The sequence below is a fragment of the Rhipicephalus sanguineus genome, chromosome 6, assembly GCF_013339695.2.
Source record: "Rhipicephalus sanguineus isolate Rsan-2018 chromosome 6, BIME_Rsan_1.4, whole genome shotgun sequence".
NCBI lineage: Eukaryota > Metazoa > Arthropoda > Arachnida > Ixodida > Ixodidae > Rhipicephalus > Rhipicephalus sanguineus.
Genome location: NC_051181.1, coordinates 165,136,161 through 165,258,056, shown reverse-complemented (window position 1 = coordinate 165,258,056; position 121,896 = coordinate 165,136,161). Strand labels below are relative to the sequence as shown.

General features: G+C 48.0%; 2 protein-coding genes across 2 annotated transcripts; both read right to left on the bottom strand.

The window, feature by feature from the left end:
- Positions 1-2,292: 2,292 nt before the first annotated feature.
- Positions 2,293-11,462, bottom strand: LOC119396992 (hairy/enhancer-of-split related with YRPW motif protein). Its single transcript, XM_037664394.2, has 4 exons — positions 10,837-11,462; positions 9,787-9,870; positions 8,824-8,896; positions 2,293-3,969 (listed from the first exon to the last, which is right to left on the bottom strand). Exons 1-4 carry the CDS (start codon positions 10,912-10,914, stop codon positions 3,383-3,385), a joined length of 822 nt encoding a protein of 273 aa, XP_037520322.1. The 5' UTR covers positions 10,915-11,462; the 3' UTR covers positions 2,293-3,382.
- Positions 11,463-49,934: 38,472 nt separating this feature from the next.
- On the bottom strand, positions 49,935-76,630 carry LOC119397695 (collagen alpha-1(I) chain). Its single transcript, XM_049416667.1, has 13 exons — positions 76,600-76,630; positions 75,881-76,555; positions 71,986-72,339; positions 63,009-63,233; positions 61,971-62,150; positions 60,963-61,076; positions 60,714-60,824; positions 58,743-59,462; positions 55,232-55,440; positions 53,542-53,725; positions 52,435-52,530; positions 51,212-51,322; positions 49,935-50,101 (listed from the first exon to the last, which is right to left on the bottom strand). Exons 1-13 carry the CDS (start codon positions 76,628-76,630, stop codon positions 50,013-50,015), a joined length of 3,099 nt encoding a protein of 1,032 aa, XP_049272624.1. The 3' UTR covers positions 49,935-50,012.
- Positions 76,631-121,896: the final 45,266 nt, after the last annotated feature.

Genomic DNA, 121,896 nt, shown 5'->3' with positions numbered 1-121,896 from the left:
CGAGCAAATTATCGTGCTCTGACACACGGCGCTCACGTGTCCAAACCTTATACATTTGCGGCATTGGAGTGGCCTTGGAATGAACGGTCGTACAGGATGCCTAAAGTGGCCTACCTTGACATGCGAGGGCAGAGATAGAAGTTCGCTCGTACATCCCGCTGGCCAGTGGTACCACTACTGGTGTCATCTACGATGTGGATGTCTCTGTTTCCAGCACAGGCTTGCCCAGTCCGGTGAAGCCAACAGTAGATGGCATCCTATATAATACACATGTCGCGCATGGGCACATCTCGCTGTATAAAACTAACACTGAGACGCAGAAAGTGTAATGAACCTTATCAGATGGCTCACTTCAGCATATTATTTTATCCATTATTATTCATAAAGTTAATGTAATGCACGAGATGTTCGTCAAATCACGTCACCAACTGAACACTGTGCCTATGCGGAGCAGATATGATGTGTTTGCGACAGACGACAAGACATTCGCATAGAAGACTAGAATTGTTTATTCATCGAAACTATTAGCAGCGTGCGCTTTATTCTATACTGCAGAAAAATATTTATTTCGTTTTGACTGCACCTGAACGCGCCGATGGTGTAGCGCTGGATGAAAACGCTTCAGGGTAGCTTCGAGGACCAATGCGCGTCTCAGCTCATCAGCCGAGACGTGCGTTTATGAATTGTAAAACACATTTCTCGCGTGACTGGGGCTAAATCCGCGAAGCGCGTAAGTGCTCTGCTGGCCGCATTCGCTGAATACGTCCAGCATCCGGGTTGCTTGAAATTCGCTCCCACAGACGACTGTCGCGGAAGAATTGTGTGCGTAAATACGGACCCTCATCTTCCGAAAGAAAGAAAGATATGCACCGTTTCATTACTGACGCAATGGTTCATAACAAGCAGAAATGCAATCCAATGCTGGACCCGTGTGCTCTCAACGCTGGGTGAGTTCATGAGACAAGCAATCCTAACGCTGAACATTGTATATTAGCGAATGCGATCCGCAATGGCAAAGAACACTCACAAAGGAAACGTTTTACGAGACGCGTCTACGGTTCGTGATACGAGATTGCATTGACAGACAGCAACGAGTTGGCTACAGTGCAGGCAGACAGCAGCTGGCTCTATTTTGACACTTTGCTGCTCGCCACCTTGAATAACCTTCGAAAAGTAACTTCCTAAAAGGTGTATATTATTACTGCATTCTGAGAAAGTTCGCGCCAGTAGCAGAATTATTTTTGGACGTGCAGTGCTAAGACGCGGCGCGCCGTCGCACTCCGCATCGTGACATCAAATATTCGTGACGTCACGCTCTGCTGCTTAATTGTAATGTTTTTCGGTATAGGCGCCATAAAATAGCGCATTGCCTGACTTTGGTGACTGAACTTTAATAAGACAAAAAAAAGAAAAAGAAATACTAGCCGCCCGCCGTCACCCTTCCACAGCACGTTCATGTAAATGAAGGCTGCTGGTTGGCGTCTAAGCGGTAAGAAGGATAGCGATGCGGTATGGCATATGCAGGGTGCTGCCAACGCCGCACTAAATTATGCGCAAATTGTGACGAGCCGCATTACGCTCCAGCTTATTTGACACCACTGCGTTAATGCAAAGGTGAAGGATGGTACGAACTTGTTTTCCGTAATGTGCACTGATCGTCACGCATTTAAGCGCCCTATTCAAACATGTGCCGATCAGGACATGGACGATGCATTGACGCTCGTGTTTCGTTGGCTGGTCGCTAAAGGCGGTTGGTCGTCATCTCTGTGCCATTCTATAAACGCCTTCGTTAGCGAGGCAATACCGACGGCACCAATGAAGTCACACCACAGACACCTGCGGTGGTACGAAGCACCAGTGATTGAGGTAGTTGCCAGTACGGTACGGCTCAACCAAAATAGCCTAAACGCAGCTCATAGCGGGACCGCCTATATATATTATATGCGCCCTTTCGGCCTCTCATATCCATAGCATGGACGATATTTCACTGAGTGTTATTTCTGTGTTAATAAGTATGTACTGAAGTTCACCCTCTGTATATTGGATTGTTTTCATTCGAGATTTCTCATCTGGAACATCGAAACTGCCCGCGCGGGTTATGACACTGTTTAACCATTATTCGGACTTGATAACGACAAACGTGCGCTGAACGGTGGCCGCTTACTATAGCGCGGTAAATGCGGCAGTAAAATTAACTAGCACTGAAAATGTACGACACATGCAGCGGCTGAGCAAGAGAGGCGACAGGCCCTGCTCAAGAAGCCACAAGCCGTGGCTATGTCAATAGATTCCCGCGCTCAGATGAACAATTTTAGCGCCGCACTGCAGGGTTCGAGCGCGATTGCTGAAGTATCAAACCTTTATTACATTGCTACTGTGTTTTCGTAAACTTTGGATATGTTACGCTGGAGATAAATATTGGCGTTTCGCTTAGCTGCAGCTTGTACACATTTGACTAGCAAGTTGCAGACAATTTATACCCTGGATGCTCCCTTAAGACAGATTTCTTTCGGCACGAGCTCGTGTCTTCTTGAAAATAAATATATCACAGGTATTAGGATAAAAATTCGTACATACAGCTTCCACAATTCTTAGTAGTGGCAGGGTGAAACTTAGTAGTAAGAGCTTTCGGGTGGGTGTTTGCGTCAAACATAAGGGTGTGTTTGCGTCAAAAGAAGTCACTACTAAGCTTTTCCCACCCACTGCTGCGTGACGGTGCGTGACTTTTCAACCAGGTTTCCTTGTGCCACAAATAGTTAAGTACTCTCGCGACATCTTTTCGTTTTGGCTTCCCTTGTCTGGCACCACCGAAAAACATTTTTTTTTTCTTTGAAAGCGGCGCACCTGCCTGACAAGCATCCTTCTCGCGGAGTTCACATATATGACATTTCGTGGACTAGCACACCACACACGAGACCACATAACCAAGTCCTGAGTCCGCACATCCCGCCGCACGAAGTATTGTCAGAGGACCTCACCACAGAGTTCGCTTCAGGTTGCCGGGACCGCCGCGACGCTGGTTTTCGGTGTCTGCGTACTGTCGACGTCAGTTCCGAGCCTTTCGTTCGCCGCTCAAACTGCTGCTGTGCCATACTTGAGGTCCGCCTAAACATGGGTGTGAGCAAAGTTGTTCTGACGACTCCGCTAAAACAGACATGCCGTCGATGGCGACCGAGGGAGGCTCTTTTTGGTTCACGGCAACGTCCGACGGCTAACGCCAGAAATAGGACGGTGAAGGCCTAAGGGACCCGTCGAACTTGCTTTTCTTGACAAGGGCGTCTTAGCTTTAAGCCAAGGTGCGGTGTACATGTGGAGGGACTTCGTGCAAACGCGAGGCTTTTCTAGAAAGCAGTCGTGAAGGCAGACACGGAATTTCGAGCATTCAGTAGGCGATCTCGCTGCCCCACGGTCTGTAAGGTTTGACGCCGCCGGAACCGGAGGAGAGCGGAGACAGGTCCGAGCCATACGTCGTCGACGACGTCGGGGGAGTCATGGGAGAGAAGTGGGCGGCAGCGACACCGTGGAAGTACTGGTTTCCCCCCTGGACGTGTTGTGTCGCCGCTGTCGGCAACATGGCGCTCGCCGACGGGTGCGTGAGTGGCACGTGCGTCGTCCTGGTGGCCGCTGGCAGGTGCTGCCGGAAGCCCTTGGTCTCGAGCCGCGGGGGCTCGTTTCCCGAGGCGTACTGCTCCACCACAGCAGTGGCCGGAGACGGCTGGGGAGAGCCGGAGGTCGGGTAGTGAGGAGCCGCTGGACTCGCTGGACTCCAGCAGGACGACTTGGCGGCCAGCTCTCGCTGAGTCGAGTAGCACTGTAGGTGACTCATGAGGCGCAGCCGAAGCGGGTCTTGTAGGTCGATGCCCTCAATGGCCACTAGGTAGCGTGCAACCTCGCTGGCGCATTCACGGAAGCCCATGGAGTGGTAATCCATAGCGAACTTGTGCGGGTCAAACGTGAATGCATCCACACCTGCCGGCAGAAGAACGAGAGACAGAGAAAATGAACAAGATGGCTCAGTGGCCTAAGCGGGGTTGATGACCTATAGTCGTACGATAAACAAACAAATATGTAAGAAATTACACGTTCATAACTTGCCGGACAAGAACTCCCATAGAGAGTCGACAGTTCGTCGGGCGTCGGCCTGAGGGGGCGGCGAGGTGCATGCCTCCAGCGAGGTAATGCAGCATCTCTTATGTTTCTACCTTACCGTCACGAGGACGGGAAAGTCCCACAACAGGTGACTGTCGGACGAGCACCGATGTCGCACGAAGTGCACATCACTTGTGGTGACCTCACGTTCGGCTCCGTCTCTTCCGACATTCAATACCGCACGAGAGCATAGCATACAGAGAGCATCATTCCGTAAATACTGACGAGAACCATCATCGTTACTTTTGCACTGAATAGGTTTCAAATGTAGCAACACAAGATGGACGACAGCGGTGTCTTGAGCCACGTTTCTAGCTGTGGCACTGTGTTAGTATAGGCTAGTTAAACAGTTTTCGACAGCTGATGACACTGGGATGAATGGGTCGACAGCACGAGCGCCCGTGTGCTGGTTTCACTCTAGACGAGTTACGTGAAGCGTGTGTTACCGTTCATTTCAAACGCGATGGCAGACAAATGTGAAAGCGTAGTGCAATGGTGCGGTCACGCTAGCGACAGCAAGCTTGTGGGCACTGACGTAGCCAGGCCAAAGGGGGTGGGGGTGGGAAGGAGCTGGGTTCCGACCCCCCCCACCCTCCCGATATTTTTCGATTTTGCACGTGTATATATACACGCACACATACAAACACACGCACTAACATACATAAAAATATGATTGGACCCCCCCCCCCCCCCACAGAAAAAAAAAATACTGGCTACGCTACTGTTTGTGGGCATATATAGTGTTGCGCTGGTTAATCATCCCTTGTACCAATTCAGTGTTTGTGTAAACCGAATAGTAAGCTTATATAAGACGGAGAAAATTAAAAGCAACTCTACGAACAATGTAACAGCCTAGAAACGAAAAATGCACGTTCCTGTTGAAAACTGTCGGAAATGACAGATCAGCGCTGCATGAAACAAAACGATGCTGACTGAATGAACTGTCCTTGAAAGAAGGTTTCATTAGGAACTCTGAGACATGGTAGAGGAATCGGCGTAGCCAAAGGGGGGTGCGAGGGCACACCCCGCCCAAGAAAAAAAAAACACATTTTGCATATACGTAATGTTCACACACACATAAAACACACACACGAACGCGGGGAATCGGAGCAGCCTGGTTCGCAGGCCTTGATAATAGGCGGTATGGGCAGTGTTCCCGTGAAACGGTTGTTATTTCCTGGTGGTGACATTAGCTCGGGCCTCCTCAGCCCAGAAGAAGCCGGCTCCGAAGCGTGGGGAATTCAAGAAAAATTTGGTTGTTATCATTCTCTTTAAACTCGGTTGTCCTCAACCGGGCAGGTATATGTGCCCAATATTTACCTTTTATTCTCCATCTTTTGAAGTTCACCACCTCTAATAAAAGCAGAGGGCTCTCGGTTACAACCTAAGAAATTATGGCAGCTCCGCCCACAGAACCCTGCCCTTCAGCTGTGAATCAACACAGTCGTGCTAGCTCGAACCGTTCTTCTCGGCTAACGTAAATGCTATACGCGTATTAAGAGTTACTACTTGAGACGTCACGTTTGGCTCAGCAGCGATGTCAGAATCCCTGACGAAATTCACCAAGACGTCCACATACGTGGGTCTGTATGGGAAAGGCAGCTATTAGAAACTCTCGACAAGTGCTTCACGCCACGAAAATGAGTGAGCGCTATTGGACAGAGTACTTATGCAGATACTCTGTGGGAGGGACGGCGATGGCTGTGGGCGGAGTTGACATTTTTTCTTAGGTTGTAACCGAGAACAGCAGCCTCTCTTATTAGCTCGAAAAGACAGAACTTAAAATTCGGTTGTTCTCATTACCGTTAAACTGAGGTCGAGAACAGCGCCGCATGCAGGACCCTACTTGAATCGTGACAAACAGTGGCTTCACCCTCTCACCAGCTCGAGGAACAGAAGACCCAATTACCGAAAGGCGCCTTTCTTTATCTGCGCGGCGGCGCTCTCAAGGAAGTGGTCGAGCACGCACGTACGACGCAACCCGAAACTCGCACGCTACACTCGCTGCTGACCGAGCGGATCGAGCGTGGGAAAGCGCTTCGCTGCTGCAGCAGCGGCCCTGCAATCTGGACGGCTGCGCAAGGCAGCGCTGCATTAAAATGCATCGCTGCGGAATATTCTTTTTTTTTTTTTCTAACAGCCTGCGACAAATGTTTCGCAGCAGCTGAGCGAACGATCCGAGAGGCGTCACTGGACATCCAACTGCTGGTGCGATATTGCGGCGTCAGGTCACAGCTATATGATCAGATCCTCCGACACTTTCAAACGGAGGCAGTGATATTAAATTATTAAACAATTGGAACAAAAGAGTGGTGTTGGCAGTGATTGCGTATATTATTAGCAAACCGTTATTAAGTTAATCATAAACGCATTTCTATTAAGACCGAAGTTAAAATATACATTATCCATAAGCGAGGGATCCGTGATGATACCAGTGCGACCGATAAATTTTGCTAGCTTTATTCAGATATCTCAAATTCAGGCATATTTTTTTCTTCTTCAACGTAATATACAGGCTGTATATTTTTTTAGAATATACAGATTTTTTAATAAAAGTCCTATGACAGTCAGGCTCCTGTCGTATTCGCGCACGAACTTCACGTCGAGGCGGAAATTTTTTATCAGAAGCTAAAGTGACAATGAGGTGACTAACAAAAGCTCATTAATTAAAATTTTAATTATGACTTGGGGGCACCTGTTTATATGGGAGAGTTGTAGGGCGTCACGAATTATGGCATAGGCATGTTCTTTCTCTGAAATGGTATCGTTTCTTGAAATCTGAAATAGGCATCTCAACGAGCTCGTTGAGGTTTCAGTTTGGGTGGAGACGCGGTAGACCGCCTGTTGCCGTTTGCGAAAGGCGCAGCGCCTCCAAAACGGACATAAACTTGGGGAACGGACAAGAACAAACAAAATGAATGTTGTGACAAAACTGCACAGTGCAGTTCATCTCGCGGGTTCGATTGCGGCCGCGGCGGTCGCATTTGACGGAGGCGAAATGCTAGAGGCCCGTGTACTTTTAAGTGCACGAAATCCAGGTGGACTGACATTACGGAGGCCTCCACTAGGGCGTGCCTCATAATAATATCCTAATTATGGCGCGTAAAACACAAGCAATTATCATTATTGGTGTGACTTGTCCTGTACGGGCGTTGCTCATTCCTTACGGCTGAGAGGAAAGCCCTTATTTGATTCTATGAGAGGTCGCTGATCGCGCCAAAATCGAGTTTAATTTATAATCTATTAATTAATTTGTTTATTTATTATTCTGCACCACCCTACGACCAGGCCCGAAATGCATAGAGCCGGCCGGAGAGCGGGAAAACTGAGCTCATTTCGTATTTTCTGCGCAGCGTATAATCACTCAACACTGAAGTTGAGAAACATCGAGGCGTGTTGGCAAGTGGCCTTCAATGAGCTGCACGAATGTGGTGTGACTGCATTCGCGAGCAAAGAGCGTGTCCTTGCGAATCGAGTCCTTGCGTCAAGTTTTCATTCCGTTCATTCGTTTAATTTTCCTCAGCGACACCGCAACAGGGAGCTACATAAGTGGTGGTTTGTTACACGAAATTAAACGATCGTCACACACTTTTCTCACGTGAAAGATTGCTATTCGCATCTCACGCACCATCGTAGTCAATATCAAACTAGCATTTTCCATTGATTGACTTGCATTCCCCATTCTACCAGGAATCGCAGATGTTCGTTTTAAAGACTTTCCTTTTGTTCATCCTTGGTATGCCAACCGCTGCTGTATATAGTATATAAGAGACAGAATTAGTGACCTCTGTACTTGTAGGTTTTTTTCCTTCTGTCAAGTGCGCTTTTGACAAGTGTCATTAAGGACGAATTTGAGTTTCTACAGCAGAGCTATTATGGTCGAGGTGCACGCGCTCAATCAGCGCCCAAGCATCCTGCACTACAGATGGCTAACAAGAGAAGCTGAAACGGTTCGTCTCACGTCTGCACAGAAATCTTAATCGGCGTTTGCTGCCCGTGTGTGTGTGAGAGAGAGAGACATAGAAAGAAAGGGAAGAAAGACAGAAACAAATAGAGATAGAGAGAAAGAGATAGAAAGACACAGACTAAAAAAAGAGAGCAAGCGCAGCCATGTATAAGTGGGAAAGAAAGAGAGGGTAGAAGCCTAGCCTAGCCAAGCCAGGACCAGCTAGGTGCCCACCAGCTCTGCTGGGACCCAGCCTTGCACGACTCACTGCAAGCTGCGCTAATATTTTATTTTATGTAAGCCACTTATTCTTTCTTGTTCATTCATTCAAAAATTGACAGACTTATGCATCAGTGTGCAATGGTCGGTTTGTCGAATTCACATTATTAATTGAAGCTACAAAGTCGCTATCGTTGTTCTCGCGTTTAATTGTTGAGTCCCTCTGAAACATTTATTGAGAAGGGCTCAACATTCGTTGAGTCCCTCTTGAAAACAAACTGCTTATTTCGTAGAACGATGTATTGCAGATCCGGTATACTCTGCACTAAACCCACCGTACCAACAAGTTCAAATGATTTTAATGTACGAAACATATACACGCCCTGTGCTATTTGCGCGAAAAAAAAAAAAGGAAATAACTATTCGTCGCGGCAGATTCACCTGCTTCTGGGGTATTCTCATGAAATTAAGCCGAAAAGAAGATGACGCAGTGCGGCGACCATGCTCACCTTTGGAGTGCAGCATCTTAAGATGGTCCACCGTCATCTGCAGGATTTCGGCTTTCTCGAGCTTGGCAGATCCCTGAGAGATTGTTAAGATGCGTGCGGTTAATACAGCGGCACAAAAGCCCACGTGAGCTTTGTCAGTTTAATAAAGACCAGATATTGATCAGGATTCAGGCGCAAAATAATCCGGGTATTCTGCGTGGCAGTGAAGTATTCTACAACAGACCCACATCAGTGCTTGAAATCGCTTTGAAAAAAAGACCTTATGTAGTCGTCACGGCGGCCAAAGAGTCACTTTAAAATATGTAATATTGCGCGGCAGAAGCTTAGGATTCCTAGCGTGACAAGTGGGCGGTTGAAAACTGCCAGCTCATTACAAAGATCCGAGCTATAATTTATCATCATCGGCCTCAGCATCAATAATGTGTGACCACACGTGGCGTCTGAGGCTCCGACGACGATAATAAAATAGCCGCACCGGATGGCTTTCGCCTTCGAGCCGTCTTACAGCGAATGCATAAGGGACCCTGCGATATTTTTGTGTGCGCTGACGAGCCCTCTTTGTAAAGCGAAAGATTTATCGCTCAGAGAATCGACCGAATGCACCCCCCCCCCTTTCACATTTTACATCTTACGCTGTATTGATTATTCCAACAAAAGCAGGACCGGTTACTTCTGAGGAAGAGTTACTCTCAGTGACGTCCGCCATAATGCAAAGTGCATCCGTCAGTCAAAAGTGCAAAGCTGTTACGCACGACATTCAGTCAGTGAAACATTTTCGTCCTGCGGCGACTATATATATATATATATATATATATATATACACACATTTGCGAGTACATACTTTGCCCCGATCGGTGTCCGTTGTTAATTATCATTACAGGGCAAAGCCCTCGTCGCCGCATATCCACAACGAATAGAAATTGTAAGCATACTCCATGACAACAACGTAGAATGCACATTTACCTGCTTCTCGAATGCCGTCGGTACGAGTCGACGTAGTTCGGTCAGGGAGGTGTTAATCCGATCACGGCGCCTCTTCTCGATGATCTGCGGAGAAGAACGCTGTTTGTGAGCACGGCTCAAATGCAAATCATCGTAAGCCACGCCAGTAACTGCGGAGTCGTGTTCTCGTGTATGTTTCAATGAATGCGTGTGCTTACATCGTGGAGCCATGCAAGGGCCGACGCCAGACATGTTTCTCGGGAGGGGAGAAGGGGTTCGGGTTCCCTTTATGATACAAAATGTACAAATTTCGAGGGGATCTGACCCCCCCCCCCCCACACACACACACACATTACACCGCTAGCTACGCCACTGATGAGGTCTGCATGAGACGAGTAGTGAGGCTATGGATAATGAAACGTGTTGAACTATTCAACGGCTATAATCATAATCATTCCCGAACTCAATCTGCTGCAATGCAAAGCTTTCTACCCCACCGGTGCTTTCCTGTTACCGTTTCCCAGGGAGAACCACTTGAATCGTGACCCCTGACCATACCAGCGCGCTGCCTTTATTGCATATATTGCTTCTGTATCGCTCACGACTGGTATACGCTCCTCGACATCCAGTTACACGCCGCGCACCCATCAGGACACTAAGCTGGAAACTGACTTGGTTCTCGTACTCGCTCGCGTGAATCACCATCAAGTTCAGGGGATGGATAGAAGAGATTGGCATGACGCTAGGAAAAGTCAAGGCAGCAACTGCCACTCGTCGAAACGTTGGCACTCCCTGTTCAAGGCATCTTCATCGTGATAAATCGCGCAGTGGTCCCGCACAACTCATCGCCTTAGCTCCTCATGCTTGAAACGTGATTTCAGGATTAACCCATCTTCCAAAAAACGCAGGGCAGCTGGCCACACGTCCTTGAGCTCGGGCGTCACCAAGCGAAACGGACGAGAAATTTCCTCAAGGCGACCGAAACTAAAGCGTTGTTAGCTACAGGTGAAGTTGCTCTTCGCGTTGTCAAATGGTCACTCGTTCGGACAGGAGGAAGGAAGCTGTACTCACGCCTCGTCTTTTCTTCCTGGTCAGCAGCTGGCAACTGCCGGAACCGGAGCTCGTCCCGGAATGGCCGAACGAAAACATTTCGTTGCCGGCGTCGCACGCGCACCAACAGCGTTCGGGCGGGCGTCCAACGGTACGGCAGAGGCTAGGCGCGCGCGCTGCACGTCCGCTCGGTCGCGTGCGCGACTCCCGAATGCTGGGCCCGGTTGCGGGCACGTGTCGGGGCGCCGGTCGCGTCCTCCTCGCCACCCCCGCTTACTCCCGGGACGCCCGAGTCCATCATGTCGTCGTCGTGGCACTACGGCGCGCGTGCGGCCGACCGACGGCGAGGGGACACGCGTCGCAGGCAGGAGGAGCCGCTTTCCCACGCGGCGGTGGCCCAGGCACCGCCACCGTGGGAAGAGTTTTTCGGCAGCCGCCGCATAATGGCCAGGGAGCGTGGCCGCCCCGCACTTGCTGATTTGGGAGAGGAGGGATCCGTTAGCGAGCGTGCCCAACGCGGGCAACGATAGAAGGAGAGCGCGGTGCGCGCAATTTTAGTTTCGGTTTCGCACGGGCGCCGCTACTGTTGGTGATGGTATCGCGCGTTGTTCGAGCACGCGGCGATAATTTCTGGGGGAGGACGCTTCAGTGGGGAGGGGGTGGAATCTCCTCTTACGAGACGGGACCGCGTGGCCTGCGATTGCTGCGATAGCGTGCCGCTTGCAAAGTGACGCCACGGAGAACAGCGGTCCTTAATTCTACAGGTTCGGTGTTTGTGTCTACGTTAGCAAACGAAAAAGTTCGCACCGCGAATTAAGCCGGAATGGTACCATGACCCAAATTGGAACTGTATGACCGAACCTCAGCGTCGAAACATCAGACCAGTTAGTGGAATGGAGAAACACCCGCTTTATTGCACCGAGAGCGGTTTCGTTGGCTTGACGATGGGAGAAGTAATACTGGAGGACAAAGTTCGCGAGGACGCGACTTCAGGAGCTCGGCGCAGGACTGAACACAGGTTGAACAGTAAAGGCGAAATTAATTTCTGGAGAATAGTAATTTGTTTTATGGTTTCCATTTCGCATCCTAAATATTATTCTCCGTCATCTGTCAAACATAAAGTAGGGGACACCTGCCAATGCTATGGCGTCTTCTTTCAATCACAAAACCATCTCTTTCATGCGGTGTGGTACAATTTGTGGCGTGACTTGATATATTATAATGTGCGGTGATTGGCCACATTCACGCACAATCAGGCCACGGCACAGAGGCTTTGCATGCGGCGATGCCCTCACAGCCTACAATGCCTAATCGACCGGTGCAGATAGGACATTCGCGGGCGCCACATATCGAAAAATAGATAAAATATTCGCGATTTGAAGCTATATGCGCGGTCACTTCTGAGTATTAAGAAAATACAACGCGCTTTTTTAGTAACGGGTTAGTGTACTGAGACGTACCTCTGTAGTGTCCGTTTTATGTTCACATTTTATGCTGGAATTCATTCGACAGTGAAGCTGCCTATGGATAGGGTTCCGCGTATTTTTCCTGTGTGTCAACAAGAACGCGTGTGCCAGACAAATTGGGCAAACAACTCACCGCCGATCCACGAAATATGAACATCAATTCAGATCGTGCACGAAACGCCAAGCGGATGCGGCGAGCCAGACATGACGACGCATGTCGAGAAACGGAGACTGCTGCTACAAAAAGACGCAAGTGCCACGATGCTCAAATGGAAAATTTTAGAGGAGCATACGATGAATTCAGGTTTCTAAACAGAAATTTCTGATTTAGTTGCAGGGTAAGTGTGTGATCGCCTATGGTTCGAAATTCTGTGCCGCCTTTGTCGCGTGTGCTAAACAGCTCCGCTGGTCAACCACCTTCACAGAGTGGAATGGGTCACTTGAATATATTTTTATCTTTTGGAGGGGGGTACACACGCACACACACACGCACGCACGCACACACTTTTGGGACCGCACAAATTTGTTGAACCTGATATATTATACAACATAACGACAAAGTAAAAGTAGCTGAAATAAGTAAAGCAAGAAAACACAGTAGCAGAAGAAATGTATCATATAAATAAGTTATAAATATTTCTATCAATTATGCTTTTCACTGAAAGGCGCTGAAGGAGGGAAAGAAAACAAGCATACGCAGTCTGTTAGTGAGTGCTGCATTATTTTAGAAATGTACGCAGAGTTGTTAGACTTGTTAGGCCACAATATCGTTTATTACAAACAGCTGTAGCTGCAAAGTCTAGTGAGTGACCTTATTTATAATTTATCTTAGTCAATACAAAACGACAGGGCGATGCGTTCCCAACGACGACATTTTACCAACCATTAGTTAAGTGTGCATTTTCAGAAGCAATGAACAAGAAGTATAAAACAGCGCAAAATAAGCATGGGCAGAATGAAGATGTTTATTTCGCGCTCTTTCACGAAGCAGTCCACCCTGCCATCTTAAGGAGCTTTATTAGAAGCTATTTTGACGATACGAAAAGCTTTGGTAAGTGCATTACGATTTCGTTAACAATAAGACGAATGCCTTGGTCTCACTTCTGCCCCAGTGAACTTCATTCCCATTGTCAGGATAAAAATAAAGGTAGAAATAAAGGCGTGGGAAAAACCTGTACCTGTCGAAGCATACCAGCTTTAAAGCCAATAAAAATGAACAGGGCAACGACGAGGCGACCAAATGCATGTTGCTAACTATTGCATGGAGCAAATCTCACTGTTTCTTGTGTTCTGCTTAATTATGCAAGGTTAATTAAATAACTTTTAAAACAACAAAGTTGAGCAAGAAATCCAGTGAGAAAGTTGTGGATCGATTTGCAAAATGTCCGGTGAGGCAGTTTCTGACATATATCTATTGAGTACTAGAGATTTTTTTGTTGTTATTTCTTTCGCTTACTACAAGTGCCCGCCGGAATACAAAAAAAAAAAAAATACCATGCGACGTGCCAGCTTGCGCGCCGTAATTTCAGTGCTCCCTAAAGTTCTGCCTGCAAACGACCATGGCATTCGGCCAGGTGAGGTGCGGCTTCAAAGGCGACATGGCCCAGGCTTTGACAGAACGAACTCTTGAAATGAATGCAACGAATGTTTTTTTAAGGGCCGCCGCGGTGCTCCTGTGGTTACGATGCTCGGTTGCTGTTCCTAAAGACGCGGGTTCGATTCCGGCTGCGGCAGTCGCACTTAGATGAATGCGAAATGCTAAAGGCCCACAACGACGAAGATGTGTGTGTGAAAAAGCCAATGCAAGCAAGCACAAGCGGCACGCCGTACGACCGACGTGTCGACCCCATGCAGCGACGGCACCTGTGGCGTCGACGACACTCCTCGCACCGCAAACACTCGGACGAGCCCTGGCCGACGGAGTTTTCCCACGCGGCGTGACTCTACCCGGCCGCGTGATTTGCGGCGTCACTAGGCGCCCCAGAGGTGGGGGAGAGGTGTGTGCGCGCGTGTGTGCCGACGCAGCCACTGACAGCCGCGCTCTGAAGGGAGCATTCTCACACCCGGAGCAGGCGTACTCCGAAAGCTGTGTGGTCACATCTCGCCACCATTACGGCAGCAGTTTTTGTGGGTTACCGGAGGCGTTATGGACAACGCTGGTAGCGACACCTGATGATGCCGAACCTAACCAGATACACACAAGGATGATACTGCACTGGCTTACACGCTTTACCACACTGCTGGTGCAAAGCATTGCTAGTAACTTTCATCGTGTTGTTTTGAAGAGAAGTTTTTGCAAAGTCACTTCGCCTTGCGGGTGTGCGCACTGAGCTTGCGATTATAGCAGTCATGGCGCGTCTACGTTAATGATCGCAGAACTAAAACTACTGCAATCCGTGTCGTAAACAGTGACGTCAAAACGCCGCAAGATGTTAAAACCTAAACGGTAAGAAGTCCGCGGGCAAACTAAAAGTCTCTGTTTCAGACGTGCACGTCTGCAATAACACCGTCAAAATGGCGCTTCCAACAGCCCGTCTGAAAAAATGAAATACGTTCCGAAATACGTTCACTCAGATGATTGCGCATTTCCGAACGTCGAAATGATCACCGTCGCGGTACAGCAGAGATCCCACATAGTAGTGCCGTGCCAACTGTAAAATTATAGGGGGATAATGCATTCGACACAGTCCTCACGACATCTATAGAAGCTGAAAATGTGAATCAACCCTATAGTGGGATCGCTTTTAATCAGTTGCGTTGTCGCGAATACCGCAACTGAATACTACGCCTGAGGCGGAGACGTGTCGAACTATTTCGTTTCAGAATAGGAGCAATGGTTCCGGTCTTTTTTTTTTTTTATTGCGATATATGGACACCTCCGACGCATTTCTGTCGTCGGCGTCGGCGCCTCCGTGATGTTCCGCATCTCCGAATCGATAGCATCGCCCCGCGCGTCGTATGCTCTATGTGCGAGTGAAAGCGTGCGAAGGCAGCCGACGACCAAGGCTCAAGCGGAGTGGAAACACGCTACCCGTCTTTCGTCGCGCGAAAGGCCCATGAGATAGGGGGGGGGGGGGGGGGGGGGGGGGGAAGGGTGCTTGGCTCCGGCAGCATCTCCGCACTTTGATCTTGACAGGGGTGAGCAGACGGCTCATACTTATCCACGGAGAAGCTGCTGCCAAACAGCCTATTTGGCCGGCGTTGGAACTTGCAACGACACGTACTTGTTAGGAGTGATGAGTGTTTATGTTCATTTACAAATGAAGGCCCTGGGGGCCTTCATATCCGTAACGAAATTTCCCTTCACCTTTCGCAAAGCTCTGCAGTGAGCTTTCGGCACTTTTTTTATTTCCTTTCGAAAGCACCGAGTGTCTCGTTGCACGATGACCTTGAGCTAAGCACGGCAGGCGAAAAAAGATTAAAAGAAAAAAGCCCACGTGACGTTCTCCAAGCGAGAGGCCTGTGGAGAGGGAACGTGACGCCATCGTGGCGTCGCAGGACTTTGTGACGTCATCCCTTGACGCCGTCGCTTGGCCGAAGGTGTGCCCATGCCGGACGTAGAGTGCAACACCACATGAAGAGCAGAAAGCTTCAGCAGGGAAGGAATAACGCAATCGACTGCGAGCGTCAAGGTAATTCAATGCGCGTCTCTGACACTGCGGCTCGTTACGTCTAGCAAGAAGCCTGGCCCCCGATTGCATAACTGAATGCATTACCAAGTGGGCAGCAGGCTTTCGCCTTCAAGTGTTAGAGAGTACATGCTGCCCATCTGTGTTTACTGCATCAAGAGCGATAAAGATGGTATCGCGAAGGAGAGTCGAAGCTAAAAACAATTGTTGCTCGGCTTTAGCTAGGTGATGGTAGGTTGTTTCCATGTTGATTCTCAGCGCAGAGAGGTTCGAGTCAAACAACACACAGTCACAGACACGACAAGGATGTCCAAACTCCAGAGAGAGAAACTCGCGCTGAAACCAAGCGTTCGCACCTCTCATAGATCTACGGGCACGTCGTTGTTAGTGTAGGCCTTCCATCGCTTCGGAGTCTTCTCGAAGCCGCCGTGGCTTCGCAGCCATTGGTTCTTGGGCTAACTGTTGCCTTCTTCATTTTTAATGGACCAGTGATGAGTAGTGGGATTTACCCCATTTCTGTGGCACATACCCGTTTATGATGATGCTAGTATTTTGGTTCGTCGGACAAGGAACGATTTGCTAAGATTCGTTATTAAAAACTTTATTCATTGAAGACTATATGCCCTTTTCCACCGTACGCGCAGAAACTGCGTGGCCAAGGCTTGCATGCATCCTATGTAACAAGGCTGTTCACCGTCCGACAGCTGGTACAGCATTTCTCTTGCGGCGTCTGATGAATTGAGCCATAAGAGGCGCAGTTATCGCGCCTGACAGACGCCGGCTGGACGACAAGATGAGGCTCCCGCAGGAGACGTTCAAAAAAATAGCTTCAGACAGACGCAGTTCAAGGCAGCACCACTGTGTATTTTAACGTACAAACTACTGAACACTGAACGAACCCTTTTGAACAGCGCTTTGAGACACAGTTTATAAAGGCGCAGTGGAGCACTTCTTCTGCACTAAAGGAAGCGAGTGATTATACCGACTGATGACTCGGAACGTGCAGCAGTTTTACGTACTTAAATACCACGTAGCCAGGGAAAGGCCATCAAGCCTGCCGGAACGAGACCTTCGGAGCGAAGGTGTCGTTCCGGCTGGCTTGATGCCTTCAGGTAGTTTGCAAGGGCTCATTGGTCAGCTGTCCGCTTGTTAAAAGATCACGTGCTACGTGACTCCAGCTGGCAAAAAAAAAAAAGAGTGGACCCCACTCGACGTCATGGCTACGAGCACTCCCAGGTTAGCATGCACATAAACACCCGACAAAGTGCACTAGAGCACGACCACCGCCGTAGCTAAATTGGCAGAGCATCGGGCGCGTTATGCGAAGGTTGCAGGTTCGGTCCCTGCCGCCGGCAAGTTGTCTTTTCGCCCATTTTCTTCACAATGCAATTAAAAGAGTACAACTAACGTCCCCTGTACCTTCTTTCATTAAGGTTGTGTCAAACAAGCCCTTAAGATTCCCTTCTTTTGTTCAGTGTAAGGGTTTCTCGGGAAAAATGTCGCAGAAGTTCGCTAAGAAATGCTTCGCATTTAAAAAGCTTAATGGGGTCTTCCTGCGCGCTCTGCCGTAAAGAGGAGCCGTCCGCTCCGTGGGTGAATGGCACCGCGAGTGGCAAATGCCGCAGGAGAGGAGCGCGCACGCGATGGGCGGCAGCCGCACGCTCCGGCTTCCGTGGGAAACGCGCGCCGCTATTGTGGCCGCTCCGCGCGAAATGCGTGCAGCGCCACCCGAGGCCGCTTCTGCCTGCTGGCCACGCGTAGCACTACATCATCCTCACAAGTTAGTTCGTCGAGGAAACAACGAAAGTAGCCCAAGAATTTTATGCGCATGCGATTGCAAGCGTTCCCTCCTTTAAGACTTAGCGCCGCGTTATATCGCGCGGAAGGAGTTGACGGACTCCTCTACGTGCTCAGCAGCAACTGTAATGCGCAGAACTGAGCGTGGAAAGCTTCTTCGGGCTCAGTACGCGTGCAGAATGGGGGGCGCTTTATAGTCTCGCTAAAGTCGTGCAGCGTTCGAAACCGCGGAGCTCTTTCCACGCACAAACGCCAACTGCCGCCGATGCCAGGTACTGACCAATCACTATATGGTGAATGACGTGAGAAGCCGGGCATTCGAGTCAATCGGGAACTGCAGCTGCCTGGGGATGAAATTAAGGCCGCGATTAGCTGACGACCGCCGTCGCTGAGAGAGATTACTGCACGCTATTAATCGGGCTAAGTGCAGTACATTTGCTTGCCGCCAGCCACGAGTCCTCGTCGGTGGAGAGGGGAGGGCTGCGTTCGCGTGCGACGCCTTTTGAGGCGAAAAACGCGTTGCCGCTGCTGATCCTTTCCGGCTCGTGCTTGCGTTTATACGGAGAGAGAAAAATATCCCGCGCACTGTGGGAATCGATGTATACAATGCGAAGCAGCCAGCAGAGAGCTGCATACATCACCTTGTTTCTCTTTGAGGAAAATCAATTCATTCATGTCATGACATCTAGTTCACTATATATCCCTTGTTTTTCATGCATGCACGCATGTACAATCTGTTAAATAATGAAACGTATATTCTGGTATATACAATGCATGATCTGTCATTTATGTTCGTCGCGCACTCACCATACCAATTTTGGTGTATATCCAGTTAACAAAACGGCCGGAAGCGCACCAAGACAGTATCATGTAAATCATGCCGTACATGACATGTATTTTATGATCTGCGTGTTAGGACCTGTCATTTATGTTCGTCTTATAGTCACGTCATGAAATACCAATTCTGGTGTATATCAAGCTAGGGAAACGGCCGCGAGCGCACCATGAGCGCGGCATGAAAATCATGCTGCACATGAAATGCATGTCATGCTTGTCATGTCACCACCTGCCATTAGTGTTCATCATACCGTCGCGTCGCGCAATACTAATATTGGTATAGCTCAAGCTAACGAAACAGCCGCGAGGAGACCATGAGCGTGGCATGTAAATCATGCCCTAAACGATATACATGGCATGGTTGTCATGTTATCACTTGTCCATGTCGCGTTATCACATGTTGTTATAGCGCAGCTCAGTTTGAGCATAAAGAAAAGAGGCTTCAGCGAAGAAGGAAACACAGGCGACAGGATGAGCGCTAAACTTCCAACTTTTTGTTTATTGCATGACGACCCTACAGCACATTATATGGCTCACCTCACAGCACACGTGACGCCGCTACCTGACCAAAAACCAAACATGTGGCGCAGCACACGTGACCAGAAAACGCAGTTTACACCAATATCACATTAACAAAAAGTTGGAAGTTTAGCGCTCATCCTGTCGCCTGTGTTTCCTTCTTCGCTGAAGCCTCTTTTCTTTATGCTCAAACTGAGCTGCGCTATAACAATACGTTGTCATAATGCACCAACTTGCCCATTCTGCAGTACTTATCACATGTTCATCATACATTCACGTCGCGAAATACGAATTTTGGGGTATACCAAGATAGCGAACCGGCCGCGAGCGCACCATGAGTGTGGCATGTAAATTATGCTGTACATAAAATGCATGTCATGATTGTCATGTTACCACCTGTCATTTATGTTCGCCGTACAGTCACGTTACGCAATACCAATTCTGGTGTATATCACGCTAGCGAAACTGCCGCGAGTGCGCCACGGGGTAGTGGCGACTGCTACAGCCACGCATTCTCTAAAAGCTCTCTGGGGTGTTTTTTTTTCTTGTTTCACATCTACTGTTATCGTTTTGAGGTTTGCTTGCGTCCCTATTTCCTTTAAATTTCGGTGGTCTCCACTTTTCTGTTAAAACGCTATGTTACGCTGACAGCGCCCACGTGACCCGCAAGCACCGGACGCATGAAGTTAAACAAGCATGACAGACGACGATTATCGTTTTAGCACAAGATGATGCCTGAAAGGGTGCAACTCTTTACAGCGTGATTAGATTTAGGGGCGTGTGAAATAAATGCACGTGTTATAAGTTAACTCGAAGCCCCCACCTACGGCGTTTATTTCTCAAAGCACCGACTGTGCACCTTCGGAGCATGAAACCTCAACTAATTTCATCTGCTTTCAGATTTCCGCAATTTTTTTTATTTCACTACTACGCTACTACTACCATTGCTGCAAAAAAAAAAAAAAGAGAAGAAGGGAAAAAAAGAAACAAAAAAGTGATGGCAGCTTCGTACTGGTGATGCCAAGCCTGAAGGAAGAGCGCAGCTGGGCGGCCTTTCTTGTTTCTCTTTATTTCTCTGTCTCTCATTCTTCCCTTTCTTCTTTTCTGTACCTGTTTCTTTCTTTCTCACTCTATTTCTTTTTCTTTGTTCCGCTTCTTTCTCTCTCTCTCTCTGTTTATCGCTTCCTCTTTCTGTCCATCTCTTTCTCTCTCTGTCTATATAGGTTTTTCTGCCCTTTTACCTTTTTATGTCTTTATCCCTTTATTTCTCTATATTTTTTTCTCCTCTTTCTTTCTATCACGTTCTCTCTCTCTTTCTATTTTCTCCCTCTTTCTTTCTCTCCCTTTTTGACACGTTCGTTTTCGTTTGACACTCGCACCTGCTGTACACGGTAGTGGCGCTTGCCCAATTCCTGCGCGCATAGCCACCTGAGGAGTTTTTTACGACGGAGCACAAGTTACCAACAGCTTGAACAGATTCGCTGTTAAAACTGCTACTACTACAACTATTACTGCTAGTTCTAGTAATTTACGTAACGAAGGTATCAGGCGTACACGTCTTGCGTATCTTTGCACCTTTGCTGTTTAACTTGTAAAGTAATGTGCGAGTACTGGCCTCAGGTATGTAATAGGGCAGCCGAGAACAAAGAATAAAGGAAGAAGTTCTTTCGAGCACGGAATTCATTAAGCCGCCTTCAACGCCTCATCAAACGCGTAAATTGACCGTCGGCGGCGTCAACACGAGTGTTGCAAAAATCATCATCGCGGTATGACGTCACCATTCGACGTCATCATGACGTCACAGATCGTGAAATTTTGTGACGTTATCGCAGGACACCGTCGCTTGGTCAAAGGTCGGCCGATCGCGGAGGCAGTGCAAGGCCACGGTGCAGAAAGCTTTCGGAGGGACATCGACTGATAAGAAGAAGAAGGAGGAGATGGCCTTGGAGTCGTGTATTAGACGAATGCATAAGAGACCCTTGTGAGTTTTCTGCTCATAGTCGCGCCGTTGTCGGCGGCGCAGAGCCCCCGCTGCAGCTTGCTTTCCATACAGTTAGAACTATGGGAGCTTTTCTTCCCAATAATCGAAATTAGATACCGGAAGGAAGACGCCGATCGGCTTGTCTCGATGGCAAGCGCAATAAGAAAATAAGTGAGCAACGGAGCTTGAAATTAACGGAAACGCCTCAAGTTCCGGGAAGCCGAAAAATAACAGCAGCTGTCATTTTTCACCTCTGCACGTTCGGCCAGGGCACGTCAAGAATTCTCCGCCGGATGTGGGTCGAGAGACTAACAGGCGGTCCCTTCCGTTTCCTCCAGTCTGTTATTCTCCCGCTTTCACGATCACCTGAGGTGCTCAGAAGCAGGTTTTGTAGTCTCTCCAACAGGCGAGTCTTATTAGTGGACGTTTAGCATTCAGCTGCGTAGAAGCCAGGAAGTGTACATCAAATGAAACTTGGTTTATTATCGATTCCCACATATGCGTGCCCACTTATGCCCCGTTAGCGTAATAACAGTTCTGGTAAGCAACCTGGAGAATAAGAACGAAACTCGAGAAGACGCCAGGGACCACCGAACGAATGAAAAATGATAGGCGCCACTACACGAGAGACCGGAAGACAGCTGAGTAAATCAGAGAACAAACAGTCGATATCCTAGTAGGTATACGAAACGAAAGAACGGACCTGGGGTGGTCACGTCAGTTAGAGCGTCGGAATACATACCAAAAGATGGGTTCGGTGGGGCGGCGAAATCCAGAAATTCGGAGGCATAAAATGGACCAGAGTCATTGGGAAGTTCCTTCGTGCTGCAGTGGGCACAAGGTCCCGCGATAATATTGTTGCAGGGGCGGCGGAAGGAGAAGACAACTGCAGTTAACTCTGTTCTGAGCGTGTGATTTTCTGCTAAAATCAAGCATGCGAAAATGGACATCCACATTATTTTGATCCCGCAGATGACTGGCTTATTTCGTGTGCCAGTTGATTCGGCTAATTTTCTTGTCTTTGCCGCCTCGTTTCTCTGTTGCTGTCTCCAACTAAGAGCGCTCGTCAACGCGAGAGCAAAGGGCACAGCGGGGACAGGTGACCGCGCGGGTAGCCGAGATGGGACCGCCCCGCCCAGCACGTGCCCGACAAGAGCGGCGGCGTCGAGAGCTCCGTTGCGCGGTGCCCTGCAAACGGTTGCGTGCCCGGAGAGGAGGCGGCTTCTTTATTCCGCTGTAGAAGAACTGTGCTGCGACTGCGACGTCCGACGCTATGAGTTCGACAGTCTATCATTTGCGTGCCAACAGGCTAACTTTGCGCACTTACCTGGAACCGTTTGACGGAGCGTATTTCGGCCGTTTACCCACAAATCGATCTCCACCACTTAAGCAGAATCGTGCACGAGCGAGCAATACTTGCGTTCCGTTCGAGTGAAAATAAAATCATGAAGGACGCTTTACAAGTTTGTTTTACACCTCGATGTCAGTTATTTATGTTTGTCTTCGACGAACTTAATGTCACTAATGATGTGAGCAATATATATAGCGTGCCGCTGTTCTGCAGGGACGTTGGGACGCACAGGACAAACGGGACAGTGATCCCAAGCAGAAAAACTTGTGACCTGAACGGTGACGTCAAGTCTTGATGATAATGATGAATAAACGTCCATTTTCCGAAACAGTATCCCGGTGCAAGCCCCGCATCTACTCTAGGTTGGCGAGTATTTGAAATGCTTGAGCAAGATATGCTATTGGCCACATACTGCACCCCATTCATCACTGACAGCTGAAGTACAGCGAACGAACGAAACAACAAAATTCACCCCCGTCCTCTCCAAAAAACTTTAGAAAACACCCGTTCAACTCCGCAAGTTCAGCATACTCGACCAACACAAGACAGCGACTGCCCGCCGCATGTATTGGTGACGGCCCCAATGGTTCCGCTGTGCTGCACGTATTTAGCGCTGCGACTGCGGGGCCGCGATGCGTACGAGAGGGAGCTCTTCTCTCCCGCCACGTACTATGCGGCGCGCAAAAAGGCGCCGGTCCTGGGAACGCGCTGTGGCAGCCGTTCACACACGCAGACCGCATGAGACGCGCTGCGAGGAGGCTCGTGGCGCGTGGGCGATCTTTGCGCCTTTTTGTCTGGCTTCCCTGTGCTGCTCGCTTTTGTTCCCCCCTTCACTCGCGATTCCTGTGCGCATCAAGTTTGGTTGCTACAAAGGATAGCATTGCAAAGGCATATCACGGCTGCCAGCAAATAAAATTAAACGCGACACACGGCCTCGCTCTGACCAAGATGTTACATTCGGTCTTGTACATAGTACATCGCAGGGACACTAAAGTGAAACATCAGTTTAGACAGATGATTTATTCCCTAGAAAGTCTGCTGTCGTTAATTTCGCCATCATAGGTTCAAGTTTCATGTTGGAATTTTCGCGTCGAAGCACGTAAACGCCAGTGTGAGTATTTTTCTGGGCACAACGTAGTGCAATGAAGCCAAGGAAGATATGGAGGCTTTATTTGTAGTATTTTGACTATAGTGTAGTAATTATAACATAAGTGTAAATGAATTAAAGTGGACGAGAAGACAACTTGCTGCACCTACGCATAACGCGTCCGATTATCGGCGGCGGTAGAAATAGCCACCTTAGTGGCTGTTTCAGGGCTGAGAGAGCCCTGAGTGAGCCCTGACATACCCCTGATGTCAGCCCAGCAGACTTCTTCCCGAATCTCAAAAGAAGCCAGAAAGGTCACCGTTTCGGCGGTGTATCCTCGCCATCCAACGAGCTGTCGTAGAGTCTCTGAAAGAGGTCACGGCAGCTGACTTTCAGGGAGTCTTTACAGCGTTGGAATCGGTGTATTGAGGTCCGAGAAAACCATATCGAAGAATTTAAATAATATGTACCGATCGGATCAATCAATTCTTTTCACCAGACCCAGTCTCATTACTCTATGGACAGACCCTGTATCAGCGTTTTTCTGCTTCCTGCATACGCCCGCGAAAAAAAAAAAAAAAACGTGAGAGACCGGCTTGGTAGAGCGACCGCCACGAGACGGCATTGACCCCGTGTTCGATTCCTGGACAAGGACGAATTTTTCGTCACGTAAAAATCTTTATTTCTGAGAAATCGGTGTGGACTTCCTCGCACCTTTGCGCTACAAAACGAGTGGTTGCCATGAATTGTCCTTTGCTAACCCTTCGGCCACGTTTCGGGAGAGCTGATTTGCAATATTCGGGGTTATGTAAACCTGAAGACCGAAATGAGGGCTTCTAATATCGCGCAAGCATGATCTCCCACAGTGTGCTTCTCCGAGGTGGTATTGCCGCTTGGCCTTTCGAGCAGTGTGCCACAGACTGTGCTTGCATGCAGCGACGTGACTTCCAAAGCGCGGCCCACTTCCCACGAGAACGAGACCCCTTCGTTCTGTTGCACCTGCATCGTTTTTATCCCGTGTGCGGGTTTCCTACTTCTCTGTTTGATAACGCCTGGTTATCAGTGTTAACGCAAACATTCACAGAACAAGCGCCCTGCGATATCTGCAACCTCTTATGTGAATGAGTATATGTGTGAAGCAAGCAGCGCCTAAAGTATCGCTTTCTTCAACTTTGCTCAAAGGGAGGGAGCAAGCTGCGTGGACTACTTTGTATGTATGTATGTATGTATGTATGTATGTATGTATGTATGTATGTATGTATGTATGTATGTATGTATGTATTTATGTATGTATGTATGTATGTATGTATGTATGTATGTATGTATGTATGTATGTATGTATATGTGTGTGTGTGTGTGTGTATGTATGTATGTATGTATGTATGTATGTATGTATGTATGTATGTATGTATGTATGTATTTATGTATGTATGTATGTATGTATTTATGTATGTATGTATGTATGTATGTATGTATGTATGTATGTATATGTGTGTGTGTGTGTGTATGTATGTATGTATGTATGTATGTATGTATGTATGTATGTATGTATGTATGTATGTATGTATGTATGTATGTATGTATGTGTAAATTGCACGCATAAATGTGTAAAGAATATCAGCACGGATTATGGACACAATACATGTATAAAAATAAGTTGTTTACTAGTACTGTGCCGGTGGAGCAGCTGCGGAATTCTGTTATATGAAAGAGACAATATTACGGTACACGAGCTAAAATACAAAAATAACCATAAGTTTCACGTCAGAATGGAACCACAAGAATAAAAAGGAAGTGCCGAAAGTATCACTTTCTGTCGCAGTTCATCAGGGGCGTAGCCAGGGGGGGGGGGTTCAAACCCCCCCCCCCCCCCGAAATTTTTCAATTTTGCTTGCGTATATATACACACACATACACACGCACGCACGAACATGCATAAAGTATGGTTTAACCCCCCCCCCCCCCCCCGAAAAGAAATTCTGGCTACACCCCTGCAGTTCATTGTTTAAAAGACGAAAGGTGTAACATTCGCTCTATCAAAAAGAGGAAGAGAAGAAACAAGAAAGCTCACACACACAAGCACAAACACAGCCATAGATTCAAACGTGCACACGAGAGTTTGGAGAAGGCGCAAGCAAGACGGATTTGTCAGCATTAGGAAATGCAGGCGTCGTCCGGCCGGACACTGCTCTACAGCACAGGCGATGAAGTGTAAGACGCAAGCTGTGAGTCATCTTGAATAATTGCTAAACTTTAAATGGGAAACTATAGTGTAATGACAACTGCTCGACACGGGGCACATGAAAAACTAAAATACTATGCGGGAAGTTTGCATTAAGTCACGGCGCGAAGCTTGGCTGTAGTCGATTCGGTTGCTGCTGTGTTGTAACTGGCTCGAGGACCGACCATCTTCGCCGTGCCAAGCTTTGTGCGACTTAGTGCAAACTTCCCGCATTTTCTTGTCTCTGTCTCTCTAATCTACACATAATCTACACGGAATCGTAGCGTCACCTCGGCGAAGTCTTGATGGGAGTCGAAGGCTTAACGGGGGATCGAGGGAGTGTAGTCGTGCATGCATTACAATTTGCATTGTGCATTGGCGAGCGAGCATGCGGAGCTTCCGGGCAGCGTCTGTCCTAGAAAGAGGTATCGACAGGTCGCGGTCCTCGCTGGGCTGAACGGGCAGCTTGATCGGCCCGTTCTTTGCCGATAATCCCACAATGACTTGGTAACCATTGAAATGTAATGTGGTGTCCTTTATCGGTTAGGTGGTGTAACATCTCGGCAGTCTCAAATACCAATTGTTCGTGTGGACCGCGGCGTAAAGTCGACAGTAGAGACTGCAGTACCACTTTGGAGTCGCAGAAGATCGTCCAACTTTTTGTCATTTGGTCGTTAATGAAAAGCAGCGCGGCGCGAAGCACTGTAAGCTCTGCTGCCGTCGATGTTGTTAGGTGAGCCGACCTGAACTTGATAGTTGTGGCTGTCGTTGGAATCGCGACCGCCGCTGTTGAGCTGCTCGGTGTAGACGGAGCCGTCGGTGTAGACGTGAGTCTTGATACTTCTCGTACAATAGAAGTAAAGCGAGCTGTTTAAGAACTGGCGCTGACAGATCTTGTTTTTTTTCTGGACGCCTGGTATTGTCAGATTGATGATTGGCTGTTTGAGGCACCATAGAGGAACCGACTGTATCGCCGCAGGCGTGAAGCCAGTAATGCGCGGTTTGTTCGGCAAAAGGAGGTGCGTGGTCTGCCCGCTGGTAGAGATCCTACGTGGAGTCCGTGCAAGATGTCTTATGTGTGTCCTCTGCGCTTCTACCTCAATACGAGTCTTTACGAGGTGGTCCATAGCGATGACTATGGTAGCCACTGTTGAAGCACTCCGAGGCAGGCCTAAACAAGTCCGGAGGGTCTGGGTCTGAACACGTTGTAGCATGTGTCTACTTGCCTTGTTTGCGTTAGTTAATGCAGCCAAACTGCAGCTCAGGAAACCGAGAAAAAGCATCCTGTACAGTTGTAACATAGAACTGGGCGACATTCCCCAAGTCTTTCCATCGAAAAACTTGAAGAGGTGACAAATGCCTGTCAACCGCTTTTTCAGGTATGAGACGTGAGGACTCCATGATGTCACCAGCTCCCGAACTACTTATGTCACCACTTATCTTAAGCCTTGTATGTCTCATGCGAACGTCACCTTGAGCGAATAGCCGGCGTGAGTGAAATGCAGCAAGAGATATCACCTGACCGCGCAAGCTGCGCGCTCACTTCGTGTTTGCGGCATTCGCGTGACTAAAAAAAATGTAAGAAGGCAGCGCGCAAGCATTCACATCGCCTCTGCGGCGTGAGGGCCCAGCGCCATGAAGGGCACGGAGCCGCACCACCGCGGATGGCTTCCGCCTTCCAGTCGTCATCCTGCGAGTTTTGGAGATCCTGCGAGATCCTGCGAGTTTTGGAATCTTTCAGCGAAATGCTGGAAGTGTGGCTCGTTCCACTGCGACGTGGTGCGTTGGCGAGCAAGCACGCGGAGCTTCCGTGCAGCGTCAGTTCTGGAGAGCGGTATTAAGAGTTGATTGTTTTCAGTATGGGCGGAACGGGCAGCTTGATCGGCCCGTTCTCAGCCTTCGCATTCCCCCAGGACTTCGCCGAGGTGACGCTACCCTTCTGTACAGGTTATGGTTGGGTGTCGCATTTACCTACGCGTACGCGTTCCGCACAGGAATGACCGACACCACAACTTGTGACCACTGCGGAAGTGATGAAACGATTCAGCATATTCTGTGCGACTGTCCACAGTACTGTTCGCAGAGACAGACGCTTTGCAATGTGCTTGATAAACTGGACGACCGAACTCTTTCGGAAGAAAGAATCCTGCGCCACCGACAGGACTTAACGTCACAGAAGAAGGCTGTGCAGGCGCAATGCGCTTTCTGCGTTCAACCGGTCTTTCAGAACGGCTCTGATAGGACGTCCTGCATGTGTGTGCATGCGTGCGGTTTTTTTTTTTATTTCATATCACTCTCTCTCTGTCCTCTTTCTTACCCCTATTTCCCCACCCCTGTGCAGGGTAGCAAACCGGTCACTCGCACCAGGTTAACCTCGCTGCCTCTTCCTTTTCATCTATTTCTCTCTCTCTTCAGCGAAATGGAGCGATGTTCCGAAGGAAGAACATATATATACGCACAACACGCATGTTAACGTGTGCAATTAATCAGCTTTTAATTAGCTGCAGAGATTTATTTTAAGCTGTCCCACCTTCAAGAGCTCCAGATTTCGCGATCGCTTCGGTAACTGCACGGTGAATAAGCGCGTCTGTCGTCAGCGTCGTCGGCCGCGCCTACCACGCGACGAGCACTTGCGCATGCCACGCTCGGGTTGCACGACAAAGGAATGGGCCTTGGCGAGGACGTTCTCCTCGCCGCAAGGACGCCTCGCTGCTGGTGGCGTGATCTGCAGAGAAACGTGAGCGTGTTTACAGCCAACAGCAATTCGATCCACGTGGCGAGCCATGAAAGAGGGACGGATGCGCCGCACCTCATCGTCGGGCGCTGCCAGACGATGTGTATGCAGACCTCAAGCCACGCCAGGGAACACCGAGGAAAGCGAGGGGACAGCAAGCATAGCGCTTGTCCGTGTTGTGTTTTCATCCTTCAATAACTATAGTAACCATCGTGGCGAACCGCTGTCGTTAAAAAAAATAATAATCGGCCGCATTTTCGGTGGAGGCGAAAAGGCCTGAGGCCCGTGAGCTTATATTTAGGTGCTCATTGAAGAACCGCAAGGCGGTCTAAATTGCTGCAGCCCTCCCCTACGGCGTCTCTCATAATCACAGCGTGGTTTTGGGACGTAAAACCCCAACAGTTACTATTTTTATGTCGTCAGCAAAAATTAGTCACTCTACCTAATGCTAACGAGAGCCAGGGGGGAAAAGGACCGGGGGTTCAAACCTCTCCTCCTCCGAAATATTTACATTTTGGATGTGTGTGCGTACGCACGCACATCCAAACACACGCACGAAAATACACAAAGAGCGGTGAACCTGCTCCGAAAAAAATTTTTAGCTGCAACCCTGGTGGCGGCGGCCGCCGCCATGACAGTGCATTGGAGACCGGAAGTCGGATGCAGTCGAGGCCCCGATTGGTCCGCGCTTCCCGCTTGCTTTCGCCGCTTCCAGCGGGCAGTTGGCCGACACCTCGAATATAATCATCGACGGCGAGCAGCTCCGTTCTGGCCGTCGGCCTCCGGGCGATCACCGCCGGAGGCCGCTGCTTGTTCTCCGGAAAATCGCTCCATGTGGGTCGGCTTTTGTCCCCAACGGCGCCTAGTATCCACGGGAGAATTTAAAACTGAAAAAATGGCTTCAAGAATGCCTTGCAAATAAACTCGTGTACATTAAGTTCTTCACCGTGAAGAAATAACCTGTCCCAGCGCGTATTTTCAATTTGCGCCAACACAAATCAAAAGAGCGGGCGAGGAGGAAAGGAAGCGAGTGGGGATCAGCGGGAACCGGTCCACCGACGTGATCATGGTGGTGACGCACTCCCTGGCTCGCGCGACAAATGACTTTGTAGGCACTGCACACCATATTTTAGCCGTTCCAGTTTAGAGTACAGAAATAGTATTATGGAAAGCGTATCGAAGGCACTTTCTTTATTTATCCCCTTCTGTAGGGTAGCATATAATACCGGTCAACCGTTCCTTCGTGTATATCTCCTACAATCATCTCACCAAGTCAGCGTACTCGTCGAGAGATACGCCAAATGGCTGTCAAAGACGCCATCTTCCTTTCGCTCTCGCGCGTGATAACCATGCACGCGACCCGGATTGGCGTTGCGATGAATACCCTTCTCCCCTTTTCTTCAGGACATGGCAGAGACTAGAAATGGCCAAATTTCCGATAAAAAGTATTTAATTTACATTACTAATTACTTTTTTCCGTATTCGAACTGTAGTTAAATTGCATTACATCTTACAGCTGGCCGAAAGTAACACTGTTAGATCCGAAAAGTAATGAAATTACTTTGAAATTACTGTAACAAAGGTTCGTCATTCATGCGCTAAAACATGCACGCCTTATTTACAGCACATACACATCGAAATCTCGGAGGTCTTTGTTCGGTTTCCCACGCTTGAGGTTTGGCACTCAGATTAACTTTTTTTTCTTGTTAGTTTTATTTTCTTTATTTTTGGTAAATTTTTCATGCCACGAGAAAAGCGGACAGAAAGCAATTGGGAAAGTAATGAGTGATTTTCTTGAAATTACTCGCTCGAAGCAACTCGTTGCATTACTAAATTACCCGCCCAGATGAGTATTTAATTACATTACTCATTACAGTAGTTTAATTACTGTAATTTAGTTACTGCCAAGTCTGGTAGAGACCAACCGAACCTACTTGTCCAGACAATAACGGCTGTAATTCCTCTCGGCGCACGCCGAATACCAAACAGGCGCACCGAATGCAGCGAATCCTGACCGGGGCGTCGGGCCCTTCCGTCTTCCGATCGAGGCAGCGGTCCCCTGACGGCATTCGCTACGTGAGCCTTTTCGTCGACAGGTTTTGATGGATCTGCCAGTTGCCGCAGACGCGGCTGTGCGGCGGGACGGGGACCAGGGTTTCAAGCGGCGTGGTAAACAAACAAAGAAAAAACAATAATAAGATCGAAAGAACACGCTGGAAACAACGTATGTGACGTAAGTGCGCACAATTCACAAATACAAAAGCTATCTCATCCGGCTGGTCTGTACACACAAACGGCAGCGAAAGTCTCTCTTAAAGAAATATAGAGAGAGAAAGAAAGAGAGGAATAAAAAGCCAGAAGTCGATGAAGCTTGGGGCCAGTTTTCAGTGGGTAAAAGGGGCACATGTTATCCATCTTCAATTCTGCGAACAGGGATTCGTTAATCCGCGATTGAATCCGAGATGACGTAGATGACGGATTAGAGGCGGGCTTATACGGGCCCAACGGCGGCGCGGCAGAAAGCGCTGTACTGTCCACCGTTCTGATGACGTAGAAACACGTGACCAGCGCGCGTCACCGCATGCGGAAGAAATGGGGAGAGCGATGCACGCCATGGAAGGCGCTTGTGACATGAAAGAAAAAAAAAAAAGTTATTCTTTAAAACATTGATTTCTTTTTCTTCTTTTCGCAGTTTGTCGCAACTAATTCGATTGCACTGCCGTAGCGTTGAATCTCCGCGTTTGATGCAAGAATACAAACGATTTTTGAAACTGCCTACAATGAGCCAGTAATAATAATAATAATAATAATAATAATAATAATAATAATAATAATAATAATAATAATAATAATAATAATAATAATAATAATAATAATAATAATAATAATAATAATAATAATTGTGGTTTAATGCCCAAAAACCACGATACTGCGATAATGCCCAAAAACCAAGCTCCGGAAATTTCGACCACCTGGGCTCCTTTAAGGTGCACACGGGCCTCTAGAATTTTCACTTCCATCGAAAATGCGGTCGCCGCGGCCGGGATTCGATCCCGCGGCCTGCGAGTCAGCAGTCAACACCACAACCACTACACCACCGTTGCGGATCAGAATGAGTCAGGTTCACAGCGCGAATAAAAAAAAAAAAGAGCAACGCCCACTTCGTAGGCCACTTTTAATATGTTGCTAAGTGGCAAATTAGTTTCGCCGAAGCCTACAACGTTCATGGAGAAATGTTCACGAAAAGAAAAATTCGCATAGGATATCGTACGAAAAGGAAATTCAAAGAGAAAATTATTGCCAGTTTCCTTTGTAGCTTCGTGCTAAAAACTTGGAGGACGCTTGAGCTTCGTCTTCAAGAGTAGAACGCGATAACGTAATCGGGCCCCTTGCGCATCACCTTCTCAACTGCCTTGCTTCGGTTCTTGGTGCATGCCTCAACCGTGCCGTAAGGAGACGAACGACTCTGCGCATAACATTGGCCGCTTCAAGCTATCTTAGAATGCCTACTGCAAGTACAGTCGCTAAGTGCCCACTACGCCATAATTCTTCCTTTTGCGAATCAGCGAAGGGCCCACTACGCGTCCGTAAGGCAACACGCGAACCTACGCAGTTGTTCGTTTTGCTGATGCTTTTGCAGCTGATGATAATTAAATATGTCTGAGCGCTTTGAAATGGATGGGCCTTTAAAACACCCACTCGTTGCGCAATTCAATTGTTTTGACGCCTGGCGCGATTCTACGCTTCTGACACGCTTCTGCCACGCGTTTGAAGACGAAGCTCAAGCATCCTCTAAGTATTTGCATCTTTCTCGATTTTTCGGTCACGGACAAGATGATGATTTTTTCGCTGACAACGAACGACACCGGAATTTCTGCGAAACAAGCTCTTTAACGCTATCGCGTTAAAAGTGGGTGGGTGACAGCTTTCCCTTATCCTGTAGCTAACTGGTATTTATCATTTATTTATTTCAACGCGGTGCAAGATAGCGGAGTTGCGGATTCGCCTCAACACGTTCGCACGGTCTTGACGGACTTCCCAGAGAGCTCGTCGTTGGTTATTGAGACATTATAAGATGTATTCTGCCAGGTTGCGGATTCGATTCCCGGTCACAGTGACCGCATTCTGATGCAGGAACGCGAAAAAGCCTCATGTATGAGAAGTTATGTAAAAGGAATCACCACGCTAAATATGTTAATTGTGCTGAAGGGATTGTGCATCAAATTCCGCTAACATGTAAACGCGTTTATATCGGTCAAACAGGTCGCTGCATCAACGACCGCTTTCGTGAGCATGCGTACAACGCGAGAAGGGGGGCGGCTGGCCCTTCACGGCGATAAATGTGGTTGTAAGCCTGAATCTCAAATGTGTTGTCATAGCAAAAAACAGAAATGAAAAAGACATGGGGGCCTAATATTGAAGCTCACGAGATATGATGTCTCGGAGACAAATACGTCAGCATACCACCTATCTCTTTACCAGCCCAAGAAATTGCATATCTGATTGGTACAACACGTCCATGTTAAGGTTCTGCATTTTGCTTTGTAATACGCAATGTGTGTTCCAACGTATACGTAAGGCCACGTTTCCCGCCAAGAAACTTATTTTGCGCTTCGGCTGTCTATCTGTGCTTCCTCCTCTCGTGTCCCTGTTTTATTATTTTTTTTTTGAGCGCAACAGTTTACAGGTGAATTAGAACTATAGCCCAATTGGAAACCCTCCTCATTATGGACACGACCGCTTTCCCCGTGCAGTGCAGGCGGGATACTGAACCGCCTGGACTAACCTTGTCTGTGTTTTGCGGTGTGTGCAGACGATGCGTTCGTATTCAATAGGGCGTTTTGGCAGTTAATCTGCCCGTAGGAAAGGAGTAACTGCAAACAGTGCTTGTTCCAGCTTTTGGAGCTTTCGGGCGGCGCACCGCATTGGCAGACCGCTTTCCGACGCACGCCACTGAATTCGCTTTGCAAGTGATGCGTCTAGACTCATGAAGAAGGAGTTTACTCGAGATAAGCCATCGCTAATTTCTGAAAACCTCACGCGGCGAATTGAAGAAAAAGAAAAGAAAACGAGAAACACAATTTGCTCCGATTATAGTTATGAACTTGTCACGTTTAAATGCTTTCATGGTGCACGCAAACCTGACTTTTAAATGCGCATCACATTAACGTGTAAATGGCGTGTTTTCAGCAACTGTATTTTTGTCCGTATTATTGGGCAATACTTCAGAGGAAACGACTCACGAGGACTGCCTTCCCAGCTCGGCACCTGCCGCCGTGTGTGCACCGGTCGTGGTTGCATCTTTCAGAGATGCCTGCTGCGCGCTCGCCTCTTTCATCTGACGGCTGGCTTGAAGAGAAGGTAGCCGTGCAAACGCCGGCCGCAAGGGCGTACTTCGGCAGATCAGTAAGTAGACAAAGGAAATTATCTGCGCATGCATAGGTAAGGAGCGCCACCTGTCAATCTTGCACACGTGAGTGTCTATACGCGAGAGGTATACCTGTTCGGGCATTTCATTTCTTCTTTATGCAAGTTAATCGACGGTTGGCTCAGCTCACGCATGCGCTTACTATCGAAATGCCAGGCCTCAACCATCAGACGCGTTTGTTCATTCTTGTGCCCGTATAAAACTGCGCATTCATCGAATTTTGGGGCGCATTTGCACTCTCGACAACGTAAAGATAGATTAGAAGGTGAGCCTCCGGTTAAAGACCCCTTATGTTACATTAATCTCTGATGAACAGAGCAGCCCGTTTGCCCTACGTAGAAGCGGTCGCAGTTAAAAGGAACCTTATACTATATATACCACACCAGTATACAGGTGTGGTATAGTACAGGGTGTTTACCGATATCCGTATACAAATATCGGTAAAATGTTTTTGGTGTGTTGTACGAAAGAAATGCCGGTCTACCTTTTGCCTGTTACCTGTTCATTCTTTCTCCCGGAAAAATACCTGGACGAACGTCTTCTCCTTCTCAGCATCATCAGATTTTAAAATTTCTGTTCAGATTGCTCGAGGACATTAACTTAATTGATAAACTGTAATGTAACTTACATCATCACCATTAAGTTGTGACATGCACATACCACGATCATAATAGTTTCTTATTTTTTTTCCCCTGCCCTCCTCCTCCTAGGTCCTTTCTGTCCTCAGTCCCCTTCCCCTATACAGAGTATAGCACGTAGGCGCCTTTATATACGCCGGCAGAATTATCTGTTTTTTTATTACAGAGCTTTCTCTCTCTCTCTTTCTCTGAACGGTGGAGCATATCTTGCCTAGCTAGCTCATTGGCAGCCTTAAACCATATCTATATTTTCCACTTTCTTCAGCCTGTGAGATAAGCAATGTATGTAGGGAATACCTATACGACACGCTTGTTGCTATTGAGTTCTGCAAATATATGCTCGGACAGCAACGCGATGATAACCTACTCCTGTGACCTGCGCGACTGCGGAGGGTCGCCCATCAGGGGGGGTTACCCAGTCAAAGTATGCGGCCGCCCGTCTTAATCGACTAGGGCCCCTTTGTGGGGGGGGGGGGGGGGGTATAAGTTCGGTGGCGTAAGACGGCCGGGCTGCAGTAAGCGCGGTAGGTTACGGCATCGCTCGTGTTTAATATATCGTGCGGTGGCGGGAATTTACGTATTTCCAGCCTATATGTTGAGTAACGTCTCTTGCGAGACGATCACCCCACGACCATTGTTGTCGCTGCGTGGCTGTCCAAGTGTCTCGATCCTGCAGAACCGAAGCCCCGTTTTCGGGAGCGTAGGCGAAAATTTCACTCGATTTTTTTTTTTGTTGTGGTGACAAATTTGAATCTGTGGCTGCCCCAGTGAGCGAAAAATGCAAATTAAATAGAGGAGGGCTGTGGCTTACCAGATAATTGTCTCCGAACCTCCGTTTATTCGAACGGCGTTGCCAGCACAGGCAGCAGATTTTGGAGTTGTGATGTAGCCCTCGCAGTAACCACTTCATGCGCAAAAAGTGCCAAGCGGCAAGAAAGAACAAGCGAGCGTGCACACCTACCCCATTTTATTTACGACTTGCACGTGTGTGCCTAATTCAATATAGAAAGTAAGGCCCCGAGAACAGAGTCATTTCTCGGTGGTCCCCAACCAAACGGCCACGCCCACAAACAGGGCAACCCTTCGGTGCCCAAATAGGCTCCTCCAAATAAAGTAACCGCCCCGCACCCATCTGTCCGGCCTATACTTGAACCCTCGATCATCAATCATCGCGCGATGCAGACATCACGGAGTCGCGTGGCCGCCATTGTGGTCAGGCGGAAGCCCAATTTACGAGCCATTCAGGGCAAAAGCCAGCCCCGCCGAAGAGGCCATTTTTACGCTCGCCAGTACAAAAAAAGCGTACCGTTTCGCCGCAGATGGTTGCAAGAGTTGCGCAACGAAGGCGCGCCGCCGCTGGACGTTTGACACGGACGTGTTTATCACGACGAGCGCCCTGAACCGGGGTTCGTGAAGGAGAGCGGGGACGAACGGACAATGAGAGAGAGAGAAAAAAATGAAATACGGCTCGTTCGCTGACGCGGCCAGTTTTTTTCATTCACTTCGAAAGCGGCTGCTTTTCAATGGCCCAAGATTTCCGTACGTAACCGCAACGGAGCGCTACTGCTACGGGACAGGATTTATCTCGTGTCCACGTGTGCCACTGTTAAACCAAGATCGCGCCCACCGTGAAAAAGCGGAGTGACAGGGAGGCGTGTGGCGCACAAGGTGAACCGCGTATGAGCGCGGAAGCGACGTGTGCGTTTAGCGTAGTAGGTCGAATGAACAGGACATATATCTTTGTCCTTCTCATCCTTGGCGTGTTAGTTTTAAGCGGGTCGTTGACGTCATGTCCCGTGGTGTCACTGCCGTAAGCAACACCACGTGACACGACGTCAGCAACGAAGCAGCTTTAAGACTAACAGGCCAAGGATGACGAGGCGCCTTTGACAAAGATAGGTCCCCCTATCGAAACGTCGGCCAGCCTGTCCGAGGCACTTTCTCCTGCTCGTTCAGCTTATCCGCACTCCCATCTGTCGGCTCCCATCTTGACTTTGTGTTTTAACAGGCGAAGTCGAAGTCTCCACTGCCGGCGAACCTTTCCTGCCGCTGTCGAAGCGGCGAAGGGGACGCTTTAAGTAAAAGCTTCATGCAATCCCTCCCGAAGAGCAGGACGCATCTCTTACAGGAAAGGCAAAAAATAATACAATAAAAGAACGGAAAGAAACTTAAGAAGACCGACATCGTGTACTGCAACACGCGGGCTTAACACATTCGCCGCATTGAGGATTTTTTTTTTCTCTGGCCTCGTTTTTAATCACGCCCCGCTATTCACTCGAAAGTGCAATAAAAGGGATGGGCGCGCTGCATCTACAGCGGGCGGTTGCCGCAGTTCCCTTCCATTGCCAGATCTGAACAAAGAACGCAGCTCCCGCCGCGACTCTCGTTTGGCGCCAATAAACTACAGCGTGCACTGTTCTTTTTTTTTCTTTTTTTTTTTTGTACACGTAACGCTGTCGGGTCGCGCTGGTGGGATGTGCGCCTTTTCTTCTTCCCGCGGTTGCATCTATTTTTGAGTGCGTGTTTGTTTTTGAATAGGAAGAGTTATAGGCAGAAATCATGCAACAAACGCGGACACTGTACTTTCTCATTTCGTTTGCAAGCGGCGGGTTTGTGCGCATGGTTTTAACCATTCATTTCCAGCCGCCGCGGCGGCACAATGTTTGCGATGCTCGGCTGCTGACCCGAAAGAAACGGGTTCGACCCCGGCCGCGGCGGTCGCATTTCGATGGAGGCGAAATGCTAGAGGCCCGTGTACTGTGCGATGCCAATTCACGCTAAAAGAAAATGAGGTCTTGGTGTCATGTTATAGAATTGCGTGCGGCGAGCTCGAAAATAACATCGGCCAACTAGTTCGAATAACTGTGCTTTGGAAAAAACGCGCAGCACGCGCAGCGCATGCCTCAGGTGGCACCGCGAATCTCTCGGCCGCCTACGATTGGTCGAAGCTTCATGACGTAATCACTGGTGTTGCCAAAGCCAACATTACTAGCCTAGGCCTAGGTACGCGAGTACAGTTCTTGTATTGGCGAACACGCTCGAGTCCTCCGACTTCGCGACTTACAATCGCTACAGGTGTTTCGACCTATTACCTTTTTAGTATTTTTATGACCTCGTGTTTAGCTGATCGATAGAAAAACTACCGAATTGTCACAAACGCCGCTGCGCTCTTCCGGAGTGCACTGTTGAAGTGCGTTTTGAAGAGCTCCAGCAACCTCGGCCGTCTCGCGCATTTATTTACGAGGCATGGTGAAGATTCCCGTTACGTTTCGTCATCGCCAACAAGACGCCAAAGTCTCTTCATTTCACTTTCAGTACATTGTCAGTGTCTCAGCAGTAACGGACACGGAAACGCGCTACGCGTTTGTTAGACTCAAGTTAACAGTACTTTTTAGGAAAGTACCAATTATTCGTTTCAGCCCTACTATTTTAAATAATTGAAGAAGCCGTGAAGTAGCAATCAGCAGGTCAATTGGTGTACATATATTAAGGTACTATGAATAAATACAGGGCAGCTTTTCCTGATATGTACACACTTTCGGCACTTTATTTCGGGATTAAAAAAGGAAGGCAGCACTATATTTTCTGCCCTGAATTCTTAGCTGACAACTGCATATTCATGATATTCATGACAACGTCATAACATTCTCCAAAATCTTGCTGTTGCCCTCACTGCCTTTCTTTCGAAGTTTTTCATCTCATTTTTCCTCGGGGCTTGTTGTTATTTCTCCCTTGACGCATCTCTTCCCATGCGTTTTTCCCGAGTGCGGCAGAACGCGCGAGTTTCCTGCAACGGAAGAACTTTGCACTGACGAGATGCTTCCACGAGCCCCTTCTCCTTCACAAACTAAAGGTCTGTCGACTGTCATTAGCAGTTTTTGGAGGTCATTATGAGTGGCAATGCTGCCACTCAAGTGAGCCTTCGCCGCGCGTCCGCATGCGCTTGCAGCAGCCAGCTTTTCGTCTCCTATGCAACTGCATTTTCCTATTTGTGCAACCCTGCTAGCTGAGCTGACAGAAAAAAAATTCGGCAGATCCCACGCACCGTGGGAATCGATGTTATGCGAAGCATGCGCGGGATGGTGACTGTGGCGTAATTTTTCACATTGAGCGAAACGTTACGGAATGGCGCTAGAGAAATGTGGAAGTGGCGTACGCACACTCATATGTTGAAGAGTCGCATATGTATTATATAACCAGTTGTTTACAGTTGCCTAACGATGCCAACAGCAACATGGGTGTTACCATCACCAGACGCGGTAACCTGATATGTAGTGCTTATATTCTTCAATACTTGATAGCGCGAATCCGAACAGCACAAAGAAGAAACACAAATGCACAGGACAGGCGTTTCTCGCAACTAAGCTTCATTCAGCAAAGTTCTCCTGGATATACACACAGCCGAGTGGCATAAGCAGGCGCACTGCACGTACATTACAGTCACAGTTGCATTTCTAATAGTTGCGTTACAGTTGTTATGCTTGTACTTATCTGTTATGAGGCGAACGCACGCATGTTTCACGAACCCATGTGTATGTGTAGAAGGGGTCTTGACAGTTCTTGAACAAGGTCCTCATCACCGTGATGAGTGAGCACCAGCAGCTGCACCGGACTTGTTAATCGGATCCGTTCGTGATCGCGGCTGCGAGGGGTGTAAGTGTAGTGAAGTGCGAGGTATAGCACAGCTGGTGGAAATCCTGGATGCCTCTTACGATGAAATGATCTATGACGCCTTCCGTCTTGCACGTAGCAGCGAGGTCTTTTGATGCCCTGTCCTCATTCAAGCCGTCTTTCACACATTATAAAGACCAGGCGTTGTTGGGACTTGATAAACCAATGTTGCAGTCACCGGTAATGATGAGAGGCCTGGCTCTCGGCAGATTTATTGTAGGAAGCATTGACCCCGGTTTTTGCGTAATCCACGTGGTCCACGTTGCGGACCACCTGAACGAGTGCATGGTAGTTGAGCGTCTTCCAGGGATGTTCTGTCTTCAGCTTCCTCACTTTCCTTTTGTCCGCCACGGTAGTGTAGCGGTTACGGTGCTCGGCTTCTGACCCGAAGGTCGCGGGTTCGATCACGGCCGCGGCGGTCGAATATTGATGGATGCAAAGTGCTAGATGCCCGTGTACTGTGCGATCTCGGTGCACGTTAAAGAATGCCAGATAGTCAAAATTAAAGCCCCAACAATTATTATTATTATCACTTTGCTTGCGTGTCAATGTGTGTGTTCGCGTTTACTGCGCTGGTTGAGACGATGTATCACCTGTGACACATGCCCGCATAACATAAACTCTGGTATGCGGGTATGTGCTACACGTGACAGAGAGAAAGGGTTTCGTGACGTACGCCACAGGTATTTTGCGTTATTCATGTCTTGACCAGTGAATCGTGTTCCCCATACACTGATCCCCTGTTATGCCAATTTTGGTATATTAAAAGTTATGGAGACGACCAGGACAGCGCTCAGACGTAGGCGGCTAGAAGATAGATAGATAGATAGATAGATAGATAGATAGATAGATAGATAGATAGATAGATAGATAGATAGATAGATAGATAGATAGATAGATAGATAGATAGATAGATAGATAGATAGATAGATAGATAGATAGATAGATAGATAGATAGATAGATAGATAGATACGTAGATAGAAACGCCCAAAGTGCCTGAGGTTCGCTAAGAAATGTTTCGCATTTAAAAACTCGCGTCAATCGATTCTCGAGGTAATAAACTCCGATACTGGTGTCATTCGATGCTTACTCGGAAAAGCGTTGCAGGACCTCTTTAATTTTCGCAAAGTTGGAATTTTTAAAATGTGTGCCATGCTTTATGTGGACCATTGGCGCCGTCAAGGGGAGGGAGGAGAGTTCGAACCGAAAGTTGTCAATTTTGCATGTGTATATGTTTTGTAATACACTTAACGAAATATTTGTGTCAAATATTTTGTCATGCTATGGGTACCAACTCGCGAAACGTTACAATATGCTAAAGTATATGTACACGCGCACATACAAGAAAGGTGGTTGAAACCCCCCTTCCCTCCCCGAAAAAATTTCTGGCCACGCCCCTGATGTCGACTATACATGTTGTTCTAGAGAGGGTTCGACCATCGCGAAATATTTCAACCAATCCTCGTGTCCCATGCACTGTTAGCTCTCACGGTAGAATGGCAACCTCGGAAGGGTGTTGGTCTTTTCGATTCACGCACAACTGGGAATTTTTCTTCAACTGCGAAGCAAATTTCGTGGCGCTTTTTATTCCGATAGCAATTACACTGTACATTTTGACGGGTTTTCGCCGTCGCCGTCATCTGCCGTGTGAAGTCCTAATTGATAACATCGCCCCGCGCATTGTATGTTCTACCGCGAGTAAAAGCGCGCGAGCGGGGGCGACGAACGTGGCTGAAGCAGAGATTAAACGAGCCGGCCATTTGAGTCGCGCAGAGGGCGCGTACCATAACATCAACTCGAGTGCAAGGATTGTCGTCGATTGCTGCTCAGGCACCAAGGAAACGCTGCACCCGTCCATCGTCGGGCGAAGGGAGAGGGGGAGGGGCTGCGTCGCTCGACCAGCAAGTGTGAACTTTGACCATAAGGGTGCGGTCTCGAGCGCTGGCGCGCGCGCTATCTCGGCAGACATCATCAAACGGACGTACTGTGCTCTCCCCGCTTCGCGTTGAGACTGCAGGAAAACAGCTTCTCTCCCTGTCCGTGTTCTCTTACACCAGCGTTTTGCAGCGGAGCTGTTCAAGCCGAGCTCAGACGGGCAAAGTATCGTCCAGCAGACAAGTTTAAACTGCGCGAAGAAGACAACAAGTAAGAACCCAGAAACGCGCACACTCACGAAGCACAGAAGTGTGGCATGTTGTTGGACTATACTCGGCGACAACTTTTCTTGGCATCACTGTGGAAGCTACAGAACCGAAACGCTTGCCTGCGCACGCGCCAAGACAGTATACCCTTTTTCATTCCCCAATTTTCAGAGTTACCTAGCTGGAAAAAATAAAGCTATCTTCATTATAAAAATAAAACAAGTGTGGGAAGCCGTTGGTGGAAAAAACTAACCTACACTTTATTATTATTATTATTATTATTATTATTATTATTATTATTATTATTATTATTATTATTATTATTATTATTATTATTATTATTCATTTGTTCGACAGCACCCCGTTTACCGCACGCCTGTTCTCGCAGTAAACATGGCGTCCCCGATGCCGGCTGGACCGTGTGCGGCCGCAAACTCGCCGTTTCGTTCTCCGAGAAAGATATACTCGAAATATGACAGAAAGTGGCTGTCAGAACAGACCAAGCAAGTTATCTGCAACGACTGTGCTGGGGTAAGGTGCCGTCAGCCTGAATTGTTGACGAATGCCACGAGCAGGCAAAACCGAAACTGGAACTTAAATCGGCTGCAAGCTGTTGGACGACTTGCATAGTAACACAAATGTGCGGATGCCCCGCCTCCGTAGCCTTCGCTCTACTGCCAAGATAAGTTGTCGCCGAGTATAGTTGGTTCGTAGATTCAGCAGACAAAATTAGACTGCGCGAAGAAGACAAGGAGTGAGAAGACAGAAGCACGCACACACAGTTAAAACCTATATCGGAGGTAGCGGACAAGCGAAGATGAGGTTCCTTCAGTGCTAAACCATGGCCATGTTCGCCTAGCTTTGCATCACTTTGCATTTCATCGCCGAGGCTTCCCCTCAGCTCCGCTATACATTCGACTTTAATAATAATAATATAATAATATCTGGGGTTTAACGTCCCAAAACCTCGATATGATTATGAGGGACGCCGTAGTGGAGGGCTCCGGAAATTTCGACCACCCGGGGTTCTTTAACGTGCTCCTAAATCTAAGTACACGGGCCTCAAACATTTCTGCCTCCATCGAAAAAGCAGCCGCCGCGGCCGTAATTCGATCCCGCGACCTGAGGGTCAGCAGTCGAATGCCATAACCACTACCACCGTGGCGGGGTGTACAGTCGCGCGCGATATGAAGGTAATCGCGCGACCATCGACCGGCCTAGCGTCCCAAGGGCCTATAGCGGCACGTTTCGTAACAGTGAAAATCAAGATTACGCATCCTTCTCGCCCGGGTTGGCTGATACATGCGACAACAATCTCCCGTATACGACGAACTCTACACCCTTTCTATCTATTTTAAGCTTTCAGTCGTTGCGATCAAGCTCTGTTGGCTTCTCCGAGGACGATAACAAAATTGCTGGGAAAGATCTGGTAAAGCTGGTGCAATATATAACGCATTGTCGTAAAAACAAAAACAAATGAAAATGTGCCATCCTCAGACGGGAGTGATCGCCGCTTAAGGAGCAGCAAAAAGAGCGAGTGAAGCTCGCCTGATGCCTCCCTCTCCTCTAAAAAGGATTCTGGGCCGTGGCGCTGTTGTAGTTCTTGGTCGATGCTCGCGCGATAACCTTCGCGCTCGACTGTACATTGGACTTTACGACGTTAAATCTGTTAAAGCCACGCATAAATTGTAGAGTTACGCGAGATCGGATCCAAAGAAGTTAGCTGCTAGCGTTACTTCGTATACCATTACAATTTGTTGCTATCGCGTTCATTGCTTCGCCGTTGCGGCGAAACTATTTCTTTCTGCTGCTTCGCTTTGAAGAAAACCTTGCATGTTTATAGGCGATTTTGGGTGCTAAGCTTCTAGTAGAAAAACAAGTGGGCTAGAAATGTGCCTTGAGAAGTACAACGCGCCCACCCAATTGAAGAGGAGGGTGTTCTGAAGAATGGGAAAAAGTAATATTTTCATAGTGCGCATAGTTGCTTTAAACATAAGTTTCAGCTGACGGTAAAGCTAATCAGCACTATGAGAGGATACGCAAATAATATCTGCGTGTGTGCGTACGTCCGCGCATGCGGGCGCGCACACATTATACACGAAAATTTTGCTCATTGGTGCGAGACCATTTTATTTCTAAGCATGGTTTGCAGCCGCTGCATGCGAAGCGGTTGCAAATCTGCCTCCCGCAATGAGGCGAGGAGTGATGCGCACTTCGCGCAACCACAAAATTATATCGGCATCGTTCAATAGTTCCGCCTTCCGCGAAACAGTCGATTGAGCCGTTTTATGGACCGCGACGGTGCACTCATTGCACGCGGTGAGCATGCATACGGGGTCCGTCGAATGGCCCTTTTATTCTGCCCTTTGCCCCCAAAATTGGACGCCCAATTGGCCGCTTGTTTGGGCTGATTCTGAGGGCCGGAGACAAATGGCATGCCGACACCCGCCCAAGTTGGAACGCCGCGTTGACAGGGAGCATTCGCGGGCGTGGAGCGGCAGTACAACGGTCAACACACTTCGTACTAATGCGTTCATTGGGCCCTTGACAGCAGCTGTGCCCGGATTTTGCACCGACCTGCCAGCCGTACATTTACGTAGCGCATCAACCTCAGACGTGAACACTTATGATGTGCACTGATTAGCTTGCCTTAATTCAAGTTTCCTTGCCCGTATTACACAGCTTGAGTGTCCTACACATTGATGGCGTAATTGCTTTTCTTTCGTCATGTTGCTAATGTTTGTTTGTAATACAGAATCTTACAAAGTGACTTGCAGCGACTTGGTATTTCTTTACCGATGGGCTCGTCAAACTGCTTATGCAGTTTTCTCGGTGCTCCCGATACAATGAATGAAAAATAAAGAAACCAACTTTGGGGTGCGCATCGCTACACGATCGAGATACGAAGGCCCATGAGCGGCTATCAGTTGCTCGTCGCATGGGTGTCGGCAGGATTTTGTTTGTCTTGGGCGGTGCAAGCCCGTGTTGCACCGCAGTGGGGGACGGGGTGAGCGTTGGTGTCGCTTGAGGGGTGCCCATTTTGCACCCCCTGCCGACGCCCATGGTTCGTCGCGAGCATTCTCGTCACAGTGGTGCGCACAAACGAGACCACTAAAAGATGCGCTGCATTGTGTTCCTCCAGCTCTGCGGAGTAGCACTGAGAAGCGGCGTCATTTGCACTTTCTTTCAAGACATGCAGGCGAACGAAGGCGAATTCATCGTGCGCCATCTTCCACATATTCCTGTGGCCACGGCGACGAGGATGTGCATTATCCGTTGCTCGACTGTCCCAAGCACATCACGCATAGACCGCGACTTGAACAGAAACTCCATTCGCTGGATTCAGAGCGAACGTTCTTACTAAGCCCGTGGCCTTCAGGGATAAATGTCCGTCCGCTCCTCGCCAACACGCCTCTCCCGCGTTTTCTTGCGTGCCGTCTCTCGCTGGTCAAGTGAACCAATGGCCCGCCGTATAAATCACCGGGTTCTGACCCCGAAAAGGGGCGTGCTCTCTGACCGGGAAGCGGGATTCGATTTGGCGTGGTTCTCTTGTGTTGAGGACTCCCCGTGGATTCCTGGCAGATCGTTTGGGGACAGATGTCAGAGGGCGAACGACGCGCGCTCGTGTTGAGTCAACTCCAGCATCGCGTGGTGGAAATCACTGCGGCAATTATTCACCCAAACCATTTGGCGACGCGTAAACCTGCAACATATGCGCTGAGTCTGCATTTTTGTTTGAATATCAGCAGAATTTAGAGCTCAGTAAACCTATTTCTCTTTAACTTTTCGTTCTACAAAAAATTGGGCTAAGCTGCGGAAGGGGTAGGTGTTAGTGCCTTTAATGGCACCGGCTACACCATTTCCCGTTACACACGCGTAACTGAACGAGCTAAATAAAATCGGAAATACAGAAAAGCACTGAAGACGCTTCGAAACATATGCCAAGTTCCGCGCATGTGCATGTAAAGGTACTGAAGGAACTTGTACAGTTACGTAACGGAGGAGTCTTCTCCCATGCTTACTTTGGTATGCATCAAGTTAAGCAGATGACCACGAGAGCACCCAGGCGTAGGTGGCTAGGTAGATAAGACAGAAACGGTCAAAGTGCCTTTGGTCCACAAATACTAAATACAGAGTTTGAGAATTGGGGCCCCAAGGAGCTTAGGGACCCAAAAAATTTGCGAGCCGCCAGGGCGCATGCGCAGAACCCAAGCCACTCTTGGGCTCTTCAAAGTGTCTTGGGTCGCCAGCGAGAGGACGCGGACGCAGAACGGGTCGTTACGTAACTCCGTTACGCAACTGTACAAGTCCCTTTAGTACCTTTATATGCACATGCGCGGAACTTTGCATATGTTTCGAAGCGTCTTCCGTGCTTTTCTGCATCTCCGATTTTATTTAGCTCGTTCAGTTACGCGTGTGTAACGGGAAATGGTGTAGCCGGCGCCATTAAAGGCACTAACAGCTCCCCTTTCCGCAGCTTAGCCCAATTTTTTGTAGAACGAAAAGTTAAAGAGAAATAAGTTTACTGAGCTCTAAGTTCTGCTCGTATTCAAACGAAAATGCAGACTCAGCGCATATATTGTATATGTTTACGCGTCGTCAAATGGTTTACTGGAGTTGACTCAACACGAGCGTGGTTGAGTCAACCACGCTCGTGTTGAGCGTGGTTGAGTCAACTCCAGCATCGCGTGCGTCGTTCGCCCGCGTCTCGCATAATTTTAATTTCGCCACGTGTGGCGCCCCATGTGTTTGACCCAACGCAGCCAGCGTTTGACCGAATTCTCAAACTCTGCTGATCCTCCGAACGCAAGAGCAGCCTACCCAACGCAGCTTGGGGACCCAATGTCTTGTTTCCCCAATTCTCAAACTATCTAATGCTTCGCATTTAAAAATCAGGATTCGAGCCGGAATCGAACCTATAGCATTCTGCGTGGCAGTGACGCATTCTACCACAGAGCCAAAAGTACGTTTACGACAAGTATTTTTCCTCAAAACTACTAGAACACGTCACCGCGTCAAACATTATGACTCCCCTATACTCTCTCATAGCTTCCTTTTCCCTCGTAAGCATAATTTAATAATTTCTTTCATGCGAAATCTAGTTAGATGAATTCTTGCATGACTTGCTTGAGTTCACGGACAGTCGCGTTCAAGTGGCGACTTCAAGTGGCGGGCTTGCTTCAAGTAGATCCCATTTTTCTCGACTTCGCGGAAACATTCGATCTCCATAACTGCCTTTTAAGTAAGATTCCGTGTCTCGGTGCTCGCTCAACTCCGAGCCACAATGCTTTATAACTGGTCGTACGCAATGCACCTCGGCTAATAGTTATTGCTCTTCATCAAGCACGGTTATTTTCGGTGTCCCTTAGGCTGCTGGTTAAACTGACTTGCCGACTAACATAAAGCCCAGCCTTAGACTATTCGCGAACGACTTGATCATTTACGATACAAAGCCATAGAGATGGGACCACACTTTCAGGGTCCCTTTAAGGAGAAAATAAATGAAATGTGATGTTCTTATAGGACATGAGTTATGGTGCACTGGAATGGGGCTGCAGTGTGTCTTCTCGAAGCCAAAACGTGGATCTTTTTGCGATGACGGCCTGCGGCACTAGAGCACACTGAACTACTGCGTCTGCAGCTTGAAATAATTTATGGTAAGGAGAGATACAAAGCCTCCGAGACTGGTAATTACAGTTGCCGCTCTGGTCGTGCATGTTTGTGGGAAACTGTTCGATTGCTCTCTTCTGTATCTGATGAGCGATTTTTTTGTGTGCGCACGGTAGCGTTTGTGCAAGCTTGATGCGTTGTAGTCCGAAGACCGATTAGAATTCCGGGCTTGTTCACTTAGGACACATCCAACGCCCCGAATACATCGCGGAACATATAGCTGCGCTCGAGCACTCTGGTGCCCCTCTGAGGAGTACAAGGAAATGGAGCAGCGTTGAGCGTTTTTTTTTCCTATCGCAAAACCTGACGACCGCTCTTCTGTATTTTTTTCCTGAGGCATCCATGCGGTCACTCTGTGTTCAAGCATCACCGTAGAACAAAATATTTATTTCAGATTGCAAGGGTTGACGCTTGGGCAAGTTGGTGTGGATTCATTTCAAAATGTTAACAGCGCATAGAACGATTTCGAAGGGACGAGACAACAAAGGTAAAGAGCGCCCTTTACCTTTGTTGCCTCGTCCCTTCCTAATCGTTCTATGCGCTGTTAACATTTTGAAATGAATTTATTTCGGAATTTTAGTAATTCTGCACATCGGTATCTTTCTCGAAACCTACGTCAAATCCCCTTCGTATAAGACCTATGTATGAGATATGGGAAAGGCATTCTTTCAAATGGAAAAGTCAGGCGACATTTTGTTCAAATAACCTTTTTCTTCTCCCCCAGTGCAAGGTGGCAAACCGGGCGCGCGTCCGGTTCCTTTTCATCGTCTCGCTCGCTCTCTGAGACGCCCTTGCATGCCGCAAGCATATGTCTTATCGGCCGAAAAATCCGGCGTCAGGCGGCGTCATGAACACGCAACAAAAGTATCTTGAAGTTATAAATGCGGGTATAATGATTCCAAATGACTATGAGTACAAAAAAAAAAGCGAATTCAGAGTGAACCCAAAATGAATCAACGTACATTAAAGTGAATCGAGAGTGAGTCATGTCTGAATCGAAAGAAACAAATAAATTGACTTGAGTGTGGATTAACGTGTATTAAGGCGAATAATCAAGAGCGCCTCGCAGAGCTCAGGCCGTCACGACTTGTGGTCTCCCTATAGCATTAGCTAAAGGGAGAGGGTAACACTTTGTTTGCGTCGCAGGCAGTCACTTCAACTTGGCTCTACGCAACATGAATCGGGTGGCGTCATTGTACGGAACCTGAGCCCCTCTTTAATTTATTTCAAATATTCGGTCTGAACCGATTTAAACACAGGGTCTGAACTTTCGTGTGAGCTGGATGGTCACCCACTACGGTGGTTGTGGTGCACGACTGCTGACCCGCAGGTTGCGGGAGCGAATCCCGGCCGCGGCGGCCACATTTCGATGGAGGCGAAATGCTTGAGGCCCGTGCACTTAGGTTTAGGTGCACGTGAAAGAACCCTAGGTGGTCGAACTTTCCGGAGCCCTCCACTACGGCGTCCATCACCATCATATCGTGGCTTTAAGATGTTGAACCCGATCAGTTATCCTTATATCAGCTCTATGCTCAATTTAAAGCTCACGCATCAAACAAACAAACAAACAAACAAACAAACAAACAAACAAACAAACAAACAAACAAACAAACAAACAAACAAACAAACAAACAAACAAACAAACAAACAAATAAAGAAGTAATAAATATTTTTACAGCATCCATTCAATGAAGCTTTTAAGGTGCCGTGTCCGCATAGGACAATTGCTTCCATAATTTTCGTTGTTAAACCGGAAGTGATGTAACGTAACTATATTGATGTAACCTTAATAAAAAGCCGCAGATAATGAAGCCAAGGAAGCTATAGCGGACGTTAATTGCACTGTTTTAAGCCTATAGTAACAATTGTGCTATAGATGTGAAGAAAGTAAAGTGGACGAAAAGACAACTTGCCGCTGGCAGAGAACTTGCCCTGCCAGCGGCAAGTTAGTCTTTTCGTCCACTTTACTTTCTTCACATCTATCGCTACACCTTCCTTGGTTTCATTATCTGCTGGTTTTCTTTAAGGTTGTGTCAAACAAAGAAACAAGCCCTCAAGATTCCCTTCCTTCATTCAAAGTGATGTAATGTAATCTGAAGCTAAACGTGCTGCTGCGACACGCCTGACAATGAAATATAGTTGTGTTGTGCATTTCATGTTCCATCGGACGACGCGGAAACAGGATGAAAAAAGAAGGTATACCTTGAATCTGTATGTTTAGGAAAACAAAATATGTTGTCCGAGAACCAACTGCACAAGGAAAGGAAGCAGAACGGGAGAGAGAGAGAGTAACGGCGTCGATGTTATCCAGTTTAGAATAACCGCGGTGCTGCTATCCTGCAGCACAGGGGTAAGGGATGGGCAAGTTAGAGGAGTAAAGAACGAGAATGGGAGCGCAATATCACACTCCGGCAATCTCGTGCGGTATCACTATAAGGCTACCGCCGCTCGGGTGCAAGTCTATTGTCTTTAATTGTTTTAACAATGCCTTCGTTGCCTTAATTCTCGATGACTTTTCAGGATGAGATTCGAAGGTAGTTAGCGACATCAGTCTGTGGTCAAGACGAGTAATAGCGATTGTGAGTGCTCGTCTGTGCGGAGCGTAGCGAGGACATTCACAGATGTGGGGCAAGGTCTCCTCGATACTACAGACGTCACAAAGAGCGTTGTCGGTCATTCCTATACGAAGCAGAAATGGTGTATTTACGCATATACTACAAAGGTGCTAAGCACATGCAATGTGACCAAGCAAGTACTTTTTTAGATTTCAAACACACTGACTGAGAGTTAAGAAGAAAGAAAAACGACTTTAAAGGGCCACGTGCTGCTGTGATTTTGTTGGGTCCGAGGAGGATACACGCACAGCTTGACTGCCACCGTGTTATGCGGCAATGCACAGGCATTGGCATAAAACACGGCCGAGAAAGGGATTTCAAAAGGTGGCTTACACACGCAGTTTATTTAACAATATAACAACAGAGTTGAGAGAGAAAGCTTTACAGAGAAACATGTGTGGAGTGATGGGCCTAGAGGAAATGGTCGATCACGTGGATAACACCGTTGGAGGCGACGTTATCCGGGTTGTTGATGTTGACCCCGTTCACTGTGATACACTCTGAAAAGGAAGAAGAGATAATAAGCGATTTCGATTATCGACTAAAGAGGCGGCGATCGTAAGCGCCTTTTATACTTGACTTGTGCTAGTAAATTACCAGTACCGAATATAGTGGATAACTCGTGATCAAGGGAAATCAGAAGTGTTTAAAATAAAGCTTAGAAACATATGCATCCTGAATCTCGAGGTCTACCTTTAAAACACTAACATAACAGCAGGGCAGATTAGAGGCTACAAATGCTAATCTATGAACTACTTCCCCCTTTCAGGTGTGCATCTTTATTTGATTGAAACGGCTAATGAAAAGGGTTGGCGAGGTGGCACTCTTTGTCGCTTGGCCAACGAAGCAGAGTAATGAAAAAGGAGAGAAAGGAAAACGAGGCACGCACATGACGCACGAAGTGCGCATAAGGTAAGCAAGCACAGATGTATGAAAACGAATATTTCGAATGCACAGAACGCAAGTAATTAAGTAGAACGCGGTCATGGCATAAGACAATTACTTCAGGACGTGACAGGCTTTATGTCAGTCAATTAACTTTCAGGTTAACATCTTCATAGGTCATTCGTATCTTCTAAAAATGTTTACGTATAGGTTTCTCACTTTGCCGGCTTTGTAGTTAAGCCATTTCGTTCTAGGTGGACCAAAGGAAAAACTCAAGCAAGCACAGATAACAACTATACTCATGCGTCTTTTCAACCCGTGGTTACCCCATCATCATCATAATCATCCTGGCCACGCCCACTGCAGGGCCCCTGCCATGTTTCGTCCATCAAGCTGTGCTCGCTGCAGCCCCGTTATCTCCGCAGACTTCTTAATCTCGCCTGCCACGCGCGCTTGCCTTGTCTTGGAATCCCGTCTCTTGCTCTTAGTGACCAACGGTTATCTTGCCCTGCCCATGGCCATTCCTTCTTCTTGATTTCGACTGAGACGTCTTTAACAACCGTTTGACCAACTCTGCTCTCTTCGTGAGGTTACACATATCATTTTCCTTTCCGTGGCTCGCTGCGTCGTCCACCCCTTGTGACCCTTGTGCAATGCCCCATAAGGGTAAATTAGATGATGATGATTACGGTGGCGAAAAGAAATGGAGGAGAAAAACAAGGTACCTGGGATGATGCTCATTCTGAGCTCGAGGCCGCCGACCGTCTTGAGGACTTGGTTCTCTTGCACACCGGCGCTGTACACGGTTCCCAGGACAATGTGGCGGAGTAGCAGGGCTGCGAGGTCAGTCAATGGCAAACATTATTTTCGTTTCTTTTTTAAATACTCGCCAATTCTATGTATATGCGTCTGCGAATCAGTTGGCTTTCTGTCACGCTTATTTGAAGCATTTTTCTGTGAAAATGTAATAGATGCCACGGCGGGCATGTATATATCGAATTCGAAACAGTGCAGGCCATTCCCTTTGTTCAAGGCATTAGGCAGTCATCGCAATTCGTTCTCATGTATTGCTTAAGCACGAGCAATTTCACCTATGGCACCTACATAAATTATCTCTATGAATTCCACTTCCGATAATGCCGTATACTACCTGCACCTAAATAGCTTCGGGTTCACCTAGTGCCAGCGTGCGTGAGATGAGAATGGTTAGGGCAGTGGTTATCAAATGAAGGTCCGCGGACGCCATTTTATGGGGGTCCGCGAAAACCATCCTCGGAAAAAAACGAAAACGAAAACGCGTTTTCTTGAGGCACGCTATGTCCCGACAGCGGCCCCTTCTGATTTTTGGTATGCTTCACCGCATAAATTTTGCATTGCGGCGGAGCTGACTTATGTCTATAAGATGGCTGTAAAGCTTTTGTAGCACTTTTCTATGACATGCACGCGAGCGTGCCTTTTCCAAGCTTGCATATTCGAAGAGGAAACATAGCTACAAACAGGTTGGATGTGGCTACAGACCACACAAACTATTGCCAAGCTGTCGAGGTCGAATTGGCACCTTAGTTTGCCCCTTCTTCGCCAGGGATAAACAGAAGGCACGTTTTTCTATTCATAATGGTGTAATAGTAGCGCAAAAAAGATTTGCTTCACGTTTTTCTAGCTGCATGTTGCGTAAATATATGACCCCCCCCCCCTTTTCTCTCACTTCAAGGGGTTCCCTCATACCTTCCACGGGTCCACAAGGGGTCCCCGAAACATCTATGGCTGAGAACCACTGGTCTAAGGCTACCGCTAATTATTGCTACTATGCAACGCAGTCAACGACACAGGAAGATGTGCAGAGTTATTCGGTGAAAGGGCCAGTTCTGGTCAAAAAGCGCCACAATCAGGGACACGTGTCGCAGCGTCAACGACGATAGGGATGCAGGTTGAATACACGTATACGTACCCTTGAGAGCTTCCCTGTCGCGCAATACGTTTTCCATGCCGACTGAGTTCTTGAAGGCCTGGTCACTTGGAGCGAAAATCGTGTATGGTCCGACGCCTGCGGAAAGAAGAAAAGGAGAGCAACAGCAGCATTAAATGCCGAACAGACGCAAGCTTTCTGGTTTAATTGCGTCCTCTTTGTAGACGTCAGACTCCGCCCTGGCGGCGCTGCGAAAAGAAAAAAAAAACCCGCTACCAGCGCCCTCATCGCATCCCTGGCGCTAACTGGGTAGCGCAAGGAGAGCCATATCCGCAAGCGAATGGGCTTGGGCCACGATAGACGAAAATCTTAGATGCCTCGTCAAACGCAAAACATACCATCGGCGTTGTTAACACGAGTGGTTGGAAAACATCGAACAGAGCAAAAAGGCAGCAGGCGTGTCTCGTGGCTCCATGCGTCATACCACCACAAAGCCACTACATTCTAAGAAGGGACTGAGGGGAAGTAACAGAGTAATGAATAGATAATTGAAAGTATCTAAGAGTAACTAAGAGTAACTCGTATTCCGTTAAATGCCGTCAGGGAATTCCGTCCTCCCACGCACTCAGTGTTAGAGATAGCATTTTTTCAAAGTTTCAAAAACGGCGTGGAAAGAAAGGCATCGTGACGCATCATTCAGACAAGGAAAAGCTTCTTGGCGCTCAAAGATCCGAAACAAATTAAAGTTAACCGAGAGCACACTGAGAACTTGACTGTGAGTGCGCGCTCTGTCATCTTAACTTTCTTTAGCGTTTTGAGCTCTAAAACGTCTTTGTCGCATTACCAAGCAGCCAAAGCTGCCACCCTGTTGCAACGTTCGGTCGCTTCTCTCTGCGCAGTTCATAACGCAAGCGTTGTGACAGAGAATGTCATCAAGTGACGTTTGCTTACGCTTGATCTTGCGCGCGTGCCACCACATTTGTCAAATAATAAACGTATGCTCATGCGATATATAAACTACGAACCCTACTTTGCGTTGTCTAAAGCAATGCTATAGCTATCATTTTTAAAACTGCGAAATTTTTGTGGCTCGATATCCCGGCATAAAGCAAATTACAATGTCACGGAAAAGCAAATGTTCTCATTTACCAGAGAGGTACTCCTCGAGTCCGGCAAACTTGATAGCTTCGTCCAGCTTAGGGAGCAGGATGGACTGGTGAATGACGTCCAAAATGCTTCCTCCAGGCCGGTGCAGAACGCGGTCGATGGTGTAGAACACGAAGTTGCCCTGCTGCTTTTTCGGGCCGATGACGCCACCAGAGGCGGTTACAACCTGCATTTGAAGGAGTGACGACACTCGTGGTCAGTCATCACTGCTGCTTTGCCCGTTGTGTGAAACACCAGTGAGGCAAACACATCCATGGCAGCACACGGAGGGTGTAGTAATGTTTACGCAAATAATACAATATCGAAAAACATTTCCAAAAATTTTGCATGTTCTGGCTGGTTTTGCACAGTGCAAGTCGATCCGATTCAGTGCTTAAACAGCCCGTAATAGCTCCCGGACTGGCCCTCTAGTTAGTGTGTTCAAGAAAAAAAAAATTAGTTTTGGTATTAAGAAATGACGAGGCAGAGATAAATGGAACGCGCCGGGAGGTTAACCGGAAGATAAATATCTGGTTTGCTACCCTTCACTAGGAAAGGAGTAAGGAGGCACAGAAAAAGTAAGAAAGAGTCAAATAGATAAGTAGAAAGGCAAACACACGGGAGTGCCATAATTTATGGCTATGGCGCAATTCTCTTATAAGTGGCTGACTCTGAAAGGGAAATCACCCTTTGCTCCTCGCCTCCCATCTCCTCGGTCTTCGAGCTTCCGTTATTCTTATGCAGGACGGACCTATCCACGATGATCCGCGTATATGACTCGCCATATGCATTGCTTCTTTACCCATATACGCTCACCGTGAGTCAGCTGCGAACCTCTTTTTTTTTTTTTGTGGTCGCACGTTCGCAGCTGACTTCATCCCTCTCCCCCTTATGTGCAGGGTGGCAAACGGGATGTGGGTCTGGTTAACCTCCCTGTTCTCTCTTTGTGGTCACTAAATACTAGTAAAGTGCGTTTGGGAGGCTAGTTGGTAAGACACTAAAACTGAGGTAAAACTGCGCAGAGGGCAGATCATAAGTAGACAATACTTGTCTACTTCTGAGCTCGTCTTGTCTACTTTTTCTATTTGTGTTCCGTCCTCCGTGCAGTTGTAACTCTGTTTCACAAGATAGTTATTGCAATCCTAGAAACCACGTGCGCAGATATGACCCACTTTTCTTTGCTTAAGCACTCTTGCATGTCACCCTTCAATAATAATTTGAGAGGTTTATGGGCCAGAACCATTATATGATATAAGGCATGACGTAGTGGAGGGCTGCAGAAATTTCGACCACCTGGGGTTCTTTAACGTGCCCCGAAATCAAATACATGGGCCTCTAGCATTCCCCCCCCCCCCCCCCCCCCCCGTCGAAAATGCGACCGCCGCGGCCGGGATCGAAACCGCGCCGTTCGGGTCAGCAACCGAGCGCCATCACCACTGTGCTATCGTGGCGGCTACATGTCTTCCATGAAAATCACCAAATGCATTCCCAGCGTAAGATCACGTTTTCTGCTAAACAATCTCTTTAATGAAGTTACGTTGTATTGCCTTGACGTTTTAAGGCATACTGGTCTGTTAATCAGTGGTCAATGAGATGCGTGCTTTCGCGCTACAGGAAAGCTAACCAAGACAAGAACTCGGCGGGCGTTGGAAATCTTTACACTGCTTTAACATGCACACAAGAGCGAGCTTACCCTTCCGTTGAAGTACTTGTTGAATCGCAGCAAACTTCCTTCATCAAGCGTGGGGTAGGTCCTATCGTTGTCGATGGTGACCTGGCCAGGAACAATGTGATACAGGACAAGCTGCTTAAGGAGTTGAGTGTCTCCCTCTAGCTTCGAGAGTAGCTGTCCTCGAATCTGAGCGATGGCGTCGTCACTTGGAACGAAGATAGTGTAGGCAGCTGCGAAAGTAACAAAGTTCGGTCATGTAAAGAAGAATCTGGTTGCTTGACATGAGCTACGAAAATTCATGCATTCAACTGTCAGCACACTTCGTTGCAGAAAGAATCAAGCTAGTTTTCCCCACATAAAAGCGGTCTCTTGGTGTTTCATGACTCATCGCAGAGTAAATCAAACGAGTATACAAAGCCCGTTAAGGTGCTTCATGTGCACATAATCTTGTGCTTTGTCATAAAGCCTGCCATTTTACACTAATAATAATTATTGTGTTTTCATGTCCCAAGACCAAGATATGATTATAAAAGACTGGAAATTTCTACCACCTGGGGTTCTTTAACGCGCAGCTAAATCTGAGCACACAGGCCTCTAGAACTCTGCCTCCATCGAAACGCGGCTTGTTCAGCAGCCAACCACCATAACTTCTAGACCACCTTGGCGGGCCCATTTTACATTATCACCATCACAATTATTCTGAGCCTATTTTTTATGTCCAGTGCAGGACGAAGGCCTCAGCCGTCCTCGGCTTCTTTTCCCTTCCCTTGGTGTCCATTCTTTTGCTCTAACTTGTAGAGGGCACAGTCACTCAACCGACGGAGACGTCTAGTAACCCTGTGTGCGGGAGCCGGACATATTGGCAAATTGGTTCCTTTGTGTTCGGTGTAAGAAGCAGTCGGTCACGGGCAGTTACGTGCATAAAGTGTTTGTGTTATTCGACGCTACTGCGTGTCATGCATCTGACTCGTAGCGAGCGCGGCATTGTGTCAGAAGTGTGACCGGTTGCCTGCCCTACGCGTTACATGGCCGGCCCAGGTCCACTTATTTCGTTTAATATCGACTAGAATGCCAGCTAGCCCAGTGTGTTCCCTGACTCATTCTGCCGTCCTCCGATCTCTCAATGTTACGCCTGCTGTTTTCCGTTACATTGCACGCTGCCTGGTCCGTGTCTTTTTCTCTGCTTTCTTTGTTATCCTACATGCATGCAGTGACTGTATAGTTAAGAACAACGGCACATTTTCTGTCATTGTTTTGGAGTGCCTGCCATATGGCCTTCAGTCCACCTTTATCTTTCGATGAATTTCTTTTTCGTGATTAGGCTCCCCTGTTAGCTATTCACTCAGTTATATGCCGAAACGTTAGAGCTTCCAACCAGAAAGAGGCGAAGGCGCTGTTGGAGTTTCTGCGCTCAACCGGTCTCGCTAAACGACTGACACTCCCGTGCTTGAGTGTGTGCGTTTTTTTCTTTATTTTTAAACCCTTTTCCTTTTCCTTCCTTACCTTTCTATCCCCCTTACCCCTTCCCCAGTGCAGGGTAGCAAACCGAAGAACTTTCTTCTGGTTAACCTCCCTACCTTTCGCTTAACTTTTCTCTCTCTCTCACTACACATACTGTTGGACAGACTCCAAGGGCTAGTCGCCAAACGCGAGTTCGTTTTCTTTTTTTTTCCCGGTTATTAATCATTACCTTCGTCTTAAGCATATTCACTTTTAGCCCTACTTTAATTCTTTCTCGATTGAAGTCTAAAGTTTTGTAATTCATCGCTATCATTGTTGAAGAGCACTATGTCATGTGCGAATTTTAAGTTGCTCCGTTAATCTGTATTCCTGTTTCATCACAATCGAGTCGTTTGAATACTTCCAAGCATGCAGTGAACAGCATTGGAGAGATAATATCTCCTTGTCTGACTCCTTTGTCAATCGTGATTTTATTGGTCTTCTTGTGGAGATGCAGTGTAGCTGTGAAGTCTTAGTAGATGTTAGCTAAGATACTTATATATGTTTAAGTACTCCTTAGTGACGTAATGCCTACAGGACTGCTGGTATCTACCGAGTCGAATACCTCATAAATGCTTCGAATGCTTCGACGTTTAGCATGGTCGACACCGCAGCTTGTGACCACTGCGGAAGTGATGAAATGATTCAGCATATTCTGTGCGACTGTCCACGGTACTGTTCGCAGAGACAGTCGCTTTGCAACGCGCTCGATAAACTGGACGACCGAACTCTTTCGGAAGAAAGAGTCCTGCGCCACCGACAGGACTTAACATCACAGAAGAAGGCTGTGCAGGCGCTAATGCGCTTTCTGCGTTCAACCGGTCTATCAGAACGGCTCTGATAGGACGTCCTGCATGTGTGTGCATGGTGCATTTTTTGTTTTGTTTTTATTTTATCTCACTCTCTCGCTGTCCTCTTTCCGACCCCTATATCCCCACCCCTGTGCAGGGTAGCAAACCGGTCACTCGCACCAGGTTAACCTCCCTGCCTCTTGCTTTTCATCTCTTCCTCTCTCTCTCTCGGCGTTTAGCATTCGAATTCGAAAGTCCAGATTTCGCGCTTTCCCTTATGCTTGGCCGTGCATTCACGAAAAGGTGCATGGCATGCAGAGCCCGTCAATAGTTGGTAAAGCCCTCCAGTGGCTACTCCGGAGTCTTCATATGAACAGTATTAAAGTGGAAAGTTGGGCTAGTTGGTACTTCGAACACGGCATTTCCAAGCGCGAAGAGAGAGAGGTAAAGGAAAGGCAGGGAGGTTAGCCAGGTTGTACCCGGTTTGCTACCCTACACGGTGGGAGGGGGAAGGCGAGAAAAAGAATATAGGAAGCAAGGAGGAAAGAGTGAACAAGTAATACGCGCACACAAGTAACAGCGCGAGAAGAAAATTCAGAAAAGTGGGTGGAGAGTAAAAGACAGGCCCCGCCCTTACTGTTCTGTCATTTCTTCTCTGCCCCAAAGTTTGTCTTCTCGCGCTGGAAACGGTCGTATTCTTCGTATGAAGCATGCGGGACTTCGAAATGCAGATATGTTGAACGTTTCCTTGCTATCAAGCCACAAAGGCAATACTTTACAAGAATAGTAACCACAAGATGTGTCGAGACGAACTGCGAGTTGTGACACCGTCTCACCAGTTAAGTTTCCTGATGTTATATACCTGGCTGGGCAAAGCCACTACTAGCTTGTGTGGCATGTAAAGAAGGCAAGAAGAAGAATGTAGCAGCTGTCATAGAAACGTTACCAGCTGTCGTATAACCTGTTTTAAATAATTATTGCAGCAACATAGTAAAATGAGCTCAAGGGCTTTGTAGTGAATTATTTACAATCCCCATTGCACACATTGCCAAACAGAGCGCGAGAACGAGGTACGCATACAATTTGCAACATTAAGCAATATATAGAGACACACGTGAGGATGGTTGATAATAAGTGGGTAATGTACCTAGACATGTATGTAAACAAACAATGCAATTACTAATATGAGAAGCTTTCAAATGAGTTGTTCGAAGCCTAAAATAATGACAACAGGATCATACCTCCATCATTGATAAGCTGAAGAACACCGGTTTTCTGGAGCCAGGACAAATAGCGAGTAGCCTTCAGCTCCTTCAGCACAAGTGTGAAATCCAATGGCTTGCCCTGTAGTTGAAGCCCGGTGCCAGAAATGCTGTATACTGTTGACGGAATTGCTCCCGTCTTGACTGTCCCGACTGTGTGTGTAACGAGTTGACCAGGAACAACATATGTGGTAGGAGGTTGAATATGAATTTCAGTCTTTCCATATGTGATTTGGCCTCCCGGTTGAAGCAATATGGACGTCTGAGGCTGGCCTACAGTCACCTTAGGAACACCGACTAGTCTTCCACCAAACTGAACGCTTGTTATTCCTGAGGTACCAGGTAAAATGCCACTGGTTATCAGTCCAGATCCAGGCACAGATGGTATCTTAGAACCAGCAGGACCTTGTGGTGCACTAGGGCCACTTGATCCACCAGGTCCGAATGGACCACCTGGTCCTCTAGGTCCTCCTAGTCCTGATGGCCCACTTGGTCCTCTTGGTCCACCAGCTCCTCCAGGAACACTTGGTCCACTTGGACCACTGGGTCTGAATGGGCTACTTGGTCCTCCTGGTCCACTGGGTCCCCGTGGTCCACTTGGTCCTCCTAGTCGAGAAGGTCCAGCTGGGAATGGCCCACTTGGCCCTGCGGGTCCGCTGGGATATAGCCCACTTGGTCCAGATGGCCCACTAGGACCACCTGGCCCTCCAGGGCCCCCTGGTCCGCTAGGCCCTCTTGGTCCACTTGGACCTCCAGGTCCACTTGGTACTCTTAGTGCTCCAAGTCCACCAGGTCCACTGGGTCCTCGTGGACCACTTGGTCCTCCTAGTCCAGAAGGCCCTGATGGGAATGGCCCACTTGGTCCTGCAGGTCCACTGGGATATGGTCCACTTGGTCCTGATGGCCCACTTGGCCCTCTTGGTCCTCCAAGCCCACCTGGCCCACTTGGTCCCCTTGGTCCGCCAGGCCCGCTAGGTCCACTGGGTCCTCTAGGGCCACTAGGTCCTCCTGGTCCAGAAGGCCCGAATGGGAATGGCCCACTTGGTCCTGCGGGTCCACTGGGATATGGTCCACTTGGTCCTGATGGCCCACTTGGCCCTCTTGGTCCTCCAAGCCCACCTGGCCCACTTGGTCCTCTAGGTCCACTAGGACCACCTGGTCCTCTTGGTCCGCCAAGCCCGCTAGGTCCACTGGGCCCTCTTGGCCCACTTGGTCCTCCTAGTCCAGAAGGCCCCGATGGGAATGGCCCACTTGGCCCTGCCGGTCCGCTGGGATATGGTCCTCTTGGTCCTGATGGTCCACTTGGCCCTCTTGGTCCTCCAAGCCCGCCTGGTCCGCTTGGTCCTCTAGGTCCACTAGGACCACCTGGTCCTCCAGGTCCGCTTGGTCCGCCAGGCCCGCTAGGTCCACCGAGTCCTCTAGGACCACTAGGTCCACTTAGTCCAGAAGGCCCTGATGGGAATGGACCACTTGGTCCTGCGGGTCCACTGGGATATGGTCCACTTGGTCCTGATGGCCCACTTGGCCCTCTTGGTCCTCCAAGCCCATCTGGCCCACTTTGTCCTCTAGGTCCACTAGGACCACCTGGTCCCCTTGGTCCGCCAAGCCCGCTAGGTCCACTGGGTCCTCCTGGTCCAGAAGGCCCGAATGGGAATGGCCCACTTGGTCCCGCGGGTCCACTGGGATATGGTCCACTTGGTCCTGATGGCCCACTTGGCCCTCTTGGTCCTCCAAGCCCACCTGGCCCACTTGGTCCTCTAGGTCCACTAGGACCACCTGGTCCCCTTGGTCCGCCAAGCCCGCTAGGTCCACTGGGTCCTCTAGGACCACTAGGTCCTCCTGGTCCAGAAGGCCCGAATGGGAATGGCCCACTTGGTCCCGCGGGCCCACTTGGATATGGTCCACTTGGTCCTGATGGCCCACTTGGCCCTCTTGATCCTCCAAGCCCACCTGGCCCAATTGGTCCTCTTGGTCCACTAGGACCACCTGGTCCTCCCGGTCCGCTCGGTCCGCCAGGCCCGCTAGGTCCACTGGGCCCTCTAGGACCACTAGGTCCTCTTAGTCCAGAAGGCCCTGATGGGAATGGCCCACTTGGTCCTGCAGGTCCACTGGGATATGGTCCACTTGGTCCTGATGGCCCACTTGGACCTCTTGGTCCTCCAAGCCCACCTGGCCCACTTGGTCCCCTTGGTCCGCCAGGCCCGCTAGGTCCACTGGGTCCTCTAGGGCCACTAGGTCCTCCTGGTCCAGAAGGCCCGAATGGGAATGGCCCACTTGGTCCTGCGGGTCCACTGGGATATGGTCCACTTGGTCCTGACGGCCCACTTGGCCCTCTTGGTCCTCCAAGCCCACCTGGCCCACTTGGTCCTCTAGGTCCACTAGGACCACCTGGTCCTCTTGGTCCGCCAGGCCCGCTAGGTCCACCGAGTCCTCTAGGACCACTAGGTCCACTTAGTCCAGAAGGCCCTGATGGGAATGGTCCACTTGGTCCTGCGGGTCCACTGGGATATGGTCCACTTGGTCCTGATGGCCCACTTGGCCCTCTTGGTCCTCCGAGCCCACCTGGCCCACTTGGTCCTCTAGGTCCACTAGGACCCCCTGGTCCCCTTGGTCCGCCAAGCCCGCTAGGTCCACTGGGTCCTCTAGGACCACTAGGTCCTCCTGGTCCAGAAGGCCCGAATGGGAATGGCCCACTTGGTCCCGCGGGTCCACTTGGATATGGTCCACTTGGTCCTGATGGCCCACTTGGCCCTCTTGGTCCTCCAAGCCCACCTGGCCCACTTGGTCCTCTTGGTCCACTAGGACCACCTGGTCCTCCCGGTCCGCTCGGTCCGCCAGGCCCGCTAGGTCCGCTGGGCCCTCTAGGACCACTAGGTGTTCTTTGTCCAGAAGGCCCTGATGGGTATGGCCCACTTGGTCCTGCAGGTCCACTGGGATATGGTCCACTTGGTCCTGATGGCCCACTTGGCCCTCTTGGTCCTCCAAGCCCACCTGGACCACTTGGTCCTCTAGGCCCACTAGGACCACCAGGTCCCCTTGGTCCACCAAGCCCACTGGGTCCGCTGGGTCCTCTAGGACCACTGAGTCCTCCTGGTCCAGAAGGCCCGAATGGGAATGGCCCACTTGGTCCCGCGGGACCACTTGGATATGGCCCACTTGGTCCTGATGGCCCACTTGGCCCTCTTGGTCCTCCAGGCACTCCTGGACCGGTTGGTCCACTAGGACCACGTGGTCCTCCAGGTCCCCTTTGTCCGCTAGGCCCGCTAGGTCCACTGGGTCCTCTCGGACCACTAGGTCCTCCTGGTCCTGATGGCCCCGATGGGAATGGCCCACTTGGTCCTGCGGGGCCACTGGGATATGGTCCACTTGGTCCTGACGACCCACTCGGTCCTCTCGGTCCTCCAAGCCCACCTGGCCCACTTGGTCCTCTTGGTCCACTAGGGCCACCTGGTGCTCCTGGTCCCCTTGGACCTCCAGGTCCACTCGGTCCTTTTAGTGCTCCAAGTCCACCAGGTCCACTCGGTCCTCCTGGCGCACTTGGTCCTCGCAGTCCAGAAGGCCCCGACGGGAATGGCCCACTTGGTCCTGCAGGTCCACTGGGATATGGTCCACTTGGTCCTGATGGCCCACTTGGCCCTCTTAGTCCTCCAAGCCCACCTGGCCCACTTGGTCCTCTAGGTCCATTAGGACCACCAGGTCCCCTTGGTCCGCCAAGCGCGCTTGGTCCACTGGGTCCTCTAGGACCACTAGGTCCTCCTGGTCCAGACGGCCCGAATGGGAATGGCCCACTTGGCCCTGCAGGTCCGCTGGGATATGGTCCACTTGGTCCAGTTGGTCCTGATGGCCCACTTGGCCCTCTTGGTCCTCCAGGCCCTCCTGGACCGGTTGGTCCACTAGGACCACGTGGTCCTCCAGGTCCTCTTGGTCCGCCAGGACCGCTAGGTCCACTGGGTCCTCTAGGACCACTAGGTCCTCCTGGTCCAGAAGGCCCAGATGGGAATGGGCCACTTGGTCCTGCGGGTCCACTTGGATATGGTGCACTTGGTCCAGACGGCCCACTCGGCCCTCTTGGTCCTCCAAGCCCACTTGGACTACCAAGACCACTTGGGCCGCTTGGTCTTCTTGGTCCACTTGGTCCTCTTAGTCCAGAAGGCGCCGATGGGAATGGCCCACTTGGTCCTGAAGGTCCACTGGGATATGGTCCACTTGTTCCAGATGGCCCACTTGGCGCTCTCGGTCCTCCAGGCCCACCTGGCCCGCTTGGTCCTCTTGGTCCACTAGGACCACCAGGTCCTCCAGGTCCCCTTGGTCCACCAGGCCCACTAGGTCCACTGGGTCCTCTTGGTCCGGAAGGCCCCGAAGGGAAAGGCCCACTTGGTCCTGCGGGTCCACTAGGATATGGCCCGCTTGGTCCAGACGGCCCACTTGGTCCTCTTGGTCCACTAGGCCCGAATGGCCCTTTCGGTCCTCCTAGAAATAAGGTTATATACAGTGAGGGAAATGTGATTTGTGCTGTGGTCTTCCATAAATATGATAGACATGATAATTGAAAAAGTGAAGGATGGAACTTTAGTTTTTATTATTATTATACTATGCTCACAAAGGCCCTCATTTCGAGCATATTACATGGGTGTGGTGGCACATCAGGACTGGTCAATGATTACTGGTCATAAATTAATATACAACAGGATGTTAAGCATAGAAAATGTACAAAAGAAATTGATAAAGAACAATACTATGGGTGCAATGAAGGTGTAAGAAAGAAAGGGAAGAAAATCACCGCAGTATCACTGCAAAGTCTGAAAGGTAGTATTAAGATTAGATGGTCGTAAGTAAATTAAATCTTGAAAGTTGGTTAGGTTGGATTCAGTGGGAATGTGTGATGATTAGGTGTTCCAATCAGTTGTGCGTGGTAAGAAGAAAAAAATGAATAATTGGCAAATGTGAAGTTTATGCATTTGAGTTTATACAGATGGTCACGACGAGGAAACATCACCGGTGGTGGCTGAAAAAAAGATCATCAAGTGAAGGATGATTATAAAGCTTATAGATAAGCGATAGGCGGGAAATGTTACGGCCAAGCGCTAGGTCGTCTAAGTCAGCTTTATTCTTTAACGACGTGACGCTGGTGTGACGTGAATAATGTGAGTAAAATGAATCGCGCAAAACGGTTTCGCAAGGCTTCGATGTTACTGATTACGTAAGTTTGTTCGGAATCCCCAATAACAGACGCGTATTCTAGTCTGGGACGAATTAATGTGGCGTACGCTAGTTCCTTTAATATGCATTGGCGCTTTCTTAAATTTACGTTTAACAAGTTCGAGAGCAGGGTTAGCGGAGGCCAGGGTAAGATTAATATGATTATTACTCGATGAGTTTGATTGAACATGGATGCAAGGTATTTGGAAGAGAATGGAAGTTCGACAGCGCACTTATAAGGGAGTATGTGGTTGGAATTCGTTGCGTATGGATCAAGGACATGTGCTCAGTTTTAGAAATGTTTAGTGGCATCAATCAGTCGGAACACCATGTGCATATCGTTTCAATGTCAGCCTGAAGTAATTGGCTATCAGTGTTTTATTTATTTATTTTATTTGCATACACAGATACACAAGGACACATAGAAAAGAGGCAGACAGCAAGCTGGCAACTGCCACCTAGAGGGACACAACGCCTGCCCACTCTTTCGGGAGGAGGGAAGAGACATAGGAAATGTTTTTTTTTTTTTTCTGGGGTTTAACGTCCCAAAACCACGATATGATTATGAGAGACGCCGTAGTGGAGGGCTCCGGAAATTTCGACCATCTGGTGTTCTTTAACGTGCAGACATAGGAAATGAAGATAGGAGGAGAGAAAGAGGAAAGAAGATAGGAAAGTAAAGATGTAGTGCCTAGGTAAAGCACACAATCGTCTGCAAACAGTTATTTTCAACGACAGCTGGGTGGATCATTAATATAGATTACAAAAAGTAGAGATCCAAGTAGACTTACTTGCGGAGCTCCACGTGAAGAATTAGCGTAACACAAGTCAGAGGTGTCAGCTGATGTAAAGTGAGTTCTAGTTGAGAGTAAGTCGGTGATCTATTCAATTATATCAGGGTGAACGTTAAATTATCAAAAGAGAGAGAGAGAAACGAAGGAGAAAGGCAGGGAGGTTAACCAAGCTTGGTTCGGTTGGCTACCCTACACGTGGGGTGGGGGAAAAGGAGAATAATAGATAAGACAGAGAAGCAAGAACAAGAGAAAGATCTTTTGCGTCTCGAGGTCAGCCTTAAAAACACTACAATTTGCTTTGAAGGAAAGAAGAAGACTTTTAAGGGCTCGTTTTCCTTGTTAGACACACTATTAATGAGAACTAACAGACAATAATGGTTTGGCATTATTGTCTGTCAGTTCTCATTAATACAGTTTGCATTGCGGCATGGATTACACGAGCAGCTAGTGTATGAAGTAAGGCAAGGCTACCACCAAGCACTCGAGAAAGGACACGATATAATATTTCAGTGGCTGCCGAGCCATTGCGGAGTTGCCCGCAATGAACGCGCCGATGAAGCTGCACGATTAGCTCACGAAAAAGACCTGCGGATGCCCATACCGCTCTCTAGAAGGGACGCGGCTCGACAACTACAACCGCTTGCTCATCGCGAAAACCGTGCTGATGCTTGAAAAGAATATTATGCTGTTAGTTCACGACTTGTTGATCACTTGAGCGTGGATTATCCGCTGAAGTAGTTTACAAATAGTGCTGCTTAATGAGATGAGATGATAATTTAGCGTCAAAGGACGACCACCACATTTTAGAATGCGCATTACTTTGGCTATGTGCCATTCACTAGGAATGCGACCGGTTGACAGTGACTGAGAAAATAGGCGGTTAAAGCAGAACGAATACTATGCGATGTGTTAAAAAATATTATTGAAACCTAGATGATCGGCATTTGATGACATTTTCAGATTGGTTAAGAGAGATAAAACACCAGCCTCACTGATGTGATGACTACCTCATGCATTATTATCCCCACTAACGCTTTTAATGTTGGCAAAGAGTTAAAGACCTCGTAAATGAAAATTGTTACAAACGCATCATTAGAAGCTGAGCGCAATCTGAATAAGGAATAAGATCGCCTCTGGAAATCGATGTCAGTGCGAATTCGCGGGTTCACCACGCTCCGGAAGCAACAAGTATTGTCTATTAATATTGATGATAAGTGCTACCTTCCGACAGAGTCATACTAATCTTGTATACACATACACGCAAAATAGAGGAATGCTCTTCTTAAGCAACCACTACAGACGCGTGAACGAAATTCCGTGAAATTAACCAGAAAAGCTGCCATGCTATAAGGCGAATTCCAGCCTAGGGCCCAGAGTCTGTACAGCAATTGGCGAGAAGGGGTAATGTTAAAGAAATTCGAATAAAAAGTTGAAAAATCTGTAACTCTGCACCCAATAAAAATGGATACTCATTGGAGACAAATGTCTCAAAATAAAATAGATATTACAGAGGAGACAAGTGTGCAATATAGGTTGTGTATGGCGAACGAGGCTAAACGGTGCGTCTCCTCTTCTGGTAAGCGAAGCGGAAACATGATGCCGTTCTTATGGAAAACGGTCACAAAAGGCGAGGGTGGGCTGCATAGCATTTCTTGCAGTTACAGAGGGAAAACTGGCGATGCGACGCTGTTGTGTGTATGGGAATGCTGGGATGTGTCGGATTCGGATTGGCATCATTCACGAAGAGCCGCGACACCTCGAAGACTAACCTGGCTAGATGCATTCTTTGCGTCACAATGCATAATTTTGTATTGAAGCAATCCCTAATGAGCTATTTTTTTCTTCGCGTTACACAGAAACGGATTTTGTTTAACTTTGAGGAATTTAGCTTCGATGTACAATTTTGCAAAACGTCAATTGTAGCGACCGGCCGCTAAAATTGGAAGGCAGACGAAAAGGTCAGCATTCACTCGGCGACAGCTATTCCTCTGTTTCTTTCTTTAGCCGTTTACTGATACCCTGAAAGTCAGTAAATATTTACTTTAAATTGATACATAGGTGAATGAGATCCGTTTATGAAGGTTTTTGTTTAGAAAAGCTTTATTTCCGCAGACATACATAATTCCCATGACAGCCCAGCGCCCCTTAAAAAACTTGCGCAGATGGTGGTGCCACATTTCCCTCTAGGTATTATTGTGAGAACCTGGGAACTCTGAAATTGTGTGTGCGCGTATCACTGGTCCACTCTTTCTTCCTTGCCTTCTCTATTCTTTTTCTCCTCTTCCCCCATGTAGGGTAGCAAACCGGGTGCAACCTGGTTAACCTCCCTACTTTTCGTTTGCCTCTCTCTCTATGGTGGGCTGAAATGCTCAACTCGCCTATTGCGCCATCTACGCTCTCCTAATGTTGGAGGGCACGGTAGCTCAGAGGGGCGAGATGACAATGCGATGCGTTTGCTCACTTACGTTTGCACTGTTTATTACGGCTAGCATTGTGAAAGCCAGTGTTCGCAGTCATGGAGTGTGGCGTATTTGTGTTTTAGAAGGGCGATTTTAGATGCGAAGTATCTCTTGCTCGGGGGTATGTAAGGCGGCGTGGTAATCCGCACGCAGCGTTGATGTGCGCACTCACACTACGCATGCGCGACTCTCCTCCTTCCCTCTCTCCAACAGCTGCGCGTTACTCTCTCCTCTTCTCTGCCAGCACCTACTTGCGCTTCTCCTGCGCAGTGACTATTCTTTGGTCCAGACCACAGAATAGAGTGCAGCTTTGTTCTGTGGACCAGAGCACAAAATAAAGCGCAGCCTTATTTTGTGGACCACACAGTAAACTTGTGCGCTGTGGGCTGTGCAGAATGTACTGTGGCTCAAGCAGCCCACCTCTCTTGACGACGGTTTTCTGTCACAAATTGCGAGGGTTCATTCCGTGGTCTGGTCCACAGAACAGGCACTGTTAATGCCCTCAGAAGGAACTGAACCCACCCCATGAAAACTTCGATTCGTCAACGCTCGAACTCCCTTGACGACAGTTTCTCTCGCGAATCTCAACATGTGCTCGCCGTTTTGTGAATCGCTGGAAGACGCGTATGCGGGAAAAATTCTAATGTTTTGACATATGCCAGTATTGATATCAGCCGCAAATAAACTTGTTAGTGTGAATGAAAGCAGCAGAACGAAGGCGTATAATGATAAAAAATGACAGCGGTTCTAAAATTTCGTGAACCTGATCTATCGCGTGCGGAACACTAAAGTCACTTTCACCACAGTACGTCTGTGTCATATGAAAAAGTGCGCTAACATTTGCACGGGAGACTCGAATTTTGAACAATCCTTCTGAATGGTCGCGGCCATAAATCACCCGTAAAAGAACGCTAACACCACCGCGAAAAGAAAACAATAATAACAAATGACAGCGTATATAAAATTTTCTGGCCTTGATCCATCGAGTACGCAACGCTTAAGCCACTTTCGCCGCAGTACACCTGTGTCAAGCAAAAAAAAAAGCGCAATAAGATTGGCGAGAACCTACTAGTTGTCACTGGACACAGCACACTTTGTCACTTAATTAGATACACTTGCACGCGCCGTATAATTACGAGTACTTGTATGATCGTCAACGTCTGAAAACTTTACGGAAACAGCTAAGTAGCCCCTTGCCAATCTCACTGCACTTTTTTTTGCACGACATTAGTGCACTGCAGTGAAAGTGACTGAAGTGTGTCCTGATGCGAGAGATCAGGGCCAGAGTATTTTAGTAGTGTCGCCCTTTGTCGTTATGATTCCCTTCTCACGGTGGCGTTGACGCTGTTCTTAAGGAGATCTGTGGCTGTGTTCGCACAATCGGGGGGATCGCTCAAAATTTGAGTCTCCCGTGCAGATCTTAGTGCACATTTTCTTTTTGCATGACACAAATGTACTGTGGTGAAAGTGACTTAAGTGTTCCGCACTCGATAGATCAGGTCCAGAAATTTTAAGAACCGCTGTCATTTGTTATTATACGCCTTCTTTCTGCTGCTTCAATTCACGACCAGTTTACCTGCTTTGGAATGTCAGACCAGAAAGCATGCCAAAGGTGGGCTTCGCCTTCGTATTTCGAACCTTTCACGCATAAGCGCCTTCCATCTCGCGTACTCTGCCCGGAAATGGCCTCCTTGGTCCGGACTTATTCACAAAGCTGCGAGCGAATATTGCGATTCGCGAGAGAAGCTGTCGTCAAGAGAGGAGGGCGCAGTGCTTATTCTGTGAATTAGACCACAGAATAAACCCTACCAGTTTGTGAGGGAAACCTGTCGTCAAGAGAGGTGGGCGGTTTGGGCTACAGCGATGTCTGGTGCGCACGGTCCACAGCACAAGTCTCTTTGGTGTGGTGCACAAAATAAAGCTGCACTTTATTTTGTGGTCTAGTCCACAGAACAAAGCTGCAGTTTACCCTGTGGTCTGGTCCACAGAATAGATTGGGACTCTATTCTGTGGTCTGGTGCGCAGAAACCGTCGTCAAGAGAGGTGGGCTGCTTGGGCTACAGAACATTCTGTGCTTGAAAAGAACCTTATTGAGCGACCGCCTGTGAAACTCGGCACTGTGTGTGTGATGTGACATGTGTCTATCCTTCTCTCTCTCTTTTACTCCTCTATTCCCCCTCCCAATGTGTAGGGTAGCAAACTGGACGCATTGTCTAGTTAACCTCCCTGCCTTTCCTACATTCCTTCTCTCTCTCTCTCTGCACAGCCCACAGCGCGCAAATTTATTGTGTGTTCCACAAAATAAGGCTGTGCTTTATTTTGTGGTCAGGTCCAAAGAATAAAGCTGCACTTTATTCTGTGGTCTGGACCACAGAATAGTCACTGCGCTTCTCCTGCGTTCTCGCTTCTGCTCTCACGGCGCATACGCTACTCTCCTCCTCTAGTCTCCTTTACTTCAAATAGTAGAGCACTGCGCGCGTTCAGTCCAGCGCTTGCCTCGGTTGGCTCCTCTGAAATGCGGGCTCGACATGCCGAAATTCTCTCCTGCGCAGCTCCGCGATGAGGGCTAGCGCATGCGCGTCCCCTCCCCCTCTCTGTCCTCTCCTACGCTGCCTCTCTGTTGCCCGCACGCCCTTTGAAATTAACGGCCAGGCTAGAGGGAAGACACGACGCGCGTAGTGTTCCTCTTCGCGTTCCACGACGCGAGGTCGATAGCATGCCCAGCGAACGCCAACGGAACGCGATCGTGCAAGTGCTCCGGCTTCGCATCGCCTCAGGGTCCCCTTTAGCGGGAGATGGTGTAATTTTTTTAAAGACGATAGTCTTTCTTGGGGAACCTAAACGCAGAAATTTTGATCTGTCTGTCTCTCTGTTTGTCTGTCACCCGATTCAGCCACTCGGCGAATGTTTAACCACTTGCGGAACGCCCAGCCATCTTGAACTGGTACGGCCGTTCATACATGCGAACATTGTCGATCAAAAAGCAAACGCTACACATATCTGAGGCGCAACATCAATACATAAGTATTAGGTGGCGTGTTTCTGTGATGAGTGACGTGCGCGGGTGTTCAAAGTGCGCGCCATCAAGATCAAAGAGAAGATAAAGACGAAGAGAGTTGCACGAGCGCTGGAAAAATAAAATAACGAAGAAAAGGAAGCACCAATCGGAGAAGGCCACGGCATGCGCGCGGAAGAAAGCGCGAAGTGTTGGAGGGAGACGACAGAAGCAGCGAGGAAGACGGGCGCTGCTCTCGGCCGTCGGGTTCCGGACCCGAGCCTTGGTGAGCAGTTGAGCCGGAGGGACCTGCCACGTACGAGCAGGCCATGGCGGCGCGTCTTTGACATGCTGTTGCTGCGAGACGTCCTGTGCCTGTGGACACGCTGAGCTGTCGGGCTTCGGGCGCGAGCTCTGGCGTGGGTGTCCGGCCGGGACGCGGCCACGGCATCGGAGCCTCCTCTTCTACCCGCAGCCTTGGACGGCTGTTTCGATCAGGGGTCGTCGCGCTCCACTCGAAGGCTTGTCCACCATCCAGGACCTTGGTGAGACCAGCGTTTGCGCCTCGTCGCTCACTGAGAGTTTAGGACTTATGTCTGGGTTTAGTTGTTGTATATTGTTATTTTGGGCTTCTGTCAGTGTGATGTCTGATCGTTTTCCGTGTGTGTATTAAATGTTGTGTGCAAACGGCCTCGTCCTTTCGTGGGTGTCTGTGGAGACGCATCAGACACCCATTAAATAAGAACCTGCACGTTGTGAGAAACATCACAACGTAACAGTTTCTTTACTAGAAAATACATAGATAAGTAATTCTAAAGAACCTAATGTTTCTTACGCTGCGCTGAAAATGCTACTGTTTCTTAGGTTGCGCTTAAAATGCGACGCTATGAGCCAGATGCGGTGGTTCAACATAGAAGAGGAGGGCTCGTGTTGTACGGCTATCGGCTTTCGACGACATTGGCAGCGAAGCACGCAGATACGCGGCCATTTTTTTTAGAATGTTGCTGTTATTTCTTTTGGCGAAGTAGAGCAGCAAACTAAAGACGGAGGAAGAAAGAAAATTTCAGTTCGAAAGTTCAGTTCCAGTTCCAAGAAAGGGGTACATCTTCTCGTTCGCAAAACCATAATCCTGAAGTATAAGTCGGCACTGCGGATGTTATCCTTTTTTCGAGTTTATTTTGTTTTCTGCGGTTCACGAGAAGAAAAATCGCCGAAAAGAGAATGTCGCTGGATTCAACGTTTCAACAAGAGAACCTGTCTTCGTCAAAACAGCAATTGCCTTGACGAGCAATAATGACTTCACAGCTTTTACGTGCCACAATCGTGATATGATCATGAGGAACACCGCAGTGGAGGGCTCCCAAAATTTGATCCACGTGGTATTGTTTAGCGTGCACTGACATAACACAATATACGGACCTGTAGCCCTTCGCCCCCATCGAAATGCCGGCACGGTCAAAATCGAGCTCGCGCCTGCGACCGTGGTGCAGCTGAGCCACTGAACCACCGCGGCGGCAGTTCTTGACGAAGACAAGCCCACTTGTCGAAACGTTGGCTCCAGCGACATTCTGTGTTCAGCGATTTTTCATCACTCCAAATAGTTCAGAAATTGTACGAAATTAAGAATGAAAGTTGTTCAGGAAAGCTTTCTCTACAACTGCGATCATACGTTTCAGGATGTTTACAAAGCGTTGTGTTGACGTACGTCTTTGTAGTCCCTCTAACAAACGTGGTTTTGCGGTATCGAGCTATTATAATTCGTCTTAGTGTTTCACCTGGTCCACTGGGTCCTCCTGGTCCACTTGGGCCGCGCGGTCCACTCGGTCCTCCTGGTCCACTTGGTCCTCCGGGTCCACTTGGGCCCCGTGGTCCACTCGGTCCTCCTGGTCCGCTTAGTCCTCCGGGTCCACTTGGGCCCCGTGGTCCAGTCGGTCCTCCTGGTCCGCTTGGTCCTCCGGGTCCACTTGGGCCACGCGGTCCACTCGGTCCCTTCGGCAGCCCAGGGAACGCAAATGAAAATCCTCCAGGTGTTGTCGGTCCAACTGGCCCGCCGAGCATAAATCCTGATACACCAGTAGTAAAGGTGGTGACCGCAGGTGCTCCAGGGAAGATTGTCAAAGATGTTACTCCTACACAACGAAGAAGAGAACGAAACAGTGCATTGTTTTTTCGTTGAAGCTGCAATTTTACTAAGAAACAAATTTGCTCTGAAACATAGCTTCGGGTTATCAAGGTCCCCAATTTCCAAGGTTAATGGGCTGGTTTTTATGCACGATCCGAATTGAAACGTAGGCAAAGGGATCATCTTGTTTTGTCCTTGAAAAAGAATATGGTTTCAGTATGAAAGACATACATGCTCTTCTCGATGTTACAAAATATGTATATACTAATTCTGTTTCACATCTTCTTTAAACTATCTACTTCTATGTTTTTCTTGTTAACATGCACGTCCTATTTTTTATTAAATGCAAGCTGGTTCCAAAGGAGACGCAGCAGCACAGAGCGATACAGGAAGTAATTACGTAACATAGTTTACACTGCAGAGTAAATTAATCCACGGTTTTGTGTAAGCGGCCTTGTAAGACGTTCCTAGGATATCAGGTGCATGGCACACAAGAAAATATGTAAGTAAAAAATTGGCCGCGTATCTGCGTGCTTCGCTGCAAATGTCGTGTAAAGACGATAGAAGAGGCGCTGTGTGAGATATGGACGCCATCTGGCAATACGTCGGGAAACATGAGTGCTGTGTTGCGTGCTGGTAGTCCCGGCGCAGCAGCAGGCGAAGACCGGCGGTGACCAACGCGACCGGCGGGGACGCCAGCCAGCACGAAAACGCGGTTTGGCGCGAAGCGCTGAAGCAGAGAAACGTCCGCACTCAATGAGTACTCTCCACACACTCTTTTATTTACACGTCGCCTGAGTAAAACAGGAACGCCAGAGCGGCGCCCACAACCGGCAGTCTGAAGGCCGCCCACAACGCTGCTTTTTCATTTTTTAAATATTTTTTTTCACCTTCTTGGCCTTCTCAAAACTAAAGTTTTTCAACACCAACCCATGGCATTCGTACAGTGCAATACAGAACCGAAACCGAAACACAACAATGAGCTCGTGCGAAGGGCACGGAGGAAGGCAAATTTCAGCGCAGTCGCATTTTCAGCTTTGTTGAAACAGCGCTCACTAGACGACGACGAAGTAAAAGAAGGCACAGGACAGGCCTGTCCTGTGCCTTCTTTTACTTCGTCGTCGTCTAGTGAGCGCTGTTTCAACAAAGATGAACGCATACCAACTCGCTCAAGCTTCCATTCTTATGCATTTTCAGCGCAGCTTAAGAAACTAGGGTCCTTAAAATTACGTATGTATGCATTTTCTATTAAAGGAACACGCCACCTAATACTTACCTAGTGATGTTGCACCTCAGATATGCATGATATTTACTTTTTGATCGACAACGTTCACAAGTATGAACAGCTGTACCAGTTCAAGACGGCTGGCCCTTGGGCAAGTGGTTCAACTTTGGCCGAGTGGCTGAATCGAGGGACGTGCCGACAAACAGAAAGACAGACAGACAGACAGACAGACAGACAGAAAGACAGACCAAAATTTCTGCGTTTAAGTTCCCCAAGAAAGACTATCGTCTTTAAAAAACCTGGAGGCAACCTAATACTTAGGTGTCTGGTGGTGGCACTCGCCCGTTGGCGTTCTCGTGTGCCCTAGTGTATTCCTTAATGGCCAAGGAGACATCGGCGGCGTCACGCATACGACGCCAGTGAGCCCACTACTCCTCTTCTAGTTCACTGTGCCACGGCACACTCAGAAGTGCAACTGGTGACGTAAGTAGGCGCGTGCTCTTATGTGGTGGAGGGGAGGAAGAAGGGTGAGACGCGCGACACCTGGCGAGAGCTGGAGCAAGTGCGCCCTGCGCGAGCTCTGTCCTGTGATATGCGCGAGGCAAACGCTGGCGCAACGGCAGGAAGGACCTGGAGTGAGCGTGAACACGCCAGATGTTCATGTTCATTTAGCTTACTTTAAGTTATGACGTTTCGGCTCCCGTACGGGGGCCTGCTAGACAAAATGCTAGAGAACCGTGCACTTAGGTTTAGGTGCACGTTAAAGAACACCAAATGGTCAAAACTTCCGGAGCACTCCATTACTGCGTCCGTCATAATCGTGGTTTTGGAACATCTAAGCCCAGCATTTATTATATTAATGAAGTATTTGTAAGCATTGGCGCGCTGTCCAAAGAAGCGCCCCACGTGGGTGACGACTTACATGGCACGATATGTTGCATGTATGCGGTTGCGCGACAACTGAGCTGCAGTGCCGTCGCAACAGCTTCTCTACCACACCGCAGTTGTTCTTGATATTGCATTTTATTTTGGACTATTAAAACGAATAAATGTGATATGGCCCAACATAATAAAAATCTGTAAAGCTATCGAAAATGCATGGCTTCCTCATGCATTTTCTATGGAACTCTATGTATTCCTGTCATACAAGCAATCACGCTTTTTCGCGTTGTAGACACGGTTTTTGCTGCGATTTTCCCTCGATAATCCCCAAGGAGCGCTTGCGCATTAACAATGAGCAGCAGTAGTGGGCGACCACATTCACTGATGACATACCATGGGCCCAACGACAGATGACTGAGACTGGGACTGCAGTTATGATGCGGCTATCAGAATTATCCTTTCTGTTCCTGGCAACATCCACCAAGTAATCATTTCTGGGTAAAATGCAAGTTTGATAGGAATTTTACCATTAACACTGTTACACTCGTAATAAACTTGCTAATTGGGATCGTAACTACTTTCCATAAAACTTCATTCGAGAATCAATCAGTGTAGTTTTGGCTGTGTTCGCGGTTGTCTACAAATAGAATTCATTTCATCTTCGAGATATTATGCCGCTAAAGCTATCTTCAGTGCTTCTCACAATAAAACATATTTGAAATTTATAATACATAAACCTGAAACTTATAACAGCTACTGCTGTTGCAGTTTTGAGTGGTGTTAGAAATCGCATATCTTGGTGAGTTCCATTCACAGCGCAAGAAGCCCGCATATATGTACGCACACCCAGAGAGGATTGCTACTGTTTTAAAAATCGACCGGTTTAAGCGACCGCATGTAGGCGTGCAATGGACAGGCGCACTTCTACACTGACAGTGCTTTCTTCCCTCTTTTTTTTATCCCTTCCCCCAGGTTAGGGTAGCAAATCGGACGCGCGTCTGGTTGACCTCCCTGCCTTTCATTCCTCCCCCTCCGAGAGACGATGCCCCCCACTTCTTTACACAAGCAAGTACTGCTGATTGGGCGAGGGGCGAGTTGGCGCACCATATTTGCCCAGTCAGCAGTACTCGTCAACTTCATTTCTGGTTCACTGTCACCTCAAATTTACAGTGCAGCTCTTAGGCGTCCGTTCTTGCGTTGAGCGGCATCGCCTTTGTCGGCGTGACCGATAGGTCAAACGAGGACGAAAGAGAGAATAGGGTCTACTAGCGGAGAGAAGAGCAGGCGCGCTATACAAAATAAACAAAAGGACGGTGATTCATGATTTCGCTGCAGAAATAATGCTGTATTTGCAGCAGGTTATTTAAATCATGATTTTACATTATACTGCATAAAGCTGGTGCCGATATACATATATTTATAGGTGTGCGAGTGTACTTACCTGGTGTCTTCGGAACAGGAAGTCCACTTATAACAGTAGCGCCACTTGGACCTCGCAGCACAGCAGACACTGGACCTTTAGGTACACCTGGAAGTCGTGGAGCGCTGGTTACACCTGTGGCGATAGGTAACCTTGGTGCGCCAGTAACACCTGTAGCACCAGGAAGTGTCGGACCTCGAGGCACATTCAAAGTACTCGGTGCACCTGGAACAGCTCCTGCAGGGGGGAGGTAGCTGGGTGGTCTCCTCGTTGATGGCCTGGATCCACTGGGAACCCTCGGTCCACTAGGGCCTGTAGGTCCTGATGGACCAGAGGGTCCTTTTGGTGCACTCGGCAGTGGTAAGCTGGGTACCTTTGGAAGCCCTGGTGTACTTGGCCCACCAAATATAAAACCACCTGGTGCAGTTGGTCCCGCAGGCCCACTAGGCCCCTTTGGACCTCCTAGGCCAGATGGCGCAATTGGTCTGCTGGTTCCTCTTGGTGCGCCTGGTCCGCTAAGTCCACTTGGGCCACCAGGTCCAGCAGGCAATCTGGCACCGAAAGTAAATGTAGCAGTCGGTCCTTTTGGTCCGGAAGGAACAGGGACACTTGGTGCTTTAGGTCCACCAAGGACACCTGGTCCCAGTGGTGTACTCAGTCCACCAGGACCACTTGGTCCACTAGGTCCACTCGGGCCTCCAGGTCCACTGGGTCTAAATGGCCCACTTGGTCCTTTTGGCCCACCAGGACCACTTGGTCCGAATGGACCATTCGGTCCACTAGGTCCACTCGAGCCTCCAGGTCCACTGGGTCCAAATGGCCCACTTGGTCCTTTTGGCCCACCAGGACCACTTGGTCCGAATGGACCACTCGGTCCTCTTGGTGCTTTTGGCCCACCAGGTCCACTTGGTCCACCAGGTCCGAGTGGACCACTTGGTCCTCTCGGCCCACTTGGCCCTCCAGGTCCACTTGGTTTACCAGGTCTGAATGAAGAGCTAGGTCCACTCGGTCCACTGGGCCCGAATGGCCCACTTGGTCCACTGGGTCCGAACGGCCCACTTGGTCCTTTTGGCCCTCCAAAGGTACTAGGGCTTAATGGCCTGCTTGGCCCACCAGGTCCACTTGGTCCACCAGGTCCGAATGGGCCACTCGGTCCTCTTGGCCCACTTGGTCCTCCAGGTCCACTTGGCCCAAACGGCCCACTTGGTCCGCTCGGCCCACCAGATCCACCAGGTACGAATGGACCACTCGGTCCTCTTGGCCCGCTTGGTCCACCAGGTCCGAATGGACCCCTCGGTCCTTTTGGACCGCTTGGTGCTCCAGGCCCACTTGGTCCACCAGGTCCGAATGGACCACTTGGTCCACTTGGCCCACTTGGACCTCCAGGTCCACTTGGCCCAATCGGCCCACTTGGTCCGCTCGGCCCACCAGATCCACCAGGTCTGAATGGACCACTCGGTCCTCTTGTCCCGCTCGGTGCTCCAGGCCCACTTGGTCCTCTTGGCCCACTTGGTCCACCAGGTCCGAATGAACCACTCGGTCCGCTTGGTCCCCGAGGTCCACTTGGTCCTCCTGGCCCACTAGGTCCGCCAGGCCCGAATGGACCACTAGGTCCACTTGGCCCAAATGGCCCACTTGGCCCACTCGGCCCACCAGGTCCGAATGGACCACTCAGTCCTTTTGTCCCGCTCGGTGCCCCAGGTCCGCTTGGTCCGCTCGGCCCACCAGATCCACCAGGTCCGAATGGACTACTCGGTCCTCTTGTCCCGCTCGGTGCTCCAGGACCACTTGGTCCTCTTGGCCCACTTGGTCCACCAGGTCCGAATGGACCACTCGGTCCGCTTGGTCCCCGAGGCCCGCTTGTTCCTCTTGGCCCACTAGGTCCGCCAGGTCCGAATGGACCACTAGGCCCACTTGGCCCAAATGGCCCACCAGGTCCGAATGGACCACTCGGTCCTTTTGTCCCGCTCGGTGCCCCAGGTCCACTTGGTCCTCTTGGCCCACCAGGTCCACCAGGTCCGAATGAACCACTCGGTCCTCTTGGCCCACTTGGTCCCCCAGGTCCACTTGGTCCTCTTGGCCCACTAGGTCCGCCAGGTCCGAATGGACCACTCTGTCCTCTTGGTCCACCTGGACCTCCAGGACCACTTGGTCCTCTTGGTCCACTAGGCCCACCAGGTCCATATTGACCACTCGGTCCTTTTGGCCCACTTGGTCCACCAGGTCCACTTGGTCCTTGCGGTCCTCCGAGGATACTAGAGCTTACTGGCCTGCTTGGTCCACCAGGTCCGAATGGACCACTCGGTCCTCTAGGCCCACTTGGTCCTTTTGGCCCACCAGGTCCACTTGGTCCACCTGGTCCAAATGGACCACTCGGTCCTCTGGGCCCACTTGGTGCTTTTGGCCCGGCAGGTCCACTTGGTCCACCAGGTCCATATGGACCACTTGGTCCTTTTGGTCCACTTGGTCCACTAGGTCCGAAAGGACCACTTGGTCCTCTAGGTCCACTTGGTCCTTGTGGCCCGCCAGGTCCACTTGGTCCACTAGGTCCGAATGGACCACTCGGTCCTCTTGGTCCGCTTGGTCCTCCAGGTCCACTTGGTCCTTTTGGCCCACCAGGTCCACTTGGCCCAAATGGCCCACTTGGTCCTTTTGGCCCACCAGGTCCACTAGGTCCGAATGGACCACTCGGTCCTCTTGGCCCACTTGGTCCTCCAGGTCCACTTGGTCCACCAGGTCCGAATGCGCCACTCGGTCCTCTTGGCCCGCTAGGTCCACTTGGTCGACCAGGCCCGAATGGGCCACTGGGTGTACTTGGCCCTCTTGGACCACTCGGTCCACTTTGTCCGAACGGCCCTCCAAGGGTACTAGGGCTCAGTGGCCTGCTTGGCCCACCAGGTCCACTTGGTCCACCAGGTCCAAAGGGACCACTGGGTCCTCTTGGCCCACCAGGTCCACTTGGTCCACCCGGTCCTATTGGCCCACTTGGCCCTTTTGGCCCACCAGGTCCGAATGGACCGCTAGGTCCTCCAGGTCCACTCGGTCCTTTTGGCCCGCCAGGTCCACTTGGGCCACCACGTCCGAATGGACTGCTGGGTCCACTTGGTCCGCTGGGTCCTCCTAGCCCACTTGGTCCGAAGGGCCCACTTGGTGCTTTAGGTGCTCCAATAGCAGGCAGTTTGGGAGCTCCTGGGGTTCCAAACTGGAATGTTATTTGAGGAGCCTGGCCAGGGAGGAGAGCTTGAAGTGTCCCAGGACCTGAAAACGTACCATTATATATGATTATAACATCTTCTGGTAGACTGATCTAAACCATTATCCTTATCATTTATGCTAACTTTTATGTGTATTATTAATTACTCACTCATATTTTTATGTTATAACTTCAGCTCCATATAAAATATTCTGCCGCGTCCTGCATGATAATAACCGTTACATGCAGAATTACTTTGTCAGGAATGCTTTTTCTCGCTGGTTGATTTACATGCACTTAATTAATACAATTTCACTTCTAAGCCACAATAACTTGTTCGGAATCACTTATTTTTGTGTTCTTCCACCTTTATAATAACTTTAACTGAGGGCACTCTAAAGGTGCTGTGAATAAACAAGCTACACGTTTGGCTCCTTGCGGCGGCCAGTGCTTGTAATTTACTTTCTTTCTGCATATTTTCAGAGTGCCCTGTGCTTATAGGTGAAGTTTTGCAGTACAGTTGCAGATTCTGCATGAGATATTCTCCTGCTATGAGTCATTTGCATATGAAGCCCCTAAAGCTTAAGGAGGCCCTTGAACCACCTTTCGTCGAAACCCAATGAAATACTTTCGTACAAGTGAAGTGCCTACATGAACTACATAATCGAAATAATCATTTAAAACATCTCGTATTTGTCGATGTACCACGAGTACACTGTTTCACTCTCCTAGTGCTCCCCATTTTCCGCCTGCCAATTTAGGAAGGCGGCCTTCCGGCTTACGGCGTTACGTCTTTCCTTCACATGCGGGTGCAGTTGAGCATGAGCACAAAGCAGTGTGTTTCTATCGTAAGGGTAGAAAGTCTTAACAAAACTTTAAGTGGGATTTGTCGTCATCTGCAGCCTGTTTAATTAACCTCGCCAATTATTACACGCTTACAATATGGAGAAATACACTGATCGAAGCGCCCTGTCTGTCTGATGGCCAATAAGCGCTCTAGATGCAAATCTGCTGGTAGACGTCAAGGAGCAGCCTCCGGTTGCCGGCCCACTGTCTTGAATCTGTTTTTAAAGCAGTGTTTGAATGTGGTCAACATCGTTCTGTGCTTGTGAACTCCCTGCACCACGCACTACTCCAAAATTAGTCTGCCATGTTGCTAGCTCTGTCTTTTATCCATGGAATGTATTATATATCCAAGTATGATCGGTGGTTCTGGGCCCCTCTATGTATTATGTGATTGATGCAAGTATTCAACCAGACTGCGTACCAATCCGTATGAGGTGTTCCTCATTGGTTTCGCTTTTGGTAAACAAGTCTGTTCAAATACTAATAAATCCAAACAAATTTTGTTTGTTTATACTGACGTCCGCCAGATTTTGTCTGTGTTAAATTGTTTGCTGTGGAATATGCAGGGTGTTTCAAGTAATGTGCCTGAAAATTCTGAAAAAAAAGGAAAATGTGGCATTTGCTCGCTGCCTTCATAATTACTTGTTCTGTAGCAGCAGGCATCTTAAGAATACTAAAAACATCAGTTACGACTGAAATTGAAGAAAATAAAGTAAATAACTTCTTAATTAGTGGAGACAGGCGGTAGGGTCAAGTGGAAGACTTGAAGTGCTTCATGCGAAGAGTCCAGTGCCGTTTTGGGATTTCGAAAAAGCGGCCTCTAGAAATTCTTGTGGAGCGATGAAATTGTAGCAAATTCACCAGCGAAACCGAAACGTGGAAGAGCGTAATTGCCATATTCTTCGGAGGCGTCTAGAATGAGTGAGCGCCGTTATATCAACCGTCGCCCGACTTCATTTAGTGGATGTGCGGACTGCGCTTGCTATTATAGCACGCATGGCACACATACGTTAGCGAATGCGGTAAAACTAACCTCTTAAATCATTGTCTTGAACAGTCACGTCATTCTTGTCATCTGCTAGTTTGCTCTCGGTGGTACTTCGGTTTCGGTTTCGCCGGTGAATTTGGCCGAATTTCATTACTCGGCAATGAATACCAGAGGCCGTTTTTTCGAAATATCAAAGCAGCAATGGGCTCTTCAGAAGAAGCACTTCAATTGTCCCATTTGACCCGACTGCCTGTCTTCGCAAATTAAGAAGTTAATTGATTTAGTTTCCTCAATTACTGTCCTAAAAGACGTCTTTAACCATCTTGAGATGGCTACCGCTACAGAAAAAGTAATTGTAAAGGCAGCGAGCAATTATCGCACTTCCCTTATTTATGAGTATTTTCAAACACATTTCTTAGGACACCTTGTATAATAGTATTCAATCGAGGCATGGAAGCCCTTACTTTGCTAGCCATGACACATTTGCGTTTGCGAAAGTTTTGAAAATTTCATATAAGGAAATTTTCGTATCACGGCAGCGTGTTAACATCTTCGTATGCGTTGAATTGAGGTTGTGAGGTTTTTTTTAAAGTTTTGCCTGATATGAACCCACCAGCGCTAGGTGAGATGCTTGATGACACTTTAGAGTCTTGGCTGGGTGTCTTTCTTGTTCCAAAAGGTCCCAGTACTAGTGCCTTTGGCGAGAGAGTGTCTCGTGGCCTCTGTGTATCATCTGTGGTGGTGTATGGCCTAGGGGCTGGTGTCCTTGGTGATGGGTACTGAACACTCGGTGGAAGTGGTGGCTGTTTGGATCGTGAAATATCTGAGGCTGGTCCAACCAAAGGGGCACTTCCTTGGAGTCCTGGTGTCTCGAGTGGCACTTTTGCTTGTTCGCGACCGATATTCACATTTTTTGATACATCCTCTTTTCTCAGAGGATGTGTAGGAGGAAGAGCTTGGCGAATGAGGTCATAAAAAGAGCTGTCATCACAGGGTGGGAATGTCTTAATTATCGGTGATAATGGTGGGGCTTCACGGGGATCTTGTAACGGTGCCTTCAATTTTAAAAGATGGTCAGGAAACTTCGCGGCTCCTGCAACGCCAGCTGGAGACTTCTGTACTAAACCAGGCAATTGGCCTTTTTGGGATTTCTGGTGCTTCAGATGTTTAATGCCCCGGAAGAATGTTGTGAAATTTGCTGTACCCTCTTTTGGTAATCTAGGCGGCGTAAGTTTGAGTGTTGGTAGGTTTAAAATATGAAGCGTAGGAGGCACCCTGTGAACGACATCACGTGGAGGAACCGCGACCGGCAAAGTTGACTGGTGCAGCAAAGGCTTTTCTCTGCCTTCACTGTACAGAACCTTCTTCGCTTGTTGATATGTAAAGCTAGGTGGCGCAGCTTCATTGGATGAGCGGGATGGAGATTGCTCCGTGTTGAAGACATTAGCACTAACACGATCAGATTCGGGAAGACTAAGCGAGGGCCTTGAAACAGCAGATGGAGTTGGCAGTTTGACATTGTCTGATTCAGGGAATAGAGGAGCGGGTTGGCCAGGTTTCACGGTGCCTACACTGAAGGAAAGCAACGGCACAGCAGGGGTAGCCACTGGTATAAGAGGCTGTGATGGCGGAGTAAAACGCGGAAAGAACTGCGGAGCACTAGCCAAGTTTTCAGCGTTAAGTTTATGGCGCTGACCGAAGCCCAGTCCTGGAGGAACGAACACCCCGGGTGCGGACGCGACGAGCGGCACTTTAGGGGAAAGCGCTGCGTGTGTTACTGGCCTAACGAAGACACCTGGCTGCTGCTGACCTAAGACAACTGTCTTGGGCGGAGAGACGATGTGCGTGGTCTGCGTCACTGTGCCGGGTACCACGACGTGTTGAACGAGACCCGGAAGCTGCTGGCCGACGATGGTAGGTCCCTTGAAGCCGATCTTTCCGCCAGTGAGAAGCACGTCTCCTCCACCATGCGATGCGATGCAACCACAGTCCTCAATCACGCTTTGTGGCACCAGCAGCCGGTTTACAATGTGAATGACACCATTGGTGGCACCGTCGTCCTTGTTGACAAAAGGGACGCCGTCAATGAAAAGTTGTCCTGCGCGAAACGAGAAATAGACGTGTGCATCTAAAGCAGGTTTGATCATGTACTGCCACAAATTTGCTGGGCTAAGCTAGCACCGAGAGAGATGAGTCAGCCATTTATCTCTTTAGTGTTGTGACGCTACTCACCCAACCTATCATAGCCTGGTTATTCTCCCAACCTTTTTCCTGTTACACTGCTAATCCTGGATATGCTCAGTGCTAATTAAAGCGGATTCGCTCTAGAGTGTCTGAAATTTGAATTCAAAGAAGCAGGGAAACAGCTTCTCATAACCAAAATTTCCAGGTAACGTGATAAAAAGTTGGTTGTCTTTAGAAGCACTTTCTTTGTATTTGTTATTTATGATATTATTGTTCTCCATTTTCTTCTTCTTCTCCTTTTTGTAACATATCTTTTTTATCTTTTATTCCCCTTATCCCCTTATAGCACAGGGTAGCCAGCTGGTATGAGAACCGGCTAACCTCGCTGTCCTTCCATTTTTTTTTCCTCGTCCTTAAATCCAATGCATCAAAATATACGCTGCTTAAGACTATTATCTCGCTAACAAAACATGCTAACAATCAGATAAATTAGCATATGAAGCTATCGAAGATTATAGGAGTACTCGTTGGGGTAATTGGCAAGCAGCATTTAGAAGAGGAGTGAAGATTAACAGGTGAAGTATAAATAGAGTGAGTACCTGCTGATTATCTTACAAATGTACGTTTGAAGCTGCTTCTCTCTGATAGCTAGGTTTCAGGAAGCGTGCCGAATATTGCACCTATGTTAGGACGACGGAGGCGTTTTGCAGGTAGCATTTGCATTTCTTCTGGTGCTGTTTTAAGCAGTGACATCGTGAGATTGCAGAGCCTAAACCACTTTCGGAACGTTACACGTCATAGATCAAAGCGAAATATTCCAACCAACCCAAATACGCAACTCTTTGTGGATGATTCTAGGCATCCTGATCAGAGAAGCACTTTTCTTTCACTAGCAAACATTCACTTTGTGGCGGTAAAGTGAAAAAAAAACGAAAAAAAAAACAAAACGCGCCGTACGTAGTTAAGTACCGACACTATCTCTCACCAGCTTGTGTAGTGACTCGAAGAACTTCGCCGTCAAGTGGCGTAAGTGTAGCGCCATCCTTAAGAACAGCGCTGAACTGCAGGCCGGGAACAATGTGATGAGAAACGACGCCTGCGAAAAGAAACGTTGAAATTGCACGCCATGCACAGTCACGCGCATATCACAATTGAACATGAGCTGCAACAACATCTTAAAGCATCTATTTAAAAGTAATGCTTCTAAGCTAGCCGTGCGGCCACGAAGGACCAGTAAAAAAAAGGCGAAACGTTTTACAGCTTTTGTTCTTGAATGATTTTTGTTTTGTTTGGGGGGGGGGGGGAGAGGGACTGTTACTTACGCTTCAGAAGCTCGTTGTTTGATAGAATCTTCTGCGACGTTTCCGCTGGCAGGTTGTTGATAGCGTCTTGAGTTGGTATGAAGACAGTGTACAGGTCACCTAGACAAAGGAAAGATGAAAGTTGTAGAGTTCAGGGAATGTTCCTCGCTTCTCAACGGGGCGTGCTTTCGTTAAATAGCATAGGTACACCTTTTGTTATGCAAGCCAATACGCCAAAACTTTTGATATTAACAACTTTCGCAATGTCCACAATGTCAGCATCAAATGAGTTTCAGTGAACAGTGAGATCTCCAGCATATAAACCACCCATAAGCGCTGCAAATTTTAATGGTTAGGTACATGATAAATATAACTACATATGTTATGTAAGAACTTTTCCAAAAGCGCAAAAAATGCCGCGTGATGTGATAGACCACATAAGCGACATGACAAAAATATGCAGTCGCACTTCGGTGAAGCCTACGCCACTTGAAGAAACTAATCCCATTTCGGTAATGTGTTCAAGTATTATCGCTTGAGAGTTAGCCTAGTCGCTATAAAACATGATAGAATGAAAAAAAAATTATTGTTGAGACGCTCCATCTACACAAGAAGATGAATGCGTAAGTATAAACTTCGGATGAAATCGAAGCAATGCAGTAGACGCGCGAAGTGGAAGGGATGTTTGTTACATCCATATAATTTTAACGCTAGCTTTTGGGAAAAAACTTGGAGGACGCTTGAGCTTTGCCTTCAAGAGTAGAACGCGATAGCGTAATCGGGCCCCGTGCGCATCGCCTTCTCATTTGTTAGCCTGGCTTCGGTTCTCGGTGCATGTCTCAACCGTGACGTAAGGAAACGAACGACTGTGCGCGTAACATTGACCGTTTCAAACTATCCTAGAATGCCTACTGCAAGCAGAGTTGTTAAGTGCCCAGAACGCCATAATTCTTCCTTTTGCGAATCAGCGGAGGGCCCACTACGCGTTCGTAAGTCAGCACGCTAACCTACGCAGCTGCCCACTTTGTTGATGCTTTTGCAGCTGATGATGATTCAATATGTCTGAGCGCTTTATAATGAGTGGGCCTTTAAAACACTCACATGTTTTCCCGCCTGACGCGATTTTACGCCTCTGCCACGCAATATTACATGCGTTAAGGAGACTCCATCCACTACGTGACATTCACAGGGTGTTTTTTTTTAAGTAGTTTCAAGAAATAGCGTGGCTCTGTGGCAGAAAAGCTGCTTGCCACGCAGAGGGCCTGGGTTCGATTCTCACTTGAACCGAATATTTTTATTAATTCATTTTATTTGCATCTTTCTCGATTTTTCGGTCTCTGACAAGATGATGATTTTTCGCTCACAACCAACGACGCCGACGCAGACACCGGTATTTCTGCGAAGCGAGCTCTTTAATGCTATCGCGTTAATAGAGCAGTTACTACTCACTTGCGTCCTCTTCCGTATTTGCGTGTTACTAAACAGCTGCGGCACGGAAACTAAGTACTCAACAAGGTACGCAATCGAGCCTCAACGAAAGGGCGGAGCCAGCTGATATTATTAAATGCGAAGCCTTTCCCAGCGAATCAAAGGCACTTTGAGCGTATCTATCTATCTATCTATCTATCTATCTATCTATCTATCTATCTATCTATCTATCTATCTATCTATCTATCTATCTATCTATCTATCTATCTATCTATCTATCTATCTATCTATCTATCTATCTATCTATCTATCTATCTATCTATCTATCTATCCTATGTCTGGGTGCTCTCATGGTCGCCTCCTTAACTTCGTACAGACCAAAACTGCCATAAGGGGGCATGATGGTATGACGAACATGACTGTCCGGACATGACGTGAATAACATGAAAATCTTGTCGTGTACGTCATGAAACCCTTTCCTCCAGTCACGTGCGACACATACCCGTACATCACGGGCCGCGATATGCGGGTATGCGTCACAGGTTATTAAAGTTTTCGTCTATCCAGGAACCGCGAGCACAGACATTGATAATTTAAACGCGAGAGCGTTAAGGAAATCCGGCATCGTTAGCGTTGACCCGACGAACGCAAATAATAAAAATCAGAATCCCAGCAGGAATCGAACCTAGGCATTCTGTGTGGCAGTCAAGTATTGTACCATAGAGCTACGCCATCTTTTGAAACTTGTTTGGTAAAAGATTCTACGCAGGCGTCATGCCAGTGCAACGTCAATTGTAGTTGCAGTGCTGGATATCTATTTTTATACCAAGGTAATTAACATTACATATGTACTCCTATGATACAGGCGTCATGTCGGATTAGCGTCAACTGTGGTTTCAGTGTTGGCTCCGCTTTTATAACACTCAAATAAACATTACAGATGTGCTCCTACGACTCAGCGAGCTATATTCGAGCGTTGCTCGACCACGGAGGAATACACTAACAAATGTTACGTATGACATTCACATCAGCGCACTGTAGCATATACTTCGTTTCGATAAAACTGACGTGCTGGCGTAATGTAAGACCATAAGTGTAGTAGACGGGCCTGGTGAGCTCACGATGTTCACACAACTACTCCATTGGCAAAAACTAGGCTTGTGCGAATAGTAAATTTTAGGTTCGAAGCAAATTCGAAGCGAATAGTGATTTGGATTTGGTCGAATAATTTCGAATCGTATTAGAATAGTATATATCACATATTACAAGGAAAAATGAGCACATTTGACATCCAAGAGAACAGACTTTTGGGCTAGTTGGTTTGTTACGTTCATTGAAGCCATAGCGCGGTAAGACAGGGACCACAGAAAGGGGACGGGACGTGCGCTACTCACAACTGTACCTTTACTTCGGAAAACATGTTGTACTTATACAGCAATGAAAAACTGGTGATACGGTTTTGTGATGACGGTTGCGGTTTTCATCGCTATATAAGTACATGTTTTCCGAAATAAAGATTCAGTTGTGAGTAGCGCACGTCTCGTCCTCTTTCTGTGGTCCCTGTCTCATCAGCGCTATGGCTTCAATGAACATATTTGTCATTACCCAACTAACCTGCACAATATAAAAAAAATTGAAACAAGGCATGCGCAAATGTCATTCTTTTTGGTTCGAAGGTAGTGGAAGCGACATCGAATAGTAGCAGGATTTTACTTTCGATAGAATGCAACTGACAACCTGTAAAATATGTTACCTTCTAAAATTTACTATACTTGGAACATATAAGCCGCTATAACAAGATTTTAAACTTAAAAAAAGATGAATCGATGTGAGGGTAATATGTTCACTTAACCTTGAAGTGGGACTTCGCGGCAGTGCGGATTTTCTCTGGAAAGGAGCATTCACGGTGTAGCACACTTACACTGCAGTGAAACCACTTTTACAAACGGTTATATGTGGATTAATATACACCTATTCGTTCATTTCGAATACTTCGAAATTTCCAATAATTTAAATTCCAATTGAAGCGAATTCGAATACTGTAATAATCGTTCGAATATTCGAAGTGCTTGAATATTCGCACAAGCCCAGCGAAAACACGTCGCTCCATTTCGTAACGCTTGGCTCAAAGCAAAAAAAAAAAAAAAATACAGCATAGACAGCTACTCGCTAACTGCTTCGCACGAAACCCATTCCCACAATGCGTGGGGTCTGCCGATTAATTATTATTATTATTATTATTATTATTATTATTATTATTATTATTATTATTATTATTATTATTATTATTATTATTATTATTATTATTATTTTATATGTTCGCTACACACAAGGACACAGAGGGATGGAGCAGGCTGCCACCTGGAGGAGCAAAACGCCTGTCTTGCTCTTGTGCCACCGAAGCCCATTCTATCTGATATCTCCATCCATATTTGCACATTTCAATTTTATTGCGATATCAATTATATGGACAGTCTCGGCTGGTTTTTGCCCGTCCCCGTCGCCGCCGTCATGCACCGTATATGTATAAGTATGTATGTGTAGATATGGTTCAATGGGCCAGTTCTTTTCGAGTAATGGGTATAATACAACGGAGGCGTTGTCAACAGCGATATAAATATTTATTCCCAACAGTTTCGGGAGGGGTCCTCCCTTCCTCGGGGGATGAGTTAAAACTGACGTCGAAGTTCGATCTTGCTTCCTGCCGCGTCCCTCTCGCCTTCAAGGACATTTCAGAGAGTGGGGGAGATAGATTACGAGAAATATTTATATCACTGTTGACAACGCCTCCGTTGTATTATACCCATTATATATATGTATATATATATATATATATATAAACGACCCCCCAAAAAACAATTCAGAAAAATGCTTTCTAAGGGCGGAATCGAACCAGGGACGATCTCTCGCTCGTCAGCGCGTAGCGCTGGCCACTACGCCACGGAACGCAGATCGTCCACGTAGCTAACGGCGGGCGTTATATACACACCCTTTACCGCTGGCCGGACTCAGAGACGGCAGGCGCCTATAAGCGTTTCTTCATTAGATGGCGCGAGGAGCACGTCGATGCTCTTTGCCCGACAGGGCGTGGTCGCCTTCGTGCGCTTATCTCAAGGAAAGAAGGGAGGCGGGCGCGGGGTAGAGCGGGGGGTTGTATCTCTTGTGCTTTCCCCACGATGGCCGCGCTGAAGTCACAGAGCGTACGAAGGTCACTTCGCTCGCTTCAGCGGCCGCGTTTGCGAAAGGAGCGCGCTGTTCGAACAGAAATAAGTAACAACTGCGAGGTATAGTTCGCGCTCGTCCTGTGTATACCTGTTCGTTCGTTTCGTGCGTCCTGCTTTATGCTTCAGCAGTGCGCTTCAAGTATCGAGCTGTGACGTGTGATAGTTTGCGCTCGTCCTGTGTGCGTTCTTTTCGTGCGTCCTTTGGGCTCGAGCGACGCGCTGACAATTTCGAGCTGCTTTCCGTTCTTCTCGTTACATTCCAATTTGTTGCAATCGCATTCATTGCTTCGCCGTTGCGGCGAAACTGACTTTTTCAGCAGGAAAACGTTCCGCGAAAATAAAATTTTGCATCCCCCTGGCCAGCAGTGTTATTCGCTTGACCCGACGAGCCATATTATTCGTGAGTAGTACGATAGCCTGCGTTATTTTTTTAATTTTGCGTTTCGCACATTAACTCTAGGACCAAATTCTCAAATGTTCTTTAATGTAGATCGCGAAGCAGCGACATTCTGCATGCTTTCGAGGCCGATATGGGCTTTCAAGTTAAATTTGTTATTTTTTAAGCTGCAGTCTTCGTTCACCTTTTCATTCCTTTTATTCTTGCTTTTCAGTCATTCCCAATATAGAACACAAGTTTTCATGACTCTCGCATCTTTTATTTCAATGTACTTTACAGGCCTCATGGGGTCATTCAATAAGGGGGGGGGGGCAATACACAAAATATACGTATATATACATACCATGTTAGAAAACAATACAAAATAAACAACTGCAAAACAATAAATTAAACAGTCCAACATGCACGAAAGATACAGGTAGCGAAGCGGCGCGTATCTTGTGCACAAGAAAAGGAACGGCAACAAAGGCATATTCTTCACGTACGTAATTATAATAATCATAGAAAACGAACTCAAATCGCAAGAATATGTTGACAATGCAGTTCTAAAAATTACAGAAATGAAAAATAATTATCACGAATGCTGAAAAAGTCGATACATTTCATAGTAGGAATACATCACGGTGTATTTCCTGCGCGAAGACAAAAAGAAGAGATACTAAGTGCCATAAATGCCGGACAAAACGAAATGTGAAAAAGAAAGCATTTCTGCACTACACATTACACCGTGTTATATAACGTGATTTATGACGTGACATATCAGCAGATGAAGAGATTTGCTGTGATGATAAGTGCAGGTCCAAGAGTAGACAAAATTTTTCTTTGTTTGCGCTACACGGTACGGCATCTACTCGCTGAGCTTTGCGAAGTGGCTTGCTAAGATAAGGCGGTAGCTATCATAGGTGAAGGTCTGGGATGCAAGTAGGAAGAAGAAAGGGACGAAAAGACAAAGAGGTTAGCCAGCTCTCAGACCGGCTGGCTACCCTGTGCTGGGGAGAGGGGAATAAAAGATGACAGAAAAGAGATGCTACAAAAAAAAGAAAAAAAAAGAACAATAATGTGGCAGATCCCACGCTCATGGGAGAGGGGGGGGAGAGGTAAGAGAATTTGACGAATACGACTGTCTGATCATGACATGAATAACCTGAAAATCTTCTCGCGTACGTCGTCAGACCCTATCCTCCAGACACGTGTGGCACATACCCGCTTACCACGGGCCGCGGTATACGCGTATGCGCCACAGGCGATTGACAGCTTATATCTACCCAGGAACGACGAGAACAGACATGAAAGTCTTGGTAGACCCCGGCATAAAACACTTCCGTGTTATTAAATAAATAAAATAAACTCGTGAGTACTTACTGTTCAAAACGCTGGTGAGGCCAGCGTTCTGGAGCAGACGGTAGAAGTAGCCGAACTTGGACTGGATGGTCTGCGCGAGCATGCTGTCGGCAATCGGGTACAACACACGGTCCACGATGTGGACTATGATGTTCTCGTACGAGGCATCGCCCACCAGGATGTTGGCGCCTCCGATGGAGATCGTCTGCGGGAAACAGTTGCTCACTTTCACGTCACTGCTACCTTGAGGCAATACGAATTTAACTTTATTCCCGAGTACTTTACGTGGCATCGGGGTTTAACAGCAGGGATATCTCTCCGTGTATAAAACAACTCAGCTGATGCGATCAACGGTGTTTCAACAAGGGGTATAGATGGAACCACCATTCATCAGAACTTTCGTAGCCTTGACGAATAAACACAATTTTTAATCGGGGTGGACGACTGGGCAAGTTGGCGATTCGTCATCTTGGTGATTACGGAGTCGCCCTCTATCGGGCGCGTCTCGTTTGCGTGCTGGGTAGGATAACGCCAGTGTTAAGAAATAAAGAAAACGATGGGGCGTGGATCACGAGCAACAGCCACGGGCGCTGGCTCATTCAGTTGGTTCATTGGTTGGTTCCAACCCTGTTTCCTTCTTTGTCCTCTCGCTACTGCCAGCGCACTCATTATACAGGTCTGGCTGTCGGCGCTCTACGAAAACGAAGCGCGCCTGGTCATTTCTGTAAGTACTTTCGAAACGAGGAAAATTTTTACTGACAAAAGAATACCCTTGGGGACAAAAGAAAGTTTAGAATTGTTTACAGACGCTACCTGTTTACAGAATACCAACTGTGAGCGCACATTACACGCGGTCGCCGCGATGGCGTATCCCCATAACGGCTTCGAGAGTTAGAGCAGGCAATCGCTAAGGGCGAACTTTGTGACATATGCACTTTTGACATTAGGCTGTCTGTATAACAAAACTGGGCACACCAGAATGAAGCCTCAATTCAGATATCGCGCTGCCGCAGCATATGAGCATTTAACTGTACACAAGCAACCGTTGTTTCGGGAACGCTATCAAAGCTGTTCCAGAATAGAGAGAGAGAAGAAATATATGAAAGGCAGGGAGGTTAACCAGACCACGTCCAGTTTGCTACCCTACACGTGGGGAAGGGAATAAGGGAGTAAAAGAGAGAGAGAAAGATACACACATTTCGCAAGACACGCACAGTGCAGCGTGTCACAGGCGGTCGCTCAATTCTGTTGCCTTCAAGTACTGCAGGAGGGCTCGTGTGGCTTTCTGTGCTGATGTGCTGTGAGGCCAGGCTCGCAAGGTGTTTCCTTCAGTAAAAGGCCGATCATCAAGTTTCCTCAAAACACACTGGAGAGTCCGGCGATGTTGTTCAAATTGGAGACAGCGGCACAAGAGATGATCAACAGTCTCTACACAGTGGCAGTTATCGCACATGGTTGAATCTGCCACGCCAATGCGATAGCTGAATGAGTTGGTAAACACTACACCGACCCACAGCCGACACAACAACGTCTGGTCGAGAAATCTTGGACAGAAGTTGTAGCTCTAGCAATGAATCAAGGTTCTGTGGGCGACCATTGGAGTTTAGCGGAGAATCTTCTGGGCACATGCAGCGACTTGTGCGTGCCCTCAGGACGACAAATTTTTTTCTTCTAAATTCCTGGACGCTTCATCATCATTATATCTCACGCGGCGTCTTACTGTATGTTTATCGGTCTCGTCAGCGGGAAGCGTTCCGCTGCTTCTTTTCCTTAATCCAGTACATTCATTGGTTGGGGCTAAGCAAACATCAGCCTTCTCGCTCAACATGATTCCTACTGCTCCCTTTTCATTCTAGTAAGCTTGCCACTATCTACAGCATCAAAACGTAGCTCAACGTTTACAGGGCCCTGCAACACTTTTACAGCATGGTCATAAAACGCTGCCGATCGGTGATCGAGGCTCGTGAGAACACGCGAGCCAAACATTATAGCGCAGTACGCGGCCTGGAATTTGCAATGAATTCTCAAAGTACGCTAGGAATCGTTCCCTCTTCTATCTACAAATTAATGATACCATATACCCAAATGACCGCACCATACTAGAGTGTACTAGAATAGGCGTGCGCAGGATTCCCCATATTCTAGTACACTACAACTATACACCCAAATTCACGGCCATTGTCTGATTTGAGCATCGCTGGCTGAATAGATACCGTGGCCGCCGCAGGAGGCCGCCACGTGCCCGCGCTCACACTGAAAGTAAGTCACGCGTTCGAAGAAAAAAAAAAAACAAAAAAGTGCTCAAGGTCATGACGTGTGCGTAACGTAATTTCTTTTCCCCATCTCTCCCTGCCTAGCTTCCAACGCGCTCGTCGGGACGAGAGAAGAGAGAAAGCAATTACGGCGTGCGGCAAATCTCCGTAACTCCACTCGTACTTGACGGACTCTAGAGATTTTTGCGGCGGTCGATTCGTGACGCAATAAACTCCTTTAGTGGAGCCATTCGATGGCTACTAGGAAAATTATTGCAGGGACGCTTTAAGTTCGCTGACTTCGCTGTTGCTCTTGAAGGCGAAGCAGTCTACGAGGAGAAACATGTGGCATCGCGCAACGCAAAGGTGAACAAATATCACATAGTAACGTTCGCTGGACTAGTCCTCCGAACGACGGCAGCAGACAAGGACCCGCGTGAGCTAGGCATCGCAGTGAAGAAGAGAGAAATTATTTCAGTAACCAGCTTGCGGCAGCAAAGCGGGGTAAAAACAAGATGTAGAGACTGCTACGGAAGTTTATATGGAAATAAATAAATAAATAAATAAATAAATAAATAAATAAATAAATAAATAAATAAATAAATAAATAAATAAATAAATAAAACTCTCTCGGGGCAGTTTCTGCCGTCATGGCAGTGGCCGCATGTGTTGGACTCACTCTTCCGTTGTCGTAGACCTTGACGAGGATGTTGTCGCCGCCCGCCGTGGTGATCTCAAGGTCGCCGCGAAGACTGCGGCTCGGGACCGAGTCGCCCACGATGTGGTGCAGCACAAACTTCCTCAGGAATCGGCTGTCCGTCTCCAGCATCTTGACGACGCTGGGCGGCAGCGCCGCGAATGCCAAGTCGTTGGGTGCGATGATGGTGATCGACGCTGCAAGAGCCCACACGGCACGTTTCAACTCTCTCTGCCTACGCGCATTATAACCTGGCAAACTCGTCCCATTAGCTCCTCTTCTCAATAAGCGATTTTTCATGACGACTCGGACACTCACCAAGGGACGCGAGGACATCCTCGACTTGCGCTTTTCGCAGGTACTTGCAGAAGACAGTGGAATCGCGCTGCTGGAGGAACTCGTAGAGTCCGCGAAACGGTCCTGCAGCCCGTGTCTCGCGGACCAGGACATCGCTGGCTGCACAGCAGAGAAAGATTTCATAAATCAAAGAGCATTCATTCTTTACACGGAGCTAGGCACATTTGCGTGCCCCTTGCTGGGTGAAACAAGTACGAACGTTACGGCATTCCATCGTATGTAGAAAACTGTCCCTGACAGCCGAACTGTTAAGCGCCATCGAGTGCTTCCTTAGGGGTCGTTCAGTGTGCCCGTGTGTACTGCCATGCCAAAAATATCAGAAATGAACGCATTAAATGGGCCTAAAAAGCAGCGCTATAATCTGCTTCGAAAGATTGGGCAGTCATAGGGAAGAAAGCAGTTTCGTATTTCTATTAGAAAGAGCGAAGGCCAAGCTTTCCTCTTTTAAATTATTCTTTTGAAGGCTGAAAGCTGGGCTAGTACAGGAACTTCGAAAAAAACAGTGCGGGAAGAGAGAACTTAAAGATTTAGCCGGGAAGACTTCCTGTCCTCTCCTTCCTTCTTCTCTGCTACATCCTTAAGCTCTTCTCGCGCTGGAATATCCTATTAGTTTTTCCAGTTTGTTTTGCATAATTGACCAATGTTCAATGTGAGGTCTACTGCTCTCTGATTACAGCCAGTAGCTTTATTAGGTCTACTACTGCCAGCACATCGTATGTATGAATGTCCGGACCAAATAAACGCCTCCACCCGATGCTTCCTGGGGAACATATGTGTTGTACTGCAGTTCATATGAACCATATGAACTGCACTAGACGCTGACGAACGCAACAAAGAACACGAATGATGCCGATGCCACCCGGGACAACGGCCTTCCAGGAAATACCGCAACACAGAAGAAGAGCGGGCAAAGAAGCCACTGGAAGCAAAGAGCGGCCCAAACCACGATATGAATTTAAAGTGAGTGGCACGAATTAACACAAACGAGACAGGACGAGCGATCTCTGTAGTAATTCGCGCTCCTCGGTCACGTTTCACCAACTGGCCCCTACAACTAGCGCTGCTATGATTATGACACACACTAACCCCGCAGGTTTACATGCACAGAAATACCCAATAAAGTGGACGGGAGGGTAGCCGCCGACGTAGCTCAGTTGGCATCCGAAGGTCTTAGGTTCAGTCCTTATCGGTGGCCAGTTGTCTTTTCGTCCACTTTAATTCATTTACATTCGTATCATAACTACAGTTAAAAGACTGCAAACAATGTCCCCTTCACTCTCTATTGGTTTCATAGTGTTGTACAGAACAACGAAAGCGATAGCTTCATCCATTCCCCTTCTGACTCCGAAAGAGGGCGACTGCGGATTAACTTGGACCGCACGGGGTTCTTTGACGTGCACCTTAATTAGTACATGTCTGTTTTTCCATTTTGCCCCTATCCAAATGCTGATCCGCGGTAGCTGCTACAAGCTACCACAGCGGGTTACAACCGCGCTGTTGTTGCTCTGGTAGATGAAATTCGCCCATGACGTCAGTTCACGTGGCGCGTGGAAATGGTGCAAATACTAGTTTGTCGAAGTGAAAATTTGGGCCTGTTGGCCTTGCATATCTGAGCTCGAGAACACACACACATTACTGGCTCACTAGTGATGCAGAACTATCGGTAAAGTTACTATCGATAGTATCGATAGTTTTTTTTTAAACTATCGATAGTGTAAACAAACTATCGATAGTGCTACTATCGACAAACTATGGATAGTGCAATCGGTAGTGCTATCGTTAATATTACTATAGCGATATTACTGCCACGCGTGTTTATTGCTTTGTTTTAACGTAGTCGGGTTTCACCCACAAAGACCGCCAGCAACGTTTGACGCAGACCGCGCCGTAATGTTTGAGAAGCTTCACAATTGTTTGAGATCATTCTGTTAAGATTACGCGCCGGACGCGAACAGTCAAGTTTATTCGAGAGCTTACGCGAGCATCAGCGATAACGCTGGAAGGTTTGATGACTGATTTATAAAGGACGACGCGTTCCACCGATGATCAAATTATCCAACGGCTGACGACTGCTCCCGCCGCTATCAGTGCGCTGCATGTATCGCTTGTATTTTGAGTTTTGATTTCCTGGACACAAGTTCGCCCAAATAAAGAGCTCCGTATTTCCCAGTCTTGCTGCAGCATTCTTCACCGTCATAAACACGTGACAATACTATCGATAGTGGTGTGAATAATGATGCGGTTGCTGGCCGGCCATATTGCCAAAATATTTGCGATAGCCTACTACCAGCTTCGCTTAATTTATGAGCAATTTTTGGCAGAGAAATGAATTATTTCGGCAGTGAAAATGGCGGAATAAATCCATCAATGAATTCGTATCCAAAAGCAGCCAGTCACACCTTACAATTAACTTCTTGATATTTTTTTACTTTGAAATCATAAAATGCAGTATCAATTTGAAGCCGCGCAATCCCACCACATGCATAAAGGCTTCCTTTCCGCTAGAGCTGAACGGTTTGACTTTATGATCATGTGTCAGCAAAGCACTCTGGTGAAGAACACAAGTCCGTCAACTTTCTTGCCCTTCAGCGTGCTCCTCCGTCGCCCCTGTGTACTACGCGCGCGGAGAACCAAGTTTATTCTGCAGTAAGTCCGCGCTGTTGATTTTATACTATCGATAGTACCATCGAATTATTTACTATCGATAGCGCTATCGATAGTATTTTTCACCATCGATAGTTTGATCGTGACTCAGCTATCGATAGTATCGATAGTACCATCGATAGTCCTGCATCACTATGGCTCACACAAGGTAGCGCAGTTTCATACTCTAAAGAGCGCAATAGCAAAACTTCCGGTCTCCGTCAAAGGCGATGCGAGAGAGTCACGTGACCTGAACGGAAACGTCACGTATGACGTCACTGGTAGAGCGTTACGTCGCTATCGACTCTGGTTCTGGCAGTAGTGGTGCTGGCAGTACAGCGAGAATGCGAGGCGGCTGGGTCACTGCCGACCCCACGTGGCACGGGCCAGACTCGTGCGACGCCAGGCTCTCTCTTTCATCCAAATTTTGGCGGTGATATGACGTGATAAGTGACGTTTCTGCTCGAATCACGCGACTTTCCCGCATGTGACGGCGACCATATGACTGCGTGTGACGCTTTGCCGTTACGCTGTTTAGGGTACACGGAAACACGCTGCCTCGTATGTGCTGGTTTTATGACTGATGTCACTCTCCCCTAATCATGTTTCGTCCGCATGTGGAAGAATTCATCTAAATGTAGATGAGGACCCGTGCACTGCCTTCGGTTAAAGATGAATGAACCAAAGGTGTCATACGTAACAGACAGAGCCTTGCAGTTGCCGTGGAAATGTCTTCCATCAAGACCTCCTACCCCCCTCCCCCCGCCACCTTTTTTGAAGTTCAGTTACGACCATGGCGACAAGCAGCGTTACCTGAGTATTGCCTGTTCTAAAAAAAAATGGTACATTGAGTCTGTGACAGCTGCGACCACCTGACCGCAGCAAGTAAAAAAAAAAGAGAGAAGAAACAGATGGCTACTTGGACATAGTGCCCACTTCTGGGGCTTCGATTTATATGTGATGGGCACCTATATAAGCATTTATCAGCGACGGAATCACGTTTTCTGCCGCGACACGCCCTATACTGCGTCAGCACTGGTAATAAAAACCGTACGGGAACCTCACAAATGGAACAGCGATGAATTTCACGACATAACTTTCGCCATTTGGCAAAATTCGTGTACAAGCATGCCTTCTACACAAGGACACGCAGCGTTCTGCATTTTCCAACATGCTCCGTAAATATTACTTAAAAACATAATAAGTGTAAACATATTACTAATTAACACGTTGTCAATTATTGCGCAGACTATGCCATCGCTGTAAAGTATAGACGGCAGAAATTGCTAAGACCATCATCAACGAAATATGTGACGTATGAAGAAAATAGGTTATGTGCTTGAGTTCCGTAACCTTGATGTGACTGAGGCACGCAAAATTCTGATTAAAAAAGTGATTTCCTACTCTGGTCCTGACCTGCCACATATACGACTCTCTTTAAGGACATATCGATCGCACGATTTCATAGCAGGCCATCAACCGATGAGGCTGTGTTATAGGTCCTTGGCCTAATGTCAACAGTGCAATTAAATGTGGTCGTAGGAGCGGTAATAGCATTCCTACAATCCACTCGACTGGATGCACGTCTTTATAGAGTTGCCCCGACGCGGCGGGATTATATATCCTCGCCTCCCTACCTTGCCATCGTCATTCATCACACTTTCGCTCCCCCGTCCCCAGCGTAGAGTAGCAGGCCAGAGCAAACTATTGCTCGGGCCGACGTCTTTGCCTTTCCGTAAATAAATTCTCTCTCTCTCTCCTTAAGGACACGTTCTCTTATGGAGATAATTGTACTCTCTCGGGGAGGCACGACTCTCCAGAAGAGAGTGAACATCTTTAAAGAGAGTGATGTGGCAAGTCAGTATTTACCAGAAAGAGTTACAGGTAATCTTTTTTTTTTTCTTGGAGTGAATAGTGTGGGACTCCGGATTCATTTCAACCTCCTGTGGTTCTTTAACGTGCACCTACAATAAGTAGGCGGGTGCGTTTCATGGTGGGAACCATAAAACAGCTCAAAGACAGGGACAAAAGATGAACGAACGACGCGAGCGCAGCTGAACTCTAACTGAGAGCTCAATTCGCAGTTGTAGTTCTTTGATTTCGGGACATCGTAATGCGACTGCCGCGTTCAGGAATGGATACCGCACACTCGAGCTTATTACCTTAAACGACGGGCTAGCGTATACTTGCCGTGTACGTCTTTCGGAAACATAATGCGTTTCACCAAAGGACTGACCACCGATCTTAGTTTTTGTGCACGCGATTTCTCGCTTTTGATCTATGCACGCCACAGCATCCTGTTTTATACCCGCCGTGGTAGCTTGGCGAGCTGAGTTGTTGCGATACTGAGCTCGAGGGCGCGGGTTTGATTTCCGGCTACGATGGAAGCGAAATGCAGAGAACATCCGTGTGCTTAGATTTAGGAGCACTTTAAAAAACGCCAGGTGGTCGCGATTCATTCCGAGTTCTTCACTGCGGAGTGCCTCATAATCATATGTTGACACGAAAGGCCTCAGCAACTGTTGCGATGCACGAATCCCCCATACTTCTCAGCTCCGGTGCTTTGAAGCCAGACTTTAAGCATTGCGGCAAGTAAGCATTCCCACTAAAAACATTCAGCGTGTAATTCTCGCTTTTTTGAGCCTTTCTATATATATGCGCATACTGAAAAAAGAACCAGCGGCGTTTGCCAAGTGCTCATGAAGCGCCTTGCAAACTTGCACGCACTGGCGCGATGTCGGTGATCGGGCTTGTCTGCTTTCGCGTCACGTCCCAAGAGGCCGAGAAGGTGGCCCTCGCCGGACGACATTAAAAGAGGAAAGAGACAGAGAAGCGCATATATCGGAAAGTCCGGTCTGACAAGAGCCCCCCATGAAATCCAAATATGTGCCGATTGAAATCGCACTGAGGAGGTTTCGGTAGCGCGCTCGAATCTTCGTTCCGGAAGAGCGGGATTAGCGAGCTGACCTTTGCGAGAGAAGAGCGCATCGAAAGAATTACGGCTTCTCCCCGACCACTGAGTAGCGTCCGCTGGCGCGCTCCTCAATGTCGCCACTGGCCGCCGGCACCGGCCTTGATGAGCGAAGGAGACGGGAAAGCGGTCTGACCAGTCAACGGGCTCGAAGTAACGGGGCTTTCTTTCGCATGCTTCGACACGATCGGCCAGCTCAGGACAAGATTCCGCTGGACTACCAATGAGTGTGTGCTCTATTGGTGCGGCTCCTCGGTACTTTTATTTCTTTCTTTCGAGTCCACAGTTTTCGAACGGACCTAATCAGCGCGTTCCAATTCATCGAGTCAAGGACGCCTTCTAGCGATCCGCATTGAGGAGCACGTAGCGGGTGCCGATCACTGTGCTCATCGATATGGAAACGTCGTTTCCCATGGCAGGCGAAAAGCTAAATGGAATCGCTATCTCTGTACGCTGTCGCGAGCAGAATGCGCAGTTTCCTTTTCGAGGCAAGTTCTCAACCCTGCCAGTGAAGCCTCGTAGAAAAAGTGCCTCGTAATTTCGGAATCAAACATCATAGGTCGCTCTACACGCATAACGGGATTATTGCGCACATCTTCTTCATATCCAACCCTGTAAGGACCAATTAAGGTCTTCTCAACGCCTGCACCTCATTTTCTCTCTCGAAAGGGGGCATGCTACTCATTGGCAATCCCAGATAACGGCATCGCGAAAGAAAATTTCAATCGATGAGCGGGAGACCTGTCTGGATATTTGTCTCAGCGTACAATAGCATCAGTAAACACTTCAACCTGTGCCGAGAGCAATTTAACTTAGCGTCTCGAGCTTCCGCATAGACCTCGAAGGTGTAGCAATTCTTGAGTGGAATCTTAGCGCGCGGACATGCGAGCAAACTGCCAACGTCGTAATTGAGCCACCACGCTCGAACGAGCGACCACACGGAGTCTTTCCGTATAGAACCAAGAGACGAGCTCGGTTACTCGGGCAAGGAAAAATCGTTTTAAATTCGAAATCATTATTCGGCTCGCTGTGCGACCCAGCTGTCATCAGAAAGCCGTCGCAGGAAAACGACGCACAAATTACGTCACCTTCGAGGTGTGCACGTGGTCGTTTAAAAAGCTCACTTCCGCCGCAAGCGCGAAGCAATGGATGCGATAGCAACAAATAGGAACGTGATGCGACGTAAGGATAACAGCTCTAAGCACGCAACCTGGCGCAACTCAACAAACGCTGTCGTAAGCAAACGCGGCCATTGCAACGAGCGAAGCGACATTCGTGCTGTCCACGGCTTCAACGCAAACTTCGCGATGAGGACACGGGTAATCGCTGTCAAGATACGGTGCCCGGCCGGTCAAAGTACGCAGTTACTGCCGGAGCCACGCGGCATCCTCTTCACGACCCTCCCTCTTTGTCCCTGCCACAGTTCGCGCTCGACGTTTCCAAGATCTTCTCCGTGATGTGTCTTTCGCGCGACCGAGATAGCCGGCGCGTTTCCCCTCCGCTTGAGCCGCGATCGTCGGCAGTCCTCGCACTCCTTCACTCGCACATCGAACGTGCGATGTTATCGATTTTTAATTCACAAGGAATCTCACGGAAGAAATGCGCCTGGAGTGTCTATATGCAATAAAACGGAACGTCGGTGGGCGATTGACAAGCCCGACCACGCGAAAGGCAGAGAGGGCGGCTGCAGCGAGGCGACGTTCTAGTGGATGCGAGAGAGTCGCATTACCCGAAACTGATGCAGAGCATGCAAGACACAAGAAATCGCGCAACCGATACGACGCGATCCACGCGGCTCTGGAGACCACCATCTATGACCTCAGCAGCATTATGCCGAAACACGAAACTCGACGACATAACTCTCAGCGACACACGTAATGGTCTCGCATAGTTTTTTTCTCAGCCACTGCACAGAATTTTATGAGGGTTGATGAATTTAAGAGAAAAAGTTGAAATCTAGTGGCTGAAGAAAGTGGAATCTTACGTAGACAACCGATGCCTTATTAAAAATCGTACGGAATGGCAGAATTTAAAGAAAGAAGCTTACACTTTATAAATTTGTATTTCAGCAATGAAAAACGGCAACAAAGTTGCATAAACTGAAGCTACTGTTGCAAACAAACACAAAATATTGATGTACTGTACATTGATTAAAATACACCACTGATATATGAGTGGCGCTTTTGCGAAACACGCGTAATCGGTAAATTCATGTGTGAAATTTGTCTGCCTTAGATGCGGTCTGAATGTGGTTTACAGAACTGCAATATCTGTTGACGTACAAGAAGCCGCCTCTTTCATTTTTCTGTGCTGCCCTCTGTTGCTTTGGTGGGGTGTGGTAGGGGCCAGGGCAATCGGTATTACCAGAAGCAAAGCCTCCGAGATGAAGAGACGTTTCGTGACTTTGCCGCTAGGGGAGGGCGCATGCGCCGGGGCGTCGTGAAAAAGGCGGATTACAAATTTGTAAACTTCGTGTTTCCTGACTATTTAAAACTTACTGTGTGATTTTTTGCAAGTTTTTGTCAAAAAATATTGTAGGCCATAAAAAAAAATCCTGTTTCTTCACTGTGTAATAGGACCCGTCTTGGCGGTTTAGTGGCTATGGCGCCACCCTGCTATGCACGACGACGCGAGTTCGATTCCCCATGGCCGCATTTCCATGGGGGCAAAAATGGTGCTTTAAGGACAGGGCAGTCATAATTAATCTGTCCACTGTGGTGTGCCTCATGTTCATATCGTGACACGCAAAGCCCGAGTCTTTGCAAGTGTCAAGTTCATTCATTCAACCGTGATAAAAGCGGATTTCTGCGCTTCACGTGTATCTGAATAAGAAAACGGAAGCTAATAAACTGGAATTTGTAAGGCATCACGCGGAAACAACTTTTCAGATCGATTCGTTATTCGAAGAATTAGAATAAATCCAACTTTCCTAATTGTTACTACATGCTGCAAAAAAAGCTACTGTCAACGGAGTCTCCCCTTTGCGCAGCCGAGGGATCGCTCAGCGCGGCCTCCTTTCCAGTGGCGCCCTTGTTTCTCTTCCAAGCCCTTACTTCCGGTTTTAAGAATATCCATATTAAAAAGTCGCCTAAAAAAGCAACAAACGGTGGTTCTAGTTAAAGGAGCCCTTTAACACTTGTTCGGTGTGGTCAGAAAACGCTGCCGATCGGTAGTCGAGGCTCCTGGGAACACGCGGGCCACACATAACGCTGCACGCTGCCTGGAATTTACAATTAATGCTCAGTCAGCTAGAAATCGTCCCCTCTTCTCTCTACAAATGATGCCATAAACCCAAATGACCGCGCCAGAAACCCAAAGTCCACGGCCATTGGCTGAATTGAGCAGCGTGAGCTGCATAGTTACCGCGGCCGCCGCGGGATGCCGCCACGTGCTCGCGCTCGCGATCACACTGAAAGTAAGCCACGCATTCGAAGAAAAAAAAAGTGCTCAAGGTCATGACGCGGCTGACGCACGGGTAAAGGGTTTATCTTCATGACGCTGACGCACGGGCGCCTTGTCATCTCCCCCCTTCCCCCTCCCATGCAGTTTTCAGCGCGCTCGCTAGTACGAAAGGAGAGCGAAAGCGCTTCAAGCGTGCGACAAATCCCCGTAACTCCGCTTGTACTTGACGGATTCTAAAAATTGTTGCGGCAGTCGATTCGTGAGGCAATAAACTGCTTTAATGAGGTCATTCTATCATTACGTGGAAAGTATTGCAGGGCCCCTTTAAGAGTTACACTGGATACATATCAGAGCATAGCTTTAAGAAAGGGCCCATGAACCGTCCGGATAATTAACGAAATTTAATCGATTCTGTTAATTGAAAGATTGTGAGCATCTGGGATCTTTGCGGCACCTGGCGGAGCATATCTCAAACACGCGCCTTTTTGTAAGAGGCCTCTGAGGTCCGCTTCGGCAGCGCGCGAAACAACGTTAACCCGTGGAGTAATACACAAGGGCACACGAAAGCCGACGTACGAGTGCCGCTGCCAGACACCTCAGTCAAGGATCAGAGTAGCCTTTAGATTTTTTATTTCTCGTCCTTCTCTTTTGCTCACAATCAGAGTGTCGGAACGGAACGAAAACCGAAAACGAAAAACGAAAAAAACGATATTTTTGACCGGAACGAAAACGTAACGGAAACTTTATTTATTATTTCGTTCCGGAGTGAAACCGAAACTTTTTCAATCGTTTTTCGGTTCACGAGAAAATTTCGCAATCCGGAACAAAGCTCATGCAATGTAAGCATATCTCAGGGTATAGTATTAGCGCGTACCTCAGACAGGAATTCCAGAGCAAAGATATGTTGAAATTGTGCGAAAAACGAAAACAGTGGCAACCAGAGATGTTTATATTAACGCAAGTGGACTTTTGCGCGCCTGTCAAGCAGGCCAAAGTAGAGAGGGCATTGTCGGCGCTGAAGTTTGTTACAGGGAAAGCTGTTATGAGATCACAACAGCCGATTTTGGCTCCATAGTTGTCCGCGGCAGCCGGTGTACGTGACCGCTATCGCGTGAGATAAGAAAAAATTAAATGAGAAACAAATTTCTAGGACCCGCGCCGTCTGCGTGGCAGTCGGATCTTCCACCACAGTGTCACGCTGGTGCTTATAACTCCATCGCAAAAATACTCTACACAGGCGTCATGTCGGGCAAGGAATCGCGTTAACATATGTAATATAGCGTGGCAGAAGAGTAAAATAACAACCAGTCATCACACAAAGCTAATAGCGCAAAGAGTGTGTGGTTTAATGCTTCCCACCAGTGTTGCGGAGTTGCCACTCCTGAATTGGAATGACTCCGGAATCATTCCACATTTTCGCGACCCCAGAATGGAATGGGGACAACGCTTGGAGGAATGGAATAGGAATGGAATTAAGGGCCTTTTGCTCCGAATGGAATGGGAATGGAATTACGTCTTTTTCCGAAAATAGAGGACGTTTTCGTCTACGTGCTCTTTTTCAAACTTCAAACGTTAGTAAGTCAGAGCCTCGTAAAATTAACACTAAATCAGTATTTTTAAAATGGCTCGGCTGATTACAAGCACGGTACATTTATAAGCAACGCGCCTACTACAAACAGAGGCATAAGTTAGTCTACAAACAAATGCATTATCCTAGCAGATACCGAAGGGAGAAACAAATTACCCCTGCGCGTTGGTTCCCATTGATACCAACACCCGAAAGTGGCGAATACTCTATGCACAGCCTCATCTTTATTTCACGAGCAGTTTAGTACCTGACACACGTAAATAACCTTTGCGACAAGGAAGACATTCCATACCTGCGCACAGGCGAACACAGAAAGTTCTTCTCACCCCATCCATGCTTGCGAGGCGCGCTTGACAAGCGTGAGTGCTGACGGGCAGTGCGGCCCAGTGTACCGTATTCGATGCAAAGGTGCTTTTGCAGCATAAAAATACGCTATGTCGTCATTTTAGCATTAGCAGATTTAAGCTTATTATTGAAACACCACCATTCGTTCAAACATGTTGACCACGCAAATACTATAGGTAGCGGGAGAACTGCCCCTATGGGAATTAGTAGGGTGGTTGTACTGCACGAGATATGTCACCATGCAAGCTACTATTCCTCGACCTTGGTAACGGGTTTTGCGTACTTTTGCAGTTATTAGTGTATCTGATGACATCAGCTTTATGGGGCGTTCATTCTTAACTCGATAAAACTATCAAGATGCCTTTCCTACGTTGAGGAATTACAGGAATGGAATCGAACTGCCAGGTCATTCCCAGAGTGCGAATGGGCTAAGTTTTTTTTTCATTCCGAGGAATTGAAAGGAATGGAATTGCGGCAAGTTCTAATTCCCCGGAATGGAATTGGAATGGAATGGAGGCGCCCATTCCGCTACATTCCTTCCCACCAACTGCAATGTGCTCAGCCATAATTCTTTATCATCAGCCACAGCACAAAGTGCAGATAATGCCTTACAGATGTGTAGCGGGTACCGCGATTCTCCGAAGAATGACGAGAAAGTAGCGAAGTTCAGTTCCCATGGGAACTTCGCTACTTCAGAAAAAATGCGACGATTTATGACGTAATGGGTACCTTGCATGTTTACTTGTATTAGTTGCCCCAACAGATAACAACGGGCTCTACAAAGTCCGCTCTTCTAGCTTTTGCTGTGATTGTGCTGCGTGTTTCACGCAGCCCTGGCAATCTTTTTATCAGAACAGCGGTCTCGCACATCAGAGAGTATACTCAATGGCGTGCTGCTTCTGAGATCGTGCTCACTCCCTTGACTCAAAGCATTAAGCCAACTAAAAAATTCGTATTGGTCTTGTGAGAAAATAAATAGTATGACTTTGAAATGAATACTGGTATGTGCTAGTTGGTAGGAATACGTGGTACAGTTACTTCCGCTCCTCTGAAGAACGTGTTTTACCCTTGTACCACACTGTAGCTCTAGAATATTGCTCCGGCTGGCGCTATCGCATTGCGTGTGTGTCCCGAGTACAAGACATGACTGGTAGGTGATAACCACAACAAATAATGATGGGCAAGTTTCCTGCAATCATTTTTTTAGCAGCTAGCAGTCACTGTTTCTCTTCGCCTCTTGTAGCCACGCCGAATATGCAACACGGAATCTTATGTCGCTCAGTGTACCGTTGGTACCGTCACCGCCTCACGAAGTAATCGGCAGACTAAGTCGCTTCAAAATGCTGAAGTGTCGCCGTGATGCTCTAGGCTACACTGTACTCTAGGCGATCAGCACTTGATAAACGATGCCCAATGGCAAAAGCCGACTGCGTTAGCCCACCTACCCACAAAACAGTGCCGCACAGTTTGTCTGCCTTGCTGAATAGACGGCCGGTGACAGCACAGCATGATTTACCTAGCAACGGATGAACGGTCGCTACGTGTTTGCACTTTGCGAAAAACCTGCAGTGCAGGAGCATCGGAGATCACAGGCTTAGTAAAAACACTTCCCAGTCGCACTGGGATTTCTTGTGCGCCTGGACGTTCACACGAACTGTGCAACAACATTTATTTCATCGTCAACCTTACCCTTCGCGACAAGCAAAATCAGGTACTCGGTTGCAAGGACAATTTCACCCTCGACAACACCACGTTTTTACATCGCACACTAGAAAATGCAGTACTTCCAACAGCAACGCAACAACCCGCAGATCATCAAACTCTGCCGCACATCGATTTTCTCGCGGCTGCTATGTTTGACACTTTGACTGCTGTTTGCTGTTACCTTTCGCAGCGCCCCCTGGATGTAAGGTGGTTGCGATATGTCATTAACAAATGTACATTAAATAAGTCGTCAAACACGTTTTGTTTAATATTTTTGTAGGTTTAACACATTATGAAGTAATAATCTGTCCATTTGAGTTGTTTTAAGTTTACTTTAATGAGGTGAAGTCACTTCCGTGCGGTGCAGGAGCCAGTTCTGTGTGGGGTCGGCTCCTGCACCGCGCGGCGCACGAGGGCAAGTAACTACATCACAAATCCAATGTTTTTTATGATTGCTTTACCTTTTTCATACTTTTTTTTTCATACAAAAGAAAAAAAAACCGTTACGAACCGTTACGGAACGTTTCTTTTTTCGTTCCGGAACAGAAACGAAACGGAACATTTTGCGGTGGAACGAAACTAAAACCGAAACGAAAAACATTTCGTTCCGACACCCTGCTCACAATGGAAGACAAGGTGAGGAATAGTATAGCGCAGCACGATTGAAAAAAAGAAAAAGAAGAGCGTCGGCCCAGCACGTGATCGCCACGTGAGAGCGCGGCGAATAGCCAGCGGATAGAGTTATTGTATATGATACCTTTAGGTAGCAGAGTTGCGCATAGGTCTGGCTAGCAACCACAGCTATGCGGCGAAGACGCACTCCGTTTTTGCAGGCGACATGCCTACCGGGTCACCGATCGACATGTTTGGCGAGTCGAAGAAAGGTGATTAACTTTACTGCGAATGACTAGTGTCAATCCAGTTCGCTGCAGCGTCGGCATCGAGAAATACAAAAATTGGCCCCAGCGTCAGCTTCTCCGCATCGCATGGCTGCTAGCGGGGTTTGGAAGACAGAATGCGCAGCTCTGCTAACTAAAGGTAGCATACCAGCGGATAAAGCATGCGGTTTCCTGTGGGGCGTACTACAGTGCCGAAATAAGACGCACAGCAAAAATTAAAGAGCAGAAAAATAAGAAAGCTAAAGATTATTGGGCTGACGTGGAATCCAGTATGGACGAATGCAGAGGAGCAGTGGAGGGGGTCATCTGAGGTGAGGATGGCCTACTCATATTGCGACATTTAATTTGCTTCCATTCCCGCTATTGTAAAACTATCGAAAACATTATTCCGCTAGAGCATGCCATGTATGAACGAAGCGTGAAGCAGGATGTGATAAGGGACCCCTAATGGAGAATTCACAGTTTCAGCTGCCGCACGCCTTTTTGTGTTGCATCTATGTGCTTAAATTCTTGGGCGAGAGCATGACGTGTGTTTTGGGCATCTATTCAAATCGTGGTAAAATACGTGTACGCCTTGCCTGACTGTGGAGACACTGCATAGCAAGGAAGCGAGAAATGTCCCTTTTGCGATGCCTCAAAATCGCGTCGGTGCACATTTCAGTCTCTCTTTCTCGAGCCCATTCTCCGCCACGGCAACCATGTTCCGGATGGCACACACGTGCACATTGTTTTAGGCGCACTTTAAGGAACCGCGAATTATCACATTATTTCGTAGCCTTCCACTGAAGCGTGCCTCACTTCTCATTCAGTGCTGTGACATGTCAAGCAAAATCAATCAATCAATCAATCAATCAATCAATCAATCAATCAATCAATCAATCAATCAATCAATCAATCAATCAAGCAATAAATCAATCAATCAAATGGTATCAGTAATAATTCGCACGAATAGAGTGAAACACGAAGCGCGCGCTTAAAAAGAAAATTAAGGCCGCCACTAGTGGTGCCAAGCCTGGAGGAAGTGCGGAGTTGGGCGGCCTGGTTTATTTCTCTTCGGTTTTCTCTTTCTTTCCTCCTCTCTTTCTGTTTCTCGCTTGCTTGATCTTTTTTTTCTATTTTTATACGTGGTTGTGCCTGCGTTACGCCAAGCGACGACAGCCCGGGCCCCTAAAGTGCTCCGCACTTAAAAACTCGGTGGCGATGCTTGTGCGACGTGTCAGCGGGTGTGCTGTACAACCCCGTGCGTGTTGTGGCGTTATTTCCGGCATCGTGTATACGTATACTCACGAGTGAATGTTTCTGCAGAAAGAGAACGCTGAGTCTTTGCCCGACTTCTGTTTTCCTCCTATATGAAAATCAAACCGTTATTGCAGCTGCTGTACATAAGCCAACACATAGTCGAGTTGTCGCAGAATAAACCAAGACATTAAAACATTCTTCTTGTAGAAAGAAAAAAGAAACGCGGAAATATCGGAAATATTTAAGAGTACTACTAGGCGAAGGACAACGTTTTGCAAGTTCTCGCTTTTTCGTCCCAGTTACCGTAAAAGTGACCGTTGAAGCCTCCTCGCACTCGTGTTTTCCAAAGGCGTCGCACGCCCTGGTTGAGGCAAGGGCGCCGTTCACAGAGCAAGGCAACGCTGTGCGCTCACGCACTGCAGTCGTGCACTAGTATTCGCCTTTCAGCTGAAAGGCGCGCACTTTTCTATCGACGCCAGTCAGATCCACGCGCTTCGTCAGATACATCTGTCTCCTTATAAATACGAGGAAATGGTAAAAAAAGAAAAAAAAAGAGAGAGAGAACGGATTGGCGCATCGTGTCGGTTCCTCAAAGCAAACACTCGTTTTACCCGCTCGTCGCCGTGGGAACACCGCCTGTCGGGCCTGGAAGTGCACGTTCAATCAATGCCCACCTCTGACCTCCCTGACTCGACCCGACTAAGCAGCCGCTAGCGCAATTCGCAGGAAGGTACTAAAAAAAAAAGTCAGATGCCGCACCGTACAAGGCCTCGTGCGGTGGGGGTTCTGCAATGACTAGACCGATCACTTTTATTTCGGCGAGCGTGTAAGACGAGCGATTACCTGCGTTCGCTCCCTCCTCCTGTGATTTGTACTACACGGCATGGAAGCGTGTGAGAAAAACGCGACCGCCGTACGATGAACACACACGCGCCTGCTTCAATGGCATGACTAACAATCTTTAAGCGCAAAACCATATGAGAACGGTGAAAAAGACGCGCTGCGCTAACTTGCTACAACACTTTACTGAAAACCGCAAAGCGGAATATGCGGGGCAGCTCGTGACCGTACAGCACGCTCGCAAGAGATTTTTGACGGCTGATAAGTACGAGGCGGTATTGCAACTGGCGTTCTTTCAACATTTAGGTAGCCCTGAAATTTGTTAAGGCACGCAATAACTAACGCGGTCTAGTTGCTGCCGGCAAGTCTGCACGTAAAGACCAGTGTGTACATCGCAATCATCACTCATTTTAGAAAACGATAATTTTCCAGAAGAAAAGTGACACACATATATTTTTACGTATTTGTGAAGGATCGCCGTCAGCGTCATAATCATACACTGCTGTACGAAGGCCTCTCCCAGTGATCCAACCTGTGCCATTTTTATGCTCCCGGGTTTGTAAGCTTCGTCGCTCCGATCTCTTGGTGGTCGCTCACCTGCCCAGATATACGCTCTCCGATCCATTATTTCTCAGAGTTACGTCTATCGTCTTCCGTTCCATCGCACGCTTTTCGGGTTTCTTCGTTATACTCCAGGTTTCTGCCCCACGTGTTAGAAGTGGCAAAATACAGCAGTTGCTGTTTCCGTTTTAGTTGAGATTGTCTGTCGTATGCGAGCCAGCCCATGCTTCTTTTTCGACTCGTTGAACATTTTTCCTCTCAGTTCGTAGTTTATGAGGCAACGAGGGGCCAGTATATCTGCGCAAGTTTTGTTGTCGCTTACAAAAGCCGCGTAAAAAAAAAAAAAAAATTCATTGACGGTTATGGCGTTACGCAATGCGACATTTCAGTGCAGCTTTTTATGCGTGTTAATTTTGCGTTGTATGCCGCAAATAATTTGAGAGACGCGTGCACATAGGCGTGCGCAGGGTTCCCCATTAGGGGGGGGGCAAAGGTTCATCGAAGCGCCCCCCCCCACCCTACTAAACCAATGTATGGGGAAGATTTTGCGCCCCCCCCCCTCTTAGGTGACTGGAAGGGTCAATGTACGGGTCGGATTTTGCGCCCCCCCCTCTTAGATGATTAGGGGGGGCGGCCGCCCCCCCTGCCCCCCTGTGCGCACGCCTATGCACGTGCACATGTCTCAACAGCAATGCCACGACTTTCCGCTTCGGCGGCGCGAGCGGCAACGTCCTCTCGACGCAGCTGCGCTGTTGTATTCTTGCGTCGCCGAGCCTCTTCTGGGGCTTAGCTGGAACGGTAGACTTCCGCCGATTGCGTCGCTCATTGTGGCGAGAACGTTGCGAGTAGCGTCGCTAGCGTAGACAGTGTCATCGGCAAACGGGCGGCGGTCTGGCTCCACATATCGGCACACGTGCTGCCCTGTATTTCCTTGGCCCCTACTCTCGGGGCTTCTTAGGCCTCGTCTGGTAACGCGATATTTCAATGAAAGGAGCTCGCTCAACTTACCATCTTGATTCACTCATTCTCTTTCGTGCCAATGCGCATGAGAGTCTACTTGCACCTCAACGTCTGGGCTCACGAGACCTGACCAGAATGCCACCGCCGTACGATTTAAATGAAAGGCAAGGTTCTGCCTGGCGTTGCATAGGCATCGCTATTCTGCCAGTGTTGTCAGGGGTTGGCCCGGGTGGGTCGGTAACCTACGCCATGCTGCTTCCCGGTTCTCATTCCAGCATCCCTTCTGCCACCAGGATCGACAGCGATGACGTGCCACTCTACCAATGACGTCACACGTGACGTTTCTGCTCGGGTCACGTGATCCCGAACTGTGGAGGTGCAAATAGAAGCTACCGCCAATAGTTGAGTCGCTCAGCTGCGCAGACACCAAGCACAATGCAGCGAAGATGTTTAAGACCTGCGCTTCAGGATTGAGAACAGACTATTGAAATTAGTGGTAATGTCGATCGTCGTAGTGGAAACTGCAAATGACGTATGACGATAACGGCTCTAGACCATGCCATTTCGCTTGCATCGCGCATTGATTAATATATTGCGGCCCTTCAACACCACATATTAAGTGCCGGCAAAGTCGCGTGAAAAGACAAAGCCCACTTAAGCATTTACATGCACGTAATGTGCAACCGCTTTCAAACAGCCGCCGCTGACCGCGCGCTGTTCGAGCGACGTATGAGATAGCGAGAAAACGGTTGTCTATTAATCCGTATACATAGCAGCATACTTTCGCGCGCGACGACATTTCAACATTTTTTTTCGTGCACGTTTCTGCGTTATCAATGCGCAATCTTTCGCACGGTGCTCTCTTTACGGCACCGTGAAACGAAGACCTGGTCAGGCTCGCGATGCACGAACTTAATCCTGTCTGAGTGCGCGCGCACAATACATCGATAACCGGATCTGTCGCATTCAGAGGACTTCTGTCGTTACAGATAAATAATCCATGGATCGAAGTCCGCTACACGACGGACATGTCCTGCTCAACAACCTTAGCGGCGAGTGAAACGGGAACGATTCTGGATTGCGGAATAACGCAAAAAACAGGGACACAGGCTAGAGAGACGATACAGGAGCTAGCTTTCAACTGACGTTTATTCCAGAAAGACAACAAATAAAAATGCATCTGGTCATGCGCAATGAATCCGGCCAGCAGCAAAAAAAAAAAAAAAAAAAAATCTAAAATTCACTTTCCCCACTCACAATCCTGAAACCAGCAAACTTAGTTCCTTATCCGACAGGGATAAGACGGGTGGCGTGTGCACTCGGACGCATGACCAGATGTATGTTTATACGTTGTCTTTCTGAAAATAAACGTCAATTGAAAGTTAGCGCGTGTATCGTCTCTCTAGCCTGTGTGTGTTTTTGCGCTATTCCCAAAATGTATTCATACCAACTAGTTTCCTTACTACAACGATTGTAGCAGCGCGCTATGAGGACGGGCCAGAGATGACACCCCCTCCATTTTCACTGGCAACCGGCTGTCCTCGAACGCCTGCGGCCATCTTTCGAGCTGTTCGCGGTCACAGAGCACACGCGCGCAATTACAGTCGCGTTCCGGCAACATCCCACTATATACGTAACGAGCGATCTTGTTGGCCACAGCAAAAAAGGGCGAGGCAGGCTACCCTCTCGGTGTACTACAGTATACGCAGCAAAGAAGGTTGCTCCCGTAATTGTTGCCGTCGTGCGCTGTACAGACTGGCTCGACTTTTCTTCCTTTCTTCTTTTTTAAATGGGACCTGATCTGCGCTTTGCTTTTTAGCCTGTAAGTGCGAGGTGCATGCCCTTACGCCAATGTCCTTGCTTGCGTTAATACTTCGCTCATTCGTTACGAACTGTGCACAGACGACGTACCAAACGATTAAATCGGCATCGAAAATTAACGATATTCTCGCTGCACACTTATGCGCGATTACGATGACTGGCGGCCGCTGACTGCGATGTTTTTGTGACGGGAATTTCCCGACGGTACTGTAGCCTTCGCCGCTTTCGCAAATTTTTCTCAGAGCGCACAAGAAAAGGCGAATATGAGCGCATGTTTGATTGCAGTTATTTTCAGCTCACAGCGATGCAAGAACCAGCGTTCACGACACAAGAGTTTCCCAAATTTAACGTGTGAACTGCCATGACAGTCTACGGGCAGCAATCACCACAGCGCTATCGCTGCATACGAGCTGCTGTTGCATTTCTCCGGGATCAAAACGTGGCCACTGTGGCCGGGAATCGTACCCTCGACCTCCTGCGCAGCCAGTGTGGGTCTATTCTAAAAAGCAATGGCACTTTTTTACGATATCGTTAGTAGAACATCTGTTTTCTTTTAATTGGCGTAATGCGACACCGCATACCAAGAGACATAGGGCGCAGAAAGATATCCCTTAATCTCGCCAAATGGACCAACGAGTAAACACAAAGGCGCACTGCTTAGTCTGTCAGCGACCGCATTTGTTTTCTGCGTGAAAACAACAACGAAGTATCCACCGTAGAACGACTAACGTTGGTCCCGCTAAATACAAGACGTCCGATTTACAAACGCATGGCATTAAAGTATGGGCATCGCCTTATAAAGCACACATAAATCAAGTTACCGCAAATGACGGCGCTTATTGCTTATCTTCAGCGCTAGCGCTAGTGACTTGGATACGCTACGTATGACGCGCGATTGTTGCATATGGTTCGCAAGATGAAAAAGCGCAGAGTGAACATGGCAAAATTAAAAGCTGACTCGATTTTTTGTACCCGTCTTTTTTTTTTATCTTTCCTGCCTATCGCTCCTCCTCTCCAAGTGTGGGGTAGTCCACCGTTCTTACTCTCGCAGCCTGGGACGAAAGTGATCACCCAATCTAACCAGATTAACGCGTGCGGGTTAGTCGTGAGACGAGCTGCCACTTCCAGGTCACACCGGGAGGTTCGCGCACCTTGGAATGGTACTGATCCCCAGTCGTGCACAACCATCGCACCACACACGTAGGCAGTCGTTGAGCCCCTACCTTCGCCGTGCGCCTGGCAGCAGCAGAGCAGCAGCAATAGTCCGAGCCGGAGCGCGGGCCGGAGCCCTGCGCTGGCCATGTCTGTTCTCCTCCTCGTCTCTGGTCTCGTGGCACAGTTGTCCACGAGTGAACAGCCCGGCTTCAAATGACGGCAGTGCACCCGCTCGTGCCGGACGCTAAGCTTTTATAGGCGACGAACGCGTCGGCAGCCTCCTCTCCGCGACTCGCGACCTTGGCCCCCGCTAAGAAGGCTGCTGCCGTTACGTCACTCGCGGACGACGCTCGCCTGTCCGTAGCTCAGCACAGCTATACAGCTATGCAGTCTGGACATCTCGATGGAATGACAAAGCTGTTTCAAGAATCAAAAGGCGTCTATGCACGATCTCGTCTGATGAACATTAGGATCGTCCCATTCCACTAATTTACTTCAGAAGGACATTATGTTGGGCTAGTCGGTATAACATCGTCATTGCTATATTCAGCGAGAAAATATTGATGTGGACAAAAGAAGAAACACGACAGATAAGCGCTTCGTCCCGTCTGTCTCACTTTTTTTTTTTTTTTGCTCCGTTTATTGCGCTTTATTTTACCAAGTATGCATCACCGGCTGACCCAATCTTCGACTCTTCTAAACGGCCGACGAGTGCGAACACTACCAACGGTTTATTTCAAGCAACACCGCTCCGATATGTGAGGTGAATTCACGCGAATTTGTCACGCCTAGTTCCTGATGCAAAAGTGAAAAAATACACGAAAAAATACGACATGAATATATGACAAAATACATGACAAAATGTTCCAACAAATCGGCAGTTTGGTTCGCGAAAACATCCTAGATACAAAAACACATTATTTTGGGCTTCAAATCCGCTATAAACGGCGTAATCTTTACCTGTCTCTTAATGGCATTTCGAACTAAGTGGACCGGGACATGAGAAGGTGAAATTACAACAGAGTGAAGTTAGCTTGACAAAGCAGGACTGCGTTCGTATTTATTTGGCTTAATCCGCAAAATTCTTAGCGCTGAAGCTATGGAAAATGAAACGGATAGATCTTCGTCCATTGTTATCGAGCGAGCTTATTTCATAGTGTTTGAAGGAGAACCAGACCACAGATGCATACTTAAGGAAAAAAGCAGTTTAGTATCGAGAGAGGTCTTAAGTGAGGTGTGGCGCAAATAACCGATTTTTTTTTAAACCTTTACCGTTTACATAATAAATGTGATTAGTCCAAGAAAGCTGTTCTGATAGCATTGCGGATAAACATTTGTATTGCGAAACTCCTTTTAGTTGGCTGCAGTCTAAAAAAATAGTGAAAAGAGAAGGGATTACGTCGATTGGTAAATGGCATCACGACCGTTTTAGTAAAGTTAATGCTCACTGGTAATTGTTTTTCAGCGTTTATTTCGCTTTTTACGCTACCTTTCGAGTTTTGAGCCTCACGCGAACCAAACATTCATTCGTTACAGCCGATAACACGGCGGCTCTTGCGTTTTTGCTTTCGTTCTAAAAAAGAGTAAATGCTGCCTAATTGAAGCGTGGCCAACCAAAGTTCGTACTTAGTTTGATATAACCGATACTTCGCTATATCAATGTTCGTTATAAAGAGGTTCAACTGTAATCACCATTCCGCTAACTTATTCCTACTTCCCGATCACAGCACTCCCTTTCTCTCAGGAGCGGAGAACTCGAAGGCACAGATACTCAAGACATGTTGCGGGCAATGGTTTTACGGAAGCTACACACTCTCACTAGTGCACGTATGGTCAGAAATGAACAATGATTATTACTCCACGCGGATGTACTCAAATTTCAGGGATTTCTAGCATACACGTGTGAGCCTACCTGAAGTAGGATATCGGTAATGATTTAAAGGAATCACAGAATAAACGTTCGCAGCTACGCCGAATTTTCCAATGGATACCTTAGGGACGCTTCTGCCACGAAATTAAGCAGTCCTACTGTTTTTAATGCATACCAGTGGTGGTACAGCAGATACAGAAGCTCAGCAAGATGCGTGTTCCAAAACGACTGCATATCCCACGACACAAAATACATCAAAGTGGAAGACAGTTTACATCTGGCGGAATCGCAATGTGAATGACCCATCAGCGCAGGTAGAGATGCCTTCGTTAAGACTCATTTTAGAATTATTGATCGTCCATAAACCTCATTGTTAAGGCGAAAAAGTATCGAGTGCCTCATCAGAAGAAAAACACGCCATGCGGTACGAAAACCAACGTGACCTAAATAAAAATGAGACAAAGGTCAGGGTTCGAGCCGGAATCGAATCTAGGTATCTTGTGTGGCAGTCAAGTATTATACCAGAGAGCCATACCAGTGTTTGAAACCGCTTTGGAAAATGACCCTGCAGAGACGTCATGTCGGGAGAGGATTAAGAGATGTGATATTGCGTGGCAGAAGCGTACAATCGCACCAGGCGTCACACCGAGTTAATTGTGGCCGGCTGAAAGCTGTTAACCCGTTACAAAGGCTCTGCTACAATTCATCAGCATCAACAAAATGTGAAAGCTCCGATGATGATGATGATGCCTTCGTCTAAGGCCAATGCACAAGAGACCCTTTTTGCTTCAAAGTTGTTCCTGTTCACTGAGGCTCACACCCACTGTGGGGGTTGGCCAAGAATTGAGTGGTTTTATAAACTTTTACAAAACTTATGATTAGAGTAGTTTAACGAGTAGAAACGTCACGAAATTATATAGGAAATCTTGGTACTCGATGAAGTGTGTAAAAAAAAACAAATCTTCTCTTTCAGTGATAGTATAGATAAATAAAAATTAATAGAAAATTCAGGAACCCTTACACTACCGGAGAGATAGGGGCAAGCGACGCGTGGGTTGGGCGTGCATAACGTCCTGCTTCTATTTATTTATTTATTTATTTATTTATTTATTTATTTATTTATTTATTTATTCATTTATTTACAGGTAGCAGCCGTGCCCGGAACGCTGTTTTCGGGCTGAATCGGCATGGCGTCTTTCATGTTCTTTCCAGCTTTCGTCAGTTTCTAGAATGGCCTTACGAGAGGACCATCACGCGATCACGTAAACGAGGGCTTGGAAGTCAATTTTCTCGAAGTTGGAATTTTCCTGAAATGTGCAACTCCCGATATTGAACTTATGCGTTGTACTGCAGATCGCTTTCAGTCCGCCAACACGAAATATTTCAATGAGACGCCCATAGCAAGTGCACTGCTTCGCATCTCCTAACCGAACCGTGGTTATCGCACACCGAGCACGGTTTACCCCTCACAGACCGAGGCAAGATGGCGGACAAGCTGCTTGTGCACCAGCCGTGAACCGGTGCAAGTTATTGGCAGCTTCGCGTCGTTCGAGGATTTTCACGGAACGTTACCAACAAAAATTATTCCGTCCTCGGCGGGGGTTCTTTGAGTGGTATTGCTTTTCGCACTGTTCGTCTCTGGCCGTCTCATTGAGCCGCAAACTGTGCTTTTTAGCGAACTTCGCCGGCCTCACAAGTCACTCACTGCAAGCTTCGCTTAAATAAATAAATAAATAAATAAATAAATAAATAAATAAATGCCCTTTCAATGCGATACAGCTGTTCACGCTCTCAGATGTCGGCTTCTTCATTGTGGCGGCCCACAAGGGAACGGAAAGAGGCCCGACATCATCTGACGGCGTCTACCCTTCCACAGGACAGGACAAGGATTACGAACTTCGTCGAGGCCTCCTATACGACTTCCGGTAAAACGTATGCGTGGAACGACGGGACTTCTGCGCGGTGTCTCAGCAAATCACCATCTGCTTTGTAATTTCCATTCTGCAGAATAATCGGTCAAAAATGCGTCCCACGGGGTCCCGTTCATAGTGCACCAAGAAACACAAGAGACTTCAATCATTAGTGTACGGCAGCTTTGTATAAAGTGATCGGACATGACAGCGGACGAACAATGTTGACCGTTTGCGGCCAAAAGACCTGGAGGTATATTCTCCAGCAAATGTCCGTTAGTGTCGGCCTACCGTTTTTTGGGTGGCGTCCTAACTCGAAGAGTTTAACGTTCTCATCACTTATGCACTGTCAGTAGAGTGAAACAGGAAGTTATGACGCTGTACGTGTCACGATATCCATACAGTGGACAAGTCCGAATGATTTTTCTCATCAACGTCGCCAGCCTTGTTCGTTGCAGGACGAAGGTACCTCCCAATGATCCTGCTGTGCGTGAGTTGACTCCATCTCATGCGTACAATTTTTTTTATTTTCTCGCTCGACCTTTGCCATGTTCGGCCGCGCTTCCCAACTGACCATCTGTTACTTGTACTTCTCGTGACGTGACCTGTTTAGGTCCATTTTTACAGGGCGGAGCTGTTTATGAATAGGTCATTCCGCCTAGGTGTGTTGCAAAAACCGTTAGCGCGCATATGTACCACACAAATTGGGCACTGGTCCTCTAAAAAATGAAGGAGGAAACACACGGGTGGCAAGCACCAATTGAAAACGAGCACGAAACGTCAAACGCATGCGGCAAGCCAGACAAGTTGACGCATATCACGCCAAGAAGACACATGCTGCTCGAGTGGCATAGACTAAATTCAAGGGGATTTTTCTATACAGACATTCCGGATTTAGTTGCAAGGAGGGTGTATGATCGGCTATGGTTGGAAATTACATGTCACTTAAGCGTCATGTGCTAAAGAGCTTCGCTCGTCATCCCCGTTCACACAGTGGAACGGCTCCTCAATTTTTTTTAAATCTTAATGGCAATCATGATATTGGCTACCACTGTACAACGTCTTCTCGAGTATCTTCGCTATTCCCCAAGTTTGTGCCCCATACGTTAAAACTTGCAAAATGCAGTGTGCTTTAGTGACACTTTGCACTTTAGTGACATGGTATGATTCCGGTCGTCATGAGTGGAGAATGACTACCGTATACGCACCAGCCCATCCTTATTCTTCCGTGAATTTCTTTTACATGAGTAGGCTCCTCTGTTAGTATTTGGCCAACGTACACATATACATCTACAGATTCTTGGTCCGATTGTCTGTCGCGTAAGCTCGTTTTTCCGCCTGATCACATAGCGTTATCTGCATAATCATCTTAAACCCCACTTAAATGTGTAACGTCTTGGGCCTTCGATAATATTTTTTTTCCATTCGTCACCGTCATCGCTGAAAAGCACGATGCCGTCTGAAAACGTAAAGTTGCTGAGATATTTTCTTTTAATCTTTATTCCTACTTCTTTATTCCTTATCACTTTCTTAAAATCGAAAATTGGCTGAGGTTTAACTGTAAGGCTTGATTTCACAAAGAGTGCCAGCCAAAGGACGCGGTTCGTCAGACGTTCGTAATGGATGTCGTTGCTTGTATCCACGGCTCCTTGTTTTTCGCGTTGCTGAACGACGGCGATGGCTGCAGTGCAGTATCGATCTTGGCACTCTTCGGCGCTTATTGGTAAGCTTCTCTATAACGTGCTATTCTGGCCTGTCTTTGGTCCGATGTCTCAGCAGGCAACTTTGCATTTGCTTGAGATTTCGCAGCCTGCCGTCTAGCTATATTTACTGGACGGCTGGACTCAGCCTGTCGCTTGCGCGACAACTTTTCTTGGCAATAAAGGAAAGGCTACTGGGGCGGAGCTACCGAGCTACTGTACGTGTAGTCCTCCGCGAAGTAGTCCGGTTCGGCGCACGTTTCGAACTTAGTTTCCGTTTTGAACCTTCCGTATCTCCTGTGACGGCCATTCGATTGTTCGGGCGGCCGCGCTCGAATAATAACAATGCATACCATTTGCTTCGTCTGCTTAGACAGCCGTTTGTTAGTGAAATTCATCACAAACTCCTTCGGCGAGTGGCCGGGAAAGCTGAAGGGTGACTAGCGCTCACCTGAAGACGAAGGCGCCATTTTGACTGTGAGGTGAACGTAAAAAGGTGCGACGTTTTTACACGTGCAGAAACACGAAATGACACTGCATAACGTAAAACAAATATAAATATCTCCTTGGCGTGTGCTGCGCCTCTTTTCAAACAGCGTCCTGTGAAAAATAAAGCAATATTGCCTTTTATAATTCTCACGCAGAAAACACAGACGCTATTGTGAGACTATATTCTTGTTAAGGCAGGTAGCGCAAAGAGACACGGACACAAGCGAAGAATAAGTGCACAGGACAAGCGCCAACTTCAAACTTTAGTTTGAAGTTGGCGCTTGTCCTGTGCACTTATTCTTCGCTTGTGTCCGTGTCTCTTTGCGCTACCTGCCTTAACATGAGTTCCCACAAACTAGCCCAGTTATCCGTTCTCGTAAGCACTATATTCTTCAGCGATAGCACACGTGTAGTTTGGCTCTGTAACCTTCCTTTCATTGCCAAGGAAAACTTGGAGGACGCTTGAGTTTCGCTTTTAAGAGAAGAACGCGATAGCGTGATCGGACCGAGCAGCAATCGTGAACATCGATTTTAAGGGCGTGGTCGCGATTACTGGCGCTCGCGCTATCTCGGCAGGCATTAGCATACGGCTCGTATACCCTTCTACGTGCTTTGCTCTCAACGCGAAGCGGCTGTGAGTGAAGCCAAAGTGCGGGCGCACTCCGGCTCTTATCTTTATTTGCATCTCTTCGAATTTTTGTTCACGGACAACGCTGCGTTTTCGCTCACAGCCAAAAACGCCACCGCCGCCATCGACACCAAAATTTCTGCGAAATGAGCTCTTTAACGCTATCGCGTTAAATGTTGTCCGCGAGTATAGTGAAGTGGTACCGAAGTAGCGAGGCTCCGAGCCAGCGCAGCTGGGGCGCCTCTCCGCAGCGAATCACGTGGCGTGACGCCATTTGCGCTCCGGCGGCTCATGGTCATTGCGACGCGATGAATGGCCTTGGGACATGCGTAGTGGAGCTTTCGCTCAAGAATACGTAAACATATGCATAGCCAAAACCTACAGTGAGCTCTTTTATTCGATAAAGTTTCTCGCTTTAACAGGAATATTGAATTCCACACAGTGATAATGTTACGTAATTGGGAGTGTCCCACAGTATTTACGAATCAACTTTTCTTGGCCAATCAACCGCATAACTTGCTCAAGGAACAACGCGCATCACTCGATATAATTCGAAGCGCACATCACTGCACTTTTCTAGATAAGCTTATCAATGACATCAGACCATGTACTGCCGAGCCCAGTGCTTCTCGCTTTTCCGTTATGGATTACGGCAGATCGTTCGTTATGGATTACGGCAGATCGTTCGAATTAAGGAAGGAAAAGTTACAGTTTCGCCGCAAAGGCGAAGCAATTAATGCGATAGCAACAAATTGAAATGTCACTCGAAGAATGCCAAGCAACTCGAAACTTGCAGCGCGCTGGTCAAGCACAAAGGACGCACGAAAAGAAGACAAACAGGACAAGCGCTAACAACTGTCACAGCTCGACACCTGCAGTGCTCAAACACGAAGGACGTACGAAAATAACGGACAGGTACACACAGGACGAGCGCGTACTAACAACTGTCACAGTTGTTACTTCTTTGTGTTTGAGCAGCGCACTGATAGTGTCGACTACGCACAATCAACTAGTCCCTAATTTTACTCTTCTAGCTAGCAGCTCACGCCTTTCGCAAACGCGGCCACTGCGGCGAGCGAAGTGACCTTCGTGCGGCCTATATCT

Bases quoted from the DNA above. Each gene is read 5' to 3' on its own strand.
- LOC119396992 (XM_037664394.2), bottom strand. From the start codon at position 10,914: ATGTTTTCGTTCGGCCATTCCGGGACGAGCTCCGGTTCCGGCAGTTGC. The intron at 9,871-10,836 runs GTGAGTACAGCT...TCTTCTCCGCAG, and splicing joins CCAGGAAGAAAAGACGAGGC to ATCATCGAGAAGAGGCGCCG. The intron at 3,970-8,823 runs GTGAGCATGGTC...TTCTGCCGGCAG, and splicing joins TAAGATGCTGCACTCCAAAG to GTGTGGATGCATTCACGTTT.
- LOC119397695 (XM_049416667.1), bottom strand. From the start codon at position 76,630: ATGGTCCATTCGGACCAAGTGGTCCTGGTGG. The intron at 72,340-75,880 runs GTAAGTACACTC...TTCGTTGTGTAG, and splicing joins TCCTGTTCCGAAGACACCAG to GAGTAACATCTTTGACAATC. The intron at 61,077-61,970 runs GTCCAGGAGTGC...GTGGGCCGTCAG, and splicing joins TGGTCCTAGTGGACCAACCG to GACCAAGTGGACCATATCCC.